The sequence below is a fragment of the Chenopodium album genome, chromosome 23 (assembly GCF_948465745.1).
Source record: "Chenopodium album chromosome 23, dcCheAlbu1.1, whole genome shotgun sequence".
NCBI classification, from domain to species: Eukaryota; Viridiplantae; Streptophyta; class Magnoliopsida; order Caryophyllales; family Amaranthaceae; genus Chenopodium; species Chenopodium album.
Window position 1 is genome coordinate 6694258 of NC_137856.1, and position 144179 is coordinate 6838436.

The 144179-nt window shown below is 32.8% G+C and overlaps 11 protein-coding genes and 1 pseudogene across 16 annotated transcripts; 6 read left to right on the forward strand and 6 right to left on the reverse strand.

The window, feature by feature from the left end:
• Positions 1-15069: 15069 nt before the first annotated feature.
• LOC145606606 (delta(12)-fatty-acid desaturase FAD2-like) lies at positions 15070-22534 on the forward strand. 2 transcript variants are annotated; one of them, XM_081662397.1, is made up of 3 exons: positions 15077-15225; positions 17674-17770; positions 21019-22534. In XM_081662397.1, the coding sequence occupies exon 3, from the start codon at positions 21030-21032 to the stop codon at positions 22176-22178; it is 1149 nt and encodes a 382-aa protein (XP_081518523.1). In that variant the 5' UTR covers positions 15077-15225; positions 17674-17770; positions 21019-21029; the 3' UTR covers positions 22179-22534. The 2 variants fall into 2 exon arrangements, with proteins under 2 accessions (XP_081518522.1, XP_081518523.1); XM_081662396.1 differs by lacking the exon at positions 17674-17770 and having other exon boundaries at positions 15070-15225.
• An 18171-nt stretch (positions 22535-40705) lies between these two features.
• LOC145606938 (uncharacterized) lies at positions 40706-41365 on the forward strand. Its single transcript, XM_081662756.1, has one exon. The coding sequence runs from the start codon at positions 40706-40708 to the stop codon at positions 41363-41365; it is 660 nt and encodes a 219-aa protein (XP_081518882.1).
• A 775-nt stretch (positions 41366-42140) lies between these two features.
• LOC145606939 (RNA polymerase II C-terminal domain phosphatase-like 4 pseudogene) lies at positions 42141-43418 on the reverse strand (annotated as a pseudogene).
• A 1726-nt stretch (positions 43419-45144) lies between these two features.
• Positions 45145-62362, reverse strand: LOC145608142 (putative plastid-lipid-associated protein 13, chloroplastic). The gene is made up of 7 exons (XM_081663753.1): positions 61875-62362; positions 54573-54694; positions 54415-54492; positions 54197-54293; positions 50304-50520; positions 46751-46803; positions 45145-45537 (listed from the first exon to the last, which is right to left on the reverse strand). Exons 1-7 carry the CDS (start codon positions 62148-62150, stop codon positions 45442-45444), a joined length of 939 nt encoding a protein of 312 aa, XP_081519879.1. The 5' UTR covers positions 62151-62362; the 3' UTR covers positions 45145-45441.
• A 1630-nt stretch (positions 62363-63992) lies between these two features.
• Positions 63993-66029, forward strand: LOC145606940 (protein FAR1-RELATED SEQUENCE 5-like). Its single transcript, XM_081662757.1, has 2 exons — positions 63993-64058; positions 64503-66029. The coding sequence occupies exons 1-2, from the start codon at positions 63993-63995 to the stop codon at positions 66027-66029; spliced, it is 1593 nt and encodes a 530-aa protein (XP_081518883.1).
• A 22-nt stretch (positions 66030-66051) lies between these two features.
• On the forward strand, positions 66052-67177 carry LOC145606941 (uncharacterized). The gene is made up of 2 exons (XM_081662758.1): positions 66052-66487; positions 66630-67177. Exons 1-2 carry the CDS (start codon positions 66052-66054, stop codon positions 67175-67177), a joined length of 984 nt encoding a protein of 327 aa, XP_081518884.1.
• Positions 67178-72884: 5707 nt separating this feature from the next.
• Positions 72885-76672, reverse strand: LOC145608587 (putative protein phosphatase 2C 25). The gene is made up of 4 exons (XM_081664200.1): positions 76098-76672; positions 74784-75148; positions 73576-73812; positions 72885-73476 (listed from the first exon to the last, which is right to left on the reverse strand). The coding sequence occupies exons 1-4, from the start codon at positions 76492-76494 to the stop codon at positions 73222-73224; spliced, it is 1254 nt and encodes a 417-aa protein (XP_081520326.1). The 5' UTR covers positions 76495-76672; the 3' UTR covers positions 72885-73221.
• Positions 76673-79870: 3198 nt separating this feature from the next.
• On the reverse strand, positions 79871-84631 carry LOC145606942 (uncharacterized). The gene is made up of 2 exons (XM_081662759.1): positions 84203-84631; positions 79871-80161 (listed from the first exon to the last, which is right to left on the reverse strand). Exons 1-2 carry the CDS (start codon positions 84629-84631, stop codon positions 80072-80074), a joined length of 519 nt encoding a protein of 172 aa, XP_081518885.1. The 3' UTR covers positions 79871-80071.
• Positions 84632-98847: 14216 nt separating this feature from the next.
• On the reverse strand, positions 98848-108909 carry LOC145608318 (DNA polymerase delta small subunit-like). 3 transcript variants are annotated; one of them, XM_081663935.1, is made up of 15 exons: positions 108794-108909; positions 108514-108643; positions 107481-107587; positions 107213-107339; positions 106235-106342; positions 103676-103791; positions 103513-103596; positions 102306-102374; positions 102133-102204; positions 101958-102049; positions 101757-101884; positions 100873-100974; positions 100692-100759; positions 100489-100567; positions 98848-99363 (listed from the first exon to the last, which is right to left on the reverse strand). In XM_081663935.1, the coding sequence occupies exons 1-14, from the start codon at positions 108848-108850 to the stop codon at positions 100508-100510; spliced, it is 1320 nt and encodes a 439-aa protein (XP_081520061.1). In that variant the 5' UTR covers positions 108851-108909; the 3' UTR covers positions 98848-99363; positions 100489-100507. The 3 variants fall into 3 exon arrangements, with proteins under 3 accessions (XP_081520061.1, XP_081520062.1, XP_081520060.1); XM_081663936.1 differs by having other exon boundaries at positions 98848-99378; XM_081663934.1 differs by having other exon boundaries at positions 98849-99358.
• Positions 108910-110738: 1829 nt separating this feature from the next.
• Positions 110739-116489, forward strand: LOC145608433 (phytochromobilin:ferredoxin oxidoreductase, chloroplastic-like). Its single transcript, XM_081664049.1, has 8 exons — positions 110739-111053; positions 112275-112394; positions 114018-114112; positions 114269-114362; positions 114462-114593; positions 115294-115398; positions 115751-115801; positions 115906-116489. Exons 1-8 carry the CDS (start codon positions 110856-110858, stop codon positions 116083-116085), a joined length of 975 nt encoding a protein of 324 aa, XP_081520175.1. The 5' UTR covers positions 110739-110855; the 3' UTR covers positions 116086-116489.
• A 558-nt stretch (positions 116490-117047) lies between these two features.
• LOC145607698 (uncharacterized) lies at positions 117048-130126 on the reverse strand. Of its 3 annotated transcripts, XM_081663290.1 has the most exons (18): positions 129424-130125; positions 129130-129331; positions 127896-128058; positions 127572-127708; positions 127281-127384; positions 126492-126587; positions 124798-124891; positions 124229-124349; positions 123931-124121; positions 122459-122550; positions 122333-122388; positions 122146-122235; positions 121957-122056; positions 120926-121030; positions 120751-120823; positions 118983-119146; positions 117794-117848; positions 117048-117497 (listed from the first exon to the last, which is right to left on the reverse strand). In XM_081663290.1, exons 1-18 carry the CDS (start codon positions 129424-129426, stop codon positions 117442-117444), a joined length of 1902 nt encoding a protein of 633 aa, XP_081519416.1. In that variant the 5' UTR covers positions 129427-130125; the 3' UTR covers positions 117048-117441. The 3 variants fall into 3 exon arrangements, with proteins under 3 accessions (XP_081519416.1, XP_081519417.1, XP_081519418.1); XM_081663291.1 differs by lacking the exon at positions 129424-130125 and having other exon boundaries at positions 129179-129244; XM_081663292.1 differs by lacking the exons at positions 117048-117497; positions 117794-117848; positions 118983-119146; positions 120751-120823; positions 120926-121030 and adding an exon at positions 121422-121566 and having other exon boundaries at positions 129424-130126.
• Positions 130127-135217: 5091 nt separating this feature from the next.
• Positions 135218-139584, forward strand: LOC145609437 (uncharacterized). The gene is made up of 5 exons (XM_081664924.1): positions 135218-135437; positions 136082-136189; positions 136742-136846; positions 138043-138169; positions 139227-139584. Exons 1-5 carry the CDS (start codon positions 135318-135320, stop codon positions 139340-139342), a joined length of 576 nt encoding a protein of 191 aa, XP_081521050.1. The 5' UTR covers positions 135218-135317; the 3' UTR covers positions 139343-139584.
• The last annotated feature ends 4595 nt before the right edge of the window (positions 139585-144179 follow it).

Genomic DNA, 144179 nt, shown 5'->3' on the forward strand with positions numbered 1-144179 from the left:
TATAAATGAGCAAAATTAAGAGGAGTTTTTTTTTAAAAAAAAAAAGAAAGATAAAAAAAATTAAAAAAAAAAAAAAAAAAAAGAGCAGTTTCAAATTTTATGAAGAGTGAGAACAATTGAAGATGAGTATAAAGTTATGAAGAATAAAGGGAGCAGATATTGTAGGGCAGTTAAGATAGGACGTTTTTAAAAAAAAAAAAAATAATTCTTAATTTTTAATTATAATTGTGAATAAGAGAGATAATTTTACAACTGCCTTAAGATGGGTAATTTGGAAATAGTGAAATTTATAGTATATGATTTAGTATTCCGTATGTTTTTTTTATTTATTTCAATTATATCTATACTTACTAATTAGTATATATTAAAAGGTGTTCCTTTAAAAGGAACGGTCACGTGACACTGTTCAACGTACATAACACCTTGTCACAATGCCACATCACTATTCAAAGTACATGTGACACGTAAGGTTGCAATTACTTCATTTCACGAAATAAGTAAATTATGGTTTGATCTAGATTCGACCCGCAACCTCCAACAAATAAAGGATATATTCTTATCATTTCAACCAACTTTTATTAGGGTTTTAAATTTCACATAAAGAATATTATAGGTTCTTTTTAAATTAGAGGTTATTTAATTTATTTTTTCTTTACAAGATTAGAAAATAAATAAAGACAACGCCCGCATCACACACTAGATATATAAACAGTTAATTAAACAATACAGTTACATAAAAAAGTTCAAAGTTAAAAACTAGCAATACAAGGCATCTCTTGAGATACACTAGTTCTTTCTCTAAAAGGTTACAAACTGATGAATAAAATTAAAAAAACAAACGTGGCATAAGTTAATTATGAGTCTGATCTGTTCATATAAATTATAAATACCTAATGAGTAGTTAAATAAATAACCATTATTGGATTAAACATGCTGTTCATGACTTAAATCACAAAGATTGGAGACAGTAGCGGAGCCACGTTGGAACATGGGGGAATAGTTGTCCCCCATTCTCGTTTTTTTTTTCCCCTTACGTTAAACAGTAAATACGAATATATAGATTACTTATTCATACAATTAACTAAATATCAGCATGGTCTGGTGGTTGTGGAATGTGAATAAGGTAGGCTTGTCTTTGACTCGGGTTCGATTCCCCTACCCTCAGTTGATTTTTTTTTTCTTATTTTTGCACTTAATTTTTTTAATTTCATTAAATAGTTGCTTTTTCTTAAAAAAAAAATCATTTAATAATTGCTTTTTTCTCTCGTTTTTAAAATTTATTTAATAAATATTTTCTTTTTTCTCTCTTCTTTTAATTTGATGATTCAAATAAATTTGCAATTTATTTATTCAAATGTAACCCAAACCCCTACTTATCTATTATCAAATTGTTTAAAAGCTAATTATATGATTTTATGATAATTAATTGATTCGTACTTATCGTTTATTAGATTACATGACATGAAATTGGGGTTTCGTAAAAAAAAATATTTATTCTTTGAACTCCTCTTGCCATATAGGAATATTATCATATGCGATTTCAAATAAATATTAAACTATGATTAATTTTTTCTTGAAATTTTTATCTAATTATTAAACATCTGATATTTGTCCCCCGGATTAAAAATCCTGGCTCCACCACTGATTAGAGAAGTACAGATTTGTTTGTGTGCAATTCAAGCTCCAAACGTTATTTACAGGGTGGGTAAAGGTATAAATTTATAGATTAAATGCAATTTTAATATAATAAATAATAATAATTTAACTTTATCATAGTTGTAATGCATTGAGTTTATACAAAAAGTCTTAGGTTCAAGCCTTCACACAAGCATTTTTTTTCTGTTTTTCTATTTAGTGCCCCTCCACACCGCATCTGCCACTGGTTATTCAATCTCTTGACCTTTTTTTTTTTTTTTTTAATTTTTTGAATAAATAAACAAATTAATCTTCAACATTATCAAACTCTTTTTAGTTTTTACTAGGGAAGTATGAATTAAGGAAAAAAAAACAAGCAAAAGTGTTCAACATGAGATTGAAAATATAAAAGAACAATTTATTTAAGCTTTAAAGAGTTTGCATTACACATCTATATGTGTTCATGCGCCTACTACAACAACTATTACATACTACTATTACAACTTTTTCTCGCACAGATAGAGTAACCCGACCCAAATTAATAAGCAAAACTCCTTAGAAGTGAAGAAAGGGTAAAGACTAGATCCCTACCCTAAAAGCCTTTTTATAAGAATTAATTAATTCTCAATGCAACATTTTTTTCAATAGGCCGGACTTTGCTTGATACTTTTACTACTCCGAATTGAAATAAAGTACTAGTATAACTTTTAAAAAAAAAAAAAAAAAGGCAGATTTAAAAGAGGTATCTAAGTATTAGTCTGCCTCTCGACCGCATTCTTAGCGTGTTCCCCCTGCTTACGAACCTCGGCTCCGCCCTTAGTAGCCTCCTTCTTCGCAGTAGCCGCATTCTTATCAAATGCGTTATCACCCTTCATCTGATCAACCTTCTCCGTCACCGTCGCCTTTGCCTTCTCGGCTCCTGCCTTTGTTGACGCAGCCGCATCTGCAGCCTTCTGCTTCATTGCGTCCATTTTCACTAGCAAATAAGCCTAGGATAGTCTCTCTTTTTTCTTTCTATTTTTGGATAAATGCAAGAATATTTTCTTTTTCGAACTTTCTTTTGTTGGTTGATTTTGAAGTACGGTGGATAGGAGCATTTAAAGATGTCACAAGAGTTGTGGGATAGTGACACGTGGCTCAAATTTGTGACGTGTTGCTTTAGAAGATGACACGTTTTAGGATCGATGAGTTGCTGTCTAGTGTTACGAGTTGAGTTTGACACTTATTATTTTGGTTTTTGATGTAGAGATAAGGTAAGGGAACATGGGACGGCCCAATAATTTAATGTACCCAAAGTTGCGAGTGGGCTTTAGAACTAGGAATTCGCAAATTTTAAGGTACACCTACCACGTCCATACTTTTGGATTTTTAGAACTTGTTTTGATTTATTGAAATGAGCTGAATTGAATAAAACTGAACTAAACTGTATTAATTGTTTATAAGTTAAGAAAATTAGAAATTGAACCAAGCTGATTGGAGCTAAACTAAAATGAAGTGAGCTGAATTGAAATTAAGCGGAAGAGAACAGATCCTTAGTACAAAAATCTGAACAATTTCAAATTATGAACATTTAAAAAAAAAAATTTGAACATCGCTAATTTTGAACACTCAACGTCTGTTATGTTCACCTTATTTTCACTTATTTCAGGTGTAATAAGCTCAGATAAGTTCAGTTAAGTTTAGATAAATTCATATCAGGTTTAATCAGTTTTGATTAGGGTTACCCAAGTACAAATTACAACTAAAAGAAGTTTTAATAAATTCTAATAAGTTAAGATAAGTTCAAGTAAGTTAAGATAAGTTGAGATAAGTGAAAATTAGGTGAATAGAACGCACCTTTAGTGAAAAAAGTGAACAATCGCAATGCACTACGCCTATACTTTTGAACATTTAATATAAATATCCGAAAAATCGCAAGTTTAGAACATTTAGTAAAAAAAAATATGAACAATCGCAATACATCACGCCTATACTTTAGTAAAGTAATCTGAATAATCACAAATTTTTAACATTTAGTAAAAAAAAATTGAACAATCGCAAATTAGAACATGTAATATAATAAATACAACACTATATAATAAACATCAGTTTTTTAAAAGAAGTTTGTCGGACTTGTAACAATTCTAAAGTTTTGTAATATAAACTGAACATTTACTACATATAAAATGAACATTTTTTTTTATAAAATATGAACATATAATATTGCATGTGTATGTTCAGTTTTTGTGTCGTGTTCATATCTGTTAGTGGACTAACTCAACCAAAAGGTTAAGCTGATAGTTGAGGCTCAGAAATATGTTTTATATTCTATCACTCCCCCTCACATGAAAGGCTCATTGGGCTTAAAATGTGGATGCAACACAGGCCCACCCAAACCTGGTGCGAATTAATTCCACTTTGAAGGAGGGGTGGATGAGATTCGACCCGTGACCATTGTGTCACACTGGCTCCGATACCATGTTAGTGGACCAACTCAACCAAAAGCTTAAGCTGATAGTTGAGGCCCAGGAATATATTTTATAATATATTTTTACCAAATGTTCTTTTTTTGCAAAAGTATAGACGTGGTGCACCTATTTTTAGGTGCATCATGTTTTAGGTGCACCATGGTGCACATAATAACTATTGCACAAGCTCTATTTACCTATTTTTTTTACTTATCTAAACTTAATTATTTGATCTTATATGAACTTACCTGAACTTACTAGACTTTATCAAAACTCATTGTAGTTGTAATTGAAGCTTTTTTTTTTTTTTTTTTTTTAAAGAAATCCAAGAGGAAACTAAATTTCATTAATTAAAGTCATACGACATCTAAAATGGATAAATAACGAATGAAAACATATTTTAACAAAATCAAATAAGAATTTATCAGAAAAGTGCTAAGAATCCAAATACATAGATATAACAAATTCGGCATATTCTCGATTCGTTCTCCCATACAGCTTTTTGAGTGAATGTGTCGACGCTTCAATATTTTGTGAAAAAGAAATTTCTTGTGATGATTTTGTGACGTGAATTCGAGCAATGATCAATCGTAGCCCCGTAAAAGAGACCCTGTCAAACGCAAATAACACCTTGTCATTCAAAGGAGTTCGAAAATCTTTTCTTTTTAAAATCAATCAATCAATCACTACTAGAAAAAGGCTCATTTCCGACGGAAAAATTCCGTCGTAACCACCCCAAAATCCGTCGAAAACCCGTTTCCGACGGAATTCCGTCGCAACCATTTGTCGGAAAACCCTTTGTAGGAAAATTGTCTTCTTCCGACGGAAACTCCGTCGGAAACACTTTTCCGACGGAATTTTCCCTCGAAAGAGGTTTTTCAGCATTAGGAAAATTTGTCGGAAATTTCCGACGAAATGAAATTCCGTCGGAAACTATTTTTGCGAAATTAAAAAAAATACGCCGTGCCACCACCGGCATGGCGTATCACCCACCTCTAACCACCAGCCCCATAACACATTCGACCGTTCCACTACCCACAACCACCAAAACCCCTACCAACCTAACCCTAACCCACACAAACGAGCCCAGATCTACCACCCCACCACCCACCAAAAAACCACCACCGCCACCACCAAAACAAACCATCACAACCCAAAAATTAAACAAAAAAAAGAAAAAAAAATAATAAATCCCAACCCAACACCCAGAAACCCGAATAAAAATTGAAAACAGGACAAAAAAAAAATTATAATAAAATCCCAACCCAACACTCAACACCCAAAAAATTTAAATCCCAACCCAACAACCAATAACCTGAAAAAAATGAAAACAGGACAAAAAAAAAAGATAAAAATTCAGAACAAAAAAATTAAAAACAAAAGATAAAAAAAAAAAACTGTAGATCTACTACACTTACCACAACGATTCAACCACAACAACCGAAATTTGTCTTGAAATTGGTTATATAAGGCCAAATTCGACCATGGAAACGCTAGATCTAGCATTTCCATGGTCGAACTTGACCTTAATACCATAAATTCGAAATAAAAAAAACACGCCGGAGCATTTGAAGGCTAGCTTTGTCGAAATTTAACAGCAAAGAGAAATAAGAAAGGAGTAGCGAAGGAGAGGAGAGATAAAGAGAAGAGAGGGAGACTGAAGAGAAGAGAGGGAGAAGCGTTGAGGAGAGACAGAGGAGAGATAAAGAGAAGAGGGAGAATGAAGAGAGAAGGGGAGTAGGGTGCGGCGAGAGAAGAGAGAGAAAGGGGAGCTGAAATGAAGGGTAATGGGTTAGGGTTAGCTATTTATACAAAGTTTTCTTTTCTTAAAATAAATTTAGTCAGATGCTTTTTGCGACGAAAAATTCCGTCGGAAATTAAAAACGTCGGAAATTATTTTGTTTCCGACGGATTTTTCCGTTGGAATATACTTTCCTACGAAAATTCCGTCGGAACTGTTTGAAATCCGTCGGAAATTTCCGACGGAACAAAATTTCGTCGGAAATTTCCCAGTTTGCGACGGATTTCCGGGCCCGTCGGAGAAATTCCGTCGGAAATCGGCCTATTTCTTGTAGTGAATGATGACAAAAAAAAAAGATTAATCAGTCATCAAATAAAAAGGAAGTATTCATCAATCACCAAAAAAATTATATACTTTAAAATTAATTACTTGATATAAGTCCAAAAATAAATAATACTTTAACTTTTATCACCACAAAAAACACAAAATTGTTTTTTTTATCACCAAGACTTCTAAAAATTTTATTTTACCACAAAAAAATAAATCTAAAATTGTTTTCCACCACATATTGTCAATAGATTTGTTAAATCTAACGGTTTTAAAAAGAAAAAAAATCTTTGATTTCCATGCTAAAAACATGCTCTCTAGATGTTTTAGGGGTCATTTTAACCCTTGTGTTCGATTTAAGGACAAAACATAACTGGAAATATCTCGTTTTGTGTATGTCACGCAAATTGAGGGTTTTATTAGGCAAAACAAGGCATTTGTGATAATTTTTTTTATCAGTTCTAACCTCAAAGCATATTCAAAGGGTACAAATGACCCCAAAACCATTAAAGCCATGCGTTTGGCACAAAAATCGATTTTTTTTTATATCCGTTATAGTTAAGGATTATTTTGACAGAAAGTGGTGAGTAACACTTTTTAGATTTTTATTTGGTGGTAAAACTTTAGAAATTTTAATTTGGTGGTAAAAAACAATTTCATTTGTGTGCAGTGTGTGTGTGTGTGTGTGTGTGTGGTGGTGGTGGTATATTACACAATTTCTTACAATATACTTTCTCTCTTTTTTTTTTTTAAGTTGACACATTTCTATTATCACGCTTGCCAACGCATATTTTGAAAATTTAATAACTCTAATTATCAACATTGTAAAATTATAAAAGTGAATATTTATAAAATATACATGGAGACGATTTAAACAAAATCCCACATGACTATATTTATTGTATATGTTATATGTAGATCATAAAAGCAAGTCAAAGTATAGTATGAGAAAAGTGTAAAAGTCAAACGGTGTCAACTAAAAAAATGAAGGAAGCATTTTATGTCTACACAATCAATTCTAAATTTTTAATCAATATGTCAATTTATACACCAATTTAAATTCTGATTATATATTAGTCAACTAAATTTATTTCATATGTCAAAACGAAGACTGTCAATCAAATTCATGCCATCTTCTATCTACGTGGGACATGTTTGGGATGAATATGCCTCGACAAGAGTAAAGGAGGGAATTTGATGAAATATCTAAATAACTACTCGTACTAGATAATAAGTTAATAACTAATACTCCATGCAATTTGTACCCAAAAAAAATCACCTCGTGCATTAGAGATAGTAATTTTTTCTTAATTTCTTTATTTGTGGCTCAGACACTTGAGTGAAAAAGGTAATGAATCCTCACTCTCAAAAGTGTTTCTAGTGGGAATTGAATCCCCAACTTTATTCAAACTTGCAAAGTATAATCTTTCGCACTAGATTAATCTTAGTTTGGTGATCATACAGCCATATACGAAGTATATGTAGAACGAGTCAATGAGTATTATTGTACTATCTTTCTAGCAAATCTCCCCCGGCCCTCATCACTTTTAACTAGCTAGCTTAGCTACGGCTTCACCGAAGTAGCACAAGCATACCATTGACGACCTACATGTCTAATTGTCTGTAAATCAATTCTTTAAAGTTGATGAACGAAAAAAAAGACAACTTTTTTACAAATTGGTTAAAATCAATATCCTAAGTACTTATTAGCTATAGTCTCTATATAAAATCAACTAAATGCATGTCAATTTTGTCATTGATGCTCTTAATGAGTATGCCTTATGGGTAGGGAGAAAAAATGAGTAAGAGAAAATGTGGAACACATATACGTCATCTTTTAGGATGTGCACCATGAACACCATACATATTTTGTGTATACGATTACTAGTTTGTTATCTCATGCTATATTTATATATGAAACCATACGAATATACAATATCAATTTCGTAAAGCGGGTGATTCACAAGGTACATATACAAGAATAAGTCGCATATCAACATCCTAATACAGTAGGATATGTACTTCCTCCGTTCTTTTTTACTTGATCCGCTTTGACTTTTACACTATTCACCACCCCTTCTTTAACCGTCTTTTGTGAATAATATGTAAGGAAAAAAAATTCATGTGAGATCTTTTTGAATTCGTCTCAATAAGTACTATCATAATATATAACTTTTATAATTTTTTACTTATGGAGAATTAAAGTTATTGATCGTTAAAGTTTTGCATTGGCAAGCGTGATAAAAAAAACAGGTTAAGTAAAAAAGAACAGAGGAAGTAGGTTATAATAAGTAGGAGATTGACATGCCTTGCCCTTTTAGGATATTTCAGCTATTCAAATTAAACAAAATGATAGCAGATTCATACAAGTCAAAAATTAGGGCTGCCAAGTGTTTGATGTTTCAAGGTAAGATAGGCAACAACAAACGTGAATTGCACTTCTTTAAAAAATTTCAGTCCATTTAATTTGCGCTTTGATAACCAAGTGTTTAAATTTAATGTCCCAACATATAACGGTCCAAATATCGCATTATTTGCATCTGATAACTTGACAAGTCCTAATTCTATGAGACTATGACAATTGACAAAGATACGTAGTATGTACGACAGTATGAGTAAAAAATTAGTCAACTTTACCTTATTACGGGTATACCGTATATGGGTTGGTTTTGGTAAAACTTAAGCCTTGTTTACTTTACTTTATTTTTTGTTATTGAAATTATCTGGATCTGGTCTAATTTGATTTGAATTTATCTGAGCTGGTATAATCTGATCTAAGTGTCTAATTTGACCAAACTTGAACCTAAATCTTATTAGATTCGTAATAATGTGTATTTTATTAATAAGTAATTTTCATAATTTTTTCATTATGAAATCAAAGATGTTTAGCGATAAAAATTGCACATAAAACAATGATCTGATGTGAACTTATTTTTACAGATATGAACTTATTTTTTCTGAAATAAGTTAAATTAAGTTGAACTAATTAAGGGTCTGTTCTGTTCACCTTATTTTCACTTAATTCAAGTATAATAAATTCAGTTAAGTTCATATCAGGTTTAATAAGTCTGATAAGGGTTACCCAAGTACAAATTACAACTAAAATAAGTTCAAATAAGTTCAAATAAGTTCAGATAAGTTCAGATCAATGAAAATCAGGTGAATATAACACACCCTAAAAAAGGCTTAGAATTTATATTACAAGTAGGTAAATTGGAGATGAATGCATATATACACTTCGTATAAAATAGACAATGCATTTTTTTTTTTTTTGATGTTTAACTAGACAATGCATGTGACTCTAAGAGCAAAGCCAATGGTTGCCCAAATCAATGGTGGTCATCAACTTTTTTATTAATATCTCTCTCTTCCATCTCATCCATGCCCAATCACCATGCCCATTTATGCCCATTGGTTGCCCTATGATCTTAATATTCATCACTAATTAAGAAAATAAAAAAATAAAAATAAAAAACCGACAGCCCACTCATACTATGACAAGTGGCACATACATATTGTTTGCCCACCCTTTGCCAATGGTCATGGCCATGGCCATGACCTGGTCATTAGGTTTCTCTCTCCTAAAGTATCATCTTTTGAGTTTTTTAATATTTTTTTTCTTTCTCTCTCTTGATGCCCACTTTAAATGGGCAACCATTGGCTTTGCTCTAAGTGGCATGTCTATGAATGGGCTGATAGTCTGTACTAATATATTAAAAAACGTTCCTAAATAAGTTTAGATATCACATGTCACTCTTTAATTCAGGCCATCCACATTCAATATATTAAAAACTTATTTTATTAGTACTTATTTTATTTTGTTTGAATTTTTAAAACCTATTCTATTAGAACATATATTTTTGAACTTATTATATCTACTAGTAAAATCTATCTATCTATACTATATACTCCCTCCGTCCTAAATTACATTCCTACTTCTCTCTATTATGTAAAAAATAAATGTGAGAAATAGAAATGTAATTTAGGGACGAATGGAGTACTAAAGTAATCACCACAGCGATCCCTTAAGTACACGTGTCGCATTCAAAATAAAAGTTTTTCCGTCAGAAACTTTTTTTTTCCCCTTAAAAATAAAATGATAAAAAAGTTAATGACTAAAAACTTTCAATTATTTTTTAAAATATTTTGAATTACATATCTCACAAGAGGAGTTTTAAGGCTAGAAATCAATCAATCAATATATATATATATATATATATATATATATATATATTATATATATATATATATATATATATATATATATATATATATATATATATATATATATATATATATATATATATATATATATATATATATATATATATATATATATATATATATATATATATATATATATATATATATATTTAAACTCATGGCAAGGATTGTAATCTTGCCATGTGTTACCAATCTTACCATGTGTCGTCATGTCACTTATATTGATTACTAATATCACAAAAATTTATTATTTGCTAGCATTAATATTTGAACCCATAAGCCATAACCTTTATATTCATTAAAATTGAACTTTGATCACCACTCCAATGACACATCTTATATGATAATACAGTTGTATTAAAAAGAGTTATTTATGTTCGTAAATTCTAGTATTATAACCGTGAACTTATATGTGGATATCATAACAATAATATGATTAGAAATTTATTTTCGTTTCTTTCTGTTACTCAACCATAATTCATATAGGTGTTAATTAAAATATGTAACCCAAAAATGCAATACAATTTTACAGGTTTTTTCTTTTTATCACAAAATATATTTACTCAAAGGAAGTTATTATGACAACTGATTAATAAAAAAAATTCGTTTTGACTACTACATATTAAAAAATGAATTTTGATGTTCAATTATATTTACAAAATTTAACAAATGATAAAACCACCAATTTATTTCTCTTTATTTTGTTATAAAAAATACAAACAATGACCCGGGGCATCGCTTTTATTTATTTATTTATTTGAATTCTAATTTTTTTTTAAAAAAAGTCATTTTATCTATTTAAATTAATTTCATTTTAATTAACTTTAATTATTTACAAGTCTTATTATTATGAAATCCGTGCAATGTACAGGATAAAAACTAGTTATTCATATATTTGAACTTACTTCATTTTCTTTAATCCCACCATTTTGTGGGTCAGTCCATGTTTAATTAGCTCTAAAGTTTCGGTGAATATGTGTCGTTTGGGAGGGTTATCAAGGCAAGAAGACTGCTAAGGTGTCGTTTATATGGGTATATAGCTTACATGATATGGAGAATGAAAGGAAGATCAATGTCAAGCAATACAATCTAGATGATCTATTACACTCATTTACAAAGGCACTACATCCAAAATTTCAATAGCTTTGTGTACATGATTGACATATAAAGTCATCAAGATCTACAGTACAGGTACATTAATTTAAGGAGCCCTATGTGTTATGTACCCTTTTTTTTTTCTTTCTTTTTTTTTTTTTTTTTCTAATACAGTATATAGTACGTAGTATAATGGTTAGAAAAAAGTAAACATTAGAAACCCTACTCACGAAGTTTTTTTTCTAATACAGTATATAGTACGTAGTATAATGGTAAGAAAAAAAAGTAAACATTAAAACCCTACTCACGAAGTCACGAGGGGAATTCCTAATGTGTAATTAATCTCTTTCATTTGTTCACGTTATCTTAGATAGTTTATTTATACAAGATTTTAATAACGTAGAAACATATTCTTCATATATATATCTACAACAACATTGAAATTAAAGCTCTACACTTTATCCCATTTTTCAAATGTAAGGATTTTAATGAGGTAGAAAATTATCACTTATTTTACGTTGGAATTCGTTCAAGAGAGTGTTGTAATGTGTGTGAATATGCGTAGTGAATGGATTATAAGTTTTATCGCCAAATAGCTGCCACCCAAAACCTCGTACTTGGTCGAATAATACTCCCTCCGTATTTTAATAAACGTTACACTTTAATCAGTCCATAGTTTTAGACAATTTATTTAACTTAAATAGCATAAGAATTAAGTAGGGTAGTTGGAGTATTAAATAATTGTAAAAAAAAATAGTGAGGTTTAAAATTTATTAACAAGTAATAAATGTGAGAGGAAAATAATACTCCCTCCGTCCCTAAATTACATTCCTGTTTGGAAATTACACGAGAATTAAAGAGGGAAGAATAAGACAAATAACAATAATTAGATAATGCAATGGGAAGTACAAAGATAGATTAGTTATTACTAATGACATGTCATCAATCCTCTAAAAAAAAGGACCAATCACATGCTCCTAATTAAAAATTTTTAACCAATCATATTTATTGTAATTTGGCACAAGGATTACGAGTGAGATTAGGTAAGGATGAGTGATGAGAAAACATTAAATATAAAACAGAAAAAAGAGAGTTGATTTACTAAAAAAAACTTGCCAAAAATAGAAAGGAGGAATGTAATTTTGGAATACCAAAAATAGAAAGGAGAATGTAATTTAGGGACGGAGGGACTAATAATAGAGTATAAAAAAATAAGGGTTTTTCTAAGCTATGCCCCTAAGATATTCGAGTTTCTAAGGTGTACCCATGTTTTTTCAAGTTTCTAAGCCGTGCCCTTCAACTCCTTATCAATATTAAAATGTACCCTTATTAGTTGTTTAAAAGTTATTTGAGAGTGTGATTTCGTGTCTTCAGTTTTCATTATTAGGGTTGCGGTGGTTAAGATTTCTTTCTCCTACCATTTCCTTACCTTTTATTATCTTTCTATTAAATTTATAGTTAACTTTAGGTGACGTGGAAGTCCCAAGGAGGATACCATTCATTAATGGTAGTGAATTGAGGGGCACAACTTAGAAACTTGAAAAAGTATGGGCACACCTTAGAAACTCGAAAACCTTAGGGGTATAGCTTAGAAAAACCCAAAAAATAATTATGGATTTAGGTGGGACCATAAGAGAATAAAGATATAATATTAAAATGTATTTTTTGCTAAAATAAAAAAAGTAGAACACTTATTAAAATACGACCACTTTTGATTAGTGTAACACATATTAAAACACGGAGGGAATATAAAACGAAGAGAGTACACAATAATTAAACTTGTTATTATTTGCTCCTTTTTTTTTTCAAAGCTTGTCCAATATCAAATTATAGATGGAATCATATTTATTGGTTATTTACTTAGGGCCTGTTCACTTCAGACTAATTTCAGTTCAGTTTAGCTCAGTTCTGTTCAGCTTCAATCAGTTCAGTTAAATTAAATGCAGTTCAACTCCTAATTTTCTTCTCTCATAAAATATTCATTTAAGCTCTATTCAGTTCAGTTCAGTTCAGTTTCAATCAGTTCAATTCAGCTCAATTCAGTAAAAGTGAACATGCCCTTATTTATAATTCAAGTAAAGCTTTTTTCAATTTGTTAGTTTTAGTTTAAGTTTCTAAACTAGTGTGTAGCCCAGGTTACCATTTTAATTAAGTTGTTTCTTAATTAAGAAATTTATTATCATCTTGAATTTATTATAATTAGGGTATTATGAATCAATAAAGCATATGTTGTTTGAGTATGTATGTTGTGCACAAGTAGTGTTAAACAAAAGGTTACTAATTAACAACATGTATAAAAAAAAAAAAAAACAGTTTTTAACTTTATATTGTTTGGGAAATGTTGATTTTATTTCTCGTAATTTTTTTTCAAACTGCATATCTTGTTTTTCCTTTTAAATTGACGCATGTCATTTATATTATTTGTATAGATGACATGTATTATTGTTGGTTAAGATGGTAAGAAGTTACTCCAAATTAAATTAGATCTTATTTCCTCAAGGTTTGATGTAACATAATGCTAGTTGAGTGATAAATGACATGACACAATAATATTGCAAGAACGGGGGGAAATGACATGGCACATAAATAATTTTAGGAACGTTTTTAATATATAAAATAAAAATAAAGTATAGAAAAGTACTTTCTATAATTTTTTTTGTTATACTTAACATGAAATATTGCATCAACAACAGTGTAAATAACATATCGTTCAAAAAAAATAAAATAATAATAATTATTTAACACGATATCTTTGTTGAGCTTCAAAGTTGGAGGTGAATCAAGGTGTCCAATCGTGTAGGGTGTGCCATTATTAAGTTAGGGTCATGGGGAGAGTTGGGGTAACACAAGACATCAAGACCGACATCAGTTAAGGTGGTTGAATCAGTGAATTCGAGGCTGGGTTAAAAAAGGTCAACCCAATAAGAATGAGTTGTGGTGGTAGGTGTAGGTGAGTTGCTCTATGTTAGGGCGAGTCAATAAGGGTCTAGTGGATCAACTGGATTAAAACTTAAAACTTCAAAAGGGATTTGATGGGTCAAGTGGAATACAAGCCATACAAGTTCAAGTAGTAATTTATTTTTTGTTGACTCGTTTGTACAGAGCATTACGTCTTTGACAGAATTTGTTTTTGCTCGAGCTATCTTCTTTGCAAAAAGTAGTGGTAACTAATAAGGCCGTTAGATCTGAAAATAGTGGTCGAATTATAAACAAATCATGTCATTAAAAACAAATCAATCCAAATATTCTATGTAATTAATAAAAAAAAAAAAATAAAATAAATTGTCCTCAAATAGGAATGATCTCACGTGACGACAGAAGATATTTTGGGTAGAAAGAAAGAGTGGAGATGTTACGCTTTAGCAATGTCCAGCATACAAAATCGCAACCAACTTAATAAAAAAGGAAAAATAAAAATAAAATTGATATTTAAATAACTCCCATATAAACGGCAGATACTGCAGCACACATACATACACTCATCTCCATAGACTCCATACACCCAATCATAATCTAACACGTGTTAAAGCCAATTCATACACTTGTTAACAAATGGGACCCACTTTGTAGGAGGGAAATCACAGGTTAAAATCCTCCCTTCCCCCCTTCCCTTTTTCCTCCTCATTGCAGGCCGCGTACTTCGGCCTCTCCTCACTTTTTCTTCTTCCTCAACAAAAATTAAATTAAACAGTCGAATTTTAATCACAGATTTCGAGGTTGAAGAAGAAGAAGAAAATCGTCATTCTTAATTTACAGGTATATACAATTATTCATACACATCTTTCAATCTTCTGCACAAAAAAAAAAAAAAAAAAAAATCGTTGATCTTATGGTTTATTTTCAGTTGTTCTGTATGAAATTTCGCTTCTTTAATTGGAATTTGATCGTAATATTGATTGATTGTTTGAATTATTGATGATGATAATTGATGAATTTTCTTAGATGAGATATACTATGAATCGATGGAATGGTGGTATGATTTGATGGATTGAGTGTATATGATTGAATTAGAGGAGAATGTGATTGAGTTGAGATCTAGATCTGGGTAGATCTTTGGTTGTTTCTATGGTGCATTGTTTATCAATTTTTTTTTTTTTTTTTTTAAAATTTGTATTTTCTCTCTCCTCTGTTTTTTGTTATTGGAAAGTGTGCAATTGATTCCGATTGTTATTACGTCGTCGTTTTAGATTACCGATTGTTGATTTGATTGAACCTAATTTTCCTTGGGATGTACTGTGTCATTACTACGTCGTCGTTTCAGAGTTACCGATTTTCAATAATACATCGTCGTTTCCGAGTTGCCGTTTTTTGGGCGAATTACGTTTATTTTTATTTTTTTTTTTGAAACAAAATTACGTTTATTTGATTCTACTGATATTTTCAAGTTTAATTTTTTTATTTAAAAAAACTACAAAATATAAAAAGCAAAATGATAAATTTAAATTAATTTTTTTTTTTACTAGTATTACTCGTATTATATTACGTATTAAATTCAGGGAATCGTAGTGGTATGTGATTCACATGTGACTATGATTCTCTGCTTCGGCACTTTTTTCTGTCAAAAAGCTTGGCGTAAATTCTGCCTTATTTTTCGATTTTTCGTGTTTAATTTTTTTCTTGGGATATTTTAAGACAATTTATGTGATTTTATTAATAATAATTTATAAAAATAAATTAAAAATTTTAAAACCATCATACAGTAGTATTTTTAGGAGTACTTGTAAGAAATTGCATGTTGAAAAGTCTTATTGCATCTATATTTTTGTGATGTTTTTTTTACTTGCTTATTTCAAATTTGAGCTTAAGGCGAAACTTTACCTTATCACGCTAAAAAAAAAGAAAATCCTTTTCAATTAACAATATTATCTCACTATTTTTCTTATCATGTTTTATTAACAAATGATAAACAATTTACTACTTTCTTTGTGTTTTTAGATGAAACGCTTTAAAATTTACATTATTCATGCGTTACACTTTATACTATTTTATTTTTAGTGGTTTGTTAGATTCATTTGAATTTTAGTTTTTCAATATCAAGTTTTAGTTAAATTTTTTCATATTGATGTTAAAAGATTAATTGGTGGAAGGTTTCTTGACTAGCGAAAACAAAAATTGTTACAGACTATGTTTAAAGGAGCAAAAAGTGTTACAAAAAGTGAATCAATAAGATCTTTTGTAACACTTAATGTTACTTAATGTTAATTGATTGTTTGAAAACAATTAGTGTTAATTGATTTGTTGATTAACCAGAAATATGTAACAAGTTAACAACTAATGAATTTGTGATGTTTGTGCATAATTTTGGAAATTTGGATATTGGGATATACGGATAGAGTATCAATGAGTCTGTCGAGCTATAATATTATAACGATAATTATGTTTCACGTTTAATATTTAATACGAGTATATTGTAATATATGTCATTTACTATGCAATTAATTGGCATACCTAATCAAATTAATGAAAATATTGACTAATTAAGAGATTTGGTAGATAGTGAGGTAATACTGCATATAAATATGTAGGGAAATTATTTAAATTAGAATTTGTTTTTGCTTACAATAGCATGGTATTGCCCACATTTTTTGGAGGGAAGTGTTTGGGAATTTATTGCTTATGTGAGGTGTGGGCAGGGTAGCTCTACACCATATTTTCTCCTGACATATATGTGCTGTTAATGGAAGGGAATGACCTTAGTTTAGTTTGGCTCAAATTATTGGGACCCATGTCATATACTTGTTACATGGACTCTTCATTTCATCTTAAGTACCACTCGGACATGGGTGCGACACATGAATTCTTGGACATGTACCCACGTCAGACATAGATACCAGAGTCTATGTAACATAGGTGATACATCTGTGGACTCACCAGCTGGGGTTCTGCATGATGCTATGGTTACGTGTCTAAAGTCTTGGCTGTGTAATAATCGAGGGATGATAAATAAATCTCTGAAATTAGAGTCTTGGCTGGGGGATTTTGTGTTACATGAATTTTGTTCAGATATGTTTAGAGGTATTGTGGATTGTAGTGAATTAGCCTGACTAGTACAGGTAATTTGCGGATGAGATTTGCTTAACATACGTCGTTTTCGGAGATTTATAGTGGAGGTGTGTGATGAGTATTTTAAGCACTTATGGTGCAGCTTAGGCCAAAATCAGCTGAAGTTGGGACCAATTTGATTCGTTTTGGTGGATCCTGCAGGGGTCTTGTTTGCACTTGTGGTGCAGCTTAGGCCAAAATCAGCTGAAGTTGGGACCAATTTGATTCGTTTTGGTGGATCCTGCAGGGGTCTTGTTTGGTACGTTTTCTTCGAGGCAGGGAAAGTTGATTAATATCATTAGGATATGAGCATTTTTGAGTTATTTAAGGGTCTGTAGAACAATTTATCAAACGCTTTTGGGCACGCTTAGGATTAGAATTGTACTACATGCTAATCTTGGAAGTTGTTTTAGTGCATTACCATTTAGTGATGAAGAAAATTAAATTGCGCGTAGATTTGGAATTGTTGGGTTCAATGTATACTTACAATTATTGTGGTAGATTTGAATTTTCTGGGTTTATTTGGTTGAAGTACGAAAAAGAAAATTATATTTGCAGCTTGCAGTTGTTGGCCACAAATATTAAACTAAATGTAAAGTGAAAAATATATACAGAGTAGTTTTAATTTTTAATTTAATAAGGGAAAGAATGGCTGGCAATATTGTCTTATTTTTTGGCTGTTGGCTGTTGCTTATTGATGATCACATGGAGAGGACCACGACTGATCTATATTTATATTCTGTACGGAGTAATTAATTTTTTTTAAAATTCATTTAGATTGGAGTTTTGGCCTTTTTGGGAGCAGTTGCATGTTGTTGTACATTTGCTTATTTTAGTCAAGTTGGTATCATTATGTTTTCTACTTCCAAATCAGTAAGGCACTTGATTTAGAAGAAATTAATTAATTATTTGTCTCATGTTTGCTTACATGCTTTTGAGGGTTTAAAGTAACGAGGAAAAAAGCAAGAAACAAAGTTTTTTTTTTTTTTTAAAAAAAAAAGAGAGAAAGTTGAGATCCGAGAATAGCAACTTAACTCCCTCCCTCCATCTCTATATGTTGTTTTAGAATTGACGTTTTTGTGAGACAATAATTATAAAAAGTAGAAACATTTTACGATAAAGATTATACTATGTGAAGATATGCTCTTTTAGAGTTTCATTGCGTTATTTTAATTTATTTTGCGTATAATTTTTTCTCTTTGTACTTAATTTTTCTAATATTACCTAATCTAATCTTTTATTTTTCTACATTGATTTCATTTGAACTTATAACAAACTACATAAATTAGGATGGACAGAAAAAATAAGGCCAATAATTTGTAACTGATGGGGGACATCGTTTAGAATTTTGATTTGAAAACGGCGTATTGAGGGAAGAAATTGAAAGTTTTTGCTTCTAACTTGAGCAGTCAGTACAATAAATACTACAGTACCTGAGAAAGTGATGGAGTTTTTAGGCAATAAAGGCGGCTTCAATTCGTATATCTCAAATTCTCAAGTATTTGACAAGTTGGGCCAATCAAGATTTTGTCAAAGCTCCATTAATTGGGTGTTGTTTTTTATTTTTTCATTTTTACCACGTTTATTGACTGATATCTCTTTTCAACGTAATAGACCACTGTTTCTTTGATAGTTAAAGCACAACCAATTTGTACTACCCCTTGTTTTTTTTATTGATACATATTTTTCAGGCATAAAGGAAGAGTACAAAAGGTAAAAGTACTTACAAGGTGGTTTAGTGATGACGTGAGATTAGATGGGTAATTATGTTTAATCAAGGATATACAAGTAATTTTTCCAAGGTCTGTTTATAGAGATATAATGAGACCGAGGGAGTATCTTAAGTATCTCAAAAGCAAGTTTTAATGTTATGTTTGTACTTTTTACCAAAATTTAGATGTACCCGGTTATACTCATGTTAATATGATATGACTTTAGAGGTTATTATAATTAGTGTGAACCAATGAGCTATAAGGTTAAATAAGATAGTGAGGGCTGATTCATGTTTGACAGTGAAGCTATAAGGGGCTAGAAGGGAGAATCTAGTTGGGCCAAAGTGTTTTGGATTTTATTCTCACACTGATTTTTTGCTTAAAATGTCAAAATCTAGTTCTTATCAGTTATTATCAATGATTAGTGATGAAAGGGATACCCCTTCAATTAATTTTTTGTGGGGTGAATAGGATTGAAATTTATTCCTTTTTGAGACTGATTGAGGTGATATATTCTACGTCTTTTGTAATGTCCTTGTTTGATTTTAATAACATCAAGATTACGCGGAAGTTAGGACCGTGACTGATATTAAATGCTAACACAACTAGTTAACGGTGCTCAAAGAGTTTTGTTTTTTATATTTATGCTCTAGCTTGTTTAGGTACTATCGTCATATGCTTCAAATAATAACGTAGCCTTACTCCTAAATTACTTTTTACTAGTTTTTTTGGTGATGTAATGGGTTCGTGATTATTTTATTCTTGCATCGTAGTTTTTGTAAGTTACTTTCAACTGTTTAGGGAGGGGAAGGGGAAGTGGAAGTGGAAGTGGAAGTGGAACTGGGTATATTAGGCTAATAAGAGTGTTCAGTGCTCAGTTTGAAAATAGAGTTTGAGAAGGAAATAGTAGTTATTTTTTTAAAAAAAAAAATTAGTTTTTTGTTTTAAATAGGAAGGGGATATAGTCCACACAAGAACTGCCAAATTCCTATTTTAAGTTATTACTATAGATTTCCTTATGAAGATAATCTCCTTGTGTGCCTAGAAATAGCCTAAAGCAGAGTAATGTAATTTTTGCTCATATTCATTTTCAAATGAGCAAATTGAGGGTGGATGTGTTCCGAGGTCGGTACAGATACATTTAGGTGCATAATAAACAGATTGTTTGCCAATTAAATGCTTGATTATGTAGTCATAGACCACTTTTTCTATGTAAATGGCGATGTCAATAAGGGGTAGGGACTGGTTAGAGTGAATGGTGGGCAAATAGCTGTGGGGTATGAGTTCCATTATGTAGACAAATTGCTTGTTAGGCCGAAAGCCTAAAATGGGCAAAGGGGTTTAATAAATTGTCGAATTTATTGTGTCTTATTTTGTATTAGTTGTGCTAGTGTACTTTCGTCGTCTTCTGTTTAGGGAATGCTCTCCTTCATGATTAAGACGTATTGCTTCCTAATTATCTTTCCCATTTAGTTTTATTTTATTATGATGTTAGCTTTTTGGCATTTTACTCTTATATTAAGGAGTGGTGGATACAAATTTGTAATTTGATGTCAAAGAAATGTTCTAATAATACTTGTGTAGTAGTTCCGTTCAGATTTTATTTACAGGAATTTGTGCTATAAGTGTAGGACCTTGTACCTCAGCAACCGTCCATTTTTTGCAGTATATGCTTGTTTTTGTGGAATATGCCTGCGTTGTAGTGGAGCCAATGCATTTTTATTTTGGCTCTTATGTACCATGGAATCAATTGTATGAATGATGTCATATTGATGTTCATATTTCCCTGTTTCAGCTGCAAGGACAATGGGTGCTGGTGGGCGATCAATCCCTCCTACGACGAGAAAGGAGAAGTCTGATGTACTGAACAGAGTGCCTTATGAAAGACCACCATTTACTCTAGGCCAAATCAAAAAAGCCATCCCACCTCATTGCTTCCAACGCTCTGTCCTACGATCTTTCTCTTATGTTGTTTATGATTTCATCATTGCCTTCATCCTCTACTATGTTGCCACTAACTACATCAACCTCCTCCCAAAGCCTTTCAACTACCTGGCCTGGCCTGTCTATGGGTTTGTCCAAGGTTGTGTTCTTACCGGTGTTTGGGTTATAGCCCATGAATGTGGCCACCATGCCTTCAGTGATTATCAGTGGCTCGATGACACTGTTGGTCTAGTTCTCCACTCACTTCTCCTAGTGCCATACTTCTCCTGGAAATACAGCCACAGGCGCCATCACTCCAACACTGGCTCCATGGAAAAAGATGAAGTCTTCGTACCAAAACGAAGGGAGAACATGTCATGGTTTTCTAAGTACCTTAACAACCCACCTGGACGCATCATCACCCTTCTTGTCACTCTAACCTTAGGCTGGCCTTTGTATCTTCTCTTCAATGTGTCGGGTAGGAGATATGAGCGATTTGCTTGCCACTATGATCCTTCCTCTCCAATCTACTCAGAGCGTGAGACGCTTCAAATTTACATTTCTGATATCGGGATTTTGACAGTGGCTTATGGGCTTTTCCGCCTTGCAGTTGCCAAAGGCCTTGCTTGGGTTTTGTGTGTATATGGGGGCCCTTTGCTCGTTGTAAACGGGTTTCTTGTGCTGATTACATTCCTTCAGCACACCCACCCTTCATTGCCCCACTACGATTCGTCTGAGTGGGACTGGTTGAGAGGTGCATTGGCTACTGTGGACAGAGACTATGGGATTTTGAACAAGGTGTTCCACAACATTACTGATACTCATGTCGCTCACCATCTTATCTCTACCATGCCCCATTACCATGCTATGGAGGCAACCAAGGCTATTAAGCCTATTTTGGGCAAATATTATCAGTTCGACGGGACTCCAGTATTCAAGGCAATGTGGAGGGAAGCGAAAGAATGTATGTACGTGGAGGCCGATGAAGACGACCAGAACAAAGGTGTGCTCTGGTATAGAAACAAGATTTAAGTTGAAAATTTTAGTTTGACAGAAGCTCGGATAAATCCTAGTTTCGTAATTAGGGATTAGCCTTCTATCTTTCAAAACCCCCCATCCGTGCTAGATGTTTAGGTTGGCTGTGTGTTTGTCATTTTTTGTATGATCTGCAAAATTCATGAACTAGTACCCCATAATTGTTGATCATTGTCATAGAGCTAGAATTTTGCCAGGCAAGTTGGGGGTTCTTTGTTATTGTTGTTTCTGCAATAATCTTGTGATCCTTTCAAGTGCCTTGATTTCTTGGCATTCTATGTTTGGGACACAATTATTTGTCAATTTTTGATTGTTGTATAAGTTTTAATGAATTTTCTACTACGATTATTATATCGAGTGATTGTCTTACTATAATTTAAAGTTGTGTATTGACAAACTTTAAAATCTCTTCTTTCGCATTCATCGTTTAGTAAGACAACCTATAACAATTACTTAGTACAGCTGGGTTATGAACTCATTTCGGGGATGATTGACATTGAATGAACAATTTTTTTTTTTTTTTTTTTTTTTTTTTTTTTTTTCACTTTTAACATTTAAAAGAATACAGCAATTTTTCAGTCCTTTAGATCAATCTTGTGCATTTTTAGAACATGGTTTAATCAAGCGAAAAGAGATTCTCTATTTCCAATTTTCCATTGCTTGTGTAACTATTGCACTCCGATTAAGAGAGTTATAATTGATAATGAGACAACTTTGATCCTTAATTAATAATTGCGCGTGACAATGAATTTTGTATGGATGATGCACTATTAATCCGTAAAGGCACTAATAGTGGTAGATGAATAAGATTATGGCTCATTGATGGGCAAGGGAGGAGGTATTAATTCTATTTTTGTTTTTTAACAAAAATAAATAATTATAATTATAAATGTAGTACATACATAGAATCGTGCCAATTTTTATTTTTTATTTCACAAAAAGATACCGATTTCTATAGGTTTTGTAAAATTTGACATAACCAACCTTCAATTTAGGGACTAATCTGATTAACTGAGCTAACCTGAGCTGAATTGAACTGAACTTATTAGAGCTGAATTGAACTAAACTGAATATTTTATGAGAGTAGGAAATTAAGAACGGAACTGAACTTATTGGAAATGAACTGAACTGAACTGAATTGAAAATAATCTGAAGAGAACAGGCCCATAGTCATCATTAAACTGACGTATATTCTCCGTTCCACTCGAATTCTACTCTTATATGTAGTAATCATTGGCGATTGATTCAACACTTAAATAATTGCCTAAGGTCCTAAGAAATGTGTTTTTATCATGAAAAATTCCCTCAAAACGTTTTTCGTGCATGGAAAGGCAATTTATGATAAATTGAAATTCACTAACCGACCCATCATACATTGTCCATCATCGGTCATTTTTGTGAAAGGGCAGTATAATATGTTGCGATTTTCATCAACCTATACCGACACATTACAAGCCACAACCAAAAAAAAAAAAAAAAAAAAAAGGATAAAGTTGATAAAGTGATTGAGGCATTAAACATATCAAGAATTAATGAAAGTCAAATACTTTTAAAAGGATTGATTAATTTTTGGTGCGTTGGTGTTATGTAGATTGAAAAGCAACATATTTTTTAAAAATCTACGAGAGTAGTATTGATAATATTATTATATATAGATAAAATTGACTTTTATTAATCATTTTATTTAATAAGAAAGTATTCACTATAGTCTATAGTTTCAAATAAATAGTTGCCGTTTTTTACGTGACATTTGAATACATCAAAACTGCAAAATTATCATGCAACGCATGCTCATCATTCATCTTGCCTAGGATGTGACATTATTGGAAGTATTATAAATCATCAAGTACGTTTGAGATGTTTTCTTGTAATTGAAAACATTAGTCATAGATAGATTTGTTTATTTATTAGGTTAAAAACAAACAATCCATATTACGGTATGAGAGTAATGAGATGATGGGTTTAATACACACGAATCATTTAGATAAGATTTCATTCAAGTATAAACATCTACGTCTACTTATAGGTCTCAAAATCACATAGAACCCGACTTTATATGAAATCGATGACCCAGAAAATATTTATATTATTTCAGATTTCAACTCGCGTGAACACAATAATTTAACATGACTCAAATTTAAAAAGACCTGACCCGACCCGATCCGATCCGATCGCTTCACCGAACCTGATCTGAACACTTAAATTGACACCTCTAAATCTACTTCTTTTGTCTTAATTTAGTATATGCTTATTTTTTTTTTCATTAGTCCTAATTAAATTTGTCCTCATTTAGTTTTTGGCAAGTACCTACATACTATTTCTTTGATAAGGAATAGTTCTTTGTTCTCACCACTGTAAGGTCAAACACTCTTTCTCATTCTATTAAAAAGTACTCCAAGCTAAGCCACTATTTTCCATCACATCTTCTATCTATTTTGTTTTTTTAAAATAACAATTGATAATCATGATTCTATACTCTACCTAAAACTATGTGCTTTGATAAGCAGGTAAACTAAATTGAGACGAAGGGAGTAAAATGTAACCAAACCAAGCTATATCGTGTTAGAATTGCATTGGCTCATTAGCTTGTGGCCAACCTAAGTTCGCCAACATTAGTGTGAGACTTTGAGGGAAATAGTCAAGATAGAGAACCCCAAATTATCATTAATCCGTTCATCAAGTGGCAAGACCGTAAATAAATCAACAAAGATATCTAGTCAACATGACATTTTCGTATTTATATCAACCACTGTGGGCTCCATTTTAAAAGTTTTTACATTTAACAAAATTTGTTTATCAAAATTTATAATTTCACCGAATGTAAAATTTCGAATATTCCTATACCAATTACTTGCATGTTGGTTTAATTATGCTAATGAATTATCCAACATAATATTCCTTCCAAAAACATATAGGCTATGAATACATGCAAATGGGCTGATTGACAGACGTAACTTTGGTCTGCGTTCGTTGGTAGACTGGTTCAAGTGGTAGCACATACACAATTCGTACGGATGCGTTGAGAATTGTGGACTATGACCAAGTGACACCAACTACTTTTCTTTTAGCTTCATCAAATGCATATATGATATATCTCACTTGACTAGGCATATTCTTGTCAAAAAATGTAAGTTTCTTCGAATTGTTTTTATGGTCCACAACATAGATACTATACGTCCAAGACATAAACTATATACACTTCCATATATTTGATTGACCAATTTAATTTGTATTTTTTGTCATGTAATTGGTTTAAGACTTTTAGTAGCGTGTGTCAAAGCCGTTGTGCTAGGATCCGAGTTTGTGGAGTCAATAGTCTCAATACAATATTACAAACATTTGCGGCTGCTTGGCTGTTTGATTGCATTAATTAGGAGAAAAAATCATACTCCAATGCATGCATAATTTAAGAGATGTTATCTATGTTGAAATATAAGATAACAAATTGTATACAGAAAGTTAGTAAGAATATAAAAAGTTAAAATTTAAAATAGACCCTTCTCTCAAATTAAAAGTCTTTCGCGACGAACAATGAAGAACAAATATATCAAAATACGTACCATTTTCCCATGAAATGACCCTTGGGTCATGGGGGAATAGAGTGACCAACTAATATAAATAAATTATTTGTAACATAATTTCAATTGTACTTTCAATGTTTCCTTTTCTTGTAAAAATAAAATAAGACTTTCATAAATTATCTGTGCAATTCTAGATATCACTATAAATAACCCTTTAGTCATGAGGGAATAGATGGAGTGACCAAATAATTTTAATTAACGGAATAGCGGAGTAGTCTGCTAAGCATTCACTTTCACTACAAATGTTAAATATATGTAGCGATGCTGGGAGCTTAATTGGGTCTCCTTGTTTAATCCCCCGTGATGTAGAGATTACTTCAGTGAATGATCTACTACCTCCGGTCCAATTTAATCGCAACAAACGAATATTTTATATCTCACAAATAATACCCCTTTGTTGCGAGTAAATTGAACTGGAGGTAGTATTAAAAATATTGAGATATGTTTATTGGAAATTAAACACATTGTCATGGATTAGCTCATTTTGAAAGAAAGCGCGCCCATACACATACGCATAAAAAAAACAAAAATAATAATAAAAAAAATAATGACTTTATCTAGAATTGCACAAAGATGATGCTCTAGAATTTGCATTAAATGTATTCTGTACACAACCAGCATTTTGCCTAGTTAACTAATACGGAGTACATGATATAATAGAAATGGAACTCGTCATATCACTTTTGGTAAGAATTTTCCTCTTTGAAAAAACACATTTCGTAACATATGATGCATGTAATGAAATGTAAAATAAGTTAATTAGTTTTAGTATAGAAATTAGAAAATGAAACAAATACTACTAATTAAATAGTGAATGAAAATGAAAATGAAAATGAAAATCAAATGATGGTATGATATGTCATATGTGGCGTTGTAGGATGCAAGTAATGCACGTTATCGATCTTAGGCTTAACACATACATAAGGATACAGCTATACTTTAACAAGATGCCCATTGTCGTGCAACCCAATTGCACATAATATAGGGAACAACTAAGTCAATCATTTCCTTTCTCTTATTTATTTATTTATATTTTTAATCAATTATATATTAATTAGTTTAAATTGATTATTTAATTAGTTAATTAATTCTCCCTTCATTGCTCCCCTCATTTTGTTGGTTGGTTGGATTGTTTGGAAATTTTGGCTCATGTATAAGGGAACCCATGATAATCAATTATGCTACCCACATCACTGTTTTTAATCACGGGTTTAGTAGTTAATCAAACCAAAATGTTTTAACGTTTACTACTCATAAATTAAAATTCTGGTATTAACCATTATTATACCCTCCCTAGTTCTTCTATGGTTGTCAAATTTATTATAGTAAATGACCATGCAAGTTTAAAATACTAATCCCACATATACTACTTTTGATCTCCCACCTTTCTCTCAACAAATCTAATGATTCTAATCAAAACTAGAAAATTTAGTTATACACACATTTTTATATGTTGGTGACCACACCGAGTGGCCAACCATCATGGGAGTTACTTCGTTAGTATCATAGGAGTTACTCGGTTCGTGTTATAGGGGTTATTTCGTTATTGTTGTAAAAGTTACTTGGTCAGTGTTATAGAGGTTACTCGATCAATACAATAGGGATTAATTTGTTGTTTTATAAGCATTCACATGGTGTGGCCAGCCGCACACAAGACAGGCTGAAAACCAATTAGTTTTGATTGTTCTCACAAAACTAATTCAACAAAGTTTGTGTTGAAATGTGTTTGTTTTCACTCTAAGAAAATCACTATAGATTTTTCGCTCAAAGTGAGCAAGAATGATATTTGTAATTTCAATTTAATCCATCATATATGTCAAATAAACTTCTATTAATCATCAAACAATTAGTCAACTAATTAAATTGTATTGACTGTTGAGGATAGATACGACAAAACTGATTCATACTCGATTACCTGAGTCGAAACGCGAATCCTACCTGAAATTAATCGACACAAATTATCTCGATCCCAACCAATACAACCTGGATAAGAATGTTTCTAAAAGAATAATTATTACTAATTATATAAGCGTCTTGAAAATAATCGTTCATAATCCAAACTCGAAATTAAACCCTACAATTTTTCTCAATAACTAGAAATGACCTGACCTGAATGATTCTATCAACGCCTCTCGTGCAAGACTAGTGTGGTCTATAAACAGCAATGTCGCAAGAGGATAGACTGGTGTGGACTAAAAGGTCATGTAAGAAAAGATCTTAGTACATCAAGTTCTCCCAATCAACACCTCACGTGCATATCCGTCGGTTACATTTTATCAGATTTTGTTGGGATTATCATTAATAAATCATACACTTCTTCATTAGCCGGCTATGTTTCATGTTTGATGTTTTGTTGTCCCTTTTTATCTTACTTTCTCATGCTCCACCTCAACCGGCTCTATCTGTCCTTCAATCATTAGTTTTTTTTTTTTTTTTTTTTTTTTTTTTTTTTTCTAAGCTATACCTTTAAGGTAGTTGACTTTTTAAAGTGTACCCATGCTTTTTCAAGCCTTTAAGCCGTGCCCTTCAACTTCTTATCAATACTGCTAAAAAGTACCCATATTAGTTATTTAAAAGCTAAGTTAATTGAGAGTGTGATTTCATGGCTTCAGTTTTCGTTATTAGAGTTGTTGTAGTTAACATTTCTTTCTCGTATCATTTCCATGCCTTTAATCATCTTTTTTATTAAATTTATATTTAAATTTAGGTGACGTGGAAGTCCCAAGGAGGGTACCCATTCATTAATGGTAGTGAATTGAAGGGCACAACTTAGAAATTTGAAAAAGCATAGGTACTCCTTAGAAACTCGACTACCTTAGGGGTATAGCTTAGAAAACCCCCCTTTTTTTTATTTTTTTTATTTTTAAAGAATTCATTATCAATAGCTATATACTAAAAGATCTTGTCAAAAAAAAAAAAAGAGCTATATACTAAAAGACACACCAGCAATGACACGTGTCATTTCCTGATGTGTCCTTAATATGTTATTTTTTAATAATTAATCACTTAATTTTATTTAAGGAAGTTATTTAAATAAAAGTTTGTTTTTGTCAACTATATAAATGAGAAATAATATTTACCATTCTTGTGTTGATACAAAATTAATTATGGAATAATAAAAAAAATTATGTAGTCTTTTTCAAGAAAATATAATCTTACTGAAATATTTTGTTAGAATATTATCTTGATCAAATATTCCATGTTATTTCAATTTTATTAAGATAATTTAACCAATTTTCATATTTTATGCTATAAATAAATTAATTTGTCATAAGAAAATATGGGGTAATTAAAATAACCGTGCATGACACGGGATCTAACCTAGTTCAGTCTAATAAATAGACTAATTTAATGAAAAGCATAAGATGATAGTTAGTTCCTATGATTGATTTTTGCTTATATCTACCCGACTACCCTCCAATAATACACACGATCCACATTTGAATACATCAGCCAAAAAGAAGGAGGACGAAGGATATTTACTTTGAAAGTCAAAATTAGAAGATATGTGTGTTCAAAAGATGCGACGTGATAACATTTAATAAAATTGGAGGATATCCCGTCAAAAAATAAATTAAAATTGGAGGTTTCAAGTAAATTAAATTGAATGTAATTCAAGCTGGAGTGATCGATCATAAGCTAACAATAAAAATCTGATTTAAGAATATTAATTTGAGATATGTGACATTTAGAAAATCATTAAAAGACGAGGGGAGTATATATGACAACACATATATGAAAAAGCAATGAATTCAATGTTAATTTAAAAAACAAGATGGAAGTTTTAGCCAAGCTAGCTAGGACTCTAGGAGTGTTGATTAAAAATCCCAACAACTTGTAACCATGATTCCAAAACTTGGTATATTCCCTCCCACACGCGAAGTATATGGTATGACATAATTGGCAAATTGTAAATAATGTCTAGCAAGTAGCAACACTTTATATTTCTCATGATTGATGATTCCTATCATTTCTCACCTAACACATGCTTCTTGTAAACAAACTACAAGGTGTTTTGTTGCAGGAATAAACGATACAATCAGTAATGCACTTACCTCTTGTATTCGTGCATGCATGTATCCATATGCAGACATTATATGTGATGATGTCAATGGACCGAACCTCCTTGGTCGTATAAAGTGGAAAATCGTGAAAGGTATGGCCCAGACCAGTTTATCAGATGATGATTAGTATTTTTTTTTAAAGTTCATTTTTGCCTATTTGTTATTAGGGTTGATCAACATAGATTGGGAATTGAGGTTCGAACACCCATCATAGTGGGGAGATGGAGGGACAAACCATCCCTCCATCTCCTAGATCCTCAATTGGTAGGTAGTTATTTTGGTATTATTTCCATTATAATGACAATATATATAGCATAGAATACTAATTTGTAACATTTGATGGTGCACTTCATAACACATGGAAAGGAGACATGGATGAAGTAGAGATTGTCCAAGGCATAACAATTGTTTGAGTTAGAAAACCCCTATTTCATTCAATGGAAATAATTAAATGCAAGGCCAGGGTTATATACTTCATGAATAGAGGAGGGTTCAGATCTATATAATATAAACAACAAAGATTATATTTGAGTTTATAATTATCAAAATTATATGTACATATTTGGTTTTGTATAAATTTACAAAGAGTAGATAAAATTATGTCATTGATTGTATAGATTTACAAAGAGTAGATCAAAACCTAGTTATATCATTGATTGTATAAATTTACAAAGAGTAGATAAAATTATGTCTATTTATTACCTAAATGGCTAAATTGGTAATCATATTTGAGTTTATAATTATCAAAATTATATGCACATATTTGGTTTTGGTGCCTCAAATATAGAACAAAGTTTTGCATGGCTTAATGTATGCACGAGCTTGTGTTTCAGTCGTAAAATGGAGTATAAGCGTTCTTCAAGCTAAGCACTCAAAAATTATGATTTTGGCCGGACCTGTTCTGATTGACTGAACTGAGCTGAATTTAAATTGAACCTGTTGGAGCGGAGCTGAATTGAACTGAACTAAACTGAACTTATTGGAGCTAAACTGAACTGAATATTTTATAAGAGGAGGAAATTAAGAGCTGAACTGAACTGAAAATAATCTGAAGAGAACATGCCCGTACTTCAATATATTTTCACGCACTACACTCGTCTCCTTTCTATGGCCATTAACGTGGTGATATATGTCTCGATCTGCACTGAAATATTACAATTAAAGAGGGTCAGATGTGCTTATTTTGACGCAACATTCTGAAAGTTGATAGGGATGTCAAAGAAGTTCACCAAATATCGATTCACTATCATATGTTTTGTTGTGTTATTAGTTCATCGATTATAAAAAAAAGGGGAGAGTTCAACATCTCCCGGTCCCTAAAACTAATTCAAGGTTTCAGTTTTTGTTTATTTTTGAATTTTTTTTATTTAAGTTCTTATGTACGGACATGCCAACACAAACTTCCCAAATTAATTATAATTATCCCCTACTGTTTGAGACATAATCTTACAATACTACTAATTATTTAAACTAAAGAACAGGTCATGATTGTGCGTAATATAAATGATTGTATGAATCAATGAATAGTTATATAAGTAATATTCTTGTATCTCTTAAATCAAACATGATTAAAATGTCTCTTAACCTCTCAAACTTAGTATGGAATGTTAGTCCCCCATAATTTTATAGTTTAGTGACAGTTACTTCCGTTACATGGTGTACAAATCAATTGGACCAACTCAAGCACATACGACAAAAATTAGACATTAAAAAAATACCAAGCAAAGTAATATTATACTATGAATTTTATAATAATTTAATAAGCTTAATTGTGTTATAAATAAATTCCTACAATACGCGGATGTGTACGGTTGTCGATAGTGAATTATGGAGACCATGACATTGGCTTCCTTCCAAAAACGCGAATTTGTTGAATAAGAAATTGGAACAAAACTTGAAAATTTTAATTATAAATAGACTATTAAGTAATTAATAAAAGCATATTTTTGGAATCTCTTGCTCATTTCAACACTAAGTAACTAATGGATAATTCTACTACAAAAGGAAAAAAGGCATATAACATTAGTAGATAAGAAACAGGAAATTATGTTAAATTTGCCCGTACAAAAATACATGATTTTTTATTTATTTATTTATTTTTATTTTTTTTTGAAAAATCATACTTGTATATAAATTAAGTTCTAAATTTATTTTAATTTTTTAAGTTAAGTTGAGGTTATTACTTTATTTTTTTTTCTAGGAATAATTGACAAGTATATAATTAAACTTAATCAATCAATATGGTTCATTGTTACTCCATATTTTTATGCTTTGGTCTCTAGCCATTGATTAAAATTGCATAAGATATCATTAAAAATAAACGAAGTATAAATTTGTCCTCAGATCAAAAATAAATAAATAAATAAAATTTGTTGCAAAGTATGTTTGTAAACATGGTTGTTTAATTACTATGTCATCCGCATTCAATCAAAGATATATGCTTTTACTAGATTTGATCTCATGAGAGTCATGACCTCAAGATTATAATTACATTACAATCTTTAACACTAGAATATGAAGTTTTGGATGTTATTCCTTTACAGTTAAATTTTAATAAGTGAAAATCATATATATTTTAAAAAAATAATTATTTTTATTTATTACAACCGATGCAGAAGCCATGGTTCTTTCACCAAGGCCAAGCTAAGCAATATAAAAGTTAGAGGTTCAATTTTTGTTAAACCCTCCAAAATTTTTCATCCAAAATTTACTAGCCATGAATCAATGATAAGAAAGCAAAACCAATGGTAGAAAACTTTGGATCACTTCTATAAACAATACTCATTATTAGGCCCTGTTTGATTCACCTTAATTTTGCTGAACTGAAATTATTTTTACTGAACTGAACTTATTTTTATTGAACTGAACTTAATTTTACTGAACTGAAATTATTTTTACTGAACTTAAATTATTTTTACTGAACTGAAATTATTTTTACTGATTTTCTATTATAATTTTTCTTTAAGAAAATTGAATTTTACTCTGAACTTATTTTTACTGAACTGAAATTATTTTTACTGAACTGAAATTAATTTTACTAAACTGAACTTATTTTTACTGAACTGAAATTATTTTTACTGAATATTATTTTTTTAAGGTGAATCAAACAGGGCCTTACTTGTAAAGTCAAGAAAATCAAAGCCAAAACATTCTTATTAATCTACTCAAAATTGTCCATATATTTTGACATATTTTATACCATATCATCAATATCAGAAAAGTTTGCCCTTGAACTGCACGTAACCTCCAATTAAAATGGGAAATTGCTTTCAACGTATGCAATTGGGTTAACCATTTACTTATTATAGTAATAAACTAATAATTAACCTCATAAATAATTAAAATTTGCCACTTTCATCCCAACAAATTGGCTCTAATCAATATTATATATCTATATCATCAATTCTAAACCACTATTAATAAAGTATATTATTACTAATAGTGGCTGTTTTTGTATATTAACAAGTTTCCTTACCCCCATAATCAAATTAACCATCAATTAAGATTAATTAACATCAATCATATCTAATAATCTATGTTAAAACTACCATAATATTATTAGTGGACCACAAAGGGGACCATAAACACATCTAGTACTTTGATTCATGTCCCACAACAATGATCCCAACATTATTTTCCAAATTAAACCAAGATTCATTCCCAATTTAAGTACATTCATCCTACTACTCTCAAATGAGACAGCCTGTTTTTTTATATTTAATTTCTCAACTATCCCATAATTATTTTTAAAATATTCCTCTTTATATCTTTGTTTTTGTCTAAATTATTAACAAAAAATTAAAAAAATTCCACCCTTCATATTTATATTCTATATGTATATATATATACAAAACCCTTATCCTTTGCAACAAACAAAAACTTTTCAAAACCCTAAAAAATTTTCACAAAAAAAAACCCTTCTCTCTCTAACTTTCTCACTCCAAAAATTAACCATGACTCATATGTTCAAGAAACAAAATAGTAGTAGCATGTTAACCCAAACAACAACCTCAGGAGCCTTAGCCATGCATAGAGACTCACGTGTGATCACAAAAGTCCAACCTAAAATCAGAATCATCCATATATTTGCCCCTGAGATCATCAAAACCGACGTCGCGAATTTCCGGGAGCTCGTCCAACGCTTAACCGGAAAACCCGACGCCGGGGGCAGCAACAAAGGCAAAGGGAAAGACAAAGCCAAAAAAGTCAAAGCACTCGAAGCCGAGGCCGAGGCCGGACCAGGGTGCACCAACAACAACAACAACAACAACAACAACAAGGGGAGTAATAATATAAGCACAAAGTTGGAAGTAATGGTAGGAAGTGGATCATCTTCATCACCATCTTCATCATCTGATCAACAAAATCATAGTAATAATAATAATCATCAAGAAGCATGGAGATTAAATGGAGGAGATCATATAATAAATTCATCTGGTGGGTATTTAACTGGATTTAGTGATTTAGATTATAGTTTTGATTTTAATAATTTGTTTCATTTGGGGGCTGCTGATGGTTCTTCTCATCTTAATTCTATTTCTGAAAATACTCCTCTTTCTTATAGAGGGTAAAGTTGGAACAAAATTTTTCAAAAAAAAAAGATTGACTTTTGAAAAAAAGAATGACTGGTTTGCTTGTTTGGTTAAATATAATACTGATTGGTGGGAAATTCCTAGTCGGGTTTATTTGATCTGATTTTATTTTATTTTTGTGGGATTAAGCGAGCGCGATTTGATGAGAAAATTAGGAGGTTGATTGTGGTTTAAATGTCTGATTACTCAAGGTTTTTTGACAAATGGGTGGATTATGTAATTGTAATTGTAATTGTAATTTTTTAGGGGATGATCAGAGGTTGTTAACTTGTTATTATTAATTAACTTATGATTATTAATATTATTTGATTTTGGTCCCTCCAATATTATTGAGTCTATTGTAAATATATGTGAGGGATTTATAATTTGACATGATTGATGAAAATATATACATGAGAAATGCCTTTGCCCTTTGATTTTGATTTTATAATTTTTTATAATTATAGTTTTATTTTCTCTACATTTCTCTCTCCTGAAATAATAATGTTTGAGTATCACATGTCTAAGCCATGTTTATGATGGTGTCACAATTCACATGCAATAGAATAATGTGTACGTGCAATTGTTACTGTATAATTCAACAATTTTATAACAGAATTTGTGTTTGTTCATCATCACATGAGTTTGACTCTTAGCTATCGTTTACATAGTAAAAATGTCAAAATGAGATTAAAAAAAAATAAATAAATAAAGAGGCAAAATTCATGAATTTATTTCATTATGAGTTAAAAAAATCAAGAAAAGTAAGAAATCATAATGTAGTATAGGTCTTTGCCATTTTAGGTTTTAACACTTTTTCGAAGGTGAGAATGGAATCATTTAGCACCGATTTTGAGTTTACAAATTTGGTAGTGTTTCTTAATTAAAATCGTCAGTGTCCACGAATGTGAACATAGTGATTATAACAATTTTGTAATGTTCATGTTCTACATCATAATTGGTATATTTGATTTTAGATAAAATTACAGATTCATAAATAATCAATAACATATATATATATATATTGAGATAATCGACTGACGCGATCATATTAACAATTCATGATCAATGTTGTAATGTTCATGTTCTAAATCATATATACTTTGTTTATCGGTATGCCTACATTTCAATGAAAATAGAGATAATTGTTTGTTCAATAAAGGTTAATATTTCTTCAATAATTCTAACATTAAAAGGAATAGGTAAAATTAACTTACATTTTAGCAGTAGAGAATGTCATCACTAGTTGAGCCATGGCATACGCACAACCTAGAAATAATAAGCAATTGCAAATTAAATGAGGTAAATTGGACTGTGTAACTCCAATTGGGCAACAAAACTTGGGCAACACCAATTGTGAAACTCCTTAGGCCATGGCCTTTGTATTTCCTGGTAAAAAATGAGATAGACTCACCAAAACTTCAAATAATAACCATCGATATGTCTTTGATTATACATTGCATCCGGTTTATGTTGTGTTACTAGATTACTCGATACTTTCTCTGTATGACAATTTTCTATCTATGAATGAAACTAACACCACTATAATGTTTAATCCAATACATTATATATTTTAGCACCCATATGAAACTTAACCAGTTTGAAAAAATATCAACCAGTTCTGCCATACATGCACATAGTGCAATCTCTCAAAACTGATTAAATGTCCGATAATAGGGTTGCCTATCTCATGCACCAATTGTAGAATTCAAATTTTAGGACAATAAGTAGTTGCTTACCTATTTAACCACAAAAAAATAAATTTAAAAGTATTAATTTGGTGTAGAGATATACTCAATATTTTTCTAGATAAATAGAATCGATTATATATTTATATATTACTTGTATATAAGATTTACATTTCATTTAATAATCGTGCATGAAAGTAGTGAGTTTGGGGTGATTATAGGATGGCAATCAGCCAATCATGACCTATATTTAAAAACTTCAATTCCAACATGTCCGGATACTCCCTTAGCTTCTTTATTAATAGTTCATAGTTCCTAATTGGAGAAGCACAATTGGCTCATCATTATGTGCCTGAGATTCCTAACTCTACTCAATTATTATATGAATGTTTTAATTTTTCATTTTAAATTACCATTTTTTTTTTCTCATTACCTCTTTTTTTTTTTTTTTTTTTCCTTCTTCTAAAGATAAGAAAAAGTTGTTTTAAATGTACATTTTGCCAGCTATAGTGTTGTGCAAATAAAAAGCAACACGTTTTGTGACCGGCTGACCGAATGCATACACATGAGGCCGGCTGCTTGTAAGAGAACAAACTAACCCTATAACAATGACCGAGTAGTCCCAATATTATTATCCAAATAAAATCTATAACAATGACAAAATAAGCCTTATAACACCGACGAACTAACCTAACACTAACGAAGTAACCCCACGATGGCTGGCCTATGGTGTGACCAGCCACAATAATACATGGTGAATAAAAAGAGGTTATTTTCTTTTAGGATGATTAAAAAAAAAATGTTTAACAACGTTTGATTCACAACCAAATTAAGCTCTAATAATTTCAAATATAATCAACTAAATTCTACAAAATTAGGTTTCAATAAGTTTTTATATAATTTTGGATCATAAAAATAAATTAAAACAAGTAAAATTTAGGTGAATAAAGCATCTCATGTGTCACTATTACATACCGGTTAAAATCGCATGTACTTGTAGTAAGGTATTACAAGCACTAATAAAGGGAATATATATATATACATATAGATACAAATTTCTTTTATCACATAATTTATTCAATTAAAAATAATGTTAGTACGACTATACCGCATGATTATACCTGTATTAATGTTGCATAAGCTTATACAAGTATACGGTTTGGCTCAATTAATTTCTCAATCTTGTTCATATCATAAGATTTGTTACACTTTGATAACTAGTCTACCTTCTCTAAAAGCAACTTTATTGACTGGTACGTTGAAAATTGCTAAGTTCATTGGTATTTGATTTTTTTTTTTTTTTTTTTTTTTGAAAGATGGTAGTTGGTAATATAAATTTAACAATATTTAATTTCAGATTATTAAAAACGAAATATTACGTAACGACCCCGAAGAGGGAAATACTATATACTTCAAATTATGCAATGTGAGACTATTTATTTGATTGTTTCTACAACTAGGTACTTAATCATGATCAATTAGTGTAACAAGTATAGTTTTATGAACATCGTCAAATGTTCTTCGTATACTAATCAAATATGTACTTACATGTACTTGATTATTATCTTCTTGTTACATATAATATATAAAAAAAAACTTAGCTTATATCACAAGTTTGACGAAACTTTCACGTTGCAATTTCACTATCATTTTCTGACATAATATTAGATAATCATTTTCCAATAATTAAATGTAACTCATATCATCCTCATCTTCTCGTCTCTCTTTCAACTCATTCAGTCGGTTCTTCAGCGTCACATCAATTATGTAAACAAGTTAGATAAAATTTTACTACTCCGTATTTTGTAATTTAGTTCTGTATTAGTTGACGAATTTTGAATTTTTACTAAAATATTTATTAACTACTTTTTATATGTAAAAATAAAGCATAATCACGTGAGACTTTATCAGAATCATCTCATCATTAAAATTTTTATAAATTATAATTGATATATTTTGGTTATTTTACTTTAAAATAATTAGATTTATAATAAATCGTTAAACTTGTATGTTGACATAAAAGAAATGTATCAAGTAAAATAAATAAAGGATGTATATTTACCAAATTTATGCTCAACAATGTATGTAAAATACTACTATAATGATCCATCTTGGCGTTAATGCAAACAAGAGATATAAATTTATTTATTTATTTGTTTATGTATTTATTATTATTTTAATTTATGAAGAAATGCATAGTCTTAAGGATTGAAGAATTTGTGAATATAATTTGCAAATACAACTTCTCATTATAACTCTATTTCATATAGGAAGAAAAACGTCTATTTCACTTTGTCACACAATAATGTGCAATATGGCGTGCCTTATATATAGAGGAATGACGTTTAAGTTAGAGAAGTATGTACTAAATTGACAAATGTGCATGTCAATTAGTTTATTAGTGTTTACTTTAATTTGTCCTTTGTTTTCTTACATATACGAAAGCAACCAAGGAGAATTAAAGATCGATCGAGGTAGAGAGCGAGAGTAGGATGCTACTTTTTATTTTATTTTATTTTATTTTATTTTTTTAATTTTAATGAATTGAGGTTTTAGTAATAAAAATAAATAAATAATCTTTTATTTATTTTTATTTATTTATTTATTGACATAATTTAAGCATGCAAGGTTTGTTTGGATAATAAGGACTAAAGTAGAACAAAATAGGCTAGAAATAAGTTTATATTATAACAATAATCCCATTTTTTCAACTTTTCTCCGCGACCCTTGAAGCTTCTTTTTTTTTTTTTTCGTTTAATTTTATATGACACACGCTCTTCAACACTTCATTTAATCAAATTGAAAACCTATCTTAAAAGTTACAATAATTTAATATATTAAATTTTTCGGATGATGTACTTTGCATTATTGTATCTATCCATATTGGTACTCCCTCCGTTTTTAAATAGTTGCTCCATTTTCCATTTGCGACCGTTTTTAAATACTTGCTCAATTTCCTTATTTAGAAAACTTTTACATTATTTAATTATTTCTCTTACCTAGTGGTCCCTACATATATTCTCTTTTCACCAATTCTCTCCACTACTTTTGCCTTTTATAATTTTTTATTCTTCCACCGACCCCACTACCTCAATATTTTATTACTTTCTTCAATTTCTCCTAAAACTCCGCGCATGGAGAAATGGAGCAAGTATTTAAAAACGGAGGGAGTATTAGAGTTTTTTTTTTCGTACATTACCATACGTGTATTAAAGGGTAGCAAAAACAAAAAAAACGAATTAACAAAGAAGCGGCGAGATTAATTAGAATCTTGCAAGGGATTAAGGAAAAGGTTAAAATGTTAAATGGCTCCAACAAATAATAATATAATAACTTCAAATTTATTGGCTACGTATGTCCATCTTATGCCACAATGCAATAGGCCATAACGCCAATAGGGTCAAAGATACTATATTATTGTAATTAGTTAACAAAGAAAAAGGCCAATCAATTTTAACTCAACCACATTCTGTTTATGATTAATTAATTCTTGATGTTAATTTATATTACTTTATTATATGACGTCCACTACTATGATTTTTTTAATGAAGAAAATAACACTTTGCAGTTTGTTAGCAATTTACAAATATATTAATTAAATAAGTCAACTGCGATATCCAAAGTCAACTTTTAATACAAATTGTTATGTGGCAACTAACACAATCTGAGCTGTTAAGTATTGACAAATTTCTAACTTAATTATTTTTGTTTCGGCTGAAAATTGAAATTCAAACCGCCCATTCCACTGTTTGAAAGGCAAATTTTATCCAACAGGCCTTATTTTTAAATAAATTATTATGTACCAAGTATATCAAAAGATGAATTTTAGCTTGTTTCATTAGTTATAGTTCTTCCATCATATAGCTATATACGTAGTTATTATGTAGTTTAATTTTACATCTAATATTAGTGGAACCAATACTCATTCTTAATAAGAGTATTATTGTACATGCATGCGTATAATCAATAACAAACAACCATTCAATACGAGATATGATAATTTTTGCATAATTAAAATGTTAAAATATGTGACTATTATTTCGAGCAATTAGTTGTTTCGAGGATTGTTGCATATAATACAAGTCGCACGTCAACAAATAGTGTTAAGATAATATTAGGAAATATTGTATAATATCTTTAGATTTCCTAGTTATGTTAATATTCTATCTTATTTCTAATTATGTTAGGGTTAGGAATATCTTGTGTAACGATATATATACTCTTGAATTGTGAATGAGAAGGTTAAGAAGTTCAGTTGAATTTGTCATGGTATCAGAGCTAGGTTTAGGTTCCGTTTTTGAAAAAAAAAAAAAAAAAAATCAAAATCAGTTTTTTTATTTTTCCCAAACAAACATGAGAAGGCTACTGTGAGATGGCGAAGGATGATGAACCGCCGCAGCCGCAGCCACTTCGGTGGATTTAGATTACCACCTAGGGTCCAGCGATCATCCGGGAATCATAATTACTCCGATCAAGTTGAAGGGTTCGAACTACGATGAGTGGTCGAAAGCTGTTCGGAGGGCCTTGATTGCGAAGTGGAAGTTTGGGTTTGTGGATGGCTCCATCAAAGAACCGAGTGCTGATTCAACAAAGTATAAACACTGGATTGCGGTCAATTCCATGTTAGTTTCATGGATAAACAATACTCTTGATGATGGGCTTCGATCAACGATTGAAGACTATGATGTGGTTAATGCCTTATGGATACATCTACAACAACGTTACTGTGTGGTTAGTGGGACTCGTGTTTGTCAACTCAAACAAGACTTGGGTACTTGCAAACAAGCATCCACCGAGTCGGTGACAGATTATTTTGGCAGATTGTCAAAATTGTGGAAGGAATTGGTACAATATTGCAGGGTTCCAAAGTGTTCTTGTGGAGCATGTAAGTGCAATATTGCAAAGCAAGTTGGAGATATTCGTGAAGAAGATTACTTGCATTATTTCTTGATTGGCCTTGATGATCCGTATGAGTCTATACGGGCACAATTACTAGCACAATCGCCACTACCTCTTGTCGATAGTGCTTATCAAACGGTGATTAATACCGAGCGATTGCAAACCCGAGACAGCAAGCCGAAGGAGAATGTGATGGCCTTCAAGGTTGATTCCCGTGCTAGGAGTGACTCGGGAGATGGAGAACGACCTTTTTGTACTCATTGCAATCGTATGGGTCACGAAAAGAAGGGGTGTTATCAGATTATTGGCTTTCCGCCTGGTTGGGATGAAAATAGAAAAGGTGGAAGAGGACGTGGACGTCATGGTGAAAATAGAAAATAGAAGGGGTGTTATCAGATTATTAAGGATGTTGGCTTAATAAACAATGAACAAAGATGTTGGCTTAACTTGCTACTTTCGGAATCGTATTGCTATTTAGTTATAGTTTGTATACGTAGTATAGATTAGTTAGTTTAAAGCATCTAAACGTTAGACCAAAGAATCATGTCTTATGGCCGTTAATTATGTATTTTTAATTGTTGTTGTCAGACTAATCACATAAACTAATTAGATTTCAAAACAGATTTGTCTAACCATACTGAATTAAAATATAACTAAGAAAGTCTTAAACCTAGGTTTCGAGTTTGACATTATAAAGTCATATGATACATTATTGATCTAATTAAATTATTAGCAGCTTATAATTTAATTAAGTAGCCTAATCCACAAGTTAAATAACCATAACGAGCCACTAATCTATGGCTCATCCGTTTTAAAGTACATAAAGTTTTTATCATGTTGGATCAAATAATAAAGTGATTAACTATGTCATAGGTAGGAAATTGGCATGAATAAGAGGTATATTCTTCGGATTTAAATTTTGGACCAAAAATTACAAATATATGGTGCTAACTAAATAATAAAGATCAGTGTAAATAGTAACATAAGCTCTCTTATGAAAGAGCACAAATTGATTGGTAGAAAAAATTTGTGTTCATTTTACATATAATTCATTCATATCTCTGCTTAATTGGTTTAATAGACAATTCATCATCGTGCAACTCTTAAATTTTATGGCATATTTTAGACATGTCTTGTGATGTTGTTTTAGACCATCCTAGGCTGTACTAATTATACCTTTACCAAGAGCAAACTTTGCTACCGGAAACCTATCTTCTAGTTGTCTTCGCCACAAATATAATGCTGCTTCAATCCATTTAGGGTTCACCAGAAACTTACTCTCTCGGACAGCCCAAAGGGACTTCTCAGTGCCACCATCTGTTGAAACAACATGTGTGACACTGGAGTCAAGCTCAGTCGAGCATGTAGCACCTAGCTCTTCTGCGATCTTCCACAAACGATGATTAGCAGCAACGAAATTCCTAGGAAAAACTGCACTAAATACTATCTTACAATCTCTGAGGACCTGTCTTTTATTTGTTTTAAGCACTTGCCTAACATCTCTAACTGAGACATATTGAGGATTAATGTAGAAAAAGTCATGGTGTACTCTGGTAAGAACGCGTAGTATGGTTGCAAGTGCTCCATCAAACCCATCCTCGTCTCTCTTCAATTGAGCAAGAGACTTGCAATTTTTATGACCAAATTCACGACAACCCGATGAAAAGTAAAAATATCTATCCATTACAATCAGATTATCTTTGTTGCTCTGCCAAATAGCTTCTGTATCATCAAGTACTAAGCCTAATTTCTCTGGTACTTGTAAAACATCTAGTACTTTTCGATCTTGGTTAGGGCAGTCATCTCGCGATATTATTCTTGTTTGAAAGTATTGATTTTCAGGATCAAGAAACTTTGCCATCTCTAATGCATAAACGCGATCACCCATGGTGTATATATACATCTCAAACATCTTATTCGCTTCTTGTAAAAATTTATGAACAAACGGCCTCAACTTTGTCATGACCCCTAATTTATCTAGTATAAACAAGTCATTATTTGAAGAATTTTGAGTCGTCCAAGTTTTCAAGTATTCCTCTTCCAAATCTAATTTATCTAATCGAGTTGAATTAAGCAACGTATGATCTAAATCAAGAACTAGACATAATTTCTTTTGATTCAACAACGAGCCAAATTTTGAATTATCGTGAACACGAAAATTAATAGGGTTGTAATTAAAAGGCGCAAGCAACGTCTTACCACAAGATAAACAACAATTGTTCATCATATTAAGATGCGGACATGAATTCAACATGTGATTTGTTTTTTGTCTTTTGATCCTTTCGCCTCGATAATTAGTAATAACATGATCTACAATAGGAGCGAAATAATTAAAACCTTGATTATTACCGAAAACATGATCAGAGATTGGAGCAGGAAAATTGAAAACATGATCGGAGATTAGAGCAGATTGATTCATAATTTTGGTGGTCATTGGTGATTTATTTGTTTGCTTAAGAAATTCTACGTGACTGTATTTTCTTAATTTTAAGAAAATTCGTCAGAAAAAACTAATAATAATAAAACGTACAATAGCAATTAGCTTGTGTTCTTTATATAAGGATGTTGGGGGCTAAGGAATTAGGTTTATAGGAAAAAAAGATAGCCGACTTCAAACCGAACACGTTTTTTCTGCCAAAAAGAAGGAATTTAAGTGCAAGTACAAAATAATTTGATTTCCTTTAGGATTAAGATATGTATAACTAATTAATTAATATGGTTTATTTATCTTTTTAAATTTTAAATAAAAAATAATAATTTTTCAATATCTTACTCAATAAGGATGAAATAAATGGAAAGTTATGTTGGTTGTTATTATCTTTTCTCTAGAAAATCTCATTATTAAAGGAAAATTTAATAAACATAATAATGCAATAATCTAAATTGAAATAACTACTGTACCATACTTCCCTCCCCAAGTAAGTCTTGTACTTGGCTAGCCATACGGTGTGGCCACATTGATTTATAAGGTAAGCTTATTTATATGGATGAGTAACCTCAAATCAACTAATTTAGAAATAATCAACTCTATTTAATTTGTTCATTCGAGTAATCCCTATTCTTTTGTTTAAAAAAATGAATGAAAAATTCTACTTTTTTTAAGAAAGCAACACCTTTTTCTCATTTAACTAACTTGTATACATTTGTTCATCACTGTAACCCCATAGCCACATACAAAGTATAAGACTACCAAGCTTAGCTTGGTCTAGTGGGAAAGATTGCACCTTCCAACCATGAGGTTGGAGGTTCAATCCCTACTAGCGGCACTTTGAGGGTAGGAATTCCTTACCCTTTCCCTCTCACTCTCAAAGTGTCTGACCCGCAAATATCGGACCAAAAAAACTGTGAGGGTTGAGGTTCGGTCAGGGTCCTTTTCCTTACCATTTAAAAAAAAAAAAAAAAAATACAAAGTATAAGACTTTGTGATATTTGAAAAGATAATTTTTTTATATTTTTTTAATATATTTTTTTATTTTTTTTAGGGGGAAAAGATGATTCAAGAATATATGTAATTAATTCCCTCAAAACAAAAATAATAATATATGTAATTAAGAAATTTTACACTGACTTTCATAACAATTTTAATATTCGACCATTACCTTAAAATTGTGAGAATAAAAAATTGATTAAGATTTTGATAAATTATTATGTTTATAAAAAATTTGATTCATCAGATTAGCAGGGTTATAAGAAACATTTAAACCTAATACAGTACCTCATAAAGTCATAAGAGGCTGTTTCAGTGTTTGGTACAAGTACCAGAACTAAAACCAATAACGAGAATTGGCTCTAAAGGTACTATTCTGAAACAATAGTACCAAACACTGATTTGGCTCTATTTTAGTGTTTCAACATTTTTTTTTTCTCTTTTTATTTTTATTTTTTTTTTTAAAAAAACCTCCATTTAATTTCTTTCAATTGGATTTCTACAAACTGATCATCCAAGATTTCCAAGGTCAGTGGTAACTCTTCTTCACTTTAAAATCAGTGGTGAGACTTCTTTTCTTCTCAAATACTAGTGTCAATTTTCTGAAAATCCATCATGGGTATTACGGCGTAGCACTCAACTTTAGACCAAAACCCAGTTCATAATAGACTTCATAGTTGAATCTGATACTTGGACACACATATCCGAGACTGCATAAGACCACAATACAGGCTTGCCAAGAAACTTGTTAAATTTTCAGTTACATTAATGCTTAAAATGCAACTGCTGCTGGCATAATCCCCCATTATATACACTATACAAAACTCTGATTGTATTCGACTATTTAGGGGAGAAGTTTCATCATGCATTCCTCTAATATTCATGCATCAGAAATGATTATTTTGAAAACAATTTAACCTTTTTTTCCAAGACATGGGAGCAAGAAAAGGAGATAGTATAAAATGCTCAGCTAAAATAATTGCGCAATAAATTACTGCATATCACAGCATAACATATGTGAAATCTTAGCTTAGCTTTCATACTCCAATGCAGGTTCATCCACTGAATAAGAAGATGAGTCCATCCTTGTCATAACTTCAGGTGCTCCAAAAGGATCCCTTATAATCTGCATCAATTACAGATCATGGAACAAAAGATCCCATCAATCATAATATATCATCAAATTGATAATGTTAAGTGTATTTAAACATGTTGACACACAGCAGAAACTGATTAAATAAAAAAATCTTCAGAAAGTAACTTGATAAATAAAAAAGATTAATGAACTTGTTAAATAGTCAGTGAGTGTCTCTTGCACTTTTTTTTTTTTTTTTTTTTATTAACAAGAATGTACCCGTGCTATTGCATTGGGTGTCTCATACTCTCTCATGTATTCACCTTATCTTCCTTTTTCGTCAAATCAAGGAAATAAGAACCATTATGTCACAAAATTTCTACTGATTTGATGACACAACAGCAAACCATAAAGCAATCATGCAAAACATGTAAGTAGTTTTGTAAGAGCCATTTACATGCGAAAAAGGACATGGAGTTATTCTCGAGGTATGTTTCAACTGATATGCACATCAACTGTTGTTAAGCATTGTTTAAGTCAAATGCCCCAAGATGATCAATAATGTTTTTTCCACATCATCTTATGATAAAGCCAAACCTATTCAGACGTGAACTTATATTAAGTTATGACCAGCAATCATCACATAAAAGCATGGTTTTGAAATAACAATAGAAGTAACTATTTCTAAACAGTAGCATGGTTTTGTAAACAGTTAAGTGAACAAACCTCTTAAAGAAGCACTATTTCTAAACAGTTAAGCATGGTTTTGTAATAACAATAGAAGTAACGGCTGTGCATCCACATTGTGAAGTGTAGATTAAAAAAGTGTCACCTAAAGTATCATGGTTGATACAATAATAATTTATATCAGCCAATAATCAGCCTGTGTTATTTTCCTACAGTTATTCCTATACAACAGTACTTGGTGATTAGGAAATATTGGCTTGGCAAGTTCAGAAAGCCAAAATGTATCACCTGATGCATCATGTATTGATCGAATTTATAAATATAGTGGATCAGGCTGTCTGGAAGATGAAAATTTTTAGCCTCACTTAAGCATCACAAAGGAGAATAATTGAATTTAACAGATGGGTAAACCATGATTAACTGAAGTATCTATAGCCTGGCATATTATCACCATATTATCAAGTACACAATAAGAATTCTTAAATCAAAAAGAAATGGAAGAAGTACTCTGTATATCCCATTATAATCCAAAGTTCCAAACCACAAATATATAATTAGTATAAACTTAAGAGCTTACCAGTATCTCTTCATCTAGATATGATATCATAAACATTCTTTGGAGGCTTCCACCTGAACCAATTACAAAATCAGAATCAACAAACAATCCTCATTGGTATATCACTACATGCAAACATCTTTAAAAATGGGAGATCACATTCGTTTAATCAAAACCCCCTATGTTTTCACTTCCAAGCAGACAGCAGTAAGAGACCTTGATTCCCAGGTTAGGAGTCTCTATAAATCATCAAGATAAACAGGGGGGTGGGGCGTGTATAGTGTTATGTAAGAATAGCAAACCAAAACATCTCAATGACAAAACAAATTTCAATGACGTACCAGCAAGCCTTTATGAATCTATAACAGAAAAGTCCATGTATATGATCATGCAGTCATTCCTCTCCAACCATAAGGACCAGATGATAGCAATATATGCAAGTTTTTACTGAAATAAATAGAAATAATTGGTTGCAACAACACCAACTATGACAAAGGTGTGTGTAGCAGCACCACCTTTCGAGGGTGCATTCAACATCACAAACTATGCACTTGGGTGCATAAAACAAAATAAATGACATTGGCAAAATTTAGATTTCTTTCGAAAGTGAAAACTTAAATATTTTTAATGCTTTTTTTGTTTAAATATATTTTTGATTAATTCCATTCTACTTTACTTTCCATCTCATGTAATTAAGTAACATTTATTGAATTATTTCAAAAGGTTTTCGCCATTATATTCTATTGTTTGTTTCTTCAATTAATTTTTTTTACATCTCATGTGATGATTGACATGTGATGATTGACTTAGTTTCCTCTTCCATTATAATTTATTCTTTCCATTTAAATTATTCTCTCTCAACCTCCATAATTTAAGTGTTGTACATCAAAAATAAGAAAATCAATTTGGCATATCCTAAAATCCATAAAATTATTTTTTGAATTAAGTATTTAAAATCATTTTGTGGGGTTTGATATTAGAAAGTTACCTATGTATTATGAAATCTTGTAGAATAAAGGTATTCAAATGATATATATATATATATATATATATATATATATATATATATATATATATATATATATATATATATATATATATATATATATTTTATTTATCAATTTATTACTTCCTTCGTTCTGTTAATATTGCAACAATAGACTTTTTGCACTATTCATCACACTTGTTTGACTATATTATATGATTTATACGTTACGCAAAATATAGTCATGTGGGATCTTGTTGGATTCGTCTCAAAAAAATACTTTCACAATATCAACTTTTTATAATTTACACAATTACAGATATTTAGCATATAAAATATGCATTGGGATGCATAATTTCCTCCTTGTTGCAATATTAATAGAACGGAGGAAGTAGTATTTAACTAAGTGGGAAGGGGAACGAAACTAAGTCAACTATGTGAGATCGATATTAGAAAAAGTAATTGGAGAAGCGAACAAAGGAAAATAATAGCACAATTTTTTTTGAAGGAATCCGCTTAATTAATAAAATGGTGGAGGTTAAGAAATGCTTAAATGAAAAAAATATATAGAAGGTAAGGCTAATTTAGTCACGTGTGATGGAAAATCATATAAGTTTAAATAATGTTTAAACAATTATATAAAATAATAAAGATTTTACTTTTTTTCCATGGAACCTTAGTTCATTGGTGTCATTTATGCTAATATGTGCACCCAATTACATAATTTGTGTCGTAGACCGCATCCTTAAAAGGTTGTGCTGCCACACGCAACTTTATCATAATTGGTGTTGTTGCGACCAATTTTTCCAAATAAATATATTGTTTTTCGTATCTCCAAATTCCAGAACCTCAATTTGAAATGCTCCAAAACTCTGGGGAAAAAATCTAACACCTACTTTTCCAGAATTAAATTTTTTTTTCTTTTTTTTCCTGAAAACCAGAATCATTTGAGTTACAAGGAAAGAAGCTAGAAAAAAACCAAAAGGTTCTGTGTATCTCCCAACTCCCTCAAGCTCAAAGAAAAATGATTTACACCAAGACACCTTCAATACCTTTAATAATAAGGGCCTGTTCTCATTGACTGAACTCAGCTAAAGTGAGCTGAAATGAATATTTTATTAGAGAAGAAAATTAGGAACTGAACTGAACTAAATTGAATTTCAACTTATGAGAACAGGCCCTAAGTATTGGAGATATTATAAATATTCCTTTAATAATTTAATTTTATGGCAGAATTGACCAATAACAAGAAAATACCAGAAAAGTAAAGTAGGAAAAATTAGCCTTACACAAATAATCACTTTAATACAGAGTAAACAGGTTATGGTGCCTTTCTTTGAATCATTGTGCTTAGTAGGCACTCCATTTTCACAAATGGGATTCAATGCATGAATATAATCTCCTTCATGATTGTAATACTCTCCATATTGACATATTCTTTAAACAATATTTTTGTTATTGGAAAATTTTGACCTCCATCAGACAGAAATTTAATAATCATTAGAATATAGTCAATTAGGATATAGGAATATAACTAATGCAAAAAGAAATGATCAAACTAGAGTAGATTAAATTACAGCTCCTTTTCTCCAAAAAAAGTGAAATTTCGCACAAATTTTTTTGGATTAACTTTCCTCCATCCCTCACTCATATCTAAAAAGGTAGCTTTGGTTCTCGAAAGTTCAGTACCCAAAAAATAAAATAAAATAAAATAGAATAATAAAACAAAGTCAAGTATAGAGGACACTTTGAAGTCGTTAACTTTGGGAGTGGGAACATCCTCTGCTTCTCCCCTAATTAATAAGCCACATTACTATTTTCCACAGGCCAGTTTATAGACTAGATAAGTTAGACTTTGTACTTAAATGTGGCTCGTTATTTGGGGACAGAGGGGAGCATCAATGAAGTATAAGTTAGTAATGAACAAAAAATTTGGGCAGACATTAAAGGAAGAAGAAGATTGAGTTTCATTGATAATATAGGAATAAAAGAAGATGTATATGTAATCAAAGCTTTCGGAAGGCTTGATTCTCTCCCATATACAAGTAAAATTAAATGAAACACTCAATAATATCTTTCATTAACTATCCTCTATATTATAGACTAACCGATTTCCCTCACATTTCTCAAGAGTCAAGAAACTCCTAACTGAATTATAATGACAGTACCCTCCACCTATCCCCATGTTTTAGACTGAAAAACTGACTTGTATACTTTATTGATTAAGAGGAAATTTTTAGGACAAAGCTTGAAATTTGATTAACAGATTAATGATTTCTTACAAAAGGTAGTAGGTTTAGCCTACAAAGCTCATATTAGTGACTTGAGGTCACAACTCTCCTAAGGAATCACTCTAAAATTCCACCTATCTTCTCTTTCCCACTCTCTCTATTTATACTAAGGTTAAAGCCTCTAACTTAATAATACTAGACTTCCAATATTGCCCTTCCTTAGGTTAATCTGCTACACCCCGATGAGTAACACAGTTCTCATAAGGTCACAAACAAGATATTGTTAAGATAACTTGCAAATGGTGTAAATTATATCATCTTGATTTCAGAAAGAAAAAAAGATAATTGATCTACTTACTTAATGGAATTCTGATGCCGTTAGAAATTGCATCTCTAACAAGGACTGGAAGTTGTTGAACTGCACCAACAGCTTGCCCAAATGGACCTTTGAGCTGATCAGGGACAGTTTCTTCAACAACAGTAGGAGAGTCAAGGATGCCCTCAATATATTCTTCTTTCATTCTGAGTGGCCCCTCAATAATTAATTTGGAGGATAAGGTGAATTTGCTTTCTACCTGCATCCAGGATGAACTAACATAAAAAGCTACACATGGCAAAGCAGAAAAAACTCACTCAATATTAATTTGGCTTTGAAAACATGTAATTTTTCTAAGTGTCCCTATTAACACAATCTGAAGCAATGTAAGTATTACTCTAATGTAGAATTTATCTAAGAAGTGTATCCAAACAATCAGAAGAGAAAATCACCTATACTTCATTCTTATAGTAATCCAAGTTTTATGAATGTAATAACATGTAAGTTAGTTAACCTGCACTGTAATTACACAAGCCCAATGCCGTAGCTACAAATCTGCAATGATCCATTTACATAAGTAAATGCCTTCCCTGGTAATTGACAAGCAACTTTGATTTCACAATGATTTCTTCTGACAATAACAGTGCCATATGTCCCTGAATCTACTTAAATATTTTCACAACTAGTAGCGACAAGAAACCATTGCATGTTAACCAGAGATATCTTCTCAGAGATTCATCCTTTTTTTAGAGGAGAGAGATCTCACTAATTCATTAATTTCATTTAACGGTAGGAAGTGCATTATTTATAACCATTTTTAAAAGAAATCTAGAATCACAATTATAAAAAGAGGTCCCTAAATAATTGACTTCAACAAGTCTCCAATTCATTCCCAACAAATTACAGACAAAACGCTGGCAGCCTGGCACAGTGATCATCTAGGTAGCATGAAAACAGCCAAGGTTTCTGAAATGTTTGAAGCAAGTATTCCAGAAAATAAAAAATTAAATAAAAAAGGAAGCAGCAGGGAAATGTTAAGAAAAATATATACTCCCTCCGTTTCGTATTAATCGCAATACTAGGGTTTTCACAAATTTTAAGAAAATTTATAGGGTGGGGCCCAAGAGAGGAGTTTTTATAATATAAAGTATTGTTGGTGGGAGAGAGAAATAATAAAAAAGTACAGAGTAGTATAAGTGGGGTTGGTAGGAAAGAGAAATAATAGAACATTTGCGAAATTGGGGTTAGTGAGAGAGAAATTATAAAATAATGATAGGTCCTTTCCAAATACAGAAGTGTTGCAATTAATATGAAACGGATGAAAAAGGGAAGTGTTGCGATTAATACCAAGCGGAGGGAGTATATATTTTTAATTACATTTATTGAATATATAACATTTAAATATTAAACTACTCATTAAGATGGATCAAAGAAGACTCAACGTGACTATGTTATATGTTTTATATACAGAGTGTGGGAGTAATTAAGAAGATTCTATCAATTTATGAATAGTGTCAAAATTAAAATAAAAAGTATAAAAACAGATCGGAGAGAGAAGAATATCAAAATATTTCTCTTCCGCTCCAATTTGATTGTCAAGCGTCCCAATTAAGCTTGTCCCAAATTGTCACACTTTCTTTTATGTCATGGACCCACTAATATTTTATCTCCTCTTCCCAATGTCAAAAGTAACAGTCTCACGCTCTTTCTCATTCAATCTCTCATCACATTACTTTTCTATTAAAACATAATCGATTGGTCAGCCATCAATCAGTTAAAACTCTACGCAAACTAACCATCTAGTGACGATTACATTGGGATGGAGTAATAAATTGCCTTTTTATGAAAAATACTTTGCAAATTTAATTTGCCTAGTAGCTTGGATTGTGAGTTCAAAGATTTAACTATTAAAGCAAACCTAAAGCCATCACCACTTGACCACTATACTTTTGCGAATCTAGAGTTAGTTTTTTAATAGAAAAAATAAATAGATGAAAGCTACATCTGCCTCTTAATCAAGCAATTAACTCCACTCAACAGAGAAAGAATGAAAATTTTGAGCACCACTGCAACCCACCAATCAACCCAAGCAGTCCCACAATGATTGCAGCAGAGCTGGAAAGATTTGTACAGATGGTATCGACAGATTCTTTGTAGGGAGATGAGGAAGGTGGAGTTAAGTAGTTTAAGGGAAACGGCTAGGACATCATTCATTATCAGTATCACGGAAAAGAGGCTAGTTAAAAATATCTAACAAGAACTTTTTTTGTTTAAAAGCTGGAAATTGAGTTTTAACAAGAACTTCCTTTTTTTTGTTTTAAAAGTTGAAAATTGAGGCGTGCGATTCAAGCGCATTTTCCAAATTCCCATGTGGCAAGAAACATATCCATATCCTAAGACCCAAATTGGATACTTTTCCTGGGAAAACGGAAAAACTCAAGTCCCTGCCATTTCCGTAAATCATTGGTGATAGTGGCCTGAGTTATTGGAGATCTTGCAACTACAAAACGTGCAGTGTTGAATAGAGGCGTCAGCACAACTTGGACAGCTTACGATGAGCATGTCAAAGTTCCCGAAACAACTGTTAAGATTTCTGATTTGTGGGAGTACCAAATGCAGCAGAAGCACAAGCACCAGCTATACATCACATTTCCAATAGATACTAACTTCAGCAGTTTTACAGTCTACAGATAAATTTAAATACTTGTATATCATGTTGGAATATTTGCTTCAAATTGTTAGTGGTTAGACAGGTTAGTTAACTCTGAATATTTAGGAATATGCTCTACTAAGTATTAGTTTGTGTTAGTGGAGTCATAATAGTAGTGGGTTAATTTAGTGGGTTAATGTTAGCATGATCAATGATATGGGATCATGTTCCCTACTTATTATCTTAGTTATTTTGCACTATATATATGTTGCTATGTAGTACATTTTTCAATAGAATACAACTTTTATTATTCTTTCCCTTCTCTCATCTCTATTTATTATTTCAACATATCATCCAGAGGCTAACACTTCTAAAGACATAGCATTTCTAGAATGAAAGAGTCCACCCACTGAAGCTGATGGATAAATCAATCCATACTTTTACTTTTACTGCGACACCCTTACCTCCAATGAAAACGTTCAAAACATTAAGCCCACACCTTTTAAGCAATCTCAAATTATTGTCAATTTGTCATGTCATTTATTGAACAAGCATAGGGGTTATTTATAAAACAAACGGTAGTTGCCACATCATCCTATGGCATTATAGTACAGCTAAAGGTGGTAAATAAAGGATTATTAGTAAGGACATCAAATCTTAGTGTAACCACAAGATAAAAAGTCAAAGTAGAGGGCACCCATAAACATCATGGGAATAATTATGTTTTCTAAGTGAAAATATTCTAGCAGCCATATTAAGAAATTCGAATGTTAGTTAAATGAAATAAAAAATGATAAAGTGAGAATAATAATATTCAGCTCCAAGTTTCACATCTAGAATGAGGTAGATTTTTATTCAAAAATATTCAAATTACATGAAAGGAAACCATAGTGAGAGGTTGTAGTAGACAAAGGGATAGAACAAAAATCAACGCACGTATAAACAATATTATATACAGTTTAGCACAGAAGTACAAACACTATTATACATTTATACTACAATCATTTCATTATGATTTAAACATCTTCCATTTAGGTCCGTTCCAAAATGGTCTCTAACATGTTGCTTTATTCTAATTTCGGCACGCCCCTTTTACTGTCTTACCCACAACACTTATACCTTTCCACTCATGCTACCTTACTTTATCCACATTTTTCTTACTCTCTCTCCTCCCTTACACCATACTTATGCAAATTGTTGATGTTAAGACCATTATGAAAGAAAAGGTAGTAACTTCATATTGAAATGCATAGAGATAGAGCAAAAGTCCTTAAGAAGGCATTACCGAGTTAAGTAGTCTCAAATTTGCTGTGACCTTTGAATAACTATCCTTTAACAATACATCCATTTTAGAGAGGTTTGCCAATGTGGTAGGAAATCTCCTGAGAAGATAGAATAGTCTTTATTTAGTCCATGCAAGCACTTCTTGGTCATCACCATAATCAGTTTTCATATTGGTTAAACTGAAATACAGGAAAGATGAGCAAAACAGAAAATGCATACTCCAAAAAGAATTGAGCAACAGCAGGAGTGCCAGATCCAAGCCACTCAAACTTCCATCTTCCTTCTAAATAGGGAGACCTGGAAAGCTGAATAAGACAAATAAATTTTTTGCTCCTGATAAAAGATTGGTAAGTAAATCCAGTACATTTACCACCTACGTTGTGGGTCGAGGTGTTGGATTCAGACGCTCAAGAGCAGTTACCCTCTCCATGACATCTATTCGCTGCATCTCTGTGACCCTTCCTGTGAATAAAGCCTCAAAACCCCCTGCATCTTTAAGCTGCATAAACATCATATGACAAACTATTAGAATACACAAATGTCATATTTAAAATGAACAGATGACAGGAGATCAATTGGGGTAAAGTTGGAAACTATCAGTAAAATGAATGCCAAACTAAATTAAACTGACAACAAGCTTGTAATCTACATGCATTGCAATAGTAGTCCAATTAAAAGGTCCTTTGGTTGTTGATTATACTTGAGGCCAAATGAGATAAAAACATTTATTGTCACCATTACAGATTAGAAAAGAACAATCAGAGTTGATACCCACATGTGGTAATATTTACAAGCACTCCATCTAAAACTCTATTTTTGAGAACTTTTTTAGGTTTAATAGTTAAAGAACTTCTTACCTCAAAGCTCAAACTAACACGTTCAAAGTGAACAGAGCGAGAATTATCTATCATGAAACTCTGCCTCTTAATTACCAAAGCAAACTTTATACATGAGAGCAACTACCTCTTTTTTCTTCACCTTAGCAAAGATTATAATGAATCTGGAAGGTATAAGGAAGCTGAGTAATCATCCAAATTCACACATTAGTCTTATTCATCCTTTTTTTTTTATCTTAGTGTGCTTGGTGATGGGATCCCTTCCCACCCAAAAAATTCATCCTCTTCCAACAAAAGGGCACCTCCATAACCACTTTCTTTAAAAAAATCAATGAACTTCTCCATATACTACATATAAGATCTTGGTCATTATATCTAACTCATGACACCAATGTTGATGTTCTCAAAAGTGTAACAAATTGAAGTCCATCACAACTTCGATCCAATGGTATCACTCACCAATGTACTCTAACTATCACACAACTTAGCCAATATATCTCCAATTGAAAAAAAAAAAAGCCAGCTATAGAAGTTATTTACTACCATGGGTATTTCAAAAACAACAAAAACCTTGGAATCTTATATGTGAAGCTAATAGAGCCATCAATCTCGATCCCTATTAAAGATTTCATGATTTACACAATCTTTTAATTATGCTCAAACTATTAATAAATGGAGCATTAAGATTTTGAAATGGTTCTACAATTTTACAATTTTTCACATTCCTACCAACATATGATCTTACACATTAAAATTTTGTACAATTAGTCACCCTAGCAAATTAAGTTCTTGCAAGGGATCAGCCCAGGCCCTTGATCACATACACTCGAAGGAAGCCCAAGAAGAATGTTTCAGCAACTTGATGCTGAGCTGGAATTGTGTTATGAGTTTGTTATGAGGTTTAGGGTAATGTGGTAATTTTGGGAAATAAGTTGTTATTCCTCTTAGCTGTAGTTGATGCTAATAACTGATTATAAATAACAATTTTGTAATAGAAGGAAGCATGCTGAATATTGATTAGAGTGAAGTCTATTGGAGAGAATCCTTCCTCTCAAAAGAAGGAGAGTTGTATTGCATAATTACACTGATTATCAATACATCATATCAATTAAGCTTCCTATATTTCCTGTGTATTGTGTGTGTAAGCTCTGTTTTCTGATCTGAGTCCTAGCAACTTGGTATCAGAGCAACCACGATCTTCACCGGAGTTTAGGATGGCTCGCCTTACCCATGCTCAGCGTTTGGATCTGCTTGAACAGGAGATTGCTGGTGTTCCGGGTCGGGTTGCTGAAGAAATTGCTTCGGCTCTGGCATCATTTAAAGTCGATCTCACAAATCAGCTTGCTGCTAGTTTGGAGAAGAATTGATCGGAGAATCGTGTACCTGGAACGAATGGATCCCCTTATCAGTGGGATAACCCATTCGCCGGTGCGCATCCGCAGCTGGAGGTTGGCGCTGGTGGTGTTCAGGGCTGTCAATCCAATTGGAAGGTGAGGAAACTCGACTTGCCCATTTTTGATGGTAATAATCCGGATGGTTGGATACTTCGAGCTGAGCGATTCTTCCACTTTTATCGGCTCAGCGCGGAGGACCAGCTGGAAGCGGCGGTGGTGGCTCTTGACGGTGATGCTCTGCTTTGGTATCAATGGGAGCACCGTCGCCACCCTTTGCTCACCCGGGAGTCCTTGAAGAAACTCATTCTCCGGCGATTTCGTACCACCGCCACTGGAACGCTCCACGAGCAGTGGTTAGCCCACCAGCAAACCGGTACGGTGGCGGATTATCGGCGACGCTTCATTGAATTACTTGCCCCTCTGGAAGGAGTTCCTGAAGAAATAGCTAAAGGACAATATATTAATGGGTTAGAGGAGAAGATCCGAGTTGAGGTTAGGATCATGGATCCGGTCACGCTGGATCATGCCATGGAGTTATCAATGCGGGTCGAAGAGAAAATACGGGTCAGCCCAAAACCCAGATACGGGGGTCGTGGAAAGCTCCTTACCCCACCCAACGTTCCTCTTCAAATTTCTCCACCCAAAACACGAACCCAGCCCTTAACACAAACCCGAGCCTACACACGACCCCTAACCTAAACACTTCCACCCAGAACCACCCAAACCGCCTTACTTACCACAAAAAAACCCCGACGATATAAGGAGGTTAACGGAGAAGGAGGTTCAGCAAAAGCGCGAACAGGGCTGCTTTCACTGTGATGAGAAGTGGAATTTGAACCACCGTTGTCGCCGCCGTGAACTCAGCGTGCTTCTCACCGTCGATGATGACGAGGTGGAGGATGACGAATCAACTGAGTTTGCTGCCGTTGAGGTACGCGCCCCTCTTTCCCCTCTGTCTTCTTCTTCTTTTGACCCGAATCCGGGAGTGTTGATGTGTTCTATGATGGGTATAACCAGCCCGAAGACGATGCGGATGGTAGGCTCCATTAATGGTGGCAAGGTGGTAGTGATGGTGGACCCTGGAGCCACACACAATTTTATTTCGGCCTTGGCAGCGCACCACTTAAACTTACCCATTTCCGACTCCAAGCATTTTGGGGTAACTTTGGGGACAGGTGAGACTGTGCAAGGGGAGGGAATGAGCAAAGGAGTACGGTTGACATTGCAAGGAGTTTCTATTATTGAGGATTTTCTTATCTTACCTTTGGGCAACTCTGATGTGATCTTAGGAATTCAGTGGCTTGTGAAATTGGGTACTATTGCCTCAAATTGGAAGAATCAGACCTTGAAATTTCAGGTTGGTGGAAAGATGGTGACCCTCGAAGGGGACCCACATCTAGAGAGGACCTGTATTTCACTCAAAGCAATGGTTAGGACCTTGCAAAGGGAAGGGCATGGTGTTCTCTTGGAGTTCAATCAGTTAGCGGGGCGGGGCTGCAGGAGACTGACCCCCATATCCCTGCTGTTCTCCGACCTCTCACTGACAAGTTTCAGCAGTTTCAGCAGGTGTTTGAGATGCCATCAGGGCTGCCCCCCTCCATCCTATTAGTGTGCGACCCTATAGGTATCCTCAATACCAGAAAGATGAAATTGAGAAATTGGTACAGGACATGCTCAGGGATTATTCAACCCTCTTCTAGTGCCTATTCTAGCCCGGTTCTTCTCGTTAAAAAGAAAGACGGCTCGTGGAGGTTTTGTGTCGATTATAGGGCCTTAAATAAGGAGATGATTCCCGACAAATTTCCCATTCCGGTGATTGACGAATTGCTTGATGAACTCAATGGTGCTAGTGTGTTCACCAAGTTGGATCTTAAATCGGGATACCATCAAATTCGAGTACGGAAGGAAGATGTGCCCAAGACTGCTTTTCGCACTCATGAGGGTCATTACGAATTTCTCGTAATGCCCTTCGGACTCACCAATGCCCCTGCAACTTTTCAGTCTTTAATGAATGAGGTGTTTAAACCTTTTCTCCGGAAGTTCGTGTTGGTTTTCTTTGACGATATACTCATCTATAGTCAATCCATGGATGAGCATTATCACCATTTACAGCAAGTTTTGCAAACATTAGCCTCACACCACCTTTATGCTAATATGAAGAAGTGTGAGATTGGGAAGGAGAAGGTGGCGTATCTTGGCCATGTGATTTCAGCAAGGGGAGTGGAGGTTGATGCCTCGAAAATTAATGCCATGATCAATTGGCCTGTTCCTCTGAATCTCAAGGCCTTACGAGGGTTCTTAGGCCTTACGGGCTATTACAGAAAATTTATCCAAGGGTATGCTGAAATAGCTAGGCCCTTAACTGACCAGTTGCGTAATGAGTGTTGGGGATTGACTGATGAAGCTACCAGGCCTTCGAAGCCCTGAAATTAGCTATGACCATAGCACCTATTTTGGCCATGCCAAATTTTTCTTTGCCCTTTATCATTGAAACGGATGCCTCAGGCTTCGGGTTAGGAGTTGTCTTGTTGCAAGGAAGTCACCCTATAGCATATTACAGCAAGGTCTTGGGTATTCGGGCTAGAGCAAAGCCTATCTATGAAAAGGAGTTGATGGCAATCGTGTTCGCCATAGAAAAGTGGAGACACTATTTGTTAGGAAGGCAATTCATTGTGCGCACTGACCAGAAAAGTTTAAGGTTCTTATTGGAGCAACGAGAGGTGGGGCATGCTTATCAAAAGTGGGTGAGCAAGCTTCTTGGTTACACTTTTGATATTCACTACAAACCCGGTCCTACCAACAGGGTAGCCGATGCTCTATCAAGGCAACAACAACCGGAGGTGGAGTGTAACACTCTGGTAGCAGCATGTGGGGTGAGTTGGGAGTATGTTAAGTCATTCATTGACAAGAATTTGGGGCTGCAAAAGCTGACTTCTCAGTTACAGGAAGGTGGTACTGCTCCAAAATGGTTTTCAATTGAAAATGGGGTGCTTAGGTACAAGGGAAGGGTAGTGATTCCTTCCAAGTCTGAGCTCACAGCTAGGTTACTCAAGGAGTACCATGATTCTCCAGGAGGGCATGCTGGAGACTTGAAAACTTATCAACGTTTGGCAGCCGAGTGGTATTGGTCAGGCATGAGGAGAGATGTAGCAGCTTATGTCAAACAATGTCATGTTTGTCAGCAAAATAAGACATCGACTCTCACTCCCTTAGGTTTACTTCAACCTTTGCCAATTCCGGACAAGGTATGGGAAGACATATCCATGGACTTTGTGGAAGGTTTACCTAAGTCCGGAGGGTGGAATTCAATCTTAGTGGTGGTTGATCGCCTCACTAAATATGGCCATTTCATTCCCTTGAAACATCCATACACAGCTCAAGGAGTAGCCCATTGCTTCATGAAGGAGATCGTTAGGCTTCATGGAATTCCTTCTTCTATTGTCTCACATCCGGATAAGGTGTTTCTGAGTGTGTTCTGGTCTGAATTATTCAAACTTCAAGGCACTCAATTGCGTAGAAGTACATCATACCACCCCGAGACTGATGGTCAGATGGAGGTTCTCAACAAGGGAGTAGAATCTTACCTTCGTTGCTTTGTAAATGGAAAGCCTAAGTGCTGGGCTTCCTGGTTGCCATGGGCAGAATACTGGTATAACACAGCATTCCATACAGCCACACACTGTACACCCTTCAAGGCATTGTATGGGAGGGACCCTCCTCATTTGGTGCGCTTTACCCCGGGTAGCACTTCTGTCTCATCCATTGAAGACCAGCTGTTGGAAAGAGATGCCATCTTGGATGAACTGAAATTTCACTTGGTTCAAGCTCAATATTATATGAAGCAATATGAGGACAAGAGCAGAAGGGAGGGTGAATTTTAGGTTGGGGATATGGTGTATTTAAAACTACAGCCATATAGACAACAATCTTTGGCAAAGAGAAGGAATGAAAAGCTGTCTCCTAGGTTCTATGGACCATACACAGTGCTGCAAAGGGTAGGATAGGTGGCTTACAGGCTGCACCTACCTGATTCTGCCAGGATTCACCCTGTTTTTCACATTTCCCAGCTGAAAAAAGCCATTGGAACAGGACACTCACCATCACAGCTCCCCTCTCAGCTTACTTCAGACTTGGTTCTTGATGTGGAGCCAGAGGCAGTGCTTGGTGTGAGGACTTCTCAGCAAGCTACAGAGGTTTTAATCAAGTGGAAAGGATTGCAGGAATTTGAGTCCACCTGGGAGCAATTATCTGAGATTGATGACAGGTTCCCCTCTTTCCACCTTGAGGACAAGGTGCAGGTTTGGGAAGGGGGTATTGCAAGGGATCAGCCCAGGCCCTTGATCACATACACTCGAAGGAAGCCCAAGAAGAATGTTTCAGCAACTTGATGCTGAGGTGGAATTCTGTTATGAGTTTGTTATGAGGTTTAGGGTAATGTGGTAATTTTGGGAAATAAGTTGTTATTCCTCTTAGCTGTAGTTGATGCTAATAACTGATTATAAATAGCAATTTTGTAATAGAAGGAAGCATGCTGAATATTGATTAGAGTGAAGTCTGTTGGAGAGAATCCTTCCTCTCAAAAGAAGGAGAGTTGTATTGCATAATTACACTGATTATCAATACATCATATCAATTAAGCTTCCTATATTTCCTGTGTATTGTGTGTGTAAGCTCTGTTTTCTGATCTGAGTCCTAGCAGTTCTCTACCTCAAGCCGTCAACAACAAACACTCCATTAAATAGACTTCACTATATCCAGTCTCAGTTGGCCTTGCACCCTAAGCTCTAAGTCATCTTCATGATCAGCCACAACTAACATAGAAATGTTAAAAAGTATAAAAATTTAACTTAAACAAGAAACTAGATCAGTTATTATCACAATTTGAAAGTAGAGTAGGATTGAAGGATCCTATGACATTAACATTAAAATGATCTGTTCATTATAGTTCCACCACTTTAAATTTAATCCATGTTTGTTACTTCCTTTGTCAATTAACATTGCCTCATTTTCTTATTTATTTGTCCCAACAACCTTACTCTTACATACACTACTTTTGGTTCAAACTCATCAATTCCATCCAACCGAAACTTAATAGAGTAATCATATTCCAATGAGGCAATATTAGAGGGACGGAGGGAGTGGATGATTAAACCTTTCTATCATCACCCCACTTGTTCAAGCCACTTATTTTCACACTCTATTACTTATAAAAACAATACATATTGTCCTAGAGGCTTACAAAATATATAAACCAAGTACACCCTAGATCCACAACATTATACTCAACTTTCCAACTCAAAACAAGTTATCAAACCTAAATGCATTAACAAAATATGTTTCCTAAATTTAGCAAGAATTTCAATAAATCAATAACAACAACAAAATTAAATTATAGATCAATAATTGAATTAAATTGATTTGAACACAATATAATTACGAGTAAACTCACAGCAAGTAAGAGCGATTCCTTAGCAGAAAGGCGTTCCATTTCTCTAGCATAAGCAGCAGAAGGACCTTGAACAGTCTGCTGAACCATCGCCCGACAAACATTCCCACCATTCTTAAACTTCTTCTTCTGCTTCAGACTGAAATTCCTCCCACTATTTTCCCGAAAAGACGAAAAAGAAAGCAGACAGTAGGGACGAGATGAACTGGCATCGCAAGGGCGGAAGCCATTGAAGGTGAGAATCGAAGCTTGCAATGAAGAAGAAGAAGCAGCAGCCATTGAAATTAAATATGGCAGAGAAATGAAGAATGTGGTTGAATTGAATTGAATTGCAAAAAATTATACTAGTTGTAAACTTGTAATTGAAGAAGAGGGAAGTTTGGTGAATTGAAGAGAATAAGCCGTTAGTTTTTCTCTCTGCTGTCGAATTAATTGTCACACTTAATTTGTGTAAGATGAGGCTTGGACGCTTCTTAGACCATTGTCTGACATCCAATTCATCAATTATCGGAGTTGTTCTAGTTTAATCAAGGTCTTGGTTTTAAATTTGGAAAAATTGAAAAGAATAATCTCACCTTTCACCCATTTGCTCAAAATAATCCCACCTTTTCGAATTCCAGAAATAATCCCACCTTATAACCCCATCTTCCCAAAATGATCCTTTTACCGGTTTATGAAATTAGTAACCTGTTTTAGAAGGTGACTTGACACGTGTCACCTTATAATTGGTTCTAATTTTAAATAATGAAAAAAAAACAAAACAATTAAAAATAAAAAAAATTCTCATAGCCCACAACCACCCCCACCATCGCCACCATCACAACCCCTGCTGCCGCCACCCCTTAATCACCACCATCACCTCCATCACAACCCCTTACCACCATCACCACCTCCAAATTAGTTGGCGTCTAAGGTAATGGGTGTTATACGCCCAGCCACACCAACAACCCCACCGCACCACCTCCAAATTAGTTGTTGCCGCATAAATCAATTAACCACCGCACCACCTCCAAATTCGCCCAACATACCCCACAACAACCACCACTGCACTAACTCCACAATTACCCCAACCTCCCCTAGCGCGGCAGCCTTCAAATCGCAACCATCAACATCGCTACCACCATCTCAAACCATCGTGATGTCGCAGCTCCACAAATCACAGCCACAAGCTCCAATTCAACCCCAAACCAACACATTGGTGATGTCGCTAGCGATCCCAGACATTAGCCAATTTAGGTGGGGTTTCGGGTGGTGTTTGCGGTGGTTCGAAGAGGCTGGGGTTCGAATGATTGAGGTGGTTAGGCTGGGTTAAGGTGGATTTCGAGGGAAGGAGGGTTTCGCCGGTATTGGTGGGGCAGGGGTGCCGACGGCTAGGGTTAAGCTGTCGCCGATGGGGGGACAGGTGGTGCCAATGGTGGGTGTGGGGCTGGGTTAGGGTGTTGGGGGATTTTTTCTTTTTCTTTTTCTTTTATTTTTTATTTTGCCTTTGTTTTATTATTTGAAATAAAAAAAAAAAATTACCTGTTGAAACGGTTGTAGGTAAAAAGGATCATTTTGAGAAGATGGGGTTACAAGGTGGGATTATTTTTGGAATTCGAAAAGGTGGGATTATTTTGAGCAAACGGGCGAAAGGTGGGATTATTCTTTTCAAATTTCCTTTAAATTTTGACTCAAGTCGAATTTGGATTGGTACGAGTCTAATTGACTGTTAATTTAATTGGGATACTCTTGAGAGGGTTGAGCGATTTTGTCGAACTAGCTTATCAATTGTTGGATTGGTGATAAAATTGTCTAATAAGCAATTAAGCATGTGATACGTGTGTCGACAATTTTAATATATATATATATAGGGGAGTTTTTTATTGAGTTGTTAGAGAGCCACGTAGGATCTAATTTTCTTAGTGCGCCACGTAGGATTATAAATTGTTGTTGTAGCCAATTAAATAGTGGAATGCTAAATACCGCCGTCCATTTTTATCATAACCGCCATCATTTCAAGCAAACCGACAAATTTGCCCTTAGTAACTTTTTTTCTCATTTTCTTTCTCTAATCAACAACAACCATCTCAACCACCACCTTCTACACCAGACAGCCACAACGACGGTAAAAGTCGACGATAAATGGATAGTGATCGTGGTGGCTCGAGGGAGAATGAACCGGTGACGCCACCGTCACGTTTAGAACAGGTATGACTTTTTCTCCGGTTGTTGTGATTCGAAATATTGATCGGAGAAACCGACTGACGACGTCAACCGGAGACAAAAACTGGTTAACCGTTGCGCTAACCGGGTTTTGTCTCCGATTTTTGTCACGGTAACCGGATTTGGCCTCCGGTTACCGTGCATAACCGTTGGTGGATATCACGGTAACCGGATTCGATCTCCGGTTACCGCCCACGGCTACCGGATTTGATCTCCGGTTACTGTGGATGGTAACCGGATTTGCCCTCCGGTTGATCATGGTAACCGAAGGTGAAATCTGGTAACAGTCCACGGCAACCGGAGATCAAATCCGGTTACCATGGATTCCGGTTGACCTTTTTTTTTAATTATTGTTATTTTTTTAATTATTGTTATTAATATTAAAAAACTAATGTTATTATTAATTAAAAAAATAATTATTTGTATCAGGCGTCATTACCGGACTACGGCGGTGATGGTGTTGATTATAGTCCGCATTTTCAGACTAGAGAAGTGTTCCCGACCTACGAAGCAGCTCTTGATTGGGCAAGAGAGATTGCCACTCCATTAGGATTTTTTTTAACAAATTCATCGTATAAGAAACAGAGAAACGGGCATCCAATTAATTATATGAAATGTGATCGAGGGGAGAGGAACAAAGGGGAAAATCGGGATAGACAAAATGCTATACGCAAGAACACGAAGGGTAAGGGTTGTAAATGTACGTTTCAAATCTCGACTCGATGTTTGAGGGACATGGGAGGATGGGTCCTTATATCAAGAAAGGGTTTAAAAGGCATGCATAACCATCCGCTCATGGTATATCAAGAGGGTCACCGACAAGTTAGTGGTCTTAGTCCAGCTGCAAAAGCACTTGTTATCGACATGAGTTCTGCTGCAGCCAAGCCCCGTCACATTATGGCAGCCGTGAAAGAGAAGTTCCCGAACGAGAACCCTAACAAGAGACATATCTACAATGTGAGAAGTCGTATTCGGCTAGATGCTTGTGAAGGTCGAGATGTTGCCCACCAATTTGTTCACTTAGCAAATGAGCACAAGTATGTCACTTGGATAAATGTCGACCTGGATACCCGTGCTATCACCCATGCTTTTTTGGCCCACCCAGAGATGGCCAATATGCTACGTACATATCCACATGTCATTGGGATGGATTCTACTTACAAGACGAACAAATATAACATGCCATTCTTCGAGCTCGTTGGTGTCACGCCTACAAATCAAAACTTTCTGATCGGATATGCTATATTGAAGAGTGAAATTTATGATAGCTACAAGTGGGTTTTGGAGAGATTAAAGTTGTACATTGGATATGAGGTGGCTCCAAAAGTTTTTGTAACTGATTGTGAGTTGGGGTTAATGAAGGCATTGAAAGAGGTCTTCCCAGACTGCGCGCATTTACTATGCGGGTGGCACATTAACAAGGATGTGTTGGCAAGGGCGCACTATTTGTGTGGGAAGGATATGGTGATGGCCGAGAGATTTCGAAATGGTAGATGGAGAAGAGTAATGTGTTCGACCACTGTTGCCGAGTATGAGTTAGAGTTGCAAACTATGAAAGCGACATGGGGAGCATCGAACCCACCACTGGTGAAATACGTTGAAGAGCAATGGTTGGTCCACAAGGAGAAATTCGTACGTTGTTGGACAAATTTGGTTATGCATTTCGGCAACGTCAACACATGTAGAGTAGAGAGCCAACATTCCGTGCTTAAACAATGGTTCGACAGTTCTACGGGAGCGTTAGACACTATCTTCCGCCGTGTGCATAGCAACATTGAGGGTATGCTGATCGAGATTCGTCACCAATTAGAGGACTCGAGACGGCGAATGGGTTCGCAGCACAACGTCATGCCTTTACTTCACCTTAACGGCTTTTTGTCATTTCGAGGTCTTGATATTTTACAAGGAGAGTTAAGGAGGATGAGAGAGTTATCTGATGACGTGTTCGATATATAGGTGTGGGTGTGCGTTGCTGACGATGCATGGTCTCCCATGTGCGTGCACCATGTGGACAGCAATTTGTGCTGGCACTGGGTTGTATTTGGATCAGGTCCATCCATTTTGGAAGACCTTAGTGATCGGGGATGGCGTTGATATTCCTGTTTTTGCTGAGGAGTCAGAGCAGGATGCATCCTTGTTTAGGTCTTTGGTGGATGAGGTCTTAGATCGTGATTCGAGCTTTGTACGGGGTGTCAGCCGGGTCCTATTTGAGGAGCTACACCGAGATCAGGCAGATTTTACGGATCCAGAGATCAACGAGACTATAAGGGGTCGACCACCGACAGGCCAATGGTCTACGTCTACTAGGCGTAATCGTAGCGGATTTGAGCATATTTTGGGTTCTCGTGGCCGTCGAGGTAGGCGTAGGGGTGGTCGTCGTGGTGGTCGTAGACCACCCATTTTTACACCTTCAGGTTCATTGTTATTCTTTTTGCTATTGTTGTTGTTGTTGTTATTTTTTTCTAAATTTGTCCTAACTTGTAGGGAATGATTTGAACTTGGAGGAATTTGCATATTTGGACAAAATTCCAGCCTTCATGCTTTCGTTCTTATAAGGTTGGAGTGATCCGCTTGGTGATGGAAACTGCGGATTTCGATGTGTTGCTGATTTCTTCATAGGTAACCAGAATGAATGGATGTTAGGTCGACGTTCGATTGCAAATGAGGTTGCTGCTCACCGCGACATTTATTCTCAAGTATACACTGCTGGAGAGTTAGATGGAGCAATACACCGTATCACATGGACTAGAGGGAGATGCGGCATGGACCATTGGATGATTGCTATTGATGACTTGTTTCCGGTTGCCAACTTCTATAATGCCGCTGTTATGTGTTTTGGTATTGGTAGGGACGGTCGTAGTGTCTACCCATGCCTCACTGTACTACCTTGGACTGCTCCATCAACTGCCAGAGCTGGTCCGTATAGGGAGTTTTGCATACTATCATTAGGGTGGCATTTCGTGCGATTGGAGTTCGAAGATAATTTCCCGGTTCCTCCTATTGCTACTCCTTGGTTCCGTATACGTGATGATACCGTTATAGATTGGGAGGACCGATATCAAGATAGGCGTGCTACATGGCAAAATCTATCTAGTAGTGAATGATGTTAATAGGATATGTATTGTTTTCCTACTACTTAATAACATTTGAAACATGACATTGAATCTAATAATTGTTTTCTCCAAATCTAATAACACTTAGAATATTAAAACTCTTAAAATGACATCAAACCACCAAATCTAATAACACTTAGAATACTAAAACCAAATCTAATAATATAATAAAACATATCAATCTTCTAACATGGCATTCCACTCCATGATTGCTTCCTGCGCCTCGATCACCGTGGGGGTGATGTTGCCTCCCTGCTCAGCTATGAACTTGCGCAATGGAGACATGAATCTTTGCACCCACTACACAAATGAAAGTAAAAATTTAATTGAGTCAAATTTAATTAAGATAATTGAATAAACGAAGGTACTGAAATTAATTAATAAAAATTAAATAAATAAAATTAAATACTTAAATAAACTTACACAATCCACGTTTGTCCTATCGGGTCGAGGTGGTGGGCGAAGCACTTCATCAGTACTCATAAGACATGGATGTGAGTACGTATAGAACCATTCCAAGTAATCATTAGAACAAGTAGGCTCCTTGTCCAGCAACGGCATATAATCCAATAAGGGTATACAATAAGACCCAGAGTGAAATCTGTCCCAGAACTGAGGTGCACTTGCGGAGCTAACCACATAACTCCGCGTCTCATACCCTGGCCGGTAAGCATAATCAGGTCTAAGAATGGGATGAGGAATCTTCTGAACATATCCAAGTTGTCGCACAACTCTGTCAGGGTGGTATGGCTCAACAATGTCTCGATACTGTATCCAGCCCAAGTAAGTAGTCCTCGGGACCAAATGAGCTGGAGTCAACGTGTAGGGCCTCCAATTAACCTACAACCAATTCCAACAAAAACAATGACAGCACGTTAATAATTAGTAAGTGTGAAAACAATAATTTTCAATAAATACATTGCGCCAAATATACCTCACGATCTGTCATCTGATCAAGACGTCTACGAAAAGAAACTACACGATGGTAGTCCCTATCCAGTGCCTGTGTGTCCCACATGGCGGCCCGACCATCAGTCAGTGCTACGGCTAAACAACCCTGAATAGGTCAAAATGCGGGAAAATACTCGTAAATCCAAGACTGTAGCAACGTCAAACACCCGGCAATCTGTTTTCAATCTATCCGCGAGGCAATGCCTAACTGCCGATACAGATAAGCAAGGGTAGCTGAACCCCATGAATAATGAGAAAGTCGAGCATCCTCTTTCTTCACCTCTAAGATGCAAGAAGGAATAATACGACTACCACTCTTATCGACAAAGAGAGTGTTGCCAAGAACTAACATCAAGTAACCCTGCACCTGGATATCAACGTCTCCCCTCTCTGCCAGGCACCTCTCATCTATGGCCTGACATGATACCCCCCCATTATCCCAAATAGCTCCTGGCTTGGCAACAAAAGCTGCTGCTCCTACCCCCAAAAAGTTCTGAAAGTCAACCCTCAAAGACGCAACATCGCTACGCTCCACAATAGGAGCACCCTCCACAGGTAACCCAAGTATGTACTGGACATCATGGAGTATAATAGTCATCTCGCCGAAAGGAAAGTGAAAAGTGTTTGTATCCGGCTGCCAGCGCTCTACAAATGCTGAAATCAGGACCAATCAATGTGGTGATGCATGATGTGAGCTAGTCTACTCAAACCAGTACTATCTACTCGGCTACGCACATCGTCTGTCATATTTTTGTACATCTCCTGCAAATTTAGGCACCACTGAGCTCTAGGATGACACCTCAAAATCTGACGATCTCTGGCACCGCTCCCCATCCAAATCTGTGTGGCGATGTGACCTGCGTAACTAGGAATGACACTACCATCCTTGGGACCACCAGGCATTTCACCCTGAAAAAGCCACATAGTATCAGTCGATGCTCGGCCACTACGAGGTCTACGAGTCTGGGAAACGACAGCTCCTGTACTCTGAAATCTACCATCAGCACCTCTCCTCAAAGTAGCCCCAGATGACGCTTGGCCTTGCTCTCTACCTCGCCGACGTCGAACATGTCTGGAACTCCCATCATCACCCATCAAAGCCGTAATTTGGTCCTCGTGCCACTCCTCCTCCATATCCTCCCCCTCTCGTCCCTCCTCAAAATCATCTTCAACACACGCTTCCTCGGCTATAGCAACAGATGACCTTTGTCTTCTAGCCGAAGCAGTCACTACACGAGAATTAGTATGTCGCTCACCCGACCCATCAATACGATCGAACGTCATTTTGAGTCTAGCCAACTGTCATAACCAAATTAATTAAAAATTTACAACAAATAATAATAATAATAATAATAATAACAACAACAACAACAACAACAACAAAAAAACAACAACAACAATTATTTGTTTTTTTTTTGACAGAATTATTTCCAAAAAAATTAACATTACTAAAAATAATTAACATTACTAAAAATAATTCATTTTTTTAGGGACATTACTAATAATAATTAATTACAAATAAATAAAAATATAAGCATAATTTTTTAAAAAAATAATAACGTTTTTTTACAAAAAAAAATTCAAAAAATTTTAAATTTTAAAACCTGGTAACCGGAATCCACATCCGGTCACCGTGACAACCGGTGGTCAAATCCGGTGCACAGTGGTTACCGGAGGGAAGATCCGGTTACCAGCAGGGCGCATACAAAACAGAACTGACGGTAACCGGCGGCGAAATCCGGTTACCGCTGCTGGTAACCGGAGACCAAATTCGATTACCAGCACCGGTAACCGGATTTGGTTGCCGGTTGCCAGCAGCAGTAACCGGATTTCGCCGCCGGTTACCGGCAGTTCATTAAATAAAAAAACGAAACAGGAAAAAAAAATTAAAAAACACAAAACACACCTCCTTGCCACCCATTCTGCCGCCGCTGCTGCCGGTACTTGATCCGCGCCGCCTCCACCACCGCAATTAGCGCCGCCGCCGTAGCTGTTGCCTAAAGTGGTCCTGCTTTTGGTTGTTTGTGGAGGTTGTGTGGTAAAGGTGGATGATTGAGATATAAAAAATTATTAACTTTAGAGTGAAAATATAAGGGTGAAAATTGGGTTAGGGTTTACTAAGGGTAAAATTGTCAACTTGCTTCAAATGATGGCGGTTTTGATAAAAATGGACGGCGGTATTTAACAACCCCCATTAAATAAGAGATTATTAATTTCTTTTAGAATTAAATAATTCAAATGCCACGTAAGCATAATTGGCAAATGAATTTTTTAGTTTAAACTAATTAAAAATTATATATTATCTTTTAATATTAGGAAGTTCATCTAAATAGATGACAAATTTAAGCACATTACTACAAAAAAAAATTAAAAAAATCAAACAAAAATTAATAAACAAGTGAAATTGGTGAATGATATTTTTAAGTTTAAATTAATTAGATACTTCCTCTATTTTTTTTTTACATGACCTATTTCTTTTATCACGCTTGCCAATGCAAATTTTTAACGATCAATAACTTTAATTCTCCATAAGTAAAAATTATAAAAGCTATATATTATGATAGTACTTATTAATACGAATTCAGAAAGATCTCACATGAATATGTTTTTTCTTACCTATTATTCACAAAAGACGGTCAAAGAAGGAGTGATGAATAGTGTAAAAGTCAAAGCGGGTCAAGTAAAAAAGAACAGAGGAAGTATAAATATTATCTTTTGATATTAGGAATATTTTCTAAATATGTAACAAATTTTAGCACATAAATACAAAAAAAAATATTCTTACAAATTCTAACAAATCGTGCATCGGGGAGTTTTTCCCCAAGTTTTTAGCGCCCCATGTAGGATTATAAATTTATTTTTCTTAACGCGCCATGTAGGATTATAAATTTAAGTTGTAGCCAATTAAATAAGAGATTTGTAATTTCTTTTACAATTAAATAATTCAAATGCCACGTAAGTAAAATTGACGAATGAGATTTTATAGTTTAAATTAATTAAATACAAAATATTATCTTTTGAGATTAGGAATTTTATCTAATTTTTTAAAATTAATATAATAACAATTTTAATCACATAAATATAAATTTTTTTTAAGAAATATTAACAAACCGTGCATCGCACGGGCTTCATCTAGTTAGATATATTAGGGCGGCTAATGCACACTATGCGCGCACATAGATAGTCATGTTAGGGAAACTTTTTCGGTTTAAATTTAGTTGTTAGTAGTATTAATGAAAAAATATGTAAATAAATTTTTTTAGTGGTGTAAATGTCCGCAAACTATTCTTATAAGTTTTTTTTTTTAAAAAAAAATAACATTATTGAAGGCAAATATGTAAATAAACCTTTTAAAGGATGTAACTCTCCAAACACTATTTATAAGAGTTATCTCAAACCTTTTTTTTTTTTTTTTTTAAAAAAAAAAAAAAAAAAAAGGATAGAAATATATTCACAAAGTCTTGCCTCAAATGGTGTGATTACCTTTGTTATATTTTCATAAGAATTTGTTGTGATTATAAGAACTACTTCTATATGTTTGTTTAATTCAATAAGTTTGATGACTATTAGAGTATTAGTTTCAAGTAGTATGATACTATGAGTCTATGATGCATATTCAATGCATTTTGATAATTGTGGAATAATGGTTAAGTATTGTTATTTTTGAACAAAAGGTTGAGATCAAATCTTGAACTTGCTAACCTTTTGGCCCATGATCCACCATGGTCTCTTTTAACCCTTCGATTGTATTGGTTGTGATGCTTGACTTTTTCTTTTTTTGATAAGAGGCTGTGATGCTTGACTTGCTTGATCACCAATTGCATTCTAAACAAGGCCTAATTGAATGATGTCGTTTCTCTTAAGACTGACATTGAATTCTTGTTAATCTTGACTAAATCAAATTGTCCATCTAAAGTTAGCATTTATGTGATTAAAAGCATTTTCAAAACCACCTAGAATCAATGCTTTGTTTAAGGACTCAAATGCAATCATAATTTATCAATATGGACAAGGATGTGTCATTGCTGAGTTCAGTAAATCGAGTACCACGAACCCAATCGATATTTAATTCTTAAACCGATGCAAATTTCCAAGTGACCTTAAAATTAACTGGGGGGGTGGGGGTGGGGGGCTCTTCAAATAACAAAGTCGTGCTCCTTAGTATGAATTGCACATATTTTAGAGTCAAAATATGTTTTTCAAGGACTGTGCACTCTCCACAGGGGGGGTGGGGGGCTCTTCAAATAACAAAGTCGTGCTCCTTAGTATGAATTGCACATATTTTAGAGTCAAAATATGTTTTTCAAGGACTATGCACTCTCCACACAAGGCTCCTCGGTAAAATGGAGCTAGGTTGTTAATCAAGTCATCGATGTGTAATGTTGTGTACTCAAATAAGGCATATGACCTTTCACATCCACGCTCGTGAAATCAGAAGCGTACAACAAAGAATCAAGAGGCAAACGGCGAAGCCCTTGTGGTCGAAAAAATTAGTCCTGCAACTATGTACACAACTTTATTAAACCTTATAATAAAGTCTAACTGAAAATAAGACTACTTAAGCTTTTCTAAGTTAATTCGAAATATCTTTCAAAAAAAAAAAAAAAAAACAAGTTAATTCGAAATATATTAACTAGAAATATACAGAAAGGGTGAGCTGAAGACTCAGTAACGCATTAATCTAGGAACATAATAACATCATTTAATTCATTAGTTAATAAAACAGGGAGAATAGAAAATTGTGACATTTAATAAAACTCCAAAACCAAAGTATGTCGAAGATGAATTCATGTAATTGAAAGTTAAAGTGGAAATTAGCGATGACATTCAATTAAACAAAATTGGTGACATGCTCCAGGAGCTTATGTTATACTAGCTTTTGTACAGACTATCATCTGAATTTAAGCCTGAAAAAAATTTCCTAGATTTTCTCATGCAGGTTGTCTTCAAGTATGCATATTATACAGGTTCAATAAGTAGCGCTGAAACCAGCATGAACAGCCAAAGAATGAAGGTCCTTCAGGTTTGGCTTAAGCCAAGCCCGCGTATTACTAATATACTCCCATTCAGACTCAGCAGATCCTTCAGGTTGTCTGCTGCAGAATGTTGAATTTGGATGGACCAGAAGTATCAACAAATCCTTGCACCGACAGCTCAGGTATCGACAGACTCATCTCTTGATTCAGCAAGTTGTGGTCTAAATAGATGACAACCACAGTTATATCATCATGATATTTTCTTCTTTCACCCTTTTCCACATTCCTCAGTTCTTCATCTTTCAAGTTCATCTTTCTTGCAACCCTCTTCAGTGTTTTCTGGACAAGTCTTTTTGCAATCCCCTGAATGGCAGAGAGTAAATTATGAGGAAGAGTACAGTTAAATGGCAAAGATGAAATAATTAACGCTAGATGCAGCTAATAAAGGATTAGGATGCATACAGCTCGAGGACTATTGTGAACAAGCTCGACAGCTTCATCATTGGTGAAGTGCTCCCAGAGACCATCTGAAGCAAATATCAGAAACTGATCGTTAGGTTTTAGAGTTCTGGTGTGAACTGATGGTTCAGCTGTTAGCACAGGACGACGAATGGGTTCAGCAAAGTGAAATCGTGGAAATGAGGGATCAAGAGCAAGTTCTGGACTCTTCAAGTATGCATCTCCAATGGATCTAGAGACCTATATATCAACAAGTAAATATATTGTCAATTTAGAATGTAATAGGATGGTCCAAAAGTAATTAATGAATAATGAAAATAGAATCCTTACATTAAAAGATCTTAGGATAAGGACCAGAGTGAATAATTTTCCTGTTTTAGAAAACCACTTTTAACCCATATAAAAAATATTTTGAATAATGCTAGATGATCATTTAGATAGCTAAATGATGCACACATAGACAATGTTCACATGCAAGCAGAACCTTGAAATAGAATTCATATTCGGATATTCCCCATCCTTAGACAAGAATGCACTTAATTTTAAAGCCTATCACTTGCCTTTTGTCACTAGCCATGGTAAGCTAACTATAAATCATTACAAATTAATTATTTAACATAACTCATCGGCTATGAGTGAAACCAAATTTGAATTATGATCTGAACTAGAGATAACGAGGCAGCTCAATATTAGTGTACTCGGGAAAGCTTATTTAAGTACCTTCAATATTAAAAACTCGGGTTATTTAAGAACTGATCACCAATTTACTATGTAATTAATGAATTTTCACCTCAGGCTAAACACTGGCAGAAAGTGGGAGCAGTACTACTCCTAAACAATGGAGCCTAATACGTAGAAAAGGACAACTAACACAATACTTCCTTCATATCCCCAAGTTATCAACTGACTAGCCCAAGAAACACTGGGATCAACTTTGCATCTGTCAAGTATAACCTAAATATCAGGCAATCACATGTTTCATTCAAAATCAAATGAGAAAACGGAATTAGCATGAAATTCGGACAGTGATCACCATTATTTGTAGCCCTAGAGGCTAGAGTCTGTTTAAATATATCATCACCAAATTATTGAAATAAGAACTGAACATCAAATGCTTCAGATTAGCAAACAAACCCCTTTACCAAACACAGAAAGAGAAATGTGAAGATGGAAAAAAGTCAAATGCAAGGAAAAGGTAGACATAGGTAAACCTGAATAATGCCTTTGATTCGCCAAACCCCTTGCTTCTGAACTAAGATGGATGCATCATCAGGATGTGTAGACATAAGTTCTTCTCTAACTTCTGACATTGAAGCATTATGCTCCCTAGTCAACTGCTCCGCAACAATCTTGTTTGATCGACCTAAAGTACCTATTACAGCTCGTGAATCTCCCAGATTAGCAACATATAATGTCCCGTTCCAGATAAGACCAACTAGACAGCAAGATCCAATTGCAGCAATCAAGGGCTTTAATTTGTAAGTCCGGGAGACAAGAGTTAGAAATCCATCCTCTGTTGCAGAAAGAGCATTCCTGATGACATCTTCTGAAATGGTTTTGCTGTCTTGAGCATGTTCTGCACAACATTTACAACATTCCAAATGCATTAGAACTAAATTCAATCAAGTCACAAAAGCAGAATAAAATACAAAAAAATAAACTTGGTTGAGACTTGAGATAACCAAACGATTGAAAACTGCATCATAATTGATATGGTTTCATCATAATTGATATGAACAACAAATAAACAAGCCATACAATTTAGTTATATAAGTATTAACCAAACTCTAGACGGCTAGACTCCTATAACTGATTCAAAACCTTAGAAGACTACAACACTGAACCATCGTTTTCGCCCCTACTTTTTAATACAAAAATCATAAAGGAAAAACAATCATCAACCTCATTTGTTCAAGTGTCAATTACACCGTCCTAACTCCAAACAAGCTAACTATTTCCCTCTAACAAGAAGACAAAGATAATGATGTACAAAAATAGTCACATAAAATTTTCATCAACCAACAAAATTAAACAAGAAGCTATTCAGATACAGTAACAAACAGATTCATTATCTCACAAAAGAAAACAGAATTTCTAAAGCAGTAAAACCCATCACGCAAAAATAAACCCACACGTCACAGAGTATCCTTCACCAATAATAAAATTGTCAAAACAGATGCACAAAAAATCAGCCAAAATTAGCAATAAATTCCAACCCAGAAAAACCAATAAAAAATCACACAGGATAAAATACATACAAGTATATTATTGCAACCCAGCAAAACACAAAATATACTCAATCATTATAAAAAAATAATCCCAGAAAACATAACCAGACCTTCAAACTTCAAAACCCCAGAAAAATTACATCCAAAAAACTCAATAATACCATGCAAAATCAAAAACCCACATCATAAATTGCCATTAAAATGCAAATCACCAACACCCACATAAAATTTCTCAAAAAAAAAAACCATTAAATCATAAATTAATGAGAAATAAATACAAGTAGATGAAAAACTAACTGATGAGATGAAAAAAGAGGTGATCAGAGATAAAACGAGCAGCTTCAGGTCCACCATGACCATCATAAACACCAACAAAAGTAGCATTACGACCAGTTTCAACTTGACTACGATCTTCAAGAACTTCATTAGCCTGAAAAACAGCAAAAGAAAATTCACCCAGAAAATGCTTCTCCAAATCTCTTGACCAAAGTAAAGGATGATGATCACTAGCAGATTTTCCTCCTCCTCCACTTGAACTACTGCCGGAGTAATCATCACTGTCATAATTGCAATGGTTATTGCTATTGCTATTACTATTACTTTTGTTGCTATTACTATTATCTCTGTTCATTCGGACATATCGTCGAACAGGTCGCCAGCATGATGAAGCAGTTTTTTTTACCCCTGAAAACATCCCTCATTTCCCTCAAAAACAATACCCTTTTATTAATAATTTCAGGGTTTTTTTGGGTTTTTGGAATTAATTAAATTCAGATAGGAAGAATGGTTTTTTTTTTTTGAAAAAGAAAAAGAAAAAATATTCAGACCAGAAGAATGGGGTTTTTTGAGGAAGAAGAAGAGAGGAGGAGGAAGTGTTTTAAAGAAGTTAATAAAATAAAATAAAATGGAGGAAAAATTATTTAATTGGTTGACTGATTTTGGTAAATTAGAAAAAATATTATGAAAGGAAGGTCAACCTCTGTTCTAGTGGAAAGATTTGTTTGAAAGAAAAAAGAATAAAAAAATGTTTCCCTACCTTATTAAAAGTAGAAAATTACTCTTGTGAATAGTGTAATGCCAATTATATCCTTTAAAATGTGTATTTACATATATACCCTCATTAATATGTATAAGTTTTTTACTCTTATGAATAGTGTAATGCCAATTATATCCTTTAAAATGTGTATTTATATATATACCCTCATTAATATGTATAAGTTTTTTTTAATGAATAGTGTTTTGACAATTATACCCTCTAAAATATTTAATTATGTACTTATTTGCTCTCATGCATTAATGTTAGTTGTATTGGACATTTATACCCATAAACATAGTTGTTTACATATTTTAATTCTCCCAACAACTAAATTTGTGATTTTAAAACAAGCCGAAAGAGCTTCTAGATATGACTAGTTATGTGCGCGCATTGCGCAATAGCTGCCCTAGTTAATTTAAAAAATTGAAACAATTTATGTCACGGAAAATAGGGCAGATGCTGAGGTGGTATTGACTGGATTTAGTGAGTTGTTAGTTTACCAACTGATACTTGTACAGCTGTACTCAAAACAATAGTACGAATCCCTAATAACTCCTACTAGTAATAATGGCTATCTTTTTGTTACTAGTACTATATTGTATTCTTTGATTTCAAAATATAAATAGTACGGTGCAATGAAAATACATAATTGAGTATCAAACAAAAGAAGAATAACTAGTGAAAAAAAGGAACAATATAAACACCAACAATTTGATATGGTTAATTGAGTTGAATATGAAAACATGTTTAAAGCATGGATACGAGGGTGAAAAATCTACTCCATTTTTGTTGATCTTGAATTCAAATTAAAAGCATTTTGATTTATTTGTCCCAAACTAAAATGATTTTTTATTGATTAAAATTTATTTTAACCAATTCTCTATTACGGAGTATATTTGTTCTTTAAAATTACCGAATTTTACTGATTAAAGGAATTGAATATATATTTTTTTTAAAATTAAATGTAATTTGACTAAACTGAAATTATTTTTACAGACTATTATATGTGCTCTTAAGAAGGATTATAATTCAATACCTACTTTGTTCATATGTAAGGTCTATTAATTCCATCATAAACCCTGTATATTGTAATTAGTTACCCCATAGAATTATGTTAATTACATAACATGTCATTTCTTTTAGGATGAATTATATTCTCCCAACTATGATCTTTTTCAGAACTTATCTAAATTTAGCTAATTTTCTTTGAACATAGTATAATATATTTTTGTTGTAAATTTAACATGATAAGTAGTCCTTATTAACCCATTTCTACATCTCTATAGACTTGCACTCATATTTTAAACCTTTTTTTTTAAGTAAAAATAAGTTGAACAAAACATAAAATTAGCTTATTGACCCGACCTATTAACATATGGAGTATATGACATTAATGTAAAGAGAAAGAAAGGAGCGGGAGGCGGGGAGGGGGTGAGCAAGTGCATCCGTGCAATGTCAAGTCTAAGAAAAAAAGCTTTAAAATAAAGAAAATGTTGCATACTAAATTACGGAGTACTTTATAAAGTTTATTTGATAAGTTGATAACCAATATTTGATAAATGTGAAACTCTGAATTGAAACGAAGGAAGTATAAGTTAGTAAAAGGGAAGCAAAACAAAGAAGCAAATACTAGAAGCAAGAAGTAGGTGAGTTGTGGGCATATCAAAGTTATTAATATTTGGTTGTTGAAATCATGAAAGATAGCATTGAGGTAGGGGCATGTTTCTATCACCAAAACTATTAGCACAAAACACAGGTCGCTTGTGAACTAGAACTGCATTTGCTTTTCTAACTTCCTCATATGCTTATGTTGCATTTTGTCAACCATCTCATCCCTTTACAACAATATATATGGAAGCACCAAGCACATAATAATATGTCAAAATGGAAACAATATGGAAGGGACGACAGCTGTATTAGCGTGTAGTTTCTAGCAAAAGCGGGGTTATAAATGCAAATATAGCGAGTATGTACAAATGATTTTTAATAACTAAAATACTACTAAATTATGATTTTAAATTAGTTAAATTTGAACACTAAATCACTCATCGAATACGGAGTAAGTTTTATCTTTATCTTTATACAAGTGATTGGGTTTTAAATCTACAAAATCTAATTACGCAGCTTCATTCATATGCTAAAAGTTAACTTTTTTTATTGAATGGTTGCCAATGTTGTTGGTTATTTGATGTAGAGGGAGAGAAATCAAAGAAGATTTCAAAATGTGTAGGAAGTTTGCAATAGAGATTGTTAGAGATTGCAAAATGACCTTATGTGTTAGATGTTTAAATTTGCCTAAGTAGGTTGTGTTTGATTTGTTTAGTTTGGTTGTTGCGTGCTTTTGCGTGTTAGTGTGTTTATATGGTTTGGTCTGAAATTTTTTTTTTTGGTTATTGACAAAGCACTTTTACCCCTACAAAAATAAAGATGTACTCCCTCTGTCCCTTTTTTACATTTTTGTTTGTAAAATTACACGGGAATTAAGGAATTAAGAGTAAAACAAATAACAATAAAACAAAACACAATGGGAAATACAAAACATTAAATGATGTCCTTGAGTAAAACAAAGATAGATTAATATTTAATGATGTCATGTCATCAATCCTTTGCAAAAAAAAAAAAAAAAAAAAAAAAAAAAAAAAAATCCAATAACATGCTCTATTGGAAAACTAAGAACCAATCATATTCATCTAAATTTAGGCACAAGGATTCTAAAGGAGGAGTGAGAAAATAAGAGTGAGAATAGGAAAGTAAGAGTGAGCATTAATTACAAAACAGAAAAAAGAGAGATAATTTGGGATGTTTGGAAATAAAATCCTTACTAAAAAAAGAAAGGAGGAATGTAATTTTGGAATACAAAAAAAAATCAGGAATGGAAAAAAGGAATAGAGGGAGTACGATTTTGTCTTAAATTAAGATACATAAGTCAATCTTGATTGGACTTTAAACACTTAATCATTTGCTTGATAGAGATAAAGCACAATTCCATATTACATTACTACTTTGTATTCTCCAAAGAGATAAGTAGTGGAAATTGAACATAAATAATTAAACAAACGAATAAAATAATTGGTGACAATAAATTCAACTAGTTCTTTTTACATAATAGAAAGGGGACCTATTACATTTTCCTACTCACATGAGTATGTGAGTGTTTTCATGTCAAATGAAACTGCATATAAGAAATTTCAGTGTTTCTTTTTTCTTGTTGCTTCCATACATAGGAGTATTAAAACTAAACAATATCATCGATCAAACTTCTATGGCGATTATAATGCTTCTCCATGAAAACCTTTGATGCGCCTCTAACAGCTTTGCTCCATGTCTACATAGCACAAATCCATTAAAACTAAGCTCCTTACCAAAAGTTATTGATCATAAAGCTTGAAGATAACAAACTTGAAATGGTATAATTGTCGACAAAATTAAATACAATATATAAGTATATAATGCCAACCATAACATTACGAAAGTGAGATACGCAACAATTGTTGTAGTAAAAATTACTTGAAATTAGAAACATTAATAACACTAATCGACATACTTTTATTATATTAAAAGGTATATAAGTTAATAGGGTAGCATAAATCATATGCGTGCAATGAATACGATAAGTGCAAACAATAACCTAATTTAATTAATCATATAATTCACAAGTACATTTATATAGTACTATAGATATGGAAGAAGAAAAAAAAAACGAAAAATCAGATTTTTCACGAGTATCACATACAATATTCCAAGCAAACAAATTGAATTTGACTAAGCATATGACAAGATTACATTAAGAAAATGAAATGAAAATAAAATAAGAAAAAGAAAAAAAAAGGGTATAAGAGAAGTGACATGTAAATGTGAAGTGAAGTAAAGTGATCATCTCACACGAGAAGTAAGAAGTGTAAGATTTTGTGTAAGTCAGATTATATAGCTAAATACTCCTATCAATGTCACATGAAAAGCCTCAACACTTCATAAGATGTACAAAATATGTACTTTTTTTTTTTTTTTTGAAGAATACAAAATATGTACTTTGTTTGACTCAATTTTCATTAATTGTCACATAAAGTTAAATAAAAAGATGCGAATATATATATAATGTATGCTCCTATTTTCATTCAATTATTGTCTTTAAAATTCTCATATCAGCTTATATTATCTTATGGTGGTTATATGTCTTATTGTGTAATGCTACACAAGCTTGCAATTTGCACCCTATATTTTTTACTTATCTAATACTTTTTAGGTGATAAAATCCCTCATGTACTATGAATTAAGGCATGCATCATATACATATCATAAATTAAAGTTTGTTCAAATGTATTTTAGTATTGGTGAGTATGAATAGCAGGAGCTTGTTAATTAGGTTTAATATCATTGAATTTATTTAAATTTTAGAGCTTAATGGAATTCATAGAAAGTAATAACGTATAGGTGACTATAAATAGCAAGAATGTGTTATTTAGGATTAATAACTTTTTTGAATATACCTAAGGCTTCGTTCTCTTCACCTTATTTTTGTTTAACTGTAATTATTTTTACTGAACTGAAATTATTTTTGCTAAACTTAAAATATTTTTTACTGAACTAAAATTAATTTTACTAAACTAAAATTATTGTTGCTGAACTGAAATTATTTTTACTGATTTTATATTATATTTATCTTTAGTTTACTAATTGAACCGAAATTATTTTAACTGAACTGAAATTATTTTTGCTGAACTGAACTTAATTTTACTGAACTGAAATTAATTTTACTGAATATTATTTTTCTAAGGTGAAGAGAACAGGGCCCTAACTAATAAAGCTTATAGGAATTTATAGGAAATAATAACAATAATTATCATTTTACAATAATCTACTATATATAGACGGTTTTTTAGATTGTTATTTTCCCCTTCATGTACTTATGATCTTTCTTTTTAAATGTATTTTTAAGGAATTAAAGATATCATCAATTAAAAAACTTTATTGAAAACCCATATAAAATGCAAGTGACTAGACACCAAAATTAAATAGAAAAATGGAGGTAGTATTACTAGTATATGTCAATATAAAGCACATGATACAAACTTCACTTAGTATTGAGTGAGGATTATTATGTGTATAATAACAATTATTGTATTTCATAATGTATAAATATTTCAAAGTTTATTAACCGTTTTACTTGTTATGTTATAATAATGAACTAGAATTAGAATACTTTTATGTATGAGATACATATATAAGGATATTGTAACTATACAAGTAATTAAATGTATAACTAGTGTTTGGCCCGGGCGTTGCTCCGGATGTTACTTTGCGTATTTTTATCATTATTATTATTAAAGAGCTTGAAATTTTTTTTTACTGTCGAAAATTATAATATTACAGTAACAATAATAAATAGTTTTGAATAATTTTTGTTTTTATTTCTAATATATATTTATATATTTATGTGCATAGATAGAACAACATTAGCTTATAGCTTGGATGGTAATAAGTTGGTCTTCATTCAATGAGGTCTTGTGTTAAAACCTAATTGTATGCATTTTTGGTTAATTTAACCATGACATGAAACAAAAATATGCTTGAAGTACACGTGGCATATTGAATGATGATTTGGCATTATGCTAGTGCAAGATTGAGATACACGTGGCACATTAACATTTTTAGGAACGTTTTTAAATATAAGTATAGATATAGATATAGATTTCATTCTAATAGTCATCAATTCTGATCTTATCTATATCTGATAACAAGGAATATAATAGCCTATAAATAATTAGAGTGAAAATCCACAAACCTATAGCATAAGATTGCTAAGTGTATCATCAAATGCAAATTAGTATTTAATGGTTAATTATTACCTTGCTATTTGAATAGGTATCATCAATTGTCAATAAACTTTAGCTAGGCTACCATTCTTTCTCCTTTTGCCAACTTATTGTCAAGTTTATTTCACTAATAAACTACAATGACTCATACAATTAGAGTATAATTAACCAAATTAGCTGGCTCACTTAATATTTTAAGTATTTTCGTATAGTACTTTGTATGAATTGTATCCAATAGTTAGCTACTAACTTATTCTATAACCACATACAAGTAGTCGTGTACTTCATAAAAATTAAAATTCTGATTTAAGTCTAAGCTAGCTTTTACATCACAAATTCACTTAGGGCCTGTTCACATATACTGAACTGAGTTGAACTGAACTGAACTGACTGGAGCTGAACTAAACTGAACTGAACTGATTATTGGAGTTGAACTGAACTGAACTGAACTGAATTGAGCTGAAATGAATATTTTATAAGAGAAGGAAATTAGAAGATGAACTGAACTGATTGGAGCTGAACTGAACTGAACTGATTGGAGCTGAACTGAACTGATTGGAGCTGAACTGAACTGAACTGAACTGAAATTAAGTAAATATGAGCAGGCCCTTACTCTATATTCAGCATTTAGGGATGTAGCTGTGTAGGCACTATGTGGCCGGGTTATGGACAACCAAAGGAAAACTACAATAATGCACCTAAATATGCCCAATAATTATTGGGCCAAACACAACCACACTAGACACTACTGAGAGATTTGCAATATGTGTATATATGTACATTTCTGGGTATTTGTGGGCTAGACACTTAAGGAAAACTACAATAATGCACCTAAATGTGCCCAATAATTATTGGGCCAAGAAAACACAAACACACTAGACACTACTGAGAGATTTGCAATATGTGTATATACGTACATTTCTGGATATGTGCGGCTAGACACTTGAGAGTAGAGGGGAGGATAAGGGGACAAGTGAACTAACACTTTGTTCAAGACTTTCATTTTATGTGTTAAACAATATGAATTGTATTAGATTTGACCCACAACGCCATTAAACTATTACTATATTATATGTTATAACTTAAGACTTTATTTGGGCTTACACTCGTTCATCCTAAAATGGTAGGCAATAAGTCACAAAACAAAACGGAAGGCAATTAAATTAGTTTCACCTTACATAAAATTAATTTACGTATCACAAATTATATAAATGTCAACTAGCTTAATTGATTGATAATAAGTCTCGGGGCGGTCTCTCATAACATACTTATGATCTTAATGTCATAACATCAAAACCTTTATGGTTTTATCCATACCCGAAAACAAAAAACATGTGTGATAATGTTTCAATCACCTAAAATCGATAAGTTTCAAAATTAACACAAACAATATAAATTTCATGTGATCCACAAGTAATGAATGCTTGTTTTTTTTAGGTGTAATCAACTTTAAATGAGTGAAATAAACAAATTACATACAAAGAGTACACAAATCAATAAGCAAAAAGGAATAATTGTATAAAAAGAATTGATTGAATTAATTGAATAGTTACCTTCTCAATAGCAGAAAGAACACATTTGGTCTTAAAATCTCTAGCCCCTTTAAAACGATGAGCCCTTAAATGCTTAACAATGAAGTTCCCCGAAGACGAAGTCGAACGCCGAGTTTTATAATGTTGAGGAAGAAGAGACTTCCTTTCCACCACCCTCAAAGTCGCATTACTTCCAACATTTACTTCTTTTAACGGACTCATCATCATACACGTCTCCCAATCATTCTCATCTCCAAAAACATCACTACATTTATTACTCTTAACAACCTTCCTCTTCTTCTGAGTAGTCGTCCTCCGCTTGGAGGACGACTTACGAGGCGGGGAGGGGGGATTGTCGTAGTCGGAATCGGAGCCGAATTCGGCGAATTTACGGAGGAGTTGGTCAGAGGAGGCTTTTGTGACATGTTGGACTAGTTGAGGTGATTCCATTTGTTTTAGAGAAAGTTAGTGAAAAAAGTGATGAGAAAATGTGGGTTTAATGGGTGCGAGAAAGGGACCGTTGAGGGTGGGCGAATGATTGGATCTGGTGCGGAGGGGAGGGACAAGGGTGCGCGTGCGTGGGGGCGGGAAGAATATAGCCGTTACTTCTGAGCGTCATGTGCTATTTAATTAAACTCAATTTTTTTAATTAGAATGGGAGTGTTTGTCTGTTTGAGTATGTGTTGTACTTTGGGTGTTGTTGCACTAACACATGGGAAGTATTTCTATTATTGGTTGGCCCTTCTTGTTTTGCATTAAAGAGTGAATGTCCAAATCAATGTCCATACAAATTACAGAGTAACTCAATTGCTTTTTTCTATAACATAGAGTTGGGAATGGATCAGATCGTGTAATTGTGTAGACGTATCATGTGTGTGTGGCTCGTGTTCAAACAAATTGTTTTTAAAATGAGTCAAGAAAAAGATATGTTGTATACATTGTGCTGGGCTCGTGACAATCTTTTATAAATGAAATCCATGAACAATTTAGTTTTGAAGATCGTGTGAAGTTTCATAATGTCAACATTTTTTTTCTCAATGTGTAGTTTTATAATATCACTTTTTATAATTTTTGTTAATATACATCTTGAAAATTTTTTAAAAAAGCAGTCCGAATATGTATTATATGCACACCAAAACAAGGTAAAGCTAGTAACACCCAAACACATACATAGTAATAAGCTACAGGACTTATAAAACTAGTTTCATTTGCCGTTAGGATAGTTAATTAGTGTTTTTTTTTTTTTTTTTTTACAGAAAAAGATAGTTAATTAGTTTACTAACTTGCAACATCTGATAGTAATAAGACAATAATACTCCCTCTGTTATTTTTAAATGCATCAGGAGTAGTAAAAATTATTATAAAAGATCAAGCATTATATTTTTATTTAAGCTACGAGGTACGAATGAAGGGAGTTTCAAGCAGTGGCGGACCTAGAAATTTGACAGCGGGGGATAATTTCGATAATTCAACTAACATCAACCTGTTTTTTAAAAAAACAGGTACACAATACAAGTATTTCGAGTACATACTTGTTTAATACGAGTACTAAAAAGTTATAATCCCAAAATCTAATGAATAATACAATTCGGTTACATACTACTAAAATATCCTCCGAGTCTTCATTCTTTGAAATCGATCAATGATATCTTCATTGAGGACTTGTAAAAACACTTCTTTCTCAATAAAAGTAACCAAACAATCATTCATAAGTTAATAACCCATATTATTTCTCAATTTATTTTTGACATATCCTAATTCATTTAAAAAATAAGCTTCAATATTCAATAATCATCTTTTTAACAATAAGCATCCAAAATCTAAAAAAACCAAATCACAAACTAATTCAATACACAAAGTCACAAACTAATTTACAAATTAATTAAATTCACAAACTACTTGTCTACTTTCAAAGTTTCAATCTTCCATTCACCATACTCACCAAATAATTCACAAATTTACAATTCAATTCACAAACTAATAACAAATAAACTAAATCACAAATTAATTCAAAAACATGATTTAAAAAACACAATTACTCATAAACTAATTCGTTAATTTTTATAATCTAACATAAAAATTAGGAAAAAAAAAATTGTCATACGTGCAGTGGGTTCGGCTGACAAGTAGTGGCGGTGTTGCGGCGAGAAGTCCGGCAACGGATGGTTGGTGGTCCGGGGGGGGGGGTTTGCTGATTTCTTGTTTTTTTTTAAAAGTGGGGGGGGGGGGGGGGACAATGGTCTCCCCTTGTCCTCACGTGGGTCCGCCCATGGTTTCAAGTCGTAACATGAAAATAAATTCAATTCTTATTTTGATTTTTTTTTATTTGTAATAATTTTTTTTAACTAATTATTATGTATAGAGCATGCGCTAACTAAGCACAATATTTGTTTTGTTTTTTTTTTTAATTTTAATTTTAATTTTTTAATATAGAACTTACTAAAACTTATAAAACCTTATTTAATTTATTGTAACTTATTAAACCTTAGCGAACTTATCATAACTTTGTGCACCTTATTGAATTTTTTTGAGCTCATTAGATTTGAAACTTATTTTAATAAGCCGAAAAAAACATATTCGAAATTGATTTATTCTTTATATAATTTGATGTAGGCAACTTCATTTTTCTTTTGAGAGAATAATAATTACTCCGTATTTAAAATAAAGCTATTTGTTAATTAATATTTTACAAAATAACTACCTTTCATCAATTCACACTTTAAATTGTTTTTTTTTTCCTAAATTGTCTTGATTATCGTTAATAAAAGGAAAAAGTAAAAGTATTTCATTAATATGTTACTAACCTTCATATTTTTTTAATTTCTCTCCATTCTTTTTTGATATATCAAATCAAGATTATCGTTCTTTATACAGGGCATTTGCTGTGCCCATAGCCGCAGGCGCGGGATGTTGCCGCGGGCGCGGCCGTTGCCCAAATTGCCCACGGAGTTTGTTATGGGTACCATACCCATTTTTCCGCGCCTGCGAGATTTACTAGAGAGGGCGCAGCCGATCAAATTTCCTCCTTTGCATGTCTATATATACTCTTGTATTTCCTTTGAAAAAATAACTTTTAGATGATTTTCATTTTGCTTAGTTTTTAGAGAGAGAGAAAAACCTTCTTAGTTTTCATTTGGTAGAGAGAGAAAGTGTAGATTTCTCTATTATTGAGCTTGGATTTTAAAGAAGGAACTTATTCAACCTCTTGTAGATCTTCAACTTCAATTAATGAGCAATTCCTTACTCTTTCTCTTTACTTTTGCACTTGATTTCATTTGTTTGTTTTGATTCTCCTTGTTTGTTCATTAATCATGTTGATGCTTATTGATTTGATGATTGATATTGCTTTTGATATGATTTGTGAGCTGTCTCTTTACTAGGGGGATTGGTGATGGTGTAGTTGAATCTCAAGTATGCTTTGATATTGAAATAGTTGTGATTGTGATTAAAAGTCTTTATTTTCATATCTTACCAGTTGCTCCTTTTAGGTGGCCAACCATTAGTTATAACTAGGTAGATTGATCTAAGTTGTGGCTATAGCGTAGCTTAGAGATTCCATAGAGCGGTTTTGTTAGATTATTACCTCGATTTGCTCGACTTATGACGATAGTGTAGGTTGATGAATCAAGAAAGTAATTGACCCCAATGGGAAGTTAGATTGCGTCTTAAACCGTTGATATGTAATGCTTAGTTTGTGTTCAACAATGATTTCATGTTTCTTTATGCTTGAGTGAAAACTTACCTAAGCCTATTCCCTTAGTGTCCTAATTATATTGTCTTAGCTCGCTTTTACATCTATTTTAGTGTCTTTAGATAATCTCATTTACCCTTCCGAGATAGCTTAAGTGATTAGTAGTGATTGCATTGCTTAGCTTTATGGATCGACCCCTATGCTTGCCTTATACTCGTATTAGGTTTGTTTAGGTGTATAAATTGTATTTGATCTACAGATAGTTGTTTGACGATGCGATTATTCCCTTATCAAATTTCAACTTTCACTTCGCTTAAAAAAATAGGTTGCTTTCAACATTCACTCCGCTTTAAAAAGTAGGTTTAAATTTGACTCGGAGATATAAGCATTTAAAAGTGAAATGTAACTCCTTCACCACGTGTTACTATTGAATTATGTTGAGACTCCTCTCCTGCCACCTCAGCAAATATAGTTGCAACAAATTTATAGCTTTATTTCTAAGCTTATTAATTGATGTATAAGTAGCTACTTGTAAACATTATTTTATTTAATCAATTGAATCATAATTTCCCCAAAACTTTTTCTCCATTTTCTTTATTGTTCTTCCAGAAATTTGTGATATTTTTCGCCATTGTTGACCATTGAGATCAATCTCTTGAAGCTAACAAAGTTGCAACACCACCTTTCGATCAATCTTAACTAATCCAACACTAGGTACAGTCATGTATAGTTCACATGTTGTAATGCTTGGTCCCTGCAAGCGCCGGTACGAAGTACCGTACCGACTTTTCAAAATGACACCAAAGGCGAAAAGAACATAATACTATGAAACAAAAGAACATGGGTGTTTAAAGAACATAGCTCTAGTTTATAAAGAACGCGAAAAAGAAGGAAGTAAAAAGTAAAAAGTACATTATTTTTTTTACAGTATAACACTTTCAAGTTTGACAAAACAATAATTTCTCTCTAGATTTGTTTTTCTCTCTCTAGTTTTTTTTTTCTCTCTCAAAAAGTTTAAAAAAATCCCAAAAATACTTCAAACTTCAAAACCCTAAGCAATTTTTGAAGAAATTTGTACATCTAAATCCAAAAATCTTGAACATGGCGGACAAAAACTGCAAGTAAGTATAATTTTTGCAATGCCTTAGTGTTTAATTTGGAATTTGATCGGGTTTTTTTTTTTTTTTGCAATTCATACGAAAAATTGTGTGTTTCACTTTGTTACTTTTATTGTTGTTTGATTTTCGTTTTTTTTGCAATTCGTTTGTTATTTTTTGTGATTTTGGGTTCATTTGTTTGTGCTACAGTGATAAACAAGTTGAAAATGGAGATATTGAAGACAATCAACCCATTAAAATATAAAAGAAGAATGGAAAAAAGAAAAAAAAAGTGAAAAAGTTGCAAATGTTGAAGAAGCTATTGTGGACCCATCAATTTTACTAGAAATTGAAAGAGAAAGCAACATTGAAGAGGAAAATACAAAGTACGGAGTACATTATATTATTTGTATATAATTGACTTTAGGTGAAGCCATTTTTGTTGTAATGTACATACTATTAAATTGTAATGAACATATACCTAAAGAAAAAAGAACATATTTGCACCAAAAAAGAGTGAAAAAAAAATATGTCCATGCTCTTTGATTGTCAGTATAATGTACTTTTATTTGTGATATAATGTTCGTTGCTTGTTGCAAAATGTTCTTTGAAATTTGTCTTTAAATTGTGATGGGTATATATAAATAATGTTCATTACATAATATAGCATGTTATAAAATAAGCAGAAATATAAGAGATTGAGAGGAAATTGATCTGTATATTCTACTTGTATTTTTTATGATGAAGGTATACATATATATATACAGTACAATTGATAGGGTTTTCTTGGAGAATAATAAACCCTAAAATCTAGAAAGTTCTAGAATGATACAGGATGGACATCCACAAATATGTTTAGATAAGAATAAACCCTACATCTAGAATATTCCGGAATGATAAAGGAGTATAATGGTCATCCACACAATATTTCATAACACTCCCCCTTGGATGTCCATTATCGAAGACTGTGCCTCGTTAAAACCTTATTAGGAAAAACCCTGTGAGATAAAAACCTAATGAAGGAAAAAGAGTACAATATTCTTCGTAATACGCTCGAGACTGCCTCATTAAAAACCTTACCAGGAAAACCCAATGTGGGACAAAACCATGGTCAAGGGAAAAAGAGTGCAGCGCTTATTTTCTCCCCCTGATGAATACATAACTTCATATCTTCTAGTGTCACAGCAATGAATCCAATATGTTGGATATCTTCTCATATGTAGTAAAATATCACTCGTTGATCTTTGATCCTCCTAAACTGAAATTGATCTTCAAGTCTTCGATCACGTGAACATGTGAAATGTCTTCATTTCACCATACATGTGTTTATCTCTAATATCATTATTTCAAATCTCATCTGTTTAGTAGTTGATTTAAATAATAAACTAATACGATTATGACTTCTTCTGGAAGTCGTCAATGATAGAAATTGATGATCATTATTTGATCAAACTTCATTAATAATAATTTGATGACAAAACTTGATATCATAAATGTCATTCTTCAATTTCATATGAATTAATATAACACATGTAATTATATACATTTATCATGGTTCTTCTAGACCATAATAAAATAGTTTCACATATAAGTATCCCGTTGATATTCTTTAGAATATTCATAATTGACATGATAGTTCTTTTGCAAATACAAATAGCAATTCTCACTAACTTTCATATGCTCAATCTTCAGGTTGAGATGTCAGTAGTCACATTGACTTATCAAGAGTTTGATAATAATTGAATTGCAATATTCAAGATATAAACTTTGCAGGGTTGAATATTTAAATACGTCGTACATAAGTTCTTCAGGAACTCTTCTTACATGATTTATAACATGCTATTCAATCATCAATATTTTCATCACAAGTATAAGCCCATTGGAACATAAGTATTTCTTTCTAATATTCCATCAGAGTTGTAAATATGTCTTACTATACTTTGAATGAACATTGACATACACCACAATTATTATATAGATTTTAAAGCATGCAATATGAGATATAAAAATATGATAACATAATTAACAAATTATACAATGAGTAATGCATTTACAACTTCGAACATATGTAATGAATAATCCAATAACCTACGACTCACACATGCATATGAATATAAATAAGACTCGAAATAATGCAAGACACTGTACAGTGTGGATTTTAAAAATCCATATTTCTTTGGACTTCTGGTCCATGATAAACTTTTATTATTATCATTATGTCGACATTAAAATGGACATATATTCCAGATCCCTTATTCACTAGTCCATTATATCACGCACATGCATTATTTATCGGTTCCATCATATCATATACCGGTATCATCATATTATTCCTCAAGGTACAATTTTAATTTGCATGCTATTTTGACAATGATATCTGAATACATTTTTCATTGGTACCATCATAATTTTTCTTATATCATAGGCCATCTATTACAATAATTCAGATATGTATACCACTTTTAGGGTATTTCATTCACTATGATATTTATATATTATTACACTATTAGTGTTAACAGCACTATCTTGCCAAATATCATATCTATTAAACATATCTTTATTTTGGAACCGATCATATACAACATACACTTCAGGTGTAGTGATTCAAGTACAATTGGCAAGATTTTATCTCAATGTATACACATAATTAATATGACCAACATGTATATTCAACGCTATGCAACATGAGTCATAACTGAATACAAATTAAATCATAAATGTGCAACATATCTTGATAGCATATGGACGAAAGTTGGCTAAAAAACATTTCAAATTACCATTATTTATATAGGGATCATCAGTTTAATTAATTTTTGCCAACTTACTCCAATTCTCCCCCTAAGTTGGTAAAATATCTCATTTATAGGGGCGTTTGATTCTATACCAACTTAGTAGACAAATTTGCACTAAATAAATTCACTTCTTTAGGAGGATCACAATCAAAATTTATTTCCCAGAAGATTTGTAATAAAGAAGTTCTATCTCTTCTGGAGAACAATTTCAATGAAGAATCATTTCTTCATTAACTTCATATTGCATGTGTATCTATTATTACCCTTTTCATTATATCTTCTGGAAAAACAATATCAATGGGGAGACATGTGTTGTGCAGTTGTACGTTTTTCCTTCTTTTCCAATTTCTTATGTGCTGACATATAATAGCCCCAATCAAAAGAATTGTTATACAAGCATAAATCACTTGCTTGTAATTCTACTAGGTGGTGATCTTCTGGATCTTTAAAGACTTAAATGGTGTATTTGGTGAGCTTCTGGTCACCTAATAGTTGACAATAATATATAAGTTATTTTGGTGAACTTTTGGTCACCCATTACTCTTTTATATAAGAAATCAAACCTATTAACTCTTGAAATTTTCATCAACACAAATTATTATGAATCACAATTCAAATATAGCTCAATCTCAATGTTATGTCTTGCCATTAAATTCATTTCATATATCTAACATTGAGAGAGTGTCAGCACATTATCAAATGAAACTTCAGGTTTCCATAACGGGTAATTATTAAACCCGCATGGCCTAATTTAATTATCACATCCAATCACTTCTCTAAATTTGAATTTTGGTCAGTTTTCCAATACTAGTGATCACTCTATTAAACTTACTTTATGCATGGCCATGAATATGATGTGATATTAAAACACCAACATGTGTTCTTTTTACAATTGGCAAGACAATCACTATTTTTTTTTATTTTATTATTATTTCAATAATTACTCATACTCTGCTAGAGTTTTGACTATAATCTTGATACATGTTAATCTTGTTGGACGTTTCATACTCTTCTGGAGTCTTTTATAGAACATATGAACTTTACTAAAGTGATTTCTTCTAGAAATATATTGGGATTTATCACTTCCTCAAATTTGTCCTTGTCAATAGTGGCTCCTTTCCTTTTCGAAGATACTTAATCATCTTTAGAACTTATTGATCTATCACGCTTCAGGCGTGCTATAGGTTCATCAGCAATTGATGTCGTCCTTCAGGGACATCAATGTAAATTGGAGCATTTACAGTACAACTAGTATATGAGTAATATGACAATGAAATTTATTTATATCCATCTTCAGGATGGTATCATTTCAAAATATTTAATTCACATGTGGCCACCACTATTAAATAAATCATCAATATTTAGGCTATTGTATGTACCAAACTGACCATCAATATATTCATGTACAAAAATTACATAAAAATAATGGAATAAACACTATCTCCCCCTAATCTTGCATATGGGGGTATAAAAACAGTCCAACAATCTTTAAATTCCTTGCTCTTTTAAGTTAGCAATATCATGTATCAATCAAAGTTAAATTTCTCTTGTAAAATCATGTAATTATTTTATTGATCCGTTTCTCACAATTTCATGTCATGTTGTATTTCATAAACTCATAATGATTATTTCTCGGTCAAATAGTTGAAATATAATAATGTTTGTAATCTTATTGAACTTTTCAATGATTTGATAACAAAAACATCATGCAAACATGCTTCTTTCCAATCATACAAATTCTCATTCACTTCTGGGAGTGAGTAAATCTAGTAATTTATAAATCATCAATTTTGACCTTGAGTTTGATAATATACTATTCAAAACTTTGTATATTCTTTCTCATGACACTATATTTATAAAATCACATTAGTATTGTGAAAATAATAGAAATTTCTAAGTCACATATAAATATCTTCATATTACTATCTTTTGCGGGTTTGTAAACCTTCATAGATTAAAGGAACTTCTGTTTTATAGGTATGAGTATTTCATGTCCAACTTATTCAACATTCCTATATAATACAACTTCATTAAGGCGTATAATAGTATATATGTAATCATATTCAAAACACACATCAATAATTATTTCAACATTAAAGTGGCAGTATGTCTCATAATAGGTTCCACTTATATGTTTATTGACAATATGATCATATATGATACACACCAAGTTAATGTCAATTATAATGCATGTACATGAGATAGTACAACGTACTAAAGAACAATATTTGAAACTTCAAGTCCCAAAAATGGAAAAGGATATGCAATTATACAATATTAGATTGCAAGTTACTAGATGATATATGTCTAGATTGATCATTTCATAAATATCTAATGTATCTAATGTAATAGTCATTATTGTCATCACAAACTATTGTTCATCAATCAAATCCTTTCCCATATAATTAACAAAATAAAAGAGTTTCAACATTGCAGGTGAAAAAACAAGATAGATTGTGATTAACATAATTCGAGGTCAACTAGAAAAATAAAGAGTGTTGACATCTAGTCAAACATCCTAGGCTTGTGAAAAGGAATCGGAATCATATATATTTAGTTGTAATGCATATTTATTATTAAAATTAGCCATGCATAATATAAACATGTAATTGTTAAACTCACAAATCACAATTTAAGCATGTGTGGGGTGTCTAATATATAGTATTATTTTAGTGACCATGCATAAACTAAGTTGATATTCATACAACATGTATATATAATTCACAAAAGTAATATAAAGTATGTTAGTATTTGATGCAAATTAATTAGAGATAATTCTCTATAGTCTGTTATTGTTTCTTTCCATTCAATGCAGTACACAATATCATCAAGTAAATCATTGGGCCGTAAGCCAAGTAAGGACAACTAGGAAAATCAAGCTAGAATATATATCTTTTACTCTTCAAAATTATCACCAAAAAAAATACGGTACTTATCTTTCACAAGTAAGATCTTAGGCCATAAGACAAGTAAATACATATTTATCACAATATGGTGCTCCGTGTAAAGTATATCTTCAGTCCTATTTTGTAATTTATATATATATACCGAACCGTGATAAAATTCTTAAAACTTATACTAACTAGAACAAACAAATAGGGTATTACAATAGCATAATACTTCAATTAATTAATTTAATGTATTAGTAAACCAGATAGTTAATATTTAAAAAGTATATATAGATTAGATCATCAAAATAATATAATTTATAAATCTATGGTAGATAGTAATTCAAAGATTACATATCAATCAAGATATAGCAAATTATTGATCAAAAATAGTAAAACTACATATATGCTACTTAAGAGTACAATTTCCAGCAAAATTAATTTTAAATTCTAGGTATTAATTCATGAAGGGCCTAATTAATTTATTGTTCTCATCAAATCTTAATCTTATATATTCATAATTGGCTACCTAGTAAAGGAAGATAAAGTAGGCCGATGTTATAAGGCAGTTTCAATCGTATACAAGTATTATACAGTTAGCCGGAGTGTCGGACATCATAGATAACTAATTTAATAAGCCAGTATCATAGTATCTCCATTAAAGTATTTTGCATGTGCTCACATTTCTTCTAAAAAAAAGTTATTAGATAGCGGACTAAATTAACAAAATCTAATTATGTAAACTTAGCAAGTAATAAAACTCAATTATATATCATTGGAAAACTACACAATGATAACGGATAACCTGATCAAATTCAACGATAATTTGGGGCAATCATATTTACAATATATTAAAGCTTTAATATCATATCATAATTCAAGAAAAAGAAAAGGAATATAGAAGTAACCTTTTTCACCAAAGAAAAAGCAACGTTGAAGCAGAGTTCATACGAATTAATTTGTTTTCCAATTGCTAATATCCCTCATTCGCTAAATTGGTAGGAATGGTGCTGATAACGTGTTATAAAATAAGCAGAAATATAAGAGATTGAGAGGAAATTGATCTGTATATTCTACTTGTATTTTTTATGATGAAGGTATACATATATATATATACAGTACAATTGATAGGGTTTGCTTGAAGAATAATAAACCCTAAAATCTAGAAAGTTCTAGAATGATACAGGATGGACATCCACAAATATGTTTAGATAAGAATAAACCCTACATCTAGAATATTCCGGAATGATAAAGGAGTATAATGGTCATCCACACAATATTTCATAACATAGCATGTTCTTTATTAATATTGCAGATGTTCTTTATATATATAAAAAAATATAAAATTAAATGTTCTTTACAATACAGTATATGTTCTTTACAAAATACTACATGTTCTTTCCGCGTGTTTTGTCTGTACCATGCACGGTACCAACGCCTGTACCTTGAAATTTTCGTTGTGTTGAACTTCAAACTCAACGGTCTACTACAGTTCGGCAGACGAGTCGTTTAATCCATAATATTATCCTACAATTTACGATAAATTTTGTAAAAAATAAAAACTTTCTTTATATATCTATTAGTTTGTAATGTGTAGATTAATACACAAGTTTCAAATATAGCACGCACATTAATCAATTTGTTCAATGTACTATTAATCCTCAATATTAATTTCAATCCAATTTCACAAAACAATTTTACTTGTTGATTAAGGTGCATAATGTATGTAATTAATTTGAGTCTACAACTGAAACTTGAATGTGCGAGTATGGATCATGAATATGACTTAACAATATAATCGAGTAGCTAAAAACTATGAAGTAACATGAAATAAAAAGCGCTAAAACAAAAGCTCAAATTTTTTCCCACTTAATTTAGGGCCAATTATCAGGTGGTTTTATAGCTTTTATTTGTCTGTATTGATGTGCCAATGTGTGATAAAATGGCTTGTTCCAATATATATATTTAGTTAGTGTGCAATAATTATGACAAATGGGTGAGTAGCAAGTTAGCAACCCATGATGTTATTTTTTTATTTTTTATTTTTATTTTTGTTTTTTTGTGAATGGGAGCAACCCAATGATACCTCATATCAATGGCAAGTATACTAATTGTTATCAAAAATGATTTTAAAAAATGAGTATATGTGTCACGTATAACCTTACCCTAAAACAGTTTTAGCATATATATAGCATATAAAATATGTTTTGAGCTAGATTCGAACCTGGCCATAACCTCCAACATATAAATGTCATACATTTACCACATTTTAAATTATATATATAATAAACATTTTATATTCCTTTCATTTATTAAGTAATTAGAGGTTAAAAGTTATTTATTTTTCACAAGAATAGAAAATAAATACTATGAGGTAAAAATAAAGTAATTCCCTCAAAAAAAAAAAAAAGTAAAAAAAAAGTAACACCCGAGACAAACAGCAAACCACACATTATCAATACAAATAGTTGAACATAATTATCAAATTAAAAAAGTATAAATTAGTAACCGGGACATCGTCCAGACCACACACTAGTTTAGAAATAAAATATGAATTAGATATTGCATCTAACCATTCTAAATTTTCATTAGCTATGTTTTCCTACTCCACTTAAATAAGTTGGACATCATGGTAAATTGGTAATGAATGAAACTTCATCCACATACAAGTGAATTTTCTTTATGAATCTCCATTACCACTCATCAATACCACCTTACAAAATGGTAATGGCGAAATTTTATGAGGAACATGAGGGCTTAGACCTCACATACCACTTGGTAATGATATATTGTGCAAATTATTTCACATATTTGCACATTGATTTAACATTTTTATGATTTATAACGGTTCACCAAACGTGCAATTAGATTTTGGATTTTCACTCATTTGCTAATTTCCTTAATGACAACTTAAGTTTTGAGACAATATAACTCTTACAACTCTATAATCTCGAACAGTTGTTTCCTTTATTTTATGTTTATCATACAATATTGTTTCTATTTCCATTAAAGTAATTAATAGCATGTTCAAATCAGAACATACAAGACAGAGAATATGCTTCTTCATATATGTATAACCAAAAAGAAAAATGAACATTTCATGTGTAAATACTATAATACGAGGAGCATCATTTGAGCTACACTAGTTTTCAATGATAAGAATATTTAGGGCTAAATTTGTATAATAAGATTAGTATCCATGCATGCACGGTAGTTATAATCTTTTTTCAAACAATTTGTGATATAATATAAAAATGGTCAACTCATGTGGAATAAACAAATACAATGCATATAAAAAAGGCAAAAATTATTAAAAGTACAATAAAAAAAATAATATTATTGTTGATTAGTTGTGTTAAAAATATTTAAAAATAGTATACACTATGATTAAATTACTTTAATGTGTTATACCCAATAAAACTATACAATGTAGATGTCGTATGTCTTTTTATCAATGAATTAAATTAGTTTTAAAAAATACTATACAATGTACTTCCAAAAATAAGCTAAGTAGAATAACTTGAAAAAAAAACGCACACTTAGGGTGCATTCTAGTCACCGGATTTTTACTTATCTGATCTGAACTTATTAGCCCTTATTAGAATTTATTTTAGTTATAATTTGAAGTTGAGTAGTCCTGATTAACCCTTATCACAACTTATTAAAAAACATGGCTAACATCATATATTGTATTGACAGGAAATTTTTTAATGATAGCTTGACATATGTTGAAAGTGATCGATGTAAGCATAACCTGTTTTAGTAATAGTTTATAGAATTTTTGAAGAAAACAAAAAGTTATAAGATGGTACATTTATTATAGAAATATTTAATAGAATATTAACTCAATTGTATCGGTTCATAAGATTATATATATATATATATATATATATATATATATATTGTATTTTTGGCTCCGTTATTTTATACTCTCCAGTAGTCCACCATATTTTAACCTTCTAATTATAGTTTATTTTCCCTTAATTGAATTAAAAAGTTTCAAAACCTTGTGTAACTATTTAAAGCAAATAGAACGAAAAAAAAAAGGAATACAACTATTATAAAGATAATATACTAAAATTAGGAATAACATTATGATAGTTGTATTATACAAATGTTCCAAAAATAAAAAAGAGTTTCGGAGGGAAAAAACAGCATCAAGAAGTGACACATGTCATTCTTGATGTTTGTTTTAGTATTATGTTATTGATTGATTGATTGACAATCATCCCCTTTTTAAAGTTAAAACCTTATTTAAGGAGAAGAAATTCTCTTACGCATAGGAAAGGCTCACATAATGATGACAAAAAAAATTGTAACACAAAAAACTTAAGAATAAGGTACTTAGAGCAATGCTACAACACAAGATTACCTATCACTACAGGTTACATGGACTAGGGAGTACAAAACACAAGCACAAGTCAGAATAGGCAATAATATATCAACCACCAAAGGATGACTTCATCACGGTGTTTCTTAGGCTACTTGTTTTTCTTGTAGGATCAATATCCTTTAACTTAAGCTAGCAAACATTATACAGAATTGCAGAGGAAGCATACTCGATATTGTAGTAGTCGCTTCGGAGTTGAGCATAATAGGTTCGACTTACGCCTTAGGATGGCTAAAATATAAGCTACCACAAGTCAACAACCTCCAAACTGAGTAAAGTTCCAGAAAATGCCCTGCTAGATTGAGAAATAACTTTTGACCTGCCCTGACAGAAAAATGCCTGCATATTTTAGGTTTGATAATTTTACATAAATGAAATTGCATAGAATATAGTGTTTAGGGCACAAAAGCCAAGATGATACAAAGGATAACATAAATAAGATGATGCGAGAAACTCCCAAGAGAAATTTATTGATGCTGGGAATCTGGGATTGAAATTTTGCAAATGAGTGGTTAACAGAAAGTGGTCACTGAAACAGCTTATAGAATTTAAGAAAGCAAGAAACTCCAGCAATTTCTTTCTGTGTTCTTTGAACAAGATTTAGACCAAGTGATAAGCAAGTAAAATTTTCAATTAACGCGTTGCATTAAATCAGATAAATAACAATTAGGTGATGGTCTTATGAGTAAAGCATCATTGATTTATTGGCAGTGTACGGTCAGTGTACCCTTCACATCATTCAACAAGGCAACTTTGCTTTTGTCCAAAAAAAAAAAAAAAAAAAAAGGCAACTTTGTGTTGTGTGACGCTTAGTAATTGTTAAAACTCTCCATGCATAATAACTTTGTGTTGTGAGACGCTTAGTAATTGTTAAAACTCTCCATGCATAATAACTTTGCGTTGTGGGACACTTAGTAATTGTTAAAGCTCTAAAAACTTTATTAGGGTTTCAATGGATCAAGAATTCATGTAAAATCTCATTTACTAGATCATACTAGTCAATTATACCATTGTTAGCAAGTTCCTTTCTAAAGTTAGACAGTTTTTCCAGATATTGGCCTAGTGGAAGTTGTAACGCATGGCCTAGTACATTTTGACGAGCACACAAGCAGAATTTTGAGATAAAATTCAAACTACTGTGATGCCTATGATAAGTTTCAATCATGTAATATGCACAGGTCTCCAAAAGTAGCCGACAGACATTAAATACATAACCATGGAGATTGACAATAGAAATACTAGTTCGTAACTTTGGAGGCCCATATTATACTTTCTATGAGACAATACCTAATAAGGGGTAAGTGCCCAGATCAATCACCCTCGAGAGCTAATGCCAGCAAGAGGGAAGGCCAGAAAGACCAAAATATGACTGGGAGTTCAGGCCAAGAAGATTAAGGCTTACCACAAGCTAAAAAGACACAACAAAATACAAAAACATGTGGATTGTACCTGAAATCCATGATGACAATTACAAGCTGAATTGAGTCCCAAAACTCAAAGCATGGCACTCCAGATTTCTCAAATTAAGCTGCCAAAAAAGAAAAAGGCATTACTGCTATAACACCTGTAAAGAGAATGCCATATATACTCTAGAACAATTATGCAGATATATATATCTTAATACGGGTAATGCAGCATGTAATAACGCGTACCACAACCGCAACTCCTGTCTCGCAAAATTTAGGAATGGTAATTAGTTGCGTCAATTGCCCTTCTGGTCCTGTGTGCAAATGAATGAGTAAGCTATCTTACACTTTGTATATAGGAGTGTCGAATGACAAATACTTCAGGAGTTCAGGTAATATTAAAAGGAGGGCACAATTAAAGGATTACCTTTAACTAAACGGCTTCCAAACATATCCTGATTGCCGACAAAGTAAACATGAGGACAACTCTCAATTACAAAAGGATCCCTGTCTGTAAATGGATAACACCCTAAAAATTCCAAAGAAAAAAATTGTTTATCAAGATTTTTGGAAGGGAAGGGCTGATGCTTTGAAATCCAACAGTAAAGCAGCTTAATTACAGTTGAAACTACTTCTCCCCAGAATAAATAAAACATCTATCTATGCTTTTAAATTATTATAACAGGAAAATTTGGAAGGAATATAGAGTTTTTGTGTCTTCAATCTGTTTTTCCTTTTTTTTATTTTATTTATTTTATTACATTGATTCTTTTGTTTCAAACTTCATGCATCTTCAACTTGAATAGTTATCATGCCCCTTCAATGGCATCAATACGAATAGTTATCATTCCACTGCATCTTCCAATTTCATACAATAATCATATACCTTAATATCATTCGCTATACATTCAACAGTTTACTATTGAAAAGATTCCCATATTATATATAAGCACGAAATGTAATTTTTATTTATTTTTTTTAAAAAAAAAAAAAATTCAAATATTATAACAACTTATTTACCAATTTTGACAAGTCTTTTAAAGCACAAAAAGAAATATAGATACTCATCTGATCATTTTATGAAGCTATAAGAAAACACTTCACTTTCAACAAAACAAAAATTGTACATTGCATAGGGTCAAAACTAGTTTGATTTCCAAAACCCAATTGCCAATGATTGTAAGCATACTAGTAGTAGTTGCTGTTAACACGCTATTTAGACTTTTCACAAACAATTTTGGTTCCTATCCTCCCAGCACAGATAATTTTCAATGAAAAAAGAAAATTAAAAAAGAATAGAACTACTTTCACCTAGAGTGTTAGGTGCAGATGGCGCAAGATGCCTCCATCTCAATGTTCTTTCCAAGAAATCAAGTTTATCTTTAGCTTCTGAATACTTATCAAGATCATCAATATTCTGGCCTGATGTCCCAAGAAATCTAAAAGATATAGCCCACTCAGTACACATCCAATTCAGAAACAGATGATAATGAACAAAAGGCCAAATACTACCTGATATTGTCAAGCTCAAAAGAATGAGGATTAGTACAAGATCTGAAGGTGTTATAAGCTGAAGACCCAGGAAACAGGCATCTATTTAAAGGCTGAAACAAAAAGTCAAGATAAATTCAAAGGCTATCAAAAGTTGCAATAGCCCTAAAATCAAACTCATTTTTAAAGAAAACACCTGCTGTGGTAGATAAAAATTTGCAGGATCATTTGGCCCTGGCATGATATCCAGAGGTACACCAGCAGCAATCTGCAAATAAAAATTACAGGCCACGTTAACCTCAGCATTTTTTATAAAAGAATAGAAAATAAGAAACAAAACAAATTCACTCATTGAGCAGATGTAAGAACCTGAGTCAGCAAGATATCCAGTTCTCTAAATGGTTCAGACAGCTTAGATTGATCCTTTGATCCCAAATTCTGCAGAAACAAACAAAATCTAAAAGGTCCCATTTTTTTTCAAGAATATGTGTTCAAGTGTTTAACCCCCCCCCCCCCCCCCCCCAAGCATCGTAACAAGAACGAATAAATAAACAAAAACAATAGCTACCTATTATTATAAAAGTCACAGAAATTTCAGTCATGAAGAGAAACATAATCATCAGAAATAGGAGAGAAAACAATAGATTCTATTACATCAGTAACATAAATTTCACAGTAAACAAGGGAAACTTAATTACCAGAGACAAGTGTCATTTGAATGTGCTAGTAAAACATATTATCAGGAGGTTTAATCAATGTGGCTAATATGAAATTTCTCCTCACGGGAATTCTGGGAAGAAATTAAAGAGTTGTTGAATTTGATTATGATATGAAAATTACAGAATATGAAGATATTCAAGCTTTTAAGAGGCTTGGTTCTCTACCAAATACAGACTGAAACTAAAAGGAACACTCACATTTTCTCTCTCTAATCTCCTCTATATATAGACCCGTAATTCCCTTCTCCCTCCCTCTTCTCCATCCCCTAATTCCTCCTTAAGCTACCTCATAACAGAATTACAGCCAATACCTAATATACCCCTCTGCTATACCTAATGCATAACAAAAAGATGATATTCATAACGACTCCTGATCTAGTATAGTTTACAACTGGTATGGAAAGAAGGTACAAGCTAAAACAGAAGAAGCAGCATGCTACTTCGTATTAAGCAAGGCATAAACCTTAGTCACAAAAACCTAGTTGTAAAGTTGGACTAGCATGTCACTGACTTTCTTCCTCAGTTCTTTTTAAGCTGACACATTTCTTTTTATCTTATTTGCCAATCAAAATATTAAAAAGTAAATTTTGAAAATTAAATATTGATCTCACATGAATATTTTATCATAACTACTGTATAAATCATAGAAGCTAATCAAAGAAGAATTTGTCTATTGATTCAAAATTCAACATGTGTCAACTAAAAAAGAACGGAGGAAGTATTACTTATTTCCCGGGAGAGATGCCAAATATTACCAAACATGTAAAAGCAAAAACCTACAGAGTAAATTAACCATGATATATGAAAATATGAAGCAAAAAATTCACTGATTTATGTAATACAAAATAATAAGTTACCTGTCCATTAAATAGTCCTCTGGCAAATTCTACAGAATTTCCAGCAATTACAACATGAACTATCTCTGCAGCAATTCTCTGCTCCTGCACAGCTTTAAAAGCAATGATTAGTTGCGACTCTACAGCAATAGTCGACGCAGGATAAGGTACAAAAGAGTAAGACATTTTCATCCCCTAGATGGCCAGTTATATGATCTACAAGCAGCTGGAACTGGAGAGGATTTGACGTGCTATTTCCAGCACATAAGCCTGACACGAAGACAACATACTTGTCATCACCTGTGAACAGATAAACCCAAGGAGATTCAGACTTTAGAGAGAGAAAGAGAGAGAGAGAGAGAGAGAGACAGAGAGAGAGATATTTAAATGCAGCAGATACAACATAATTCTCATGATTCATTATATAGGGGGGCCGTCACTAATGAGTTGCAGGTAAAAAGGCATGAAGTTAAGATGATAACATCTCTGGACTTTATGCATCTGTCTAAAACCTCGAACATGAGTCCTAAGGAATGAGAAATACACAGATAGCCATAGCCTGAATCTTGAAAAAACAGCAAAGTAAACGCATACATTACTATAACCCATCTTTCTCCAGTAATGGTTACTTCTTCATGGTCATCAAAATCCTGACCCATAGCTTCACTAACCCTCTATAAAAATTAAGGATGACGCCCAAATGGCTCTAAAGAAGAGCTTCCAACAACCATGATCCAACTCCTCAAATACCGTAGCCTTTGGACCCTCTGTTTACTCTTTACCTCAACAACAACAATTATGTTTGGCCAAGTTTCTGGAAAACAATTTCAACTTCCTAGAAGCACTTTTCAAGAAACTGTTGTTACAGAATTATAAAGGTAATCGGCCTGTTGTGGCCATATTATTTTAGAGGTATTTGTAATAAACAAAAAAAAAGTTGGTCCATTCTGGAGGCTACAAAATCATGATATTGTCAACCATTGCGATAAATATCATAGCAATGATTGAATTCCAGAGATTTTTAAGAATAAGAGAGAAGATGAATAAGTTCAACCCAAAAGTAGAAAACAAGAAGGTAAAGAGTGGAATGCTATAGCTAATGACTTAAGGTGGGTGGGCATTGGGGATGAAACTAATGAGACGATTAATGTTCTGTTTATGACTTTTTTTTTTATGTAATACTTCCTCTGTTTTTTAATACTTGCAACGCGTCTCTTTTCACGCTTGTCGATGCATTATTTCAATCATTAATATCTTCAATTACCAATACGTAAAAATTATAAAAATTAGATATTATGAAAGTATAAATCAAGAAGAGTCTAACAAGATCTCACATGACTATAATTTTCCTAATCTATAAATCACCAAAGTCAGTCAAAGTGAGATATGTAAACAGTGTAAAAGTCAAACTGTTGCAAGTAAAAAAAAAACGAAGGAAGTATATAGTGAAAGAGTAAAAAATTGGATTGTTAGATGAAGTAATATTAAATAATTCAGAAGGTATGAGTTATTTTAAAACATGATTTGAATATAACTAAAAATAGAATTTAAAGTCAACAAAAGAAAAAAGAAAAAGGAAAAAAAACCTATGTTCAAGGAACTCTACAGGTTGCATTCCACATTCGCGTTCTTGCACTACGTTCTGGAGAAAGTTCTTTGTCCTCGTTTCGTGATAGGATTTATCCTTTCATACGGGAAAATTTTGTCCTTATTATCAACCAATATTTATTGTAGAATAGGTTTGCTGAGTAATTTCCTCAGGAATTTAGAATGGCCATTGACTATCCCACTACTTTCTACAGAGAAAAAAAAAAAAGGCTATAGGTTAAAGACTATGCCTATAAATTTCTACTAGTGGAACTATGCAAGATTGATTTGGACCTCATTGCATCAGGGTAAAATAACAACAGACATTTTAAGGCATTATTTAAAAAGGGCATCGATTATCCCTGACTTTCTACCAAAAAAAAGGTCAATATCTTGAAGACTATGCCTATAAATCTCTACTGGTGGAACTATGCAATACTAATTTGGACCTCATTACACCAAGGCTGTATAAAGTAACAAGAAGACAATTTTAGGCATGTGAAGTTGTGAACTGTTTCATGTCAGGGTTCTTGAGTGAGATATATCTTTCTTTATCACATATATGTATGGTCGATTTTGATTTTAGTTGTATACTTCGTATGTTGTATGACTAACAGTTAGCAAATTTGTTTCTGTTTTCAAAAATAAAAAAGCTGAGAGAGGGGGTACATAGTGTGAACTATGCTGATTGTTTATAATGCAATATCCTGCAAACCGTTGCCTTATATAATACTTAGAACCTATGTTACTCGGACTCTTCATTTCACCTCACGTACCGGTGTCGGACCCTCGACACTCGGACATGGGTATGACACCCGGACACTTCACTTTTAGTTCAAAATCATGGAATTTTCACAAAATAGCCGAGTCGGACGCTTGGACACGTACCCATGTTGGACATAGGTACCCGAGTCCAAGTAACATAGCTTAGAACCCCCCACCCCCCCCCCCCCCCCCCTCTCTATTTCACAAACCAAAAATATAAATAATAGCACTTTTCCTAAATACTATTCCACAAACATCAATAACATGGAACTAAATCCAAAATTTTAATTATTCCTTAGCAACTACAGTGTAGATCTAATGAAGGACAAGATGGCCACTCCATATAGTAACTTCACAACGCAAAAATTGGAAGAGCATCAAGTGACATTACCAAGCTTTAAAGGCTTCTCTATTTGGGGTGGTAGTCCAGCTTCAAGGATATCGTGAACAAGAAACGATCCAGCTCCACTTTCTTTTCCAAGGAAGGCAACCACAACCCCTGTAAAATGGCAATAATGCAATACTGTCACGAGAAAATACTTATAGCTATTCATATAAATGCTAAAAGGTTTGGCTTACAAGTGACCAGACATAAAAGATGGTAAAGCGAGAAGGAATAAGATGGAATTGTAATCGCATCTAGTAATTAATGTTAGGTGGCATTTCCTATATTTTATGCAAAGTCCAACAGAAATCCATGTATTATCTGTTAGTAGTATTCCTAGTATACAACCGACCTTTTAAAACAATTGCAGCATAGTTGCTCTTATCAGTAATAATGATGAGCAGTCATTTCACACCCTGGCAGACGAATGATATTAACCATAGATGCATCAAAGCGAGGAAGCATATAAAAGAAATGGAACAAGCACTCTATTAGCAATTAAGAAACTGCCTTGTTGATCTTTTGGGGACCAGAGTGAGCACAGGAAGTATTTAATAAAGAAGGCTATTTTATATTTTCAATTAATGTTGATTTCACAAATAATGTAGAACAATATAATTTCCAGCATCCTCTTTCTAACGTATAACAAATATCAGCTGTTAAAAGCTATTGAAATATTCATAAGCTATCCTGCAAAATTTCTCCCAAGATATATACATATAAGTATAAATAAAAAATTAGAGTGAGTAATTTCTTATATTTATCCTTTCAGGCCTTTACTAAAATATGCATCCTCTGGGATTAAAGTCACACCAGAGGAAAGATATACTCCGGCAGACCAGCCAGATTAATGCTCCTAAATCCTGATATGGAATTTTTGTGTCCAATAACTAATAAATATCCTATACTCTTTCTAACTAGCTGAATTTTCGTCGCTATAGGGAAATTAAAGAATAAATATAAAAATAAATAAACATAAAGTACCTGTCACATAAACAGAAGGAAACAGTGAAGTTCCCTCAAGCTTCACTCTTCCACTTTCATCCTCTAGGATCAGGTGATCATCAGGATGCATAAAATTGTGCGGCTTGACCAAAGGAGTCACAGACCTCTATTTGTTGATAAAGAAAAGAAAGAAAGAATGGGAAAAGGAGAAAAAAATTAGAACAAACCATGTATCTAGACATTAATTGGATGTTTTAGCAGTCAAAGTTAGACAAAAATGATATGTATTTCATAGCAACCTTCTTACCTCCTTAGCATACTCATCAAGAATACAGGGTTTGAGTTTCATGTGCTTGTAGAGTGTTCCAACAACAATACATTCCTTGTTCTCTTCCAAACCCAAAATCGTACAAACTACAAAAAAATTCCTCAAAGGTATAAGAGATTCCCCCCATGTACTTGTGGTTTTGGATTAATTGACTCCAGTTTGACCACAACAATAACCATAACAAAATGAATGTGCACAAATAGAAAGCTGGCATCATAAGTCAGCAACAAAACACAGCAAAAAACTTCATTAGATACACAAAGAGAGGACCAAAGTCATTGAATATAACAATAATCAAATATAACAATAATCAAAGAATCTCTTAATACACAGCAAAACAATGACATTAGATAGCAGAAATTAAGCATTCCCACGAGTCTTGATCAACTACCCTTCCTCCAGAAATTCAAAAATAATCAATTACGGTTATAAACAACGTCATGATATGATCACAACCAGCAGGTAAGGAATCCACAATGAGGATCAAAAGGGACACTTACTATTGATCCTAAAATTGCTAACATTCTCAAAACCCTAAACCCTACTTCAAATTAAATTCTTGCCATACACCCAATAATTAAGACAATCACTACCTAATAACTCCAGAAACATACTGTTCCTCCAACCTAAAACATAATGAACCCCTCCACACACAACCCCCCCCCCCCTCCCAACCCACCCACCCACCCAAAAAAATTATGGCATATAAACCCCATAATTAACTAAAATTATTTACCAAATTGAACCACAATTACAAAATCAGTAAAATTCGATAGAAGCCAAATATTAAAACAAACCAAATTTTGTAAGCATTATATTCACTTACAAAAACAAACTGAAAACAGCCCCAAATAATGAAATAAATATAAAGGGTACAACCCAAAATCGATTATTTTGAATATTGAACGAATAATTTAACTAAAATTAAACAAACCCCATTTGTTAAAATGATCCAAATTCAATGATTTTATACTCAAAAGTCACAAAAAAGACCAAAAATTGGAAAACAAACCAGGAATGTGGGGTTTCCAGTGAGGAACAAGAGAATAAAGAAGAGTCCTCAACATATGAAGCCTGGCAAAGTAAATTTGACTGTATTGTTGTCCCTTATACACTTCATTTCGTACCATAAACACCTCATCCTGCAAATTATTCACATAATACATTAAGAATATTAATAATGTTGGATTAAATTGCAGAATTCATTGAAAAAATAACTATAATAATGCTAATAAATAAGAACTAATTATGGGTTTGAAAAAAAGCATGAGATTGAGGAGAGAGAAAGAGACCAAGTTATGGTAGTGAGAATGCTTGCGTTGGAGGATCTGCTCGCCGTCGACTTCCATGGCGGGAAAACAATGAACACTGCGCTTCACTACTCGGACTTCCCAAGTCCAAACGTGGTTTTAACTTTTAAATTGGTTTTTTTTATTTTTTATTTTTTTATTTTTTTTTATTTTTTTTTTCAGTTGAAAGTGTTTTTTTAGGGGGAGACCCATTTTTTATAAAAAATTATTTTTTATTTTTTACTACTCCCTCCGTTTTTTTATATGCATCACTGTAACAATTACACTATTTATATATCATGATTGACTTAATTTTTTCAACTCTAAAAATTGAATAAATGTTATTATATTATATATCATTACATTTGTCAAATTATTTAGGTTCATAACATAATTTTGTTACAATTTTTACTAATACGCAATTAAAGATATTTATTGTCAAAGTAGCGTCTCAGCAAATGTATCGGTCAAATTGACGCATAAAAAAATAAAAAAATAAAAAAAAACAGAGGGAGTACATATTAAAGACAAGGCCCACTAACTGTTTTGATGATAAAAATATGCCAATTACTTCCTAAAAAAAAATTACGCCAATTACAACCATTTATAAAGTTTCTAATTTATAAATTTCAGTATTTATAATTTGTTAATTACCGCTCAATCCAATTTTTTCCTCAATTAGCATGTCAAAAAATATCTTCTAATGTTTTATGGGTCATTTTACCCAATAAGCCTCCAAATTAAGCTCGAAATTGGCAAAAAATTAATGTAGGTGCCTCGTTCTAGCAGCTAAAAACTAGTGGCACACAAATCAATACTTGTATTATTTTTACATGCGAAATGAAGCACTTACATTAATTTTTTTTTGTCAAATTTCGAGTTCAATTTGAAACTTTAACTTCATCCTCTAACCATTTCTAATCCTCTATATCTTACCACATCAATAAAGGATCCTCTTTATGATCTTCTTTTTTTCTCTCCAACTTTTTACATATACTCCAATATATAGTTTCTCAACAAATGATTATTAAGTTATATACACCTTGTTTATATTAAAGTACATATAAATGTCTTGAACAACAATTTTTAATGTTTTACTAGAACACTTAGGGTCTGTTCACATTTACTTAAGTTCAGTTCAGTTCAGCTCTAATCAGTTCACTTCAGTTCAATTCAGTTCCAATCAGTTCAGTTCAGTTCAGTTCAGCTCAGCTCTTAGGGCATGTTCACATTTACTTAATTTCAAATCAGTTCAGTTCAGCTCCAATCAGTTCAGTTCAGCTCTTAATTTCCCTCTTTCATAAAATATTTATTTCAGCTCAATTCAGTTCAGTTCCAATCAGTTCAGTTCAGTTCAGCTTTGTTCAGTAAATGTGAACAGACCCTTAATTTCCCTCTCACATAAAATATTCATTTCAGCTCAATTCAGTTCAGCTCCAATCAGTTCAGTTCAGCTCCAATCAGTTCAGCTTAGTTCAGTAAATATGAACAGACCCTTAATTCGATCATATATGAGGGAGATAAGAAAAATATTTAGACTGCCAAGGGATGGGAAAAGGAGAGTGGTGGCTAGCTGGTGGTGTTTTTTTTTTTAATTATTAAATAATTAAGTGTAGTTAAATGGTAATTAGAAGAATTTTTTTGAAGACCAGTAATTAGAAAAAATTTAGAGGTTAATTAAGTGTATTAGTGGGACAAGGCTGTTTTAAATAAAAATAAAAAAAAAATTTAAGGGTTTGTTTTGGCATCATTTTTTATTTTTAGAATTCTGTTTTTTTAAACAAAAAACCAAAAATAGGAAACAAGAAAAATGTATTTCCACTATTTTATTGTCCATTTTAAAAATTATTTAATTTTTGTTTCATTATATAACATATATCAAAAAAAAATATAACATATATCAAAACAAAGCCTAATTTTTGTAAATCACTAATCAGACTCACTTGATATTTTTTTCCTTAATCCACCCCTTCATTTCCCTTCCCTTCCCTTTCTTTCCTTTCCCTCCATCTCCTTCAATCCAAACACTGTTTAAGTGTAAATCGACATTTAACACAGTTCTTCAATGGAATCCCTCAGTATGAATTTATGGGTGAAGCCAATCCCCAATTCCCAGTTCAACAATCGAATTTACTTATACAAAGAGAAGAAGAAGACTAAAGTTGGAACCCAAGTAATTTCTGCTTTATCTTATCAAAAATTTGTAGACTTTGCTGTTGAAGAAACTAAGCGTCGTACCCATCTCATGCCTTCTCCTTTACAGGTTATTTCTTGCTTCCTCTTTGATTTTTAAATCATTTATTTTCTGGGTTTCAATTGGTATGTAACAATTTCAATGGTATGTCAATTGTAAAATGTACAGTATGTTGATTATTAATTAATCATGTATGTTTTTGAACTTCCCGTGTATTAGGAAATTATTAAGGTTACTGAAGATTGATCATTAAAGAAGTTTTGGTATGTTGTGATGTTATTGCCTGTGATTCATCTTATTTGTTTGATATGATTCATATGATGAAGTTGGTGTTTTGGGATTGCAGAGATACTGGTAGGTTGTGTTTGGTTTGGAGGAAAACATTTTGAGTTGGATATTGTTTTTGATGGAAAGTATATATTGATATCGTTTTCCTTTGTTTGGTTCCATGATGGAGTAATTATGGAGAATAATAAGGGGTTATGGAGGGGATTGGGTGGTAATGGAGAAGAGGAGAAAGTTGAGCAATAGGGTCATTGGGAGTAAAATATGACATTCTTTTGCTAAGATTACTAAAGGTAGGATTTGGGAACAATGATGCTGAGAAAACTAAGTCTAAGGTATGCAAGATTGATGGATGGCTTTAGGAAGGCAATCAATGAAACTTATCAACAAAACCCCTTTTTTTGTTTTTTTTTTTTTTTTTTTGAGGGTTTTGATGGTTTGTTTCAAATTGTACCGTCTTTTGTGGAGTGATTGCAATATTCATTATCTATTTCGTTTAGAAGTCTAGAGGGATGAGGGGGCGGGGGAAGAAGGGCTTGACAATCATGCCACTTTGGAAATGGGGGTTTGGTTGTTGGATATTTAAGGCTAATATAGTTTGTTTTTTAATGGGAGGTGGTTTGTGATTCTTGATTATTGGTTAGTTGGTATTAAATAGAATGGCACATGTGTTTTCCTGGAATATCTCACTGTAGTCTTCGTGGTGGCTGTTTTGTTGATGCTTATTCTATATTGCGTTGAGGTAGTTATTTATCTATCTCAAATGCTTCTAGGCCAAGCATCAAACCATATAACTCTACATCGTGGTTCATTAGGGAGGGAGATCCTAACTAGTTTGTCCAGTGTGCATCTTTTGTCATGCATGTGCTGATTGTGTAGGATGATTTCTGTCTTTAATGGATTTCATCATCATCTTGTTGTAACAGATTTTCTGCATCTCAATTTTTTGTTTGTTAAATTCCTTTTTTTTTAATCTTAATTTTCCAAATTATTGTTTGTCAACAGAAAAATTTTAGCCATATTGAAGCTATAGATGGAAAGGCCAACCTCAAGTTTCAATCTTTTGAAGATTCTAAAATTAGACTACTTCGCAGTATGCACATTGACGGGGGTGATTCACTGCAGGTACTTCTTCCTTTCTTTTTGGCCCCCCTATTACATACATTTTTATGGGTATAAGGAAAAATTAATAAATGCTCATAGATATATAATTGGCCATACCCAAGAGTTAGTCTGTTGTGTAGCTCTTCTAAAAATCTTTTTAAAAATGTGTGAATATGCTAATTCTACATACATTGAAATGTACATGACACATATATCAGTTTCGTAGGTACACCTGTTGCTTCAAAGATCTCATTGTCTTTTGATTTCACCAGCATTCATTGCCCTAGAAGTTAGATCAAATGCATTGTATGCGGATTTTACCAGATACCAATTTAATAGGTAAACCTATCTTAAGAAGATGCTATTGCCCAATTGAATCACCATTATCAAATGCCTTTAAAAGAGCACTCTGTATGTCGATCTTAAGTTTGCTTAACGATTATGAGTTTATGACTGTACATTAATCATCTCAAAATAAGATGACAAATTGACTGAGTTCGACTTTCATATAGCTCTTTGGCTGTATTGGAGAAAAGTCAGATCATGTATCATTTGTTTGTAAACTAAGTATCTTTGGAAGGCAAATGTTTCTCCAACAAGATGCTGGTGTAGGAGTTATCAAGTTAACATCATCTATCATTTGTTTGAGAAGGAAAATTCAACTGGAAAAATATTGTGTCTTAAACAAGATGATGGTCCAGTAGGAAGTAACTTAATTTCTCTGGTTCAATGGATATTAGGATTCCAGTTGTTAAGATGAAACAGGATCTATTTTTTTAGTCTGGGCCATATATAGGTGCGTATCCCATGTGATTGAAGTCTTACTTAGATATTCTGGATAGGAGCAAGCAAGGCTGCGGACAGTAGGTTTACATCATGTTTCCTGTTTATTAAGCACCTTGTCCTGAATTTTTTTACAGATATTCTGAAAATATCAAGCTCTAGCAGTCCAGCAGGTTGAATGTAGGCATTATGTGTAAAAGTGTTTAGGTATTAGCCTGTAGTATTATTATTCCATGCATATTGCAGTTTCGAGCTACAATGGGTCATAATCTCACACATTATAGTGGGGTAAAAATACTTCATATTGAAGAATTAGTTGTGTGGCAGCAGCGGGAACTTACATTTTTTGGCTAGGGCGCAGCTGATAAATTCTGTGTTGCTTATATTCTGGGTTCTGTGTATGTGCTGCCTAGGAGTGCTTGATAATATTAATAAATTTGAAGAGCTTTCTTAGGAGTGGGGAGTATTATAGCAGGAAGGCAGAGTCTGTAGCTTGGGATAATGTTTGCTGTCCTAAACTATATGGAAGCCTTGGGAATTGGGAACATTGACGGATGGAATGTTGCATCAATAGGTATACATGTGCTATCACAATAAGCAGGATAACCTGTGTATAATATGGATCATAATTGGTGGAGTTACTAACCTACTAAGGATAGTTGTTGGAATTGGAATACAATTTGTGAAGTGAAGAAGATTGAAAGTACCAAAAAAAAAAAAAAAGTTACAGTATGCTGGCCAAATAATCGACTTTATTTCTTAACAACCTCCTACAACGCACATCTGCATATTATTTATTTCAGCAAATTTTTGCAATTTCCATCTATCTTTTGTGTTTTACCATCACCATATCATATGCAGGTGTTGGACTTTGGCATCTTCCCAAAAGTTGCTTTCGACTTGCCTATATTTTGTGCCAACTTTTTCAGCAGCTCATCAATGAACATTATTGTATTGTAAGTTGTACCCAATTCAATGTTGCTTCACTTGTGTGTGTGTGTTCATGTGTGTGTGGTGCTCTGCTGATGAATGTTCTCTTGCTTCTTTGGTTTCTATTTTACACCTTTATATCACACTTTTATGTTTGTCCCTTTTTTATATGGATGCATCAGGGATCTCAATCCATTGCATGATGTCATTACTAATAGAGAATACAAAGAGAAGTATTACAAAAGTTTAATGCCTCTCAGCATTAAGTATGCTGAAGTAAGTTTGTATTTCTTCTACATTGCTGGATCAAGTCTTGATGCTATCTTCTCCTAACCCATTTTAAAATTCACTGATTTTAATTCAGATTATATGCAGCTTTTGCCATGGGGAGGAAAACTTACAGGTGAATCTTTGAGGTTTTTCTCACCGATAGTTATATGGACAAGATTCACTTCAAGCCAAGACAAGCATGATATTCTATTTGATGCATTCAGTGACTATTACAAGGTGAATATCAACTTCTAGACTTGACTCATTGACTCAAATGCTCTGATATCTTGCATGAAATAACAGCAGAGGCATTTAATTATATTTGTTGTTTTGTTAGTTGGTGATGTTTTGATGTTGGAAAGGGAAATCATAGACCATGACTTCATAATCAATAGTTTACAACTTAACGTCATCTAATGCGCAGCTTTTAGAGAAATAACAATACAAGACCACAAGTCGGAACCATGATCTTATATGCAGCAGATTCTTGGGACTGTAATTACTTTCTTTGGCCTTGCTAGTGACTTGTTCAGTTTATGTCGTTTGTTTTTGTCATCCAACCTTCCAAATTAGTTGTCCTTAGAAGATTGCCCCAAACCCAAACATTACTTTCCTAAGTATTAAAACAAATTTATGCACATGGATGGCAGTTGGGCACAATTCTTGATGAGAGAGATAGAGCAAGTAAGGTTGCAACTGGAAAATTATACCAAATAAGTTATGGGATAATCTGTTAGGGACATCTATTTTAGCTTATGGGGCAATCTATTGATTGGATTATCTCCATCTTGTCATATTGCAGAAGTAATAGTAAAAAATTGTTTCGAGGAAGAAATAGAAAGTGTAAATTGGTTTTTATATCCTGAATTAATGATTCTACCCAGTAGGACACAGGACACCATTACCAAATCCTTAAAATATGTTGTTGTCTGTGCAGAAATGGCTTGACTTGATGGAACAGGCAGTGGAGGAGACTGCTGCTGACCAAATTATGCTCAATAGTGAAGCACAGCATAAATACCTTACCTGGAGAGCAGAGAAGGTAAAACATCTTCCCTCTTTTCCTTTTCCACCAGTATCATTTATTAATCTTTTGCAAAATGACTTGATTGTTCCTCAATATGTTGTTTGTGAATTGTACTTCGTATATAGTATACACTGAAATACGTTTGGTTGGGGATGGTTTACAGAGAGAAATACTTCTAGTGGGTTAATATAAGTTTTTGCCAAGGTGGAGAGTTTTTGTTCTCATCTGAGGAATGAATGCCACACTTTCTATGGCTGAACATCTATGTTTTATTATGATAATATTTTCCATAATATCTGATTCCCTAATTCCCACTATCCCAGTTTATAACATAATAAGCCTGACACTAACGCAACATTTGCAATAGGATCCGGGGCATCCAATGCTGAAGAGATTGCTTGGGGAAGAAAAAGCAAGAGTATTTTTCTTGAACTGATGAGCTATCTTCTAGCTATATTCATTTATAATATGGGTATTATTTAAACTAACACCCATTTTTTTTAATGAATTTCTATTTCACAGAATTTGTTGAGGAGCTTTCTATTTAATGGAGTTGATGAAATAGGCAGTAAAACATTCCTGGACTACTTCCCAGAGTACAAGCTTGACGATGGAACCTTAAATGAGAAGCGCAGTATCATGGGGAAGTCTTTTGAGAACCGGCCATGGGATAGTAGAGGGGAACTCATTGATAACTGTTGAGCTTAATTTAATATTTGGGCTCAAAAGGTTGGGATTTGTGAAAGTTTAAGTGCAGTGTCGCAGTGTAGCAACACTCAAGTGAGAAGCTGATATGAGTTTACTATCGGCAACCTTGTTCTGAACGTGATCTGCTGATCCTTATTCTTAGCCGTGGCTTGCAAGTCTTGTATTACGTAGATGATGTGAAATCAATTTATTCGCTTAATGCTCTTGATTTTTTTCCCTGTTGGTTTCTCTTTAGATCAAAGCTTCTCTTAAGATACTTTTTGTTCTTGTAATAATACAGGTAGATTAAGTGTTAATTTGTCTGTTGGGTGTCTTAGGACATTATGTTAGTGATAGAGCGGAAGAATGTTTAAAGAAATTTCTTTTTTCAATTACAAAAGAGCTGAATTACAAAAAAAGCTTTTCATCTCTTTGCTTGATATAACGTGGTTTGAATCTTTTGGTTCTAGTTTGATTTAATCTTGACTGCATTTTTGTGTAATTTATTTATACAGAAAATACAACATACTGTAAGATGTGTTTGAAGAGAGCAAAAAAATGTACAATAAATGATTTATATTCATTATTTTGCTATTTACAACTAAGTGAAGCGAGTATTAGCTACTAGTTTGTATATTGTAACATTATTGACAATTTGTTTATTTAATTACTTTGGCTATATAAAATATAAAATACAAAATAATTGTGGTATAACTTCCCTTAATTGACTTTTTTCACACAGGAATGACTAAATTTCCCCTTGCAGGGAAGGGAGAAGGCTGTTTAGTAGTCTCTGATTAGAGCAAAATAACATGTTTTAATTGTTGTCCTGCATAAATTACTGTGGTATAAATGTATAAGCTTCATATGATACCCAAGGCTTTCCCAAAGTTATTTGTTAGAGACATACACCTTGTTCTCTTGATATACTTTTACTATTGTTTGTCATTATAATATTAAATAAAATTTAAAAAATCAATTACTCGAAAATAATCTTTGCATATATACCTATTTTACTATTTATGTGAACATTACAGTTTGTGTAAAACTGTAAACTGATGATTTACAATGCTTTTACAGGTTATAATTTATAAAACACCCAACTTTAACTTTCTTTGAAATGTGAGCTCCTTGGATTTTAGAATAGATGTTTCTTACAAGACCAAATGAACCACTAACTAAATTTTCCCCTGCAAAATTTTCGCTCCTACAAGCTACATCAACTTTCCAGCCGAACACGAAATGATGATTTACAGTACTTTCTCAGGTATGTACAGCAGCTATATAGCTGAATGATACTAGGCAATGGCAATAGCAACAGCAACAGCAACAGCAGAAACTCCAATAAATCGTGACACCTATTCATGTAAGTCATCTCCCAACCGCTTCTCTGACAAGGGGAAATCGATCAGCCCATCGGGAATAACCTGTGATCATTGTTTAGAAGTACTGTAAATAATATACTCAATATAGTGCAAAAGACCTAAATAAGTAGTACTAGTAGTAGTACATGCTGAAAGTGTCCATAGAATATTGTCTACTGGTCTACCAAAGAATAAAAAGAAATCTTCATGCCTTCTTTGTCTATTAGAATTCCAAGGAAGAACAAAAAAAATAATAATAAAAGAGAAAAATACAGTCAGTAAAGTGAAACTTAATTTCACAAACTCTAAGTCACACAATCTCAACTTGGGTATCAGAGATTCAGAGTAGTTGAACGAACCTGTAGCTATCATCTGATGAAGATCAACATCTGAATTTGCATTGTTGCAGCTTTCCTGTGATGGATTTTTTTACAAGGATCAAATTTTTAGAAGGATCTCAAATTCTCATGAAAAGCAAAGAAAATATTCAGCGGAGAAAAGTAGGTAGCTATATCCATAAGGAAATTAAGATAATGTTTCAGTCACTTTCAGATACAAACAAGTGATTTCATGTCTACTACTCTACTAGTGAACTCATCCCCTGATTAATTTGCAGCAACAAAGATTAATCCCACCAGGAAACAAGCAGAATCTTATACGCAATATTCCATGCAAGGATTTATAGGATTGTTATTCAGACAAAAGAATAGATACATTATGGGTTTTCGTATGGAAGCTACATAATATCTGATGAATTAAGTTATAAGATGTCGTTTCTTTCTTCTCCCTAACCAAAACAGTTTCACTATATGTTGACTGCAAAAGTGCATTTCTCAACGTGAGTTTTAATAACATACGCGGAGGAAGCTTGGTATTATACTTCTCTTAAACTTTAATCCCAATTTATCTAAAGAGGCTTTCACTCCGGGTGGGTTGAATATCTACTGCCTTACTTACTCCTATAGTAGCAGCAAAGCTGTCTAGATCAGACTTTTAAAATCGAAATGCTAACACCATTTACATATCAGTCAGTCAAAACTAATCCAATACGATACAAACCCAAATAGAAAACATTTACTGATTTTTGAAATAATTCAGAAAATTCTATTGTTGGATTTTACCAAGTTTCTAGATAAGATCACGTTTCCTAAAATATTGAGAAATCTGACTCCTTATATCATATGCTTCAGAACTCAAGTTTTGTACAGTTTAAGCAGTATTTAAAAAAGATAATGACCCAGTGAATAGGAAGTACACCATCTTGTGAAAGTTATGGATATATTTAAAACACAAATGTTTGTACAATCAAGATCGAACCATTGGTATTTTGGGAGTTCTGCATGTAGGTTATGATCAGGAGCTGGTTGTGAAAACACCCCCTTTGTTCTTTCCCACCTATTCCCACTCCCTCTCTCCACCATTCTCTCACAAATTGAGTGAGCAAGTATGCATGCAGGTGTGTAGGGAAGCAAGAACAACAATGCAGATTCTCAAATGTTGCATGTCTCAACATAAAATGTACATGATTGGACAAAATACAATTTTTACCTGTGCACATACAACTAAGCTTATTGCAATGAGCTGAGACAATTTATGCAAAATGCTTATATCAATCCCTGGATATGCCAGCAGGGCCTTCTCTGACGTGTTGTCAAAAATAAGTGAGCATATGGTTGATGCCATCATGATGTAAGTTGAGTCACTTGTTCCCTCTGGCCATTACAGAGACAATAGCCTTGTATAAGAAAACACATAGCTGAATAAAATTTGATGGGAAGAGCTGATTCATGTTAAATATACACTGCATCAACCTGAACAATTTTGTATGCTTGAAACTATTTTATCTTACATATTGATGGGTTTTAAGAGATAGAATCAGAAATGAGGTTATTCACAAGAAAGTAGGCGTGGCAGCATTGCAGATAAACTAAGGGAAAATCGCCTGCGTTGGTTTGGACATGTAAGACGGAGACCCGGGGTGCACCGGTGCGAAGAGTGGAAGAGTGGGACCATGGAGGGATTAAACGAGGGAGAGGGAGACCAAAAATGACTTGGTTGGAAGGAGTTAGGAAGGATATGAAGTGCATGGATTTACATGAGGATGAAGCTTTGGATCGTAAGGGATGGAGGAGAAAGATCTATGTTGATGACTACACGGAATAATCAAATTTGGCTCATGTTAGCCGACCCCACTTTTGGGATTAAGGCTTTGATTGATTGATTGGTTGATTGATTGATATTGATGGGTCCAGAGGCACCAGATTGGCAAATCCAGTCAGTAAAATACCCCACTCTCCCATATGACAACTGAAAGATAGGAGAATTTATAGTAGTGGACAACAATTTTTGGGATACTATTGGTTCCTAGAGTATTCATCTCTGGCCTTCACATATTAAAAAAGCTAATTCAAACAGCCCAAGCTTCTCAGTAATACCTGATTTCAGGTCACCATACCTCACTTTGTGGGTTCATATCACTAATATGTATTGGGCAATTTCAAAGTTTGTGAGCTTGTTTGACTTAAATCAGGTATACAAGCCTAGTGTGTGTGTGTGTGTGTGTGTGTGTGTGTGTGTGTGTGTGTGTGTGTGTGTGTGTGTGTGTGTGCTGGTTCCAGTCAACTTAGACACGGGTCAGAATAATGTTGGGTCAGGATGAGGTTCAGGTCAGGTCAATGTTGAATCTGGATTCTGGTTAATGTAGGGGAGGGTGGGAAAGGTGGATTAGGTCTTCAGTTTTCTTTCTCAAGCAAGTTTCATTCAGATTCGTAGCTAAATATAGAGCTCAAAATCTAGATTAAAGATATAATGAAACCTGTAATACAAACATGACTTTGATCTACATAGTACATGCATAGGGGTATCGTAAATTTATTCATGAATATTTATAGATCAAAAGCAAGTAAAAAAACACAGAAGACATTTGATTCGGATTACTTTCTGGCATGGGCTATTAGACTTGCCTAAGAGTCAAATTTTTATGGCTTAGGTTATTTCAGGTTTTTATCAAGAGTAGCTTATCAAGGAGCCTGGTTTCAGTTATTAGGTTTCAGGTCTTGCATCACAGATCGATCAGCTGTCAGTCTTTTATTCTTAGCTAGAGTATCCTATGAAAAGAAAATGTCATATGCAGCAGACAAAACATTGAGATGCAGAGCACGTATTACTAGATTAAGCTCAACATCCTTTGCCATTGTTAAGCAAGTTCAGCAAATGTATGGAAGGAGCAAAATTTAAGTGTTTTTAGATAAACAGATTTCAGATTTTTCATCACTGTCCAAAGACAATATGAGAATCTGACATCCAAAAAAGGTACCTGTCCAATAAGCCAATGCCTTCAAGACTTGGACAAACACAGCTTCATCCAGCTGAACTTTGATGTGTTCCCTCTAAGGAAAGCCAGGACAAAAACAAAACCACAAATAAATGAATAAGTACCATTTAATGTAAAATAACCAAGGGAAAAGAAACAATATTGCTAGAGGCATTACCTTCAACAAGAAGTTTATAACTGTATCACATGTTAACAATACAGAATCACTATTCTCATTGAGACAGGAATCTTTACTCACTAGTTGTACGAAATACTCCATAACCTGCCCAGGAACCAAAAAAAATTAAGATTTAAAAAAAAAAAAAAGCAAAAAAAAAAAAAACAAAGCTAACACATATATTAACAAAGCAAGGAGACAAGGAAGCCAAAATCAATGAATAATTACAAATACTGTATTGCCACTCCAATATAAAGAAGAAATTGCATTGCCAATTTTACTCATGCACTGCTATTATAAATTCACTAAGTGGGTTAGAACCATAGAAAGTTCCCACAATATTCAAGGACGTTCCTTCACCCATTGAATTTTTAAGTCACTTGGGTGTTCAGATAGTGATAATACTGGACACCAATAGAGGAAGCAACAAATGTGATAACCAAATAAGCATTTAGAGAAATGAAACATCAATTGGAGTCCCAAATTTATACTCACATCAGAATTTAAGAAGAGGTGCATCAAAATACAATGAGCAAGCAATCTGGGAAAAATGAACAGCTTCACATTCTGATAGAATAAGAGCTTTTCCACCAAGAATGCAGTTGCTGGAAGCATAAGATACAGAAATTGTTGCATATACTCTGCAATTATACTGAATAATCAGAATAAAAACTGATTGAATTATCCTGAGACATTAATGACTGAGGTAAAAGAGAGGGTTGTCTTTAGCCGTCCCCCCCCCCTCCCCCCCCCCCCCCCTCCCCCCCCCCCCCCTCCCCCCCCCCCCCCCCCCCCCCCCCCCGCCCTCTTTTATTTTCTTTTGGTATATTATTGCTAATTTGCTGCTGTATATGGGAGCGGCTGAGTGGGAGCAACAAAAAGAAAAAACAAGTTGCCCACATTCTCCATTCTAAAACCAATCTATAACTAAATTCTATTACCTTTACAAAAGAAATTGCATCAAGACACATTTCTATTTAGTAAACAATTAGCTGGTCATATGCATTATGATAATGAGGGAAGAAACTTACAGCTTTGTAAGCTCCAGAGGAAGCCATCATTTTGACTCCTTCAGTTGTCATTGTTGCTTGGCAGATCATGGGAAGCAAGAAGCTTCTAGAAAGAAAAGGACTGCCACAGAAAAATATACTATTAAACATGCTACTTAAACTCAAAGAAATTTTATTGACTTTGAAAATGCACACTGTACTCAAACTTACCTCAACTCATTTTCACCTTCAATTGACAGCAAATAAGCTAGAAGCTCCTCGACCTTCTCTTTGCTGGCAAGGGGAGTCTCTGCCAAGTAACTTAACAAAAGTGTATCAGAAACAACCTCAAAGGGGACAGATCTCCGATTTTGAAGCTGACAAAAAAAAAAAAAAAAAAGAGGAAAAATAGGCACACCTTCCAACAAGTCGTACGGAAGCAAGAAGATCATCTCCTTTCTTTTGACCGTGATCCTTCACAACATTAAGAATAAGTTTAATATTGTGAATCTTTTAATTGTATTTAGTAACACCACATAATTACCTTTGCATCCTTAAGATATTCAAGGACTACTTCAACTGTCTCATTAAGTCCAGAAATGACCTTTGTGAATGTGCCTTCACTAATAATACTCTCTGCGGTTGCAGAAAATTTGTCAGTGTCATTTATTAATCAATTTAGTGACTTGTGCCAGTCAAATGGAAAAAATTAGATCTACCACATAGAGACACATATAATCATTCGTAACTAACTATTAAGGTAGGAAGAACTCCACATTCTAGCCAAGCAGAAAGTACTACTTATATATGGACACCTATAAGAAGAATATGCAAACAAAAGTTTCCACAAATACTGGTAATACTACGGTGTACAACAATCTTCAACTGTCAAATTCAGCAGACAAGAAGTTGGGAGAGAGGGGGGGGGGGGGGGGGATGAAGGAGTGAAGACAGTAGAAAATTGTGAAAAGTAAGAAAGAGTTGTCTATGACATCAGCAGTAAAAGCTTCCAACAACAGTATCAAGGCAATACCAATTATCAGAATGTTCATTGCAGAGCACATGATTACAATTTAAATTTAAACTGGTCTCCCAGCCAAAAACTTTAAGATAGCTAATGTCCCAGGAGGTATAAATCTTATGCATATGTACTCAATATGACTACATTTTTCAGAGTGAGATCAAATCATCCAATTACCACTACTTTTTATCTCCCTTAAGGCATATTTTGTAAGGAACCATTATGAGATTAGTGATTTAATGTATTGGTGTGAATAGGGTGCTAATTGGTCGGACGGTCGAGCCAAACCGAAACTGTGGTCAGCTCGGCTCGTGTTGGAGCAGAGCTCAAAACTTGATAAGTCAAACTTTGAACCAAGCGTTGACCGCTCCGATATCGAGCTGTTCACGAACAAGCTTGACTTATTATTATCCTTAGTTTACTTGTATTTATTTATTATTAATAAAATTGCAGTTTTGTGAATTTTTTTTTAATGACAAAACTAACTTATTATTGTGTAATATCTAGGATGAATACATTGTTGCATATACACATAATATATTATTTTCATATATAAAAGAATGTTTGAGCCTGTTCATGGCCTTTTGGAGCCAAGCTTGGCATACCTCAGCTCGGCTCATTAAAGTCTTGAGCCAAACTCAAACCCGAGTTAGGCCACCACAGGTCAAGCTCTGATCAAACTTTGACCTAGCCAAGCTTGAACTGTACACAAACAAGTCAGGTTCATTACACCTCTAGGTGTGGAGCTGAGGATCACATTCCAACATCGTCAAGACTGTTGGTTGATTTATATTCTAAGTTAAAGTTGCTAAGTCTCATATCGTACACTCCAACATTGTCAAGACCTCGTGAAATTATTTTCTAAGTTAAAGTTTCCTAGTCTCATATCGCATCCAAATGACCAAATGTTTAAGAATTAATGCACATGCTCTGAGAAGTCTGAATAAATCACGTATTTACTCTTTAAAGCAAAGAAAATGTTGAAATGGCATTACCTTCATCTTCACTAAGATTAGAGATGAGTTTGATGATATTTTCGACCAACGAAAACACAATGGCCAAGTTACGTCTCTTTAAAAGAAAGGCCTCAGGATTTGATGAAGCTGCTTCATATTTTAAGTATGCCAGCTCATTAAGCAAAACAGCAATCTCAACCCGTGCTGACTCTAGAACAAGTAACAAGCACCTGAGAAACAAAGAAGAAGAAGAAAGAGGGAACTATAAATTTAAAAGTTCAGCAGTGTAAACAAATTGAATGGATGATTGAAAACCAAAAATTCACATGTTTCCTACCTTTCAGACGGAAAGGACATATTCAGATCCGGGACATCCAACTGGCCAATCAGCCACCCTTCTCCCACCATAGCTAGCATTGCCTCAGCCACAATAAGAGCCTGAATCTTTTGCTCCGCAGCTGCAAGGAGAGACAACGGGAATCAGCCTTAAGATTTTAAGCTTAGATTGGAGCAAGGCTAATAAAAACGCCAGGACAGCTTATAGCAACAATGTAGGGCAGTTTACCAAGTGCAAGACTTTCCCTTTGATCCTTCTAAAAAAGATTGAAGTTCAACATTCTTTGAAAACAGGCATCATAGACCCTCTGTAACCCAAGCATGACACGGCTCTAGCTCAATATATATATAGTACAGTAAGCCATGAGCTAGAAACATACTACTTAATTAATTTAGCACAAGGAAGATATAGATAGAAAAGGCTTTGGCAATCTTTTTCTCAAGCTTGTTTATGTGTGTTACGAGATATTTCTAAAGCTATGATCATGAAATTAGCTTTCCACAAATAAAGCAGATAATTATATTAAAAAAGCATGAAAAGTAGATATTATAATAGCAAGATAAACGTACCAACACGATTCTGTAAAATATCCATAATTCCAGCACGCACATAAGCAGACCATTTTTTATCGGACATGGCTCGGAGTGCATTTTTCAGGGGAACCTAAAATATTTCAAAAGCATCATAGAGGTTTTCAGAGTCATGAATAAATCTATATGAAAAATCTGAACGAGATCAAATCGACAATCATATTCAATACCATAAACGATAACATGACTGCAGTTTGCAACAGGCTACACAAACACCTTTTTTTTTTTTTGGTTTGTTGACAAATATTAATACAATATACTGTGAGAGACAGTATGTTGAGCGTGTGAGTCACCTAGACAGCCATGTACACTAGGAGGGCACCTTCTAGCCATGAGGTTGGAGGTTCAATCCCCCACTAGGGACAATTTAGGGAAGGGATTTCCTTTCCTCTCACTCTCCCAAGTTGTCTAGCCCACTAACCCGGGGACAAAGCTCAACATTTGAAGGCTTGAACTGTGAAGGAGCAACTTGTTCTCAACATCAAGTAGCATCAAGTGACGCTCATAACCTATAAATTTACTTGTAGACTTAAGAAAAGAATATAAAACCTTGACAAAGGGAAGCTATACCCTATACCATCATAAATCCATTAGTTTCATTCTTTCTAAGCGTCCCACAAAAAATGCCTTCAGTACTTTCCACACTTTAACAGGCCAAGTTTGCTTCAACATATTTCCAAGCTATACAAGTATCTTTCCTGAAACTAGATTGAACCCAATTCATCCCAGACAAGGCTAGAGATAGATGCAAAAGGAAAGAACACAAGGACATAAGGGTAAAAGATGATAAATAGACTTCCTCCTCGAGACAAACTATAATGGCTTGTATTGTAAAAATGATTGAACCCAGTTCATCACTGACAAGGCTAGAGATAGATGTTGAAGGGAAAGAACACAAGTACATAAGGTAAAAGATGAATGACAGACATCCTCCTAGAGACAAACTACAATGGCTTGTATTGTAAAAATTCCTCCTCTTAAGAAATTCCACCACTAGGATCTTCTCTATGACACCTACCCAAGTAGCAAAGCAAGCTTTAGGTGGAGCTAAACTGATAGGTTTTTAAAGTTCCACTCACTTTTCATTTCACAATGTTTTAGAAAGTTTGACTCACTTTTACATTTTTCATTTTTGGTAAACTTTTTTGCAACCTTGCTCTACTTAACCCACACTATCTACACCTTTCCACCAACTCACTCTTACTTAATTCACCATTTTCTTACCACTCATTAATTCCAAAAATTCCTAAACACAATTGCACAAGTCTATAGTAAGACAAACTTTTGGGAATGAAAGGAGAGTATAACTATGATATGCGATTTATCATGATGGCAATACTTGTTCCAAAATATTATGTTTGCACAATTAACTATTAATTTTGTGTATGACACTAATCCATACATAAAGCCAATCTTATACACCCCTTGTCCTAAAAGCTATAGAAGATACCAAATTTTTGTCCATTATATAATAAAAGATTTACTATCTGTCACAACAGAAGATCTTTGTTATCTTCATCTCCGAGCTATAATATTCCTTAATGCATCATTAGCGCTTCTATGGATTTTCAATTTTGTTCGTGGCCTTGCCGTATAAAGAATGATCAAATTCCAAGCCACTTTAAGAGCTTGAAAGAGTTTACGTATAAGCATCATAAGGAGTTTGAACATACCGAATGATCCGATGAAAGGATAACACAAAGAAGCTGGAGCAAGTCAAATTTCAGAGCATTTTGAAACAGAGCAAACTGCCTAGCTATGGGTACAACCTGAAAGATTAAGATTCAGTAAGAGACTTCATAATTTCTTGATGAACAAGCAAAAGTTGTGATGCAGGAACATGTTTGAGAGTTACTGGAGACAAGATCAGATATAGACCATATAGTTTTGCAAAAAATAAATTTGGGGGAAATATTCAAGCTGAAAGTATGAAACAGATTCATAAACTTTGTTACAGGGGGAAATATTTTCTAACTTTTATATCTAAAACTTTTGTTGCTCAGTCATCCAAAACATATGAGGGTTGATTATTATTCATTTCCAAATTCTTGATTTTAGCACAATAACAAAATGGAGCTGTCTCATGTAATTTACATCTTTAAGAGTCAATTAATAAATATTGTTTTTCTGTCTCAAATTTGAATTCTTTTAGTCACTTTCAACTGTCTTGGCGTATATTAGTATACATTACAAGTCAATTCTAACAAAGGAGTGGTATCGGGATGGATTGTAGTGATCAGTTTTCTATAGATGTCAAACTTTGCTTAGTGCTCTATGATAGATCCATATCCTTTATCTTAAGTTGAAGGTAAACACAAAAACCAATTAATAGGAAGGTTTCCTTGATCTTTATATTTTATTCAGCTCCACTCAGTTGAGAAACAGTTTTACTAAATATGATTTACCCGTCCCAATGAGTGCAAATACACATCAAATAGAAAGTATTTTACAGATTGGCTCACCATAGTTGCCAACTCTGGTAAATGTCTGCTAATAATGACATCCATAGAAACTTTGCTTAAGATGAGTCGGAGAAGTCTCAAGGAAAGTTCCAAGACCTGAGAGCCTGCAAATAGAGTCCATAAATCACTAAATAAAAAAAGGAGGTATGCATATTCGAACATCTCAACAAGAAAAGAAATCCCACACAAGATTCTTGTCAGCAAACCATTTGCTACAGAACTCAAAACAAAGAAGACAAAAAAATCATAAGTAAACTACAAGAGGATGAAAGAACTAATTTGTTTTCATACCATCTGGAAGCGAAGGCAACTGAATAGAAATCAACCTCAGGCCTCCGGACTCAAATAGCGTAGCAACTCCCTTGTCAGAAACTGATGAAGTGAGAAACAATATTTCAAAGCATTCTTCCAAAATAGAAGAAGATGACCTGCATTTGAAATGTAAAAGCTACTAAGTATGGCCATTTGACTAAGAGCCTAAGACAACAACTTCAAGACCTAAAAGCAAATTCTAGGGTATAGATACATAACACGAAGTACAACAAAACCAGCTAGCTAAAAATGCGCAGATTTGACATAATCTAACAAAAATAGCTTTAATAAAAAAAGTATTACTCTTTCTCCGTGATTTCCAGGATTAAAGGTATCTTTGACAGCATGTCTTCAGATGCCGCTATTTCTGGAACACGACAAAATGCTGCAAGAACTGTGATGCATAGGTGCAGATATGCATCACGATTGTCACTTCCGCTATTGGCTGTATTACCTTTACCCACACCTATCAGAAATGCATAGTAGATTGTGATCAGAATGGACCTCAAACTTTTGTTTCATCAAGTTAATTGATCGTGCAGGAAAGGTAAACTAAAAAAAGCCAAACAAAAATCACAGACAAAAGAAATTGGGGGCATAACTGCTAAAGAAAGTTTAAGATACATTATTGATATTGTTTTAATCTAATTTTCCATATAAAAGATATATATGTAGTACTATAAAGAAAAGAAAAGAAATTTTTAAAACTCAGCTGCTTGTGTGCTACACGGCCAACAATATTACTCAGTGCTACTGCTACCTATGGAAGTACGGAACCAAAACCAACCCCTAAATCCCACACCCCATTTGTCTCTCTATGAAATATTTCTCCTCTTATCCTAATGCTGAAAATCATGTAAGGAGAAATAAATCCATCTAACTCAAATAGTTTCACTGAAAATAATCAACCCAGCCATATACCCAGTGATAATCACACCAAGCAGATCACGCTCACCTAAATATACTATAAACCTCAATAGAAACAATTGGAATCCTCGACATCCTCTGATTCTACCACCTTAATTAAGGGTTTCATCTTCAACAATACTAAAATCCCCATAAATTATTATAAATATCAAACTCACCATCTAATATAGCAAGCCTAATGTAGTTCCCAATACTCACAAATACGGACATATACACGATACTCTTATCTATGACGGAAAACACCTTTGCAAAATTAACAGACCATAGCTTACTTATACGACAAACTTTATAAACGCGATAACAAAGAGCTCAACCTATACCAGTGATCCACAAGTTGGTTTTCTACAAAATGGAATAAATAAAACATTAAAGCCCACTTTCTTAATAATCCTAGCCAAATTCTTCACCATATAGTAATTGCAGTAGACATTTTCCCATTACATATGATAGCAATTGAATTTCAATTTCACAAATTTTCACTGAACATCAATTCAAACTATCAAATTAACACACCCAATTCCAATATTCCTTAAACATGACATTAAAAACAAACAAAATTTGGTAAAATTAGGAAAAATAAACACAAAGAAATGGATTAAAAATGAGTTACCAGTGCGTAAAAGGCGGTCGAGGAATCGAACACCAATAGCATCATACACCTTAACAATGGACTGTTGGTCATTCTTGTCACAACACCGTGTGACTAACAGTAAACCGGCGAGACGTTTCTCGTCGGTTTCGCCTCTTAATAGGTTCAAACAATCTTCTAGCATCGGCACCCGAGTTTGCTGCTCCTCTTGCTCTACTAGTTCCTGCAACTCCCAAATTCAAGTAGAATATAATTTACAAGAAGAAAATAATAGCAAAAAATTGTAATAACAATGTAATTGAAAGTAGAAAATACCATGAAATATGAACAAGATGGTCTCTCTTTTTCTGTAATTATGCGTGAATGAATTGAAATTGATATTGAGAAGCCACTTTAGTATATTTCTCAGTTGCTCAGTCGAGACTCCTCTAGAATACAGAGAGTTTGTGAGTTGCCTTGCCGTTAATTTATTAAAGGAAAAATTAACGCCAACAGTTCCTACTACTATGAGCGTTTTTGGAGTTGGTTCGGCCTGTTGTTTTTGGAGAAAATACCTTCATCTTCATGATAAACAATTCATGTTTATCTAGGGTTATATTGGTCTTTGCACCTTATAGGTTGAGGGTATTAGTGTAATTTCCAAGTTAACCCCAAACAAATTACGTTAACGCCGTTCTTCATCTCCTCCATTAACATCACCATTCTCTCTCCTCTATCACACAAATTTAATGAACTTCAATGGAGAATTGGCTAGCTATAATGGAAAATTGGAAGTAGATGACATACCCTACCCTTTAGGGTTAACCATGCCCTATATTTCACCATGTTTTCATAGGATTTTCGCTTGATAGCCGCCGGAACTGGTGGTGGTCGACCTACTCATTATTGTTGGTGTTGTTGTTGGCGAATTTGAAGGTGATGGTGGACCTGTTCGTGTAGTTGGTTGTGGTGTTGCTTGAGATAAAAGGAGGAAGAAGATGAAGCTGGTTTAGAGGAGGAAGAAGGTGAATTAACGCTGTTAAAATTGCATCTTCCATCACACGTGGCCACATTGCAAGTACATGATGTGTCACATTTTACTGTTGCCAAAATTCACCAAGTTGCCACTAGATAAACCAAAAATGTTTTTCTCGAAGATGAATGGGGCTTCCCCCAAGTTTATTTCAAAGGAAGCTCCAATCAAATACTTGGGCGATTGTATTGGGTTGTACTTGTTGTGTTTTTGATTTTTTTTAGCATGGTGGAATTGTATTGGGTTGTATAGTCTAAGGTAGGAAACAACTTAGATCTGTGATGTGTCTAGGGATGACAATTTAATTCGAGTTTGATTCGAATCCGATATGATCCGAAAAAAAATCCGATCCGAATCCGTTTAAAATTAGTCTGAATCCGAATCCGATAAAATACATCCGAATCCGAATAGGAGGCGGATCGGACTTGGATTTTACGTGAGTTCGAAAAGTCCGATCCGAGTCCGAATCCTAGAGTATGAGCATATGCTTTATAACTTGGGACAATTGTTTGCTTGTTTTGTAGCAAAATTTGTTATGTAACTTAGTTTTATAATTTAAAGATGTTATGTTTATACTTTACTTGGTATGACAATACAAGCAATTATAGGTATATATTACAAAATAATAAAAATATTCGAATTACTTCGGAGGTCCATATAAACGGACCGGATTCGGATCCGGAAATCACGAATTGGATCGGATTCGGACTCGAATTCAGATCCGAGTCCAGGGTTCGTTTACTAAACGGATCGGATTTGGATTTAGCCTCACTGACCCGAATCCGATCCGTTGCCATCCCTAGATGTGCCTGATCTAAGGAAGACAAGGTTGGAGTTAGCTAGTTTGATTAAACCGGAAGCTCAAAACGTCAGAACTTTTAATGTCGTGTATTGGTCAAAACTTTCTAGTTAAGCATTAAATATTGTGAAGCATCGTTGGCTATTAAATTTCAATGATAACTTATTTTAATATATAATTAGTATATCAGTGACAGCTAGTATCGTTAAAAGTCATTAATCTAAAGCCTTTAGTTGATATTAATATTTAATATATACTATCATAACTAGTATCAGATTTTGGTGGCATCAAAAGGAATACCAACAAAGAGTTTGTCGGTATAAAGAAGAATACCAACAAGGAGTTCGGACATTGAAAACGATACCAACCTAGAGCTGATAAAATTGTCGATTATTCGCGTCACCAGAAAAATCCTCGTAGATTGGATATTATTGGTATTATTAAGTATGAAAAACAACTCATTTTGTATTTCCATACTCTAATTTGGAGTTAAGGTAACTTACAGTCCCTGAACTTTGGTATATGTAGCATTTTAGTCTCTCAACTTTTAATGAGGCAAAATGGTCCCTCGACCACCAATGACTCACTTTTCAGATACAATTAGCTGACTAAGCATACTTTAAGGACCTTAGTGCACATGTGGCATAAATTTAATGATTTTAAAAGCAAAGTTTAGGGACCTTCAGCTGATGAGTTAGCATTAATTAAATTAGAAATGAAAGTTTAGGGACCTATAGAGTGAGGTGGCTAATGCAATTATTATAGGCCAAAGTTTAGGGACTACAAGGACACATGGCACTCCCATACAAGAGTGATTATAACTTTTAACCCATAAGTGTAATTTAGTTCAAATAATTTAATTTGATTTCAACAAAATAATCAAATTAATTTTAGTAAAAACTATTAACTTTATAAAAATATACAAGTCAGAGACATTTTAAGTGTGAAATTCATGGTCACAATTTACTTTCTCTCACTAAAATATGTTAAGAAATCTTGCTACAATGTAGCTATAATACGAAATTTGTTTGTGAAAGAAAAATTCCTTCTTAGTTCTTACTCATTCAGTTAAATACATTTAGTTAATAATCTAGGGCAATTATTATTTTCTCCTAGAAATTAACACAAGAAAAAACAAAAAAAGAAACCCTAAAAATTATCACACAAAATAACCAAAAAAAATTGAAAATCATTTAGAACATAAACACATAGAATAATAAAAAAAAAAATAAAAAACCTGGAAAGTAGACACACTAAAACCCAAAAAATTTGAAACCCTTTTAGAAAGTAAATGCATGAAAATAAGTTGTTAGTTTGGAAGAAAAGTGGGATGGTATTATTTTTTATTCTAGTTTTCAATCTTTTCATATTTCTAGTTAGTTTTATATTACAAAGTTTGGATTTTGTCTTACTCACTCACTTTAAAAACATATTAAATTTTTTGGTTTTACAATTTTGATTTAAATTTTTTTAGTGTGTGAAATATATAAGGGGTAAGGACTTAGGATTTGAGGATGTGTGGTTAATGAGTTTAGTTGAGATATATTGTAAAAAAAAAATTAATTACGAAAAAAAGGTTAATTAAGAAGAAAATTTATTATAAAAGTATAAAATATATCATGATTATTATCAAATTTTATTAGCAATTTTTAATTCTTGTCAACTCACTTTATAAATATTTAATTGGTAAAAAAAAAACCCACTTTATAAATCCCTAAGCTTTAGTTTATATTTAATCTAATTTTGCTTGAAATTAAATAAAAATAAATGACACATCATTTTGAATGGTCCCTAAACTTTGTTTAGTTGACTTGGAGGTCCCTAAACTTTGCTGACTAAGCTTTTCCTCCACCAGAATGGTAGGGTTGGGTGGTTGAGGGACCATTTTGTCTCATTTGAAAGTTGAGGGCCTAAAATGCTACAAATACCAAAGTTCAGGGACTATATTTTACCTTAACTCCTCTAATTTGAGTTTCATCATTGGAGTGGTCTAAGGGCATGTTTACATTTACTGAATTGAGCTGAATTGAACTGAATTAAAATGATTGGAGCTGAACTGAACTGAAATGAAATGAATATTTTATGAGATAAGGAAATTAGAAGCTAAGCTGAACTGAACGGATTAGAGCTAAGCTGAACTGAACTGAAATTAAGATGAAGTGAACATGCCCTAAGACTCCCACAATGAAAAAAAAACAGTACGTACTATTTATTTACTTTTTTAGCTTAAAAAATTAAAATTTCAAAACTTTAAATTTAAATACTACGTATATAAAACTAGATTAACCCCCATGTGATGCACGTTTTAACAAAAAAAAATATAGTGTAGAACTTGTATATACAATGAATCTTTTCAGTTTTGTTATAAATTCAATGAATGGAGATTTCTTGAAAGGAATAAAATTTGAACGTTTCAAGAAATATTTTGACGTTTGAATATTAATGTTAAGGAATTGAGGAGAGAGAATGATAGATCTTTAAATCAAAACAAAGGAATACAGTTGCTATTCAATCTACTAAACTCTGATTTCTAGATTAAAGTCATAATATTTTTTAAGACTTTAATTTTTTTTATATGAATTCAACACTTGGTTTTTATTTATTTATTTATATATAAAAAAATTTGTAATCAATTCATTTTTTGTTTTTTTTTTTTCATTTTTTTGGTTTATAACCCGTGCATTAGGCCCTGTTCTCTTCACCTTAATTTTGTAGAACTGAAATTATTTTTACTGAACTGAAGTTATTTTTGCTGAACTTAAATTATTTGTACTAAACTTAAATTAATTTTACTGAACTGAAATTATTTTTGCTGAACTGAAATTATTTTTACTGATTTTCTACTATAATTCTTCTTTAAGAAAACTGAATTTTACTGAACTGAACTTATTTTTACTTAACTGAAATTATTTTTACTGAATTGAACTTATTTTTACTGAACTGAACTTATTTTTACTGAACTGAAATTATTTTTACTTAATATTATTTTTTTAAGGTGAAAAGAACAGGGCCTTAGTACGGGCACATTCTAGTGTTAAGGAATTGAGGAGAGGGAATGATAGATCTTTAAATCAAAAGAAAGAAATACAGTTGCTATTCAATTTACTATGCTCTGATTTCTAGATTAAAGTTGTTTAAATGTTTACGAAGTATGACACTCAAAAAAATAAAAAGAAAAATACAAAAAAAGAAAAAAAAATGAAGAAAGTATCACAAAAAAATGATATCATCAATGGTTTATTGGTTTTAGGCGGGAAAAAATTTCATAAGAAAGCGACACGTATTCAATTTTAATAAAAAGATATTTTGTTTTAGTATTAGTTAAGGAAAATTTGTAAATTACCACCCAAAAAGGGGTCCTGTTTTGAAATTACTACCCATTAAAAAATCATTTTAAATTACCACCCATTGAAAATAAAATTTTTTCAGATTACCACCTTTTTTTGTTTTCCGGTGGAAATTCTATTTGAGGGCCCCACATAACGGCTAATTTTACTCTTTTGACTCTCTCTCCCCCCGATTTCTATTCTTTATAAATTGTCTAACTTCAATTAAAAAAATTTTGCCTCAAAATTCATTCAAAATTCCTCAAATTTCAGCTGCTACTGTTAGAAGAAGTTATCTACTGAAGTGCATACTCTCAATTTGCAGCTAAGGTATGATTCCAGTACTTTGTAATTTAGGTTTTGTTCCTTAATTTAGGAATTAGGGTTCCTGAGCCAATTAAATTTGGGGTTTTTTGCAATTAGGGTATTTGTTAGCAATTAATTGCGCAATGTTGTTAGAATTCTGCTAATTGAAGTTGATGTTGTTCAAATTAGTTGAATGATTGTTTATTATGTTGAATAATTGTGTCTTATGTCCTGTGTTTTGCGATTGAATGATATGAATGATTCAGTACAACCAAAGCATTCAATTTCCAGAAAAAAGTAGACTTAGGGTTTTAATTCAATCCTATATGGGTAGTTGAGAACTTGACAGAGAATTAAAGGAAGAAAAAGGGAAAAAATTGATGATTTTTGGTTAGATTAACAGAAGGAATTGAGGAAAGATGAAGAGTATGGAGTTTAATGCAATAGTCAGAACGTTAGGTCGAAGAAAAGAAGAAAAAAAAGGAGGGAAGTTAATAAGGTGGGACCCACAGTCGAAAATTCAACCGAAAAACAAAAAAAGATGGTAATCTGAAAGAAATTAGGCGGTAATTTCAAATTATGACCCTTTTTTGTGGTAATTCACAAATTTTCCATTAGTTAATATACTATACCTGTAGATATAAGAACACATAGCGCCATGCTCACAATTCTTTGATCTCCGGTCACCAAAACTCCATCTCCGGCAACCACGCTTCTCATTTTCTTAGCTTTTGTAAAATTAAGTTGAAGTGTTGAAGGAAGAAACATGAATTCCTTAATTAAATCAGCCCTTAAAACCCCACTTTCCACTTTCAATTATACAAACTCCCACCTTTTCCATTCCACCGCACTTCTTCACCGAGCTCGTCGCAATTCCTCCACTGCTGTAAGTCCCACTTTCTACTTTCTTTTTTAAATTCAAAATCCTTTTACTTTCTTCCCTCAATAATAATTATAATTAAAAAAAAAAAACTTTAATTTCAACTGGGTTTTCATTGAATTTATTTTACATTAACTTATTATGGTTTTTATTACCAAACGGAGGAGTAAGTAACATGGTTTGGATTGAATTGGGTTTAGAAATTTGGCCATTTGGGTTTATTCTTTTATTCATAAGAATTTTTGATTTAAATTAGTTTTATGTTGTGGCCCTTGTGGGTGATAATGGGTATTAGCAAAATGGTTTTTTTTTTCTTTGATTCCTACGAAATTTTGGATTTTGATGAATTAAATAAAGTTATATGTTGTGGGTGACAATGGGTATTAGCAAAGTGTTCACATTTTGGTTTGAATGGGCTTGGTTGAGCTAATTTGATTCATGGGGCAAATTTAATTTATTGGGGTGGCAATTAAGAACTTTTTTTGGCCGTATAGAGAGGATTGGAAAATGTAGACGAGATTTGATCACGGTTATAATATTTACCAATTAACCTAGTTAACATCCACAAATTAAAGTTATGTTGTTGCATGAATATTGATTGTTGTTATATGACAAATTGATTTGTGATGGTTTTGTTTGTTGCAATGCAGAAATCCAATAATAACAACAACAACTACAGATGGTTGAGTCATAGAAGGAACTATTTCAAGCAAAATATAATAAGTAAAGTAAAATCTTGTGTTGGTAACCTGTTTAAGGTGAGAGTTTGATGATACTTTTAATATTTAGCAAACCTTGTCAGATTGTATTATAATTTCAATGTCTAACGAAACATATAATGAGTCAATACCTAGTAGATTTATCATTGTAGAATGAAATATAACAAATAAATTAATTGCCTAGACGAGTAGACTAGAGCATTATCAAGATTCTTAACTGTTAGGGATCATTAGAATATCAATATGAAGCTACTGAATTACCTATATAATCAAAAGCTTAAAAAGTGAGGTAAGAAATCCACAACTTAGTGAATTGATTGAACCTTGCATCATGAACTTGACCTAGAACACGGAGTATGAGAGTGAAGCACAAAAGCGGAGCTTGCATTTATTTGTTGAATTTGAATTATGGTTGGAATTGGGCTTGGTTGAGCTAATTTGATTTATGGGCCAAATTAAATGTAACCGGGGGAGGCATTTGAGAAACTTTTTGGCCGTATCGAGGGGATTAGGAAATTTTGTAGAAGAGATTTGATCCCGGGTCTTTATAATGGCAATTGACATGTGGTGCTTTTATTTGTTGAAATGCAGAAAAACAACAACAATTGCAGAAACAGAAGGCCAGGTCATCGAAGGAACCATTTCAAGCAAAATTTAATGAAGAACGTGAAAGCATGTGTTGATTACTTGTCTAAGGTGAGAGTTTAAATAACATTTAGGATGGGATTAATTTTTATTTTATTTGCTTGTCAGATTGTTTAAATAATGTGTTTCTGTTGGATGCTCGTGTTATTGTGTCGGTAGCAATATGACCAGACTAGTAATTTGAAACACGTGCTTGTAGCTATATAAACATCATCCACCAAAGGTTTAAGCTAAACGTGTGACTTAAGAAATTTGAAACACCATCAACTAATTACCATAAGACAACATTATTTGAGCTCATAAACTGTTATAATAGTTTTGTGGTTTAATGAAGCATATAATGACTCAACACCTGGTAGATCCATAATTGTGGATTGAAATAGAACAATCAAACCAAATGCCTAGACGAGTAGACTAGAGCATTATATGAGTCCTAACTTTTTGGGATTACTAGAAAATCAAACTGAAGCTACTTACTCATATAACCAAAAGCTTTAAAAGTGAGGCAAGAAAGCACAACATAGTGAAGTGATCGATCCTCGCATCATGAGCTTGACCGAGAACAGTGTATGGAGTATGATAGTGAAGCACAAAAGTGCAGCTTTTGTAGCTGATCTTTCTCGTACTGGTAACCTTAATACAGAGGAGGGCTTGGGAGTATTTAGATTGCATTGCATTGCATTTATTTGTTGAATTTGAATTTTGTTGTTTGCTACAGAGACATCTTTATCCATTACATGTATCATTTGAACTCCTATTACACCCATAATATTTTAACTATGTTATGTACAGTTCCAGATTCTGCAAAATTTAGACTCAGACCAACTACTTTTTAGGTATCAAGAATGTCTTTCATACAATAGAAGGAACTTTCTTATGCATGTCATCACTACCCCAAAATATTAACCCTAATATGCTCGTTAATCTTCTTTATGTTAATAAAGATTGATGATCTCTTATTTCAGCTTTTAGTATGTTTGTAAGTACCTGTGTGGCTGTGTCATACACTCAACTCAACATAGGTATGGAATTCTTATTTCGCTTTAACACCACAATTATCGCAAGCCACATATCTGTAGGAAAAAAACATAATAAGATAGGAAGATTGAAGAGAAGTTATGTAATATTTTTAATCTTAAGGATTGAGAACACATATGTTTTTGCCACCATGAACTTGATTTCTGTAATCTTCTAGGACTGAATACATGGTTATTTTCTGACTACTATTGCCAATGTGGTTTTTACAGAGTTGGCAATCTATTTCTGGCCAAGATGACCCATCATCTAATAAGCGCCCTTTGCGGTACAAGAAACCTCATAATGGATTAGGAAGGACTTCTTCTTGTACCAAGGGACGTCAAAAGAAGGAAATAAGTAAGGATAAATTGTATATTTTGCTTGCAAATGTTTGTTGTCTATGTTTTTATGTGCCTTTTTCCAGCATAAGTTCTGCAATCATCATCCTTTCATTTGTCATGTTCCTTTATAATCTTTCTTGAGTAATTAGGCATTAATTCCCTATTTTGCTGCAAATGGAACGTTTTTGTTGCTTAGTTGTCTTATTTGAAAATTGTAACTGGCATCATGGGAAACCTTGATGAGAGTTGGTCTGACTTCAGGTGACCCTATCACACTGGACCATGGGTTTGGCTTATTTTTTGGGTCTGTTGCCATGCTTTACTCATTGAAAATCTATCAGAGTTTGTGCTTAATTGGAGTAAATAGAACTGAATTGAGATGCTATAATGTATGTTTAGAGATGCCATGGGCATGAATCGCGTGATAAATTCCGATGCAAAGAAGTTATATAAGCATATGTAAGTAATGAAGACCAGCAAACATGAAGTACATGGGTCTTGTTAACTGTTAAGCTGTTGAGGCATCTGCTCACCCAATCACCCTTTTTCTAAAATGAAGCCAAGTGCCGATGAATTGAGGGATCCACAACATATCTTTAAAGCATAACCTTGCAAATATATAACCGACTATGACTATGAGGTTTAATATGTGTAGTTTGTTTTAGTGTCTAAGGCTATGTTCACTTCACTTGATATATATTATGTGATATGATCTAATCTGGGTCTTTGATATGATTTGATATCCTAATTTGACATTTGACCTCATGTATACAATAAAAAAAAATACCAAATGAGACATCGTTAAATATTGTATAACTGTGTACTTTCCAAATATGAAACTATCTTTTTTTTTTATATATAATTTTTTAAAAAAAAATTATGAAATCAATGCAGAGTAATATTTAGTAATAAGCAAACGAAATAAAAAAAATTTGTAGTCTAAACTGGTTTGATCATTTATGAAATAAGCATATACTCTGTACTTAAATAAGTTGAATTGAACACATTAACCATCCCTAAATGCTTTAGATCTAAAAACATATCACCTGTATGATTGCTTGATTTGTGTCCAGGAAGATATGAAGATGAGCATGGTGATGAGGCTTTCTTCCGGTGGTATATGATGAACTCATTACGAAATTCTGATGATGATGATGATGACGACGACGATGACGATGACTTCTTTTAGTAATGGTAATTAGTTGTCGGCTGATTGATGTAACTTGTTGTATTAACTAGTTGATGACTAGTTAGCTGTATTAGCTGGTCTAACTAGCTAGTTATACATAGGCACATAGCTAATTGTGTAAAAGTGTTTGGTAAATACTAAATTGTTGGTAATTGTAAGTTGCTTAGTGTATAAAATAGCCAAAAAGCTAGCTGTTGATTTGTAAATGTTTGATTTTGTATCATTACATGTTTAATCTTGTGAAAACAATGTGCAATATTGTTTATTCTTGTGAATACAACGTGTAATATTGAAATTATTTATTCAAATTATTAATTAGTCTTCTTATTTACTCGTAGTTTATTTACTAAGGACTTTGTTTGAAATACTATACTAGATTAGGTCCCGTGCCATGCATGGTAATTAACTACTTTTATTCAATAAAAGAAAAAAAATTATAATGAAAATAACATAGGTAAACAACATCTATACTATATTTTGTATTCTTATTTTGCATGTATAATGATATGAAACATGAAATATAATGAAAGAGTCAATTAGACAAATAAGTATATTCAAACTACATGTTAGACCATATATATGTTTTTAAAATTCAATGATAAATTAGTATCAATTTTCTTTTTATTTAATAAATAAGTATTTAAAACTACCTTGTTCACTTCAGCTTAATTTCAGTTCAGCTCCAATCAGTTTAGTTCAATTCCTAAATTTCTTCTCTCATAAATATTCAATTCATCTCTATTCAAGTTCAGTACAGCTCAGTTCAGTTTGGCTCAGTTTAGTAAATGTGAACAGACCCTAATGGGCAAGAATAATAACCTCAATTTGATATTTGGTCAAATTTATACCTAAAATATGATAATATATGAAAGTACTGGTGATACAAATAAAAGAATGAAATTTTAATTAATCAATCAAATTTTTTTTATATGATTACATGCATGTATAGATAAAGTATTTAGGCCCCGTTCTTTAGAGCTGCTCTGCTCTGCTTTGCTTTGCTTTGCTCTGCTCTGCTCAAAAGAAATCTGCTCTGCTCTGCTCTACTTTGCTCGGCTCTACTCTGCTCTGCTCTATTTTTCAAATAATAATTAATAATAACAACAATAATAATTAATATTCAATAATAATAATTAAAATATTGTATTAATGATAACAATTTATTATTTTGAATAATTATAATAATTATTAATATTAAAAATAATTTTAATAATAATTATTATTAATAATTAATATTTATTAATCATAATAATAATTATTATTAATAATCATCAATAATAATATTTAATAATTCAAACTATTTTGAATTAATATTTAATAATATTATTAATTACTAATTTCTAATAATTATAACAATTCTTTCAAAAAAATAAATAATAATAATAATAATAACAATTTCTTTTATAAACATTTGATATTAGAATCACAATGTGTTGAAACATTTTATGTGGGTATTGATTGTTAGTTCATTATTGAGTTGAATTATGTTTCAAATCTTTCCATACAATTCAAGAATTAAAAAAAAGAGGTTGTTTTTCAAGTAATACTTTGTATATTATTATTATTATTTTAGGGTTAAAAATGTATGATTAAGACAAATTTATAAGTAAAATCATTATTAATCAATAAATCATTTTATTCTAAAATTTTTGTGAAATAAATATAAGTAAAGCGTTGTCTTTTATCTTTCTACTATTAACATATGTTAAATATGGTACACAACAACAACAACAACAACAACAACAACAACAACAACAACAACAACAACATTAATAATAATATTAATAATAATGTTGAAATATGCTCTGCTCTGCTCTGCTATCTTGAAATCTGCTATGCTCTACTGAAATTTAATCTACTCTGCTCTGCTGACCCCTGCTCTTCTCTGCCCAGAAGCTTAAAAGAACAGGGCCTTATAATGTTACGTTATATTGTTAAACTCCTTTTATTTTGTTTGTCTATTTGTATTAGAATTAGGCGAAAAACCAATTAAAAATTCCTGTTTAATTTTAATAATAACAATAATTTATGTAGTACGAATCTATTATTTTAAATCGATACATCATTTTAATATTGTTATAAAATTACCTTATTTGAAATAAATTAATCATTGAAAGAACGAAATATGATGTATTAAAGATTTGTCATACAGAGTAGAAATAGAATAATAATTTTAAAGAAATATATTTACTATCAAAACATACATATAAAAGATTTGAAATAATATATTATGATATTTATATTATACTAAGATTCTCAAAGGAGATTTTATCAAAAAAGGAAGGAGCGTTTTTGAAGGGAAAAATATACACAAGGAATTAACACGTGTCATTCCTAGTGTCTGTTTTAATATTATGTTATTGATTATTGATAATGCAAGTACTTTAGTTTACTCATCAAGCCAATTTTAAGTTTAGTTATTAACATCTTCTATCATACTTGCATTGGAAAAATACAAAGAAAATATCTTATTAAAGCAAAACACAAATTGAAACATCATTCGAACTTAGTAGAATAGTTGTAACGACTCTCATGATGTTTGCCCTTCTCGGAGCTATGGGTGAAATCTTTGTGTCAATTGAGTTTTACTTTAGTGACAAAACATTCACTACATTAGGAGCACTGTCACATCTTGGATGCTCTTTTTTCGTCGTTGGGCTTCAGTTGTCGGTAGATGATTTGGCAAACTTGGTCATAACTATTTCATAATTTATCAACTAAATTTTTTGAAAAGATTGTAGTTAACTATTAGTATTATTGAAAAGGATGAGTTTTTAGTTATTGTTGAAGGGAGATATTGTTAAAGGGATTGTGTATTGAGCGCATATGTTAGTAGCACATTGCATAAATTATAAATATGGGCAGATCGATCTAAGTTTAAAACAATGAGGCCAATTAACCCCACTTGTTTTAGGCAATAAATTATTTTTTAAAAATAGGGAAATTCTCAATGGTGCTCATCAACTTTTTATTTTTCTCAATGGTGAAAAACAAAAATTTTAATTATCTTTGGTACTCATATATTTCCTTTATCAATTCAATGGTAACATTAGTTAACTAATTTAATCATTTATTAACCATGGTTTATTTTTTGTATTTCTTTAATAATTTAATTATTTTAAAAAATATTTTTTTTTTTAAAAAAACATCCCTGCCAGCCCCCAGCCACTCCTCTGCCAGCCCCAACCACCTTGCCCACCAGCGCTGGCCATGCCAAGACCACCCTCCCCCGGCGACGGCGTCGACTCTCCCTCTATCGTGTCTCCCTCTCCACATGAACCACTGATCCCGACCCTTACAATCCCATGAAACCCATCGTGCGACCCAACCACTCAATCCCCCTTCCCCGAAATTCTATTTCATCTCAAACCCTAAATCCCAAAAAAAAAAATGTTGGAATAGCAATTAGTTCAAGGAAATTTTCTGAAGAAGGTTATTGAATCGATCAAAGATTAGGTGATTGATGCCAACTTTGATTGTTTAAGGGTTTAAGATCGTCGTTTTTCTAGTTGAGGTGTTCGCCGCAGATAATAGTGATGTCGAGGTTCAATCGGGCCCTCAATGGAGGTCGCGGCGTAGGGAGGGGGGGTTCAACATGGCGACGACGCCGGTAAAGGAGTATGTGCGAGCACGACCGGCGTCGATGCCGGGGAGGGGTCTTGGTTGGAAGCAGGGGGATCGGGGCTAGGGGTTGGGATTCGAGGTGACAGGGGGAAGAAGTTGTTGGTGGTTTTTTTTTCTTTTTAATTATTTTAAAAATCATTTAATTATATATAAAAAAAAACGTAACCCTAGTTAAATTTTTTAACCAAAATACATCATTAATGTTATTGCTAATAAATACTAATAATACATGAGTACCAAAGATAATTAAAATATTTGTGGATCACCATTGAGAAAAAAGAAAAGCTGATGAGCACCATTGAGAATTTCCCTTAAAAATATTTATAAAAAAAAATAATGATTTATCATTGAATTATTTAATATGATAATAATAATAATAATAATAATAATAATAATAATAATAATAATAATAATAATATACAGGTTATAAGTAAAAATTATCAATAAACCTATTTAGGTAAGTTAACTATGTGCAATATACTCCCTCCATCTCTTTATATGTCCATTTTAATATCACTTATTACTCACATAAGATAGAGAAAGTGAACATTAATAAAGAGACAGATGGAGTAGTATTTACGTAGTTACATGTAATTCATAATTTTATAAACAATTTCACGTAATTTGTTAAATAATGTTAATTTTATTTGTTTTAATTAAATTTATTTTAACAATAATTTAATATTAGTTGTTTTAACAATTTTATTATTTACGTAGTTACATTTTTTTTAATTGCCAGCTAGGATATATACCATAATATATGATTCACTACTTATATAAATTACAAGTGTTTTTCATTTGAAGCAAAAACAAAAAGTTATCTATTATTCTAGTCTACAAGTTAATAATGTCAAAACCCATAACATCGTCAAGTAATAACTAAAGCTTGATAAAGGAAGAGGCGACTTGGATATGTTCCTATTGTGGAGAGAAATGTGCCACTCAAACCGAATTCAATCGGCATATGGATTTTACGCATGGCTCCAAAAAGGTAAAGGAAAATGTCCCGATAGTCGTCTCTATTATGTTTGCAAAATATTTGGACTTTAATTTTATTTCTAAATTAGTGTTTGGGTGGGTTAATAACGTGTTAAGTAATAATAAGAGTGATTAAAAAGTGTTAGTGTGTGTGTTGTTTTTCCTTTTACATTGTATTAGTGTGATTTAATGTTTCCAACTTACAAGTATTTTAATGTTTAACTATAATAGTAAA

What these genes read in the sequence shown, in the direction of transcription:
- LOC145608142 (XM_081663753.1), bottom strand. Translation starts at nt 62,150, where the DNA reads ATGGCTGCTGCTTCTTCTTCTTCATTGCAAGCTTCGATTCTCACCTTC. An exon ending in ATTTGAGACTACTTAACTCG is followed by an intron (nt 50,521 to 54,196) that starts GTAATGCCTTCT and finishes TCCTGGATGCAG; the next exon opens with GTAGAAAGCAAATTCACCTT. An exon ending in CGGCATCAGAATTCCATTAA is followed by an intron (nt 46,804 to 50,303) that starts GTAAGTAGATCA and finishes TAATTGGTTCAG; the next exon opens with GTGGAAGCCTCCAAAGAATG.
- LOC145608587 (XM_081664200.1), bottom strand. Translation starts at nt 76,494, where the DNA reads ATGTTTTCAGGGGTAAAAAAAACTGCTTCATCATGCTGGCGACCTGTT. An exon ending in CCTCTTTTTTCATCTCATCA is followed by an intron (nt 75,149 to 76,097) that starts GTTAGTTTTTCA and finishes AATGTTGTGCAG; the next exon opens with AACATGCTCAAGACAGCAAA. An exon ending in TTCACAATAGTCCTCGAGCT is followed by an intron (nt 73,477 to 73,575) that starts GTATGCATCCTA and finishes TCTGCCATTCAG; the next exon opens with GGGATTGCAAAAAGACTTGT.
- LOC145609437 (XM_081664924.1), top strand. Translation starts at nt 135,318, where the DNA reads ATGAATTCCTTAATTAAATCAGCCCTTAAAACCCCACTTTCCACTTTC. An exon ending in GTCGCAATTCCTCCACTGCT is followed by an intron (nt 135,438 to 136,081) that starts GTAAGTCCCACT and finishes GTTGCAATGCAG; the next exon opens with AAATCCAATAATAACAACAA. An exon ending in GTGTTGGTAACCTGTTTAAG is followed by an intron (nt 136,190 to 136,741) that starts GTGAGAGTTTGA and finishes GTTGAAATGCAG; the next exon opens with AAAAACAACAACAATTGCAG.
- LOC145606940 (XM_081662757.1), top strand. Translation starts at nt 63,993, where the DNA reads ATGGATAGTGATCGTGGTGGCTCGAGGGAGAATGAACCGGTGACGCCA. An exon ending in CACCGTCACGTTTAGAACAG is followed by an intron (nt 64,059 to 64,502) that starts GTATGACTTTTT and finishes TATTTGTATCAG; the next exon opens with GCGTCATTACCGGACTACGG.
- LOC145606606 (XM_081662396.1), top strand. Translation starts at nt 21,030, where the DNA reads ATGGGTGCTGGTGGGCGATCAATCCCTCCTACGACGAGAAAGGAGAAG.
- LOC145606942 (XM_081662759.1), bottom strand. Translation starts at nt 84,631, where the DNA reads ATGGAATCACCTCAACTAGTCCAACATGTCACAAAAGCCTCCTCTGAC. An exon ending in TTCTTTCTGCTATTGAGAAG is followed by an intron (nt 80,162 to 84,202) that starts GTAACTATTCAA and finishes TGTGCTATGTAG; the next exon opens with ACATGGAGCAAAGCTGTTAG.
- LOC145608318 (XM_081663935.1), bottom strand. Translation starts at nt 108,850, where the DNA reads ATGGAAGTCGACGGCGAGCAGATCCTCCAACGCAAGCATTCTCACTAC. An exon ending in TTGATGAGTATGCTAAGGAG is followed by an intron (nt 107,340 to 107,480) that starts GTAAGAAGGTTG and finishes ATCAACAAATAG; the next exon opens with AGGTCTGTGACTCCTTTGGT. An exon ending in TGGAAGCCGTTTAGTTAAAG is followed by an intron (nt 100,760 to 100,872) that starts GTAATCCTTTAA and finishes ATTTGCACACAG; the next exon opens with GACCAGAAGGGCAATTGACG.
- LOC145607698 (XM_081663290.1), bottom strand. An exon ending in ATGTCCTTTCCGTCTGAAAG is followed by an intron (nt 124,122 to 124,228) that starts GTAGGAAACATG and finishes TTTGTTTCTCAG; the next exon opens with GTGCTTGTTACTTGTTCTAG. An exon ending in TAATCTTAGTGAAGATGAAG is followed by an intron (nt 122,551 to 123,930) that starts GTAATGCCATTT and finishes CTGCAACCGCAG; the next exon opens with AGAGTATTATTAGTGAAGGC.
- LOC145608433 (XM_081664049.1), top strand. Translation starts at nt 110,856, where the DNA reads ATGGAATCCCTCAGTATGAATTTATGGGTGAAGCCAATCCCCAATTCC. An exon ending in ACGGGGGTGATTCACTGCAG is followed by an intron (nt 112,395 to 114,017) that starts GTACTTCTTCCT and finishes TATCATATGCAG; the next exon opens with GTGTTGGACTTTGGCATCTT. An exon ending in CATTCAGTGACTATTACAAG is followed by an intron (nt 114,594 to 115,293) that starts GTGAATATCAAC and finishes TTGTCTGTGCAG; the next exon opens with AAATGGCTTGACTTGATGGA.
- LOC145606941 (XM_081662758.1), top strand. Translation starts at nt 66,052, where the DNA reads ATGCATGGTCTCCCATGTGCGTGCACCATGTGGACAGCAATTTGTGCT. An exon ending in ACCCATTTTTACACCTTCAG is followed by an intron (nt 66,488 to 66,629) that starts GTTCATTGTTAT and finishes CGTTCTTATAAG; the next exon opens with GTTGGAGTGATCCGCTTGGT.
- LOC145606938 (XM_081662756.1), top strand. Translation starts at nt 40,706, where the DNA reads ATGTTAGTTTCATGGATAAACAATACTCTTGATGATGGGCTTCGATCA.